The sequence below is a fragment of the Halichoeres trimaculatus genome, unplaced genomic scaffold, assembly GCF_033239565.1.
Source record: "Halichoeres trimaculatus isolate MK-OKI-2021-1 unplaced genomic scaffold, fHalTri1.1 fHalTri1_scaffold_14, whole genome shotgun sequence".
NCBI lineage: Eukaryota > Metazoa > Chordata > Actinopteri > Labriformes > Labridae > Halichoeres > Halichoeres trimaculatus.
Window position 1 is genome coordinate 2,721,512 of NW_027437192.1, and position 144,179 is coordinate 2,865,690.

The window sequence follows — 144,179 nt, forward strand, 5'->3', positions numbered from 1 at the left end:
TCCAAAACTAATTTAGAGGAAAACAGACAAGTTAAAGTGATGACATGTTGGAGAGAAAGGAAAGAAACCTAGAGTATAAAATACTTTCATTTATGAGTCTCCCAACTGACAAGACTTTCAGATACGAACGTCTCTCAGATGATTTTTTGCTTTGAGTTGAGAGTTAAAATCTGGGTTACAAGTATGAATGTTCAATATCACTTCTCTTCAGACCAATACCAGTACGAATGCTCCCTCTTGAGTACTCACCAAGGTTAAAATAGTTTTGGATTTGTCATTATAGTTTAGTTTTAGTTAGTTTTGAGATTTTTTTTCCATTACAGTTTAGTTTTAATTAGTTTTGGAGCAGGCATTCTAGTTTTTATCTAGTTTTAATTTTTGCAACAAGGCTTAGTTTTAGTTTAGTTTAGTTTTTTCATACCTTATTAACCAGGTGCAGGATTCAAAAAGGTCAGAGTAAATATTTTGTCATACTGTTTATTTTGAAGTCCATCATAGTGCTCACTGCTCAGTCAATGCTGATACTGAACTGTTGGCTGCTGCCTTAAACACAAGAAAATAATATAAACTTAATATAAAAAAATATAAACATTAATTATATATAATAATGTTAACATGAATTAAATAAAATAATAAAATAATAAATTATATAAAACAATATAATATGAGATTTAATAATTAGAAACTTGGACTCTGTAACAATAAAGTCAGACTCACATGAAATTAAACTATTACAGATGCTCTGATTCATTGCTCCACTACGTTTGGTCGCAGCACAGCGCACAGCCAGTCAGTGCAGTAAACAAAAACTATATTAACAAAAACTATGCCTAAGGACATTTTGTCTTTAATTTTAGTTAGTTTCAGTTAGTTTTGTGAACACAAGATACAGTTTTAGTTTACTTATCGTTTTTGTTTTCTTTTCTAGTTTTTATTAGTTTGACTTAACTGCAATGTATTTTAAATTTTAGTTTCTTTTTTAGTTTCGTTTTACTTAACTATTATAACCTTGGTACTCACCAATGCAAAGTACAAACAATAAATTATCTAATAATTCAAAAATAATAATAAAAATTGTCTCTTTTTCCTCATATTTGTATTTGGAGTGGATCATTACTCTGTATTGTGACAGTAGCCATGGTTACATGAGGAGTTTTTCATCTTTGCGAATGAAATCTTTACAAAAGACTTTTCCAAAAACAATAGTAAACATGGAAAAGAAAATTCCAGTCTCTGGTCTACATGCGCTGCTGTAATCAAACAGAACAGTCAATGGGGCATGCGCAGAAAAACGTAAACATCTCGAGATTTATCAAAGCTGGAGGACGACAGTTTGTTTATCACGGTGTTGCAATACTCCGTATTGCGAGTTTGTCGTCCGCCCAGTCTTGAAATTATGTTCATTTCTTTCAAAGTTTGGATCAAAAACAAACTTTCCGGAGCAGTCCAGTGCTGATGGCTGGCCGCCATTTTTAAAGTTGAGGAACGTCTCTAGTTGCGTCTTACATCATATCTGAGCATGCGCTGAAAGAACGCACCCTGACAACTTTCTGTCTGAGTGGATACATGATACCTCAATCAGTTTGGGGAAAGGAATATTCCACCCCTGTGAAACCGATTAAATTTCCATTCCGATTGGCTCTTTTTTTTCAGAATAAGGTGTCTACAAAGGTTAAATTCTTTCCGTTTGAGCAAATAAACCGAATGCAAGCGGAACATTTGGGTCCATGTAAATGTGGCTACTGTCACCAAAAATAAAAATAAATAAATGAGAGAAATGAATAAAATTATTTAAAGCGCAATCAATGAAAGGAAGGATTGGTTTTCTAGTTTGATAAAAAATGAATCCCTGTAAGAAAAATGTAAAGAGAGGAGGATCACGAGGGAAAAGAGACAATGGAACAGGCGTGCCTGGAGTAAGGGCCTGAAAAAGAAAAAGAAAGACAAGACAAAGTAACAAGCTGTCCAGACAAAAGGGCAATAAACTTAAAAATAAAAAAACAGAGGGTGTTACTGAAAGGTGCCAATCCAACATCCCATCAGATCCCAATCAATCGTCTCTCCCGGGGACCAGGAGTGTGCGCCAGGAGCAGAACGTCCTGTGTGGATTTACGTTACTTCGAGTGGTGAGATCGTCTTTATTTTGGTATTTTTCCTAGCATAATAGTGATTTTTTGTTGATCAATCACAAATTTTTGTTTTTATTTTTGGCGTGGATTTCCTTTCGCTTTTTGGAGGATTTCAATGTGGATTTCAATTGGGAGCAACATGGACAAAAACTGTGCCAAAGACGATTTAAACTGACTCAAAAGGGACAAGTGGGTTACATTTTGTTAGGTTTGAATTTTTACATTATTCAAGATTAGAAAACACTGTGTTTGGGGGCATTATTAGGGCCGATTTTTATGTTAGATTGTCATTACGCCCCGGGAGCACAGGAGATCATTGTATTTGTTTTGATTTAATGAGTCTATTGGTTTCACTCGTTTAACATTATTATTTTGTTTACTAAAATACACTTTGTTGATAAGGTTTCTAAGTTTCCTGTAAGTTTCCCCCTTGAGTGTTTTAACACAGACTCAAAAAAGGGTTGTGTTGTTACAGTACGGTTCATTTTTTGGTCGTGGTCACCAAACTGGTTTTGTCTTCAGTGATATTTTTACTATTTTTTCCTCCTGTGTTTGTCTGGAGATCCTACATGTAACCATGGCTGCATTGTTTACACATGAACTCAGCTGTTAGCAGCCTGTAGCATGTCAATGCTAACTGGTGCAAGGCCAGATGTTTCCCCACAAGGTGAGGAGAAGGAGGTGAGGACGACTTGCTGGTTCAAGAAGTGACGAGATGGACCTGTCCTTCCATCCATCGTTATTGGGAACGTAAGATCTATCTCCAATAAGATGGACGAGCTAGCTGTGCTAACCCAGCAACAGAGGGAATACCAGAGGGCAGAGTAGCATCATGCTATTCACAGACATGGCTAACAGAGCTAACATCAGACACCAACTCCACATGTGAAGAGCTTCACCTGCTGTGAGCAGACAGGATCCAGGAGACAGAGACTGAACAGACTGCTGAAGAAGCTCAGTCCTGGACCCTGTGGAGGTGGAGGCTGGCTGACTGGACAATGATGTGTTATTGAAACTTTCTGAGCTTATGACTTTGCAGAATTTGGTGCCCCTTTTTTCCCTCCTGTGCAAATTCAACAAATTGTCATTAAATTTCTCTCTGCACAAACAATAAACAATAAACATCCTTCAAGGATAAAACCTGACACCTCATTTATTTATTGCACAGCACATCTGGAACAGCAGCTCGTCTCCAAACCAGGCTGTCATCGCTCATTTGTCCCACTTTGCCGTGAAGAGGAGGTGATGAAGACGGGGAGGTGGGTTCGTTTTTAAGTCCTCTTGACAAATCAGGACAGGGATCAAGCGGTGTGGGGTGGAAGTGGGTTTTAAGTGTCTGCAGGAGGTTGATTATCTGAGTGGTTGTAGGAGAAAAATAACCAGAGAAAGTTTGACTTTTAGGCTGGAGTGAGTCTTCACGTTTGCCTTTTGAGTTTCTCTTTCTGCTATCAACCAAATTTTACTCGATCCTGCTTCCTCATGAGTCAATATGCTTGGATTACAAGGGGCAACAACAAAAATAGACACAAAAGTCTAGAAAGTGGACAGAATGCTCCAATTTTAAGGCACCACTCAGAGATATGCTGTTGTAACTACCACCTCGCCAATGTTGGTGTTTTTCCGCCTCTACATCCTCCTGCAGCAGTCAGCACATTCAACTTTCTGTATGTGAGTTTAAAACCTTGCTCTAAAGACAAACAGGACAGAGTGTCAACATGAAATACTGTTATGTAAGACCTTCAAACACAGCAAGCAGAGAGGCAAAGGTGTCTGGAAGAAGACAGAGGCAGAATAAACGGAGGAGAGGCTCCAGAGAGCGACGACAGGAGAGAGGAATGAGAGGGGGAGACGCTCAGACAGGTCGAAGCAGACGGCCTCTGCAGGTTTAATACACAGCAGCAAGAGAGCTAAACCAAGACGGATGGTCAATATGGATCACAAAGCTGCCGGGGAAGGGGAGGTGTGTGTGTGTGTGTGTGTGTGTGTGTGTGTGTGTGTGTGTGTGTGTGTGTGTGTGTGTGTGTGTGTGTGTGTGTGTGTGTGTGTGTGTGTGTGGTAGACACAGGAGGGGAGCTGGAGTAATAAAGACAGACGGAGAGGAAATCAATGCCCGGGCCAGAAAGACAAACATTTAGAGATGAAGTGCAGTGACAGTAAAAGCTAGTGGAGCACAACTTCTCCTGACATCCTCAGTCCAGTCACACCGCGGGCGGCCGCAGATCACACGAGACGGAGCACGGGGGGTCGGTGTCATTATTTCTGATCCAGGGTCGCGCTTTTCCTCCATACTCTGCGTTCTGTTACATGATCACAAACTTTCCTCCAGTCTGACGACACATTTTTCCATGACGAGCTAAATAAATTCACTGACCATTTTTTTTGTTTTTGTTGATAAGCCTCAGCTCAGCTGGATTAAAGTCATTCAGGAGCCACAAAATCTACTTTATCTGCACAATAGAATTTCGTAATTATTTATCCAAACAAGGTTCTTTGAATTTATGAAATTGGACATATGATGTCTTAATTTTTTTATCTTTGATAAATTTTCCCAATTTTTTTTTATTTTAAATATTTGCGAAAAATTAAATAACATTACAAACATTTTGTAATTTTTTTTTGACTGTTCATTTTTTTTATATATTTTTTCAAATTTCCTTTTTTTTTAATTTTCAAAACTTCAAAACATTTTGAAATGGAAAAAAAAATCAAAGTAAACACCAGCACACTATCCAACTTGCAAAAAAAAAAAATATATATATATTTTACATTGTTTCGGTACTTAACCTTCATCAGGCAAATCCTTTTGTAAAATGAAAAACAAAATGAAAAACAAAATCAAAGAATAAATTTTCAAGAATCTTACTTTTTTAAAATGTTAAAAATTTTCAAAAACTTTTTTTTTTTTTACAAAAATCTGCCAAAAATTTCAAACAATTTTGGAATTTTGAAAATATGCAAGAGTTTTAGAATTTTTGTAAGACTACTTAAACTTGAAAACATGTTTTACAATATTGCTGAACTCGTACTTTTATGTTGTTTGCTAATGCCTTGCTGCACATCATTAACCAATCATGTGTATTTAGCCGTCACATTGTCAGTTAAAGTATTCCATGCACACAGAATTAAAATCTGTATTTTCTTCCAGATTTTCCTTCTTGTAGATTTTATTTAGCGTCAGTGTCTTCAATCATCAATACCCTCTACTAGAAAAATAAAAATTCTTTGTTTCAATAATATTTTTTTTAAAGCTACAAGGACCCACTGGAAAGGAGTCAGAGAGCCCCATGAGGCTCCAGAGCCGCAGGTTGAAGACCCTTGGTCTAATCCATCAAAATAACTTCACTGTATTTTTGTAAAAATGAGCTGAGAGGCTCAAATTTTACTGATCTCTGACCTGCACCAGGTGTGATGTGGGACAAGTTTCCACCTCCTCCATGCGTCATTCCTATCTACTCCAATGGTTTTAACCTTCAGTGTGACTGAGCAACAAAACCACAACCAGCTCCTGGGCTGACTCTGCTTCATGTTCAACTCCATGTCCTCAGCCCAAAGAGCAATGATCCACGCCATGTTTCATAGGTACAGCTGAGCTGGGATTGCCGTGATCCTACATGATTATTTTTCTAATAATTTTTCATAAAAGCATTATCATTTCACTTTCTATGGCTTTTTTTTTTTCAATCTTTTGTTTTTGCTGTTGTTGCAGCCGATACGACTATACATCACCTTTACTTACCTGGCACAGCTGTGCACTCAATTCCACTCAAACTTTGTGTGCAGGATTGTGTTTGTTGAGAGTGGCGGTGCCTTCCTTAAAATTCACTCTGACATGGCCAGAGCGAGGTTTATCAAAGTTTTCAGCGCAAGATACACTTTACATACTGCACAACAAACAGCTGCTTTGCTGATATCCTCTCACAATTATTATTTATATAATTGATCATATATTTGCTCATTTTTTTATTTATTTCAAATATTAAATAATTATTCACATATTTAATTATTCGAATGATTATTTATTTTTTTGTATCATTTATTTATATATTTCATTTTGGCACTTTTAGTCTTCCATAGAAGTCAACAGTCGAGCACCAAAACATTGCAATAAATGTATTCTTTTTGCAGGTTGGACGGTGTGCAGGTGTTTACCTTTGAATTGTTTGTGGGATACCTGAGCCTCCAACGCACCTGTCCTGAAAAAGAAAAGTGCAAACAATTTTTTCCATCCCCCTCTATTTACAGCCAGCCCCAAGTGGATCATCAATAAACTGCAACTTTTAGCAATTTTGCACAGGTTTAAACCGACTGTTGTCCATTTGTGAGGACATTTCCTTACGCTGTAGATCAGCAGGAAAGCAAAATGTTTAAACCAAGATAATATACAGACTGAAAGCAAAAATAAAATGTTTCTGACTAAAACTAGATGAAAATGTTTAGAGTAGATGAGAAATATGATGTTCTACTTTTAGTACCATGGAGGTTTGGTCACATCTCAAAGTCTGCATCTGGGAAAGGATGATGTAATCCAGATTACTTTTGAAAAAATGTGATTAAAAAATGAATAATCTAATTTTGGACAGCTGAAATGAAGAGTTCCTTTAAATCTAGTCGAACACCTGGGCCCTGATGGCGAAGCACTCTCCTCGTCCTGCACCGTCTGTTCTCTCTGGCTCATCAGGGGACTGAAATCTAATAAGTGACGTCTTCCCGTTATGGCTTATTTGTCCTGGTCTTCAGTCTTTTCTAAATGACCGTCCTAAATGAAACCGACCAGCTGCCCAAACACAGATCCATCTCCTTTAAACGCCTCACTCTGCCTCCCTCACTCTGCCTCGTCTGATGGGCAGAGTGTGTTCCTGAAAAGTACAGCTGTGAGCTCAGCGTTACATCACTCCCCGAGCGTGAAACATCAAGTCTGAGAGGAAACTTTATAATTACTGTCCGGTCACTTATCTGGAATCACAAAGGGGATTATAAGGTGGAATAAAACTGAACGGTGGAGTCAGAAAGAAAGCTGCGTCCTGTCTGAAAACCAGCAGAGCAGCAGCTCAGGTGTGCCCGCTGATTTCACCGATAAGCCTCCTTCTCAGGAACATGGAGGTGTGAAAAAACAACCTTGATTGACGTCTTTTTAAATACCTTGTGAGGTTTGCTGCAGCTCTTCTTTCAGGCCGGACGAGTGATTCCTCTTATCGCAGCTTATCTGCAGCCAAGACCGGCCCAGGTTCACGCTGGGAACGCTCTAATTGAGCTGAGTGAAAACACCTGCAATGGCAATCAGACTCTATGTGTGTGTGTTTGGAAAAAAAAGCACTTTTAAAAGCATTACGACAGGTTTTAAGTGGGCAAGATGATCAGGAAGCTGTTTAGAGATAAAGCTACTTGTGCATCTGCTTCTTAGTTTGAGAAACAGAAAGAAACATGTTAGATTTCTTCCTCTCCTCCTCTAAAAGTTTGTTTCACCAACTAACAATCTGATTAACGAGTATTAGATAACAGGAAACCCACTCCCATCTCATCCATCAGTGTAATTCATCCTTATATAATAATATTTTGTGATCACAATCAAAATCCTTCAACGTTGTGCCACCATACAGCCCCAAACACTCTTTATTTCATATTCAGATTTGTTATGCAAAGGTTGACTCACTCCCTAATAATGCACCATAATGCATTTCATTTACAGGCCGGCGATTGTTACATAAGTGCCGCCGTCAACACATTTAAATGCATTGTTCAGATGATTATTCTGTGACTCATGTTGTGAGTTATTTGGAGCTCAGAGTCCTCAGAGGGGGGGGGGCAGGAGGGGTGACGCCCCCTCTGGTGCCCTCGTGTTAGAAAAAAAAAAATGCAGCAGCAGTGGTTGATGAGATTTTAAGTCTAATGGATAAAACACACACAGTGTTTACTGACACAGACAACATGTGAGCTGTTTGTTTGAAGACATAAGATTCAGAGCTCCATCTGCTGGCCGGCTGCAGTATAGGTCATACATTTCACCTCTGTAACACTAAAGGCTCTGTGTCGACTATCTGCTCTGTGTTTATTGCAGCGACAAAGATAATGCAACAGTTAATGGCTGTTGAGTGCCAGGTTGAGGTTTGAAGATGAAAAAAATAATTCTGAATTCCTGAATATCTAAAAAAAAGTTTTAATTTAAAAAAAAAGAAAAAAAAAAAAGGAATCAATCCTCTTGATGTTTTGTCAGAGTTCACAGTAACACAAATAAAACACCAATATTTATGGGCTTTTATAAATAAAATACATAAATAGGTAAAAAAATAAAAAATATATAAAAAAAATTAAAAGTAAATAAGTAAAGGAATAATAGAATAAGTAAGTACATTAATAAACAATTGCATTAATTGAAAAAAATTAAATACATGAATGCTTAGATTAAAAAAAATAATGAAAAAAAATAAATAAATAAAACAAACAAGTACAAGAATAAATAATTGCATAATTGAAAAAAATAAAACTGAATAAAAATGTCAGTACATAAAAACTAAAAATTAATAAGTAAAAGAATAATTAAATAGATAAATAAGTACAAAAATAAACAATTGCATTTATTAAAATGAATAAATAGATATGTAGATAAATAAAAAAATAAAAATAAACAAGTTCAATAAAAGAATAAATAAATAAGTGCATAAATAAACAATTGCATGAATTGAAAAAAATAAAATGAATAAATAAATATGTAGATAAATAAAAAAATTAAAATAAACAAGTTCAATAATTAAATAATAAATAAGTGCATAAATAAATAATTGCATGAATTTAAAAAATTGAAATAAATAAATAGATACGTAAATAAATAAAAATAAATTAAAGAACAAAAAAAAATAATGTTCATTCTAACATCTGTCCAGGGGCTTCAAATGGAAACCAGCCTTTTGGCTCACTCTTGTCCCTGTAAATAAATAAATAAATAGAAACACAGGCAGAGAGAAAAAGGACAAACAGGCTGTAACCAGGCAAGCTTTATTGGTCTGGAACATAAAACACTGCTGGCAGATAGAAAACAAAGTCCAACTCATGAAATAAACTCTGTGTTTGGTAATAAGTTAAAGACGATGGACTCTGAATATTTATGTAAACCTCTACCTGTTTTTTCATGTAAACACATCTCGGTTTGGAATGAATATTTACACCTTGATCACAGTTTGAAGGAAATGTCTGCATCCAAAGAAAAGACAGGTTCACAGCGTCAGATCGCTCCGCTGTGGATGTCACTGATTGGTTTATATCAGAAAAACTCTGCTACATAAATACATATCTGTGTGTGTGTGAGAGTGTGTGTGTGTGTGCTCACGACAGCATGAATGCTCAGCTTTGGCGATTTAAATAAACATCTCAAAACACCAGCAGAAGCTCTCGTACTCAGCTGCTAAATGGTTTCCTACTGGAGTTTTCACAGAGCAAATATTGATAAAACACAGCAGATCATTTTGCTACACTGTTTTCCTGTGACTGTCGCACAGGTTTTAAGCTAAACGCGTTTTTCCCCTAGGTCTAAAAATGGCTACAAACAAAGCCCTACGCTGGGCGCGATTGTTCTTATGCTACAAAAAGAAGCCGCCTCTAAAGTTTGACACTTGAAGAAACTGTGCAGCACGAGGACGTCAACAGGAGTCAAACTGGAAACCTGGTGAAAGGTTGGAGTTAAAACATACAGAGCTCCCCCTGCTGGCTGGCTCTAAACTCACACTCATGAGTCTAATCATCCTCTAATTAGCGTCAGCTGGGTGTAGATCATTAATAATAGATGAAACATGAGGTTACTTGGGATGCAGAGCCATCTGTCACGGCGCTCGCAGGTTTTCAGTTTGCTCCCCGTGTCAGCTCGTCTGCATTTGGCACTTTCTACGTAAAAACCAGGAAGTAGTGGATTCCATATCAAATCTGTCAGTTCAGGAAGCACGTCATTTCAAAACAAAGTAACTCACAAGTGGACTTTAGCCCTGGGGCTTATCAGACATGATCAGAGACAGAATTAAAACCAGAATCCTGCGTTTGGATCGAAGCTGGAGTTGTAAAATCAGTCAGGGTTGATTTTTTTTGAAGTGAAAAGATTCGAATGGAATCCAATCTAACATGGCTATAGTTTCAGGAGAGGGTCAGGGCCACTGAAAATGAACGCTTTGAATGTCAGGCCAGTAAGAAAGATTTTCTCCGATTTTTTTTTTTCCCAAGTAGTTTCTAACACCTGCTCCGTCATGGTGCACAGACTAAACATGCTATCACTCAATCCAGTATCGATTAATTAAAGACTAAGACTTTACTCAAATGCACTTTCTGCTCAATATTCCACAAAGTACAGGGCTAATTAGGGCTGAAAAATTAATCAAATTTGCAGTGCAATAAAATGCAATTTTCAAATTGCAAAGGCTGCAATTCAAAATAAAAAAAAAAAAGTTTCACGTACACAGACCTGGAAGGAATATAGTAACTTGTACTTGTTCTTCCTTAAAACCAGCAAAAGTCAATCTACCGGTATCTCTAATAATTCAGAGGATCAACATCCCCTCCCCAAAATTGCATGCTGACTTGCAACCGCAATATTGGTACAAAAATATTGCAATTAGATTATTTTCCAAAATTGTTCAGCCCTAGGTGTAATACACACCAGCCTCCACTACGGAAACAGAGGTTGAAAACTTGCACAGGAGACATAGGAAACAATGAACCTGCTGATTTCTCTCTTTAAAGAAAAAAAAAGAAGAAGGAGTGGATATCAGAGGTCGAAAACATAGTTTTTAAACCCACATTTAGAAGTTTAAGCCTCTTGCTCCGTTGTGTCACAGGTAATACGCAGCCATCCTGTTTTTGCCACACGTAGAGCTGCGACGCATAGATTCAACGTAGGGAAGATCGAGCTGGACAGGAAGTCGTGACCGGAAACTGTAGCACGCCTTCTTTGGCTCTGTTACAGTTCAGCTGCAGAGGGTTGGTGCGTGTGCGCCCCTCTGTGGCTGAGGAGTGACACTTGTGCTAGTCTTTGAGTTTTTGTCTGTTATTGTTGTTGCTTATATGCTGAGGTGTTTTTTTTCTTGATCTCAAACTACGCCCCCTGCTGGGAATAGTGTGGAATTGATGTTTTTTTCCCCATCTCCTCTCCCAATGTTGTTATTTCTTATCTAGTCAGAGGAGCGCCGGGTAGCTAGCAGCTCCTAGGTTTATCCCATTCTGGTCTTTCCTCATCTAAGGGCGTTTTCAGACCTGGACTGTTTGGTCCACTTTAAACAGACCAGGGTTCGTTTCCCACGCTGGTCCGGACTTTCTATGCAGGTGTGAATAGACACAAACGAGCCCTGGTGCGGACCAAACAACGGGACCCAGACCCACTTTTTGAGGTGGTCTCGGTCCGCTTCCAAACGAACTCTGGTGCGGTTCGTGGTTCTCTGGTGCAGGTCTGAATACAAACCAAGGTCCATCCGAACTAACTACAGGATACATGCGCCTTTTGGGCCTATAAAGCCACCATAATCTACAGAGGTGTCCAATATTGATATCGGATATAGGTCTGATATCAGCAAAAAATAAATATCGGTATCGTTTCGGAATGCATCTAAAATCTCCGATATAAGCACTCCGATAAGCAGTCCATTCCAGACCCCGCTCCTGCTGTTTTTATTTGATTAATTTAGGTTATTTTCTGAGTGTTCTAATTTATTGTTTATTTTATTCAATTACTAGTATATTCTTTTGTTTAATGTTAAAATTTCTGTTACCCATTGGTTAATGATAAATGGGTCAGTTTTTCCTCATACCTACTGTTGCTGACTACTGTTCTTTGTTTGAAGTTTGAATAATATCACTTAATCAAGCCTTTTCTAACATGACAGACACACTACAAAATAAGTAATAAAAGTATGCATGTTTAATGCTGATATCGTATCGGATTAATATCGGTATCGGCCAATACTCAATGCTGCAGTATCAGTATCGTATAGGAAGTGAAAATGTAATATCAGGACATCCCTCGTAACTTAACCGTCTTTGGTTCATACCTGATCCTCCGTCTTCTGTTTAGCCACGCTGTTGCTAGCATGTTGTGGGTCAGGACACGCAGAGCATAGCGCCTCCTTGCTGCGATCATTGGTCTTCCTGTTCCTAAATTGTAAACGGTGTTGTTAAGCTGCTTTGAAGGAGCTGCTCTTGAAACTGAAAATGATTTAGCAGCTCTAATAAGAGCACAAACACATGTTTACCTCCATTTCCAGGTCTGTACTCTGTGTGCCGCCCTTTGTCAGTGCTGTCCAATGAGAGCACTGATCCTCACACACCTGGATGTGTTTACAGAATATAGTCCACTTGCTAAAAGTACAATCTGAATACGAACCACACCAAACGAAAAAAATAAAGTCTGCTTTTGGTCCGGACCAAACAAGTGGACCAAAGGACTTTTCTGGTCTGAATACAGCCTCAGTTTGTTTTCTTATATGTCTTGGAAGGGATGTAACTGCAATTTCGTTATCTTGTTGCAATAACAAATAAAGTTCTATTCTATTCTACTTGATAACACCCAGTGACTTTCAAAATAAAACAAACTGTGTCAAAATGAGTTTGTATTTATCTTGGATACGATGATTAACGGACATAATGAGTGGAGCCAGACCAGGAGTCAACAGGTTTGAGGTTTTACAGCCCAACATGAATGAAGAGAGACTGATCAATGGGGTGGGAAGAGCAGGAACTCCTCGGTCTGTGACTCCAGCGCTTCCCACTCCATTGAGAAGTCTCTTTTCACTCATGTTGGGCTGTAAAACTTCAGTTTCCGGTCACGACTTCCTGTCCCGCTCCACGCTCCCTACGCTGAATTTATGCATCCGTGGCAAACTGCAACAAAACAGATTCGATGTTTTATCCCCACTTCAGTTTACAGTGATCCCTCGCTATAACGTGGTTTACTTTTCACGGTTTCGCTACTTCACGGATTTGCATCGTGCATTGTGTTCTGCATTCTGATTGTCTAAAAAGTCACTCCGCTTCTTCTCTACCTGTGCGTCAATAACGTTGCGGTTTAATATGTACACGTACGTAAACAGCTTGCCAAATTTACATTACGTACGTGCAAATTCTCTCGCAATTTCGAGTCTCCCTAAAACCCATAATGTCGACAAAAAGCTCTGGACCGACAAAAGCACCTGCGGCAGGGCCCCAAAGGCAGCGGAAGATGCTATCTATCGCAGATAAAGTTAAACTTCTGGACATGCTAAGTGAAGGTAAAAGCTATGCGGCTGTAGGTCGGCGTTACGGAATTAATGAATTTTCCGTTTGTTCCATAAAGAAGGAAGAAAAAAACATAAGGACGACAGCAGCAATAAGTTTTAATAAGGATGCAAAAAGGGTTGCGACTGTCCGCAACAAGACCATGGTAAGGATGGAGTCTGCATTAGCTTTGTGGATTAATGACTGCAGGAAATAAAACATTACGTTGGATACAAATGTTATCTGCACAAAAGCGAGAATACTGTATCAAAACTTTGCTGACAGTGACAGGGAAGAGGAGGAGGATGCTGGGCCATCAACAAGTGCTGTTCACGCAGTACCAAATGCATTTAATGCCAGCAAGGGCTGGTTTGAAAACTTTAAGAAACGCTTTGGACTTAAAAATGTTTCTCTGCACGCAGGCTTCAAAAGAAGAAAACACTGCAGAGCGGAGTCAGGATGCAGCGGCTCAGTCTGAAGAGCAGTGAAATACACCGAAGTCACTATTTGTCCGACTGTGCTTTGTATTTTTTTCATAATCATTTTTAATTTTCTCCCGTTTAATCCAATTACTCGGGTCGCAGTGGGCGGTGCTAATCTCCGCAATTTGAAGCCTTCTGTTCACTTGATGATTAAAATTATTATTTGACAGTACAGAAGTTATTTGTTGAAAAAAACGTTTCTAAAGTACTTTTATTTGTGAAACAAATGCTTGAGCCTTTAAAATGGTTTGTTCTTTCTTTTCAATGTATAATATAGTATTTAATTGTATAATAATTGTAAAAAAAAAAAAAAAGGTTTCTACTTCACGGATTTGCCTATCACGGGTTCTTTTTGGAACGTAACCCCCGCGAAAAACAAGGGTATACTGTACATGTGTTACGTTGCTGTAGAGAGTAGGATTTAAGAAACAGAGATGCATAAAGAGTTTTCTTAGTCTGAAGGAAAATCAAAGTGTTTGTTGATATTTCCAAAGGTCGATCGAAGAGGAAGCTCTGAAAAGGCGGATCCTGGTGGGTTAAACTGAGATCAGACTCTCTGTTCATCGTTTTTAGTGGCCTAACGTCCAAAATTAAGTTTTTCAGAAGCTCTAACCCTCTCCTGTGATAACAAAGACATTTTTCAGAGTTTTTTTACATATATGTATATTTTTTAATATATACACACCTCTAAGGTTGGTTTCTCTCCTCCATGGCTAAAGCTCCACAGCAGCCGTTGTGATTGTCCCATCGTTTGACACCTCCACGCTGATATCTGAAAATGTTCTGGGCACTTGAAGAAGTCTCTCCACTTTGAACATTCATCGTCCCGGGCGTCTCGTCTTTAAAATACAAACTCACAGTTAGAAAATCCCAACGCTAAAACACCGAACGCAGTATTTACACCTGGTGACAGGATCTTCTGTAAGATGTGGCTGAACGTCGGAGAGGGACGCAGAGTTTCTGTACAGCTGGAGTAGAAATCTGTGTGTGTGTGTGTGTAAGAGATGTGTGTGTTCATGGTCAAACGTAGGAAGCAGAAGAGATGAAAAAGACGGTCTTTGTCTTTTTCATGGACACGGTTGAGAAGAAAGTTGAGCCGTGTCCATGAAACGATGAAGAAACATAGTTTTCAGAGATGTTTGTTGAACTTTTTCTTCTGTTCTGCTTCCTGTTTCCTGTTTCCTGTGCGTGTATCATGACCCCCATGATGAACGTCCTCATCACAAACCTCACACACACACAAACACACGTTTTGTTGCTGCTAATCGTCTCCTCCCCTCCCATGTTCCTCGCAGCGCGTTCAAAGTTTCGTTAAGTGTTCGTCTCAGGCTGGAGACCAGCAGTGAGTCATCCCTCTGCCCACCTGCTCCCCTCTCCCCGATCCCTCCTCCCACTCCTTAATAATCTGTGTGTGTGTGTGTGTGTGTGTGTGTGTGTGTGTGTGTTGTGTGTGTGTGTTGTTAATGAACCCCCCCTCCCGGTTGTGTTTCCCTCCCGCTCCCCGTGCGTGGAGTCTAGCATGGCGAAGCGCTCATACGCATGTGAGCGTGGTAGCGAGGAGGAGGCACAGCTGAGGGAGGCCCCGCCATGGGCATGGACTGTGGAGGGGGTCCGCTCGGGTGTGGGTGGGGCTGAGCGTGGGCGTGGGAGGATCTGGGCAGCGTGGAGGTGGCAGCCATGTGCAGGGGGTGTGGGTAAGAGGAGGAGGTGGAGGAGGAGGAGGCCGGCTGGAGCTGGTAGCTGGCTGCAGACGAAGGCCCGGAGGAGGAGGGGGTCTGCTGGGAGCTGCTGCCCCCTTTGGGCGGGGGTTTTGGAGGAGGGGTCTGGTTGAGCTGGATGGAGATGTCGGAGGAGACTTCGGAGGCGCTGCGGCCCCGCTGCGGTGGAGGCCAGGAGTCTGGGTGGAGGAACTGTCCGCTGTAGTCGCTGCAGTCGGACATGCGGGGGCGGTAGAGGGCGGGGTGAGGCCTGTAGAGCTCCTCTTCAGCGTAACGCTTCATGAAGAGGTAGACGGACATGACTCCTGCTCCCTGAGACAGAGACACATGGAGACACACGGAGACACATGGAGACACATCTGTTAGTGTGACTGAAACCTATGACTGTGGTGTCCAGGATTTCCAAAAAGAATATCACAAGAATTCTCCAGATTCTCTAAATTTTTAATCGAATTAGATTTATTTTACCTCCCAACTGCTCAAAGATGTGTTGCTGTCATTAATTTTATAATAAGCTGATAGTTTTTTTTTTTTTCATGAAATAATTTGTTTCTGTGTCAAGAGTTATGATAGAAATAAAAAGATAGATACAAAAAATAAAATTAAAGAAAGGATACGACTTTATTAATCCCAGGGAGGAAATTCATTGGCCACAGCATTGGAAAGTAAAAAAAAAAAATAAAAAATTAAATGAATAAATAAATAATTGAATGAAATAAAATAAAATAAATAAATAATTGAATAAATAAATAAATAAATAAATAAATAAATAAATAAATAAATAAATAAATAAATAAATAAAAATATTACGGTACAATAAACTAAATAAAAAATAAATAAATATAAAAAGGAAATGTGGAATAAACTTAAATAGAATAAACTTTATGTAGCAAAATTAAAAACAGACTAAAGCAGAATTTTCTAATTATACACTAGATAGATATGATCGAGTAGCTCACACAGTCTCTCAAAGAGTAGTCAACCGTCAGTATCACCTTTTTTAAAGGTTTGTTTTTTGAGATTTTAAACTTTTTTCTGGTAGAGGAGCTGATAGTGGACAGATCTCAAAATGAGGCAGTAAAATAGTCAGGGACTGTGGGAAAAAGGGGCCTTGTTCTGGAAACACTAGGCTAGGTTCCTGTCCTTTAGAGGACTTTTTTCTTTTTTTTTTTTTTTACACCAAGTGTCAGTTTCTTAACCTAAAAATCAACATAGTAAATTTGGAGACATTCAAGTTTTTTTTTTTTTTCATTTTTTGTCTTGTCCCTGTCCAAATTTTCTTTAGTTATTAAACAAATAAACTGTATATGTTTAATATAATCACACATTTCAACATATAATATGTTTTGTTTGCAATATTTTAATTGGATCTAAGTCTGTTTGTTTTTCCCTTCAGTTTATTTATTCCTTTAATTGTTGAAGTTTTTAGATTTATTTTAAATTGGGGTTATGTAAAAAAAAAAGGATTGATTTATTTATTTAATTATAACTATAATTTTTTTTAAATTGGTGTTGTGAAAAAGTAATCATAAATCAAAACATTTATCTATTTATATATTTCTATTTATTTGTTTATTGATTTATGTATTTATTTTTTATTTTTTTTACTTATAATTATTTTTTTTAAGTTGGTGTTTGAAAAAGTAACCATAAATCAATAGAGCATTTATTTATTGATTTACACATTTTATTTATTAATTTATACTTTTTATTTATTTATTTTATTTCATCTATTTCTGTCTGTCTTTATTTATTCCTTAATTATTGTTGTAAAGAAATGATTATCACTTGCAACATTCATTTTTTTTTTATTTACTTATTTATTTATTGTTTGTTTGTACTCTTTAGATATGCAGCAGTAGAAAACAGAGCTAGTGGTACATCTCAATTTTTTAAGATAAAAGTTTTGCTTTTTAAAAAAATCATTTAGATCATTAAATGTCAGTCCCCTTTAGGCTTTAACATCCGCTAAAATCTGCTTTTTCACCCATATGGATGAAGTAAAACATTGTATTTTGAGGAAATTATTGTTTTACAGCCATTTAACTGAACTGATAAACAGCATATATAACAAAGACATTGGTTGTTTTCAACCGTCTGTTATTATTTTGTCAGTGGTGCTGAAAGAACATCCTGGGTCCTTCAGTTTCTCTGAAAATGGTCTAACAACGCCCACGAGCCAAACATCTGTCTGACCCTGAGGAATCAAAATGAGACTTTTCAGCAGGATGTTAAAAAACATCAGCATCAGCAGCATCCTCCTCCTTAAACTGCAACACGTCGCCATCAGGAGCAGAAAATTAATGAATGTGGAGTAATTCTGCAGAGAAGACTTGGCGCTCCCTGCAGGATCGAGCCATTATCAAAAATGTATTCATGTTTTCACCCGGGCATCCGCTCAGCATTCACTGCTCATTCAGTATTCATTCACAACATCATCGCTACGAGCCGGCGTACACCAGAGCGGTGTACGGCAGAGAGGGCTGACGAATGTGTTCAGAGGAGAGGAAACGTTTAGAGGGAGAGGAAAAAAAAACACAGTTTACAGCTAAAGCAGAGATAAGATAAAAACTAAAAACAGGGAGAGGAAAGGAAACAGGAGACATGGCAAGGACAAGGATGAGGAACAGAGGATGAGGAAAGGATAAGAAATGGGAAGGAAAAGGGAGCATAGACAAAATTAAAGGACAGAAGAAGCAAAATGGAGAAAAGAAGGAGATAGGATGAAAGGACATAAAGCAAGAGGAGAGGGAATGACAGAGGAGCAAAGGAGATAAGGAGAGAAGAAAAGAGTGGGAGGGAACAACAGAGGATTAAAAAACTGAGGATAAAAGAAAAACCAGAGAGACAAGATAAGAGCAGAGGACACAGAGAGGGGGAGAAAGAGGAGGCAGGAGATGAAAAAGGAGGGATGAGGATGGAGGAGGAGGAGGAGCAGAGCCTCCTCGGTCCCCTGCGAGCGATTTTCTGATGAAGCTGTGCTGCGACAGAGCTGCTGCCCTCAAGTATTCAGGCTATTAACATTTATGAATATTGATGCAGGCAGGATGACGGGCTCCTACGCAGGCACTTTCTCACTCTGTGTGTGTGTGTGTGTGAATGTGTGTGTGAGAGTGTGTGTGTTTAGCTAAGTGAGTCTGCGTACGAGAAGCACGCTACGAGCAGTTTGTGTGTCTGTGTTTGCACACATGCTCGAGTGTGCTCAGCTAAGAGGAGGTTGGTGCACGTCCAAGTCAGACTCCAAACAATCTGTGTGTGTGTGTGTGTGTGTGTGTGTGTGTGTGTGTATGAGTGTGTTCTTGCACAGCTACCTTGGGACTGAGGACATTTGTAACAAGACAACTTAATTTCTCTCCTTTCTTTCCCGTCTTGTTCTGCTCTACAATTTCTTCTTCAATTAAAGATTGAAACCACAGAAGAAGAAACGCCCGAGTGCAGCTGAACAGAGTGACATGATGATCGCGTGCATCCTGCGTCCAGAGCAAGGGTTTTCAACCTGTGGCTCTGGAGCCTCAAGCGGCTCTTTGACTCCTTTGCAGTGGCTCCTTGTGGTTTTAAAAAAATGGTTTATTTAATTTTTATTAATTTAATTATTTAGTATTTAATTATCAGAGACACTGATACTAAATAAAATCATGTGCTATTTTTTTTTAATTTGCATCACATTTTGCAATACAGCTTTTAAACTATTTAATTTTTGCTTTTTTGTACTTTTTGCAAGTTATAAATTTAAGTTTTGACAGTTTTCAAATTTTGTAAAAAACTTCAAAATTTTTTGAAGAATTTGATATTTTTATCTTGCATTTTTTCAAATATTTGTTTATTTTAAAAATAATTTAAATTTTATTATTTTTGATTAAAATTGCAAATATTTGAAACTTTTATAGCTTTTTTAAGATTTTTTTTTCAAATTACAAATTTTAATTTTTTGCAAATTTATGAAATTTGACAAATTTGAAAAGACTTCAAATTTTGGGAATTTTTGCACATTTTTCAAATTTTCCTTTTTTTGCAAATATTACAAATAGATTTTTATTGTTATTTTTTTTTAAACTTTGCTTTTAATCGAAGTGTCATAAATTCAGCACATTTACAAAATTAATATTACACATGTTTCATTTTTTTATACTCACAAAATTTGTCAAAAATAAAAAACTTGGACACCACATGTACAATTTTATTAACACTTCTCATTTAGATAATTATTCACCAGATTTTCCCTGTTTGGAGGGTTATTTTTTGTTGTTGTTTGTTTGTTTGTTTGTTTTTTTTAAACTTTTTTTGTCTTTATTGTGAAGATAAAATAGATTTTGTGGCTCCTGAATGACTTTAATCCAGGTGCGCTGAGGCTAAATAGCTCATTTGAAAATAAAGGTTGCAGACCCCTGGTCCAGATTATGGATTCATATGACTGAAAAATAGTTTGTGCATATTCCCAACAAAGCAGATTAAGCTCAAAGCGTCAGCTGCATTTGAGATCAGTTTGTCCGTTTTGTGCTGTGTGCAGAGTGAGTCGATATAATCCATACGCTGCAGTTCCACGGTGTGTTAAAGCAGGTGTTTTATCAGGTGCATGTGTTGTGTGTTGTGTGTGTCATACCTCTTTGAGCAGGAAGGAGGAGGCGGCGAAGGCAAAGGACCAGCCGTAATGATAGTGGAAGAACTGCTCCGGCTCTCTGGGTCGATTCATCACTTCGTCATTGATGCTGGAGATATACAAGACCAGACCCACCACCAGACTGAGACCTGCAGGGAATAAACACACACACTATGATGCAGCGCCATACTCTGTTCTTTGGAACGAGACTCCACAGTGTAACATCAGTGAATCCAATCAGAGCTAACGTAACCTCACTCTTCATTTTATTGATAGACTCTCAAGTTTGAACAGACCACTGCAGAATAACTGCTGACTGTGGGTTGGAGTCAACATTAGCACAAACAGCTTAGCCCTTTGAGCCTTTAGCTCGTGCTCTATCTCTCTCCTGTTTATCTCTCTTCTGCTTTTCTGTCCTTTTTCTCTGTTTACCGGTAACCACACGAAACCATGAAACCAGAGTTTTCCTAAAATCTTCACTTTGACCGGAGTTTTCAGAAAACGTTGTTTTTAGTGATGTAAAGCTGTGTTTTTGTGTGGACGAGAGGCCTAAATGTAAAATTAAATGCAGTTTTCCAAATTCCCAGCTACATGTGGACATGGCTTAAGGCAGTGGTCCTCAACCAACAGCCTTGAGCCCCAATTTAACATGCACTGGTGTCTGTGAACCAGCGCCCCCCTCCCTATCGTGCATGCATTGTTAAAGGGTTATTGTTTTTGTAAATGTTTATGCATTGTTAATGAACAAAAAAAAACAAAAACAAAAAAGGTGCTAGATTTACTCTTGTTTTTACACTCTGAATCATGACCGCAGTCTAGTTTCAACAGAGCCCCTCATTCTCCACTTCTTAACTAGAGTAGTGGGGGTGGGGGGGGGGGGGGGTGGGGGGGGGGGGGGGGGGGGGGGCTATGACTCCAAAACAGACACAAGCAAGCAAACGTGCCAGGGTATCACACCTGTGTATTTACATCAATGAAAACCAAAAAAAAGCAACATTACACTGTTAAGGTCCGCGCTCTTTCACATTCAAATTCTCCTGATACGTTCTCCTCTCAAAAGGTAACGCTATATATATATATTAGGGCTGCACGATTATCGCAATTGCAATCGCAATGTCAGCACACGCAATTAAGTAATCGCAAAAGAGGATATCGCAATCGCAATGTCAGCACATGCAATTCAGTTTTTTCTCCATGATAACCAAGCAAGCCTTTAGACTCATCATGACACAACTTTTTTTATTAAATCGCAAGTACAATCGCAATCGCAATATTGTCCACCTAATCGCACCTTTTCCCCAAATGGTGCAGCTCTAATATATATATATATATATATATATATATATATATATATATATATATATATATATATATATAGTTTAGTATATAGTTCAGTACATTATGTTTTATTGTTTCTTTTTCTTTTTTAATGTCTCATTCTACAAGGTAGTGTTGACGGCAACGACGGTGGGGCAGCTCCCTAGCGCCCTCTATTGACCAGCCGCCACTGAGTTTGAACACTGCTGATTGGCATATTCAATTCCTTAGATGTTGTTTTATTTCCCATTCCTGTTTTATAGAGTTCAACTACCTTTTCCCACAGATCCTTGGACGATTATTTTGCTTTCCCCATAACTCAGCATCCAGAAAAGTCAGTGCAGCACTGGATGATACATGGAAGAGTCACTAGCCTTGTATACACACACACACTACAAGCTAACAGATCACAGGTGAGGACGGTCACCTTTATTAGCCATTCAAACCCGTTTGTGTCAACTTGTGTGTGTGTGTTATCAGGCCAAAGTCCTGGGGGGTATGTAAACTTTTGATCAGGGTCATTTGATTAGTTTCTGTCGTCATTATGATTTAAAAAAAAATCAAACACAGTTGTTTGATAATAAATGGCTTCACCTAACTTCTAACCATGAGTGAAAGAAAAGGTTTTGTGTTATCCTTCATATTCTCTGAAAAAAAGCAGAACAACATCTGTTCCTCCTGATATTTCTGCCTCCAGATAGCAAAGTTTTTCCCTGGTTCAGTAAAAAATGTGCCGTTAGGGAGGTTTAGGAGCAGCTGGTGCCAAAGACATAATCAGGAAACATCAGGAAAAATAATTTCTTTCCCTCGCCGACGTTTAACCGGCCTGAAAACTGAAAACAACCAGAGAAGCAGGAGGCGCAGGGCTAATGTTGCATTAGCCTCTTTACCCTGTAATACCAATCCTGTTTGAATGGGGCTTTAGTCTCTTTGTGTGTGTGTGTGTGTGTGTGTGTGTGTGTGTGTGTGAGAGTGTGTGTGTGCTGCGGAGCTGGAATAGCTAATGATAACGTGTCCTTGTTGTGCTGTTAATAGACGGAGCGAAACCCCAACAACAGGCCGTGCTGCAGCCGAGAGATAAACAAAACACACACACACACACACACACACACACACACACACACACACACACACACACACACACACACACACACACACACACACACACACACACACACACACACACACACAAGTGTATATACTGGCAGAATTAATGCATGTGTGTTTATGGTCAAAGAAACATTAATGCACAACACAACACTACACAACTGGCTGCTCTTTGCACACTCACAAACACACATACACTACAAGCCATTAAGAGCTGCAGGTTTCTGCCTTTAATTGATTAAAACTTGTGAGCTGCAGTAAGAAAAACATGAATCTTTTTGTACAGGAATAAAGGAAATGTTAGAAAGTTAAAAAGTGTTTCAATTCAGCTCGTTTCTAAGGAGGAGAGAAACAGGAAACATCAGACTCTGAAGTCTTAAACAACCGTTGGTCATAAAGATTCTCCTGGAGTCATTTTCCCGCAGACAGTAACCGCCGTATTGAGTCCGTCTCTGCGTCTGACCTTCAGAGACTGATGGCAGCAGATAAAAGAGGAAGTAAGCACAGACTCAATAAAAGATCAATAAAGTGTTGTCATCAGGGTCCCATCAACCTGTGACTCAGACAGAAACACCGCCAGCTCCTCTCCGACAGCGCGTCGTCGTTACTCATGCTTTATCATCTGGAATAGGGTCTGAAAAGCTGTTTTATATCTGAGCTGAGGAAGACGAGGATGTCTAAAGCTGGAGGAGATGTTTTCACATTTATTTCCAAAGCAGCAATTCAAACAAAATTTCTCCCAGACATTGGTATTAACTCCAATAATCCACACATGACAAGAAATCACAACGTTCAGGTCCATAAATAATGATTATGGTGAATTAAGTACGATAACACAGGAAAAAAGTATTGAAGACGCTAACTGAGACTCATCATTCCACAAATGTTCAGTTGGATTTAAGTCAGGTGATTGACCAGGCCATTCTAACAGATTGATTTTCTTTTTTGAAACCATTTGAGAGTCAACTTTGCCGTGTGCTTTGGATGGTTGTCCTGCTGGGAGGTCCAGCCACGTCTCATCTTCATCATCCTGGTGGATGGCAGCAGATTCAGATCAAGAATTTCCCCATACATGGCTCCATTCATTGCTCCGTCAGTTATATGAAGTTTGCCAACACCATGAGATGAGAAACAACCCCATGCCATGATGCTTCACCTCCAAACTTCACTGTTGGTGTAGTGTTTTTTGGCTGATGTGCAGAGCCATTTCTCCTCCAAACATGGTCTGTAGTATGACAACCCAAAAGTTCAGTTTTGGTCTCATCTGACCAGACAACATTCTCCCAGTATTCTACAGGCTTGTCAAGATGCTGTTTAGCAAACTTTAAACCAGCTTCAACATGCCTTTTCTTGAGGAATGGAGTCTTGCGGGCTGAGCGTCCATAGAGGCCATGGCGGTGGAGTGCATTGCCTGTTGTTTTCTCTGTAACAATTGTACCTGCTGCCTCCAAGTCTTTCTGGAGCACTTTCAGGGTGGTCCTTGGCTGGTTGAGTCCTCTTCTGACTATCTTTCTGACTCCCTGGTCAGAAATCTTCAAGGCGCTCCTGTGCGTGGCCTGTTGATGGTAAGGTGGTGCTTCTTCCACTTGTGAATAATGCCCCAACGGTGCTGACTGGAATATTCAGGTGCTTTGATATAAGTCTGTAACCAGTTCCATTCTGATGCTGAGCAACAATCAGGTTGTGAATGTCTTCAGAGAGCTCTTTGCCTTTACCCATCATGAGGTGTGTGCTATTTAACTGCTTGGTGAAAAAAACACCTTTTTTGGAAGTTCAAGTAATAATTACTGACAGATTTCAGGTGGTATGGTGCATTGTTTGAACGTTGTGATTTCTTTTCATGTGTGGATTATTTGAATTAATACCAATGTCTAGTAGAAATTTTGTTTGAATTGCATCTTTGGAAGTAAATATAATGAGGAAAAAGTTGATCCATTCAATACTTATTTTCCCCATTGTATGGTGAACCACTGTTCAGGTATTAACTATGAAGCCATGATTTTGGGTCTGTACCGCCGTACTGTAGCCCGGAGTGAGGTCCACTTAACTTTGCTCAGAAACAGCTGGTAGCTTCTTTTCTCCTCTCGCTGTGAGAAAAGTAAACTTTGTGTAAAAACAGACGCACGAGCACCATCTGCTTGTGATTAGAGATACCTGTTCAGGAGAGCGGCTGCTTGGTGAAGCAGCTGTGTGTAATGGGAGTAATCAAAGCAGCACAGAAAGGACGTTTGTTGGGTTTAAGTGGCTGGAGAGGAAAACTGAAACTGAAAAAACAAGCAGTGAAGAGTCTGTTTCGTGACTCTGACAGAAGATTTAGAAGAGAGATTCAGCAGATACTCAATGTTTTGCTTGGTTTAAAGTTTTTAAAACTTCATCTGAGTGGCAACAAACCTCAAACAACTTTAGAACAAGACATTTTTGAATTTTTGATCATTGCATGACTCTTGTTTTTCAAAAAGGTCTGCAATACTTTATCCCAGCCACGAATGACGTGGGCTTCAAATTATGGTTCGATAGTGGCGTTGCTTTTTCGTCATCTCTGCATTTGGAGTGGGTCATTACTTCGTATGGTTCATTTGTTGGTCATGGACAACAAACTTTTTGTGTCTTCAGTGATATTTTTACTACTTTTCTCCTGTGTTTGTCTGGAGATCCTACATGTAACCATGACTGCATTGTTTACATGTGAAATCAGCTGTTAGCAGCCCATAGCATGTCAATGCTAACTGGTGCAAGGCCGGATGTTTCCCCACGAGGTGAGGACGACGTGTGTGAGCTAAGAAGTGACGTCATGGACCTGTCCTTCCATCCATCGTTATTGGGAACATAAGATCTATCACCGATAAGATGGAGAAGCTAGCCATGCTAACCCAGCAACAGAGGGAATACCAGAAGGCAGAGTAGCATCATGCTATCCACAGACATGGCTAACAGAGCTAACAGCAGACACCAACGCCACATTGGAAGAGCTTCACCTGCTGTGAGCAGACAGGATCCAGGAGACAGAGACTGAACAGACTGCTGAAGAAGCTCAGTCCTGGACCCTGTGGAGGTGGAGGCTGGCTGACTGGACAATGATGGACAAGCTGTCAGCATCTATTTTACTATGGAGCTTTTTATACTTCCTATACACTTTCTTACTTTTGTTTTCTTGATTTCTGCTGTGACTCCACCTGAATTTTTCCTCGGGGATAATTATTCTATTGCGCTGTGTTGAAGGAGTGTATATTGTCCTTCTCTGAGTTGCTGGTTAAAGAATTGTCGTCAAGTCTTGCTCTGGAAAAAATTGATATACGTAGTCAGAAAGTAGGCTTTAGAATTTGGTAAATTTGGGATTTTCTTTTCTTTTTATTTTTTTAATATTGATTTATAAGAAATACTGACTTGGACAATGTATTGAAGTACAGATGCAGGACATCACAGGGGTGAGCTGTTTGTGCGGGGAACTTGGGTTTAATGTCACTGCTTCCATTTATTATTTCAATTATTCATTTTATCTAATTTCTTCTTTACTCATTTATGTTGTTATTCTTTAGTTTAAATGCACAAATTACTTTAATTATTCTTGTACTATTGATATACTGCCACTTCTTCTGTTTTGGAGGGTAGGGTGGTGGGTGGGGTCATGTTTTTTTTTACATGTATGCATAATTTTTTACCTGATTAATAAATGTTAAAGTCAGTAAAAAAGATGTTTTTTTTTTATTTTAAAAAATGGTAAAAAAAAAAAAAAAAAAAGAAAAGAAAAGATGCATGTGTACCAGTCTGCAGAAAACAGACCCTGATTTTTTACGGGTGATTTCTGTGAACAGCAGAGAAGAAAAAGACTTCAAATAATCAAAATAAGGATGTTTTTATAAAGGAGTTTCATCAAATTTATCCATTAAAATACAAAAATGAAGTCTTAATATTTCCCAGGATTATTTTTTTCTGGTTTTGCAGTAAAAAGAAACAACAACAACAAAAAAAAAAAAAAAAAAAAAACAGCTGACAGAGATTGGAGCTGTAATTCTTCATATCAGCCACCAGATGGCAGTGTTGCAGCTGAATGCTCATCTCATCAGCTGCCTCCAGGACTAACTTGTGCATCACTGGGTGCCACATGTGTCCTCACGTGTGCACACACACATGGACACACACACACACACACACACACACACACACACACACTCAGAGAGTTTTCTGAGAGGACTGAGTGGAGGACGAGCCGACAGAGGAGCTGGTGTGAAACAGCTGCTCCTCATGCAGCCACCATGATGTAACCTCGGGGTGACTGATGGCTCGCTTTGTCACAAACACACACACACACAAAAACACACACACTCTGGCAAACAGAGCTGCAAAATTGCTCCTAAACACCCGTGATTTCTGCGTCCTCTCCCCGCTGTGTCTGAAATAATCACAGAGCTGTCTCTGAGAAATAACACGCTCTTTATGGTAAACAACAAGCAGTAGAAACATCGGCCGCTGCTGCTGTGATTTAGTCATCTCAGAGGTGAAAATGGCAGGCATCGATTGTCGGGCTCTTTGTGCGATCAGGCAGAAAAGCGTCTGACGGGGAGCAGGTTGTTATTCTTCACAGAAGGTGTCGAGTAATTACATAACGTAGAAATACATTTTTAAGACGGAGAAACAACAAAGGACAGAGAGAAGGGTTTTTTAATCCAGGAGCTCTGGGAACTTTAAGTTCCAGGAACTACATGGCTCCTGTGGCCAGACCTGGGAAGATTATGCATATCAAGTCAGTGACACATGGAGAACAAATAAAAGTAATTGCAACACATGGCAAGACCAGTAGAGGGCAGTAAGAGAGGGGTGGCGGTCATTCTGCAAATACGGCACTCTAAACGCCTGCTAATGCTTTATAACAAACTGTGGATCTCTGACTCCCTGTTTTAAATCACATGTGAGAAATCTTAGTGTAACTTTTGAAGTTTGTTGATAAATGACAAGTTCTTTTGACAAAAGTGAAGCTCTGTCCTTATCGGCCTTTCTTGAGAAGGAGATTTAGATTATAGTAAATCTCTTTCTGTCGGTCTTAAGGCAAATTTCTCCTCCCTGCATGTACGAAAATGTATCCGTCTGTTTCAAATGATGTTGCTGCTCACATACTGGCAGCGTTGTAGGAGGCGGTGGTTGGTGAGGCCGTTAAATATGTCGCGAAAGTTGCGCCATTATTCTTTCTTCTTTCTCACTAAAGCTGCTTATCAGGCAGTAACACCAACACTGCCCCCATGGTTTCCTGTGCTACTGCTCCGTTTGGTCCGTATCTGTAAGCTTCATGGAAACGTGCAGAATGCGACAGTCAGATTTTTCACAAACTTTTCCAGACATCATCACTTCACTGGCTCCCAGTTTGTTTTAGAAATGATTTTAAACTTCTGTTGTTGCCATTCAAGACCGTGGTCCTCTCTGTTTGTCTGAGATTTTAACTATCTGTGATCATGGGAGGGCCTTGCACTACAAAAAAACTGGAATCTTATCAAGTGTTTTTGTCTTGTTTTCAGGAGGAAATGTATTTTTAGACTCAATATGAGCCACATTCACCTGAGCAGTCCAGAAAAATGTCTTGTTTCGTGTTGTTTAAAGACAAAAATGAGGTCTGAATTTCTTGTAACTGTTAGAAAAATCTGCCAATGGGACAAGAGAAAAGTTACTTGCATCAAGACATTATTCTAGTTTCAAACAAATTTGCAAGCAATTCAGACCTCATGTTTTCTTTAAACAACTTAAAACAAGATATTTTTCTGGACTATTAAGTTGAATGTATCTTGTACCGAGTGTAATAAGACAATAACGATTTATATTATTTTAGTTTTTTGCAGAGTGCCTTCTTCAGGGCAGCTTTTGAAAGAAGTCCAAAGGTCCAAACAGTGGGTGACTGTTCTTTTTGCCCCCAGATTGTTAAAACGAGCTCCCCCCAGACATCCGTACCATTACTGATCTGTTCATTTTAAGTCTAAGGTGAAGACTTCTGTAAAATGGCTTTTAGTTTCGACCCGGGCCACCCTGTTTTTATGTACACACTTTGTTTTTTTCTGTTTTATCTTTTCTGAAAGGCTTTTATCACATGTAGCTGTGTAGCACTTTACTCTGTTTTTCTGTACTGTTTTACGGTTTGCTTGTTCTTACACTCTTATTGCTGACACTGCTGTCCAGCACTTTGGGTAACTTTTTGGTTATTATAAAAGGCTATAGAAATACATATAGATTGATTGACTACTTCTGTGTTTGAACCATAGACTGTATAAAACATAGACGTAGTCTCCTCGACGTCACCCGTCTGTTTCCGAAACAGAAAATGAAGCAGATCGGCTATAGCGGCCATATTGGCAGTGGGAAGGGCTTTGCGTACAGCTATAGGGGCAATTGGGTGAGTTTGCGATCTTATTATCCTCTTAACTGCAGAAAAAAAGCTGAAAGTAAAGTTTGCAACTCAGACAGGAGATGTTTTTTGAACCAGGCTGTAAACAGGTTACTTTTTGCTTTGAAAACAGCTGGTGTGAATGCGACTTCCTGTAATTCTGGAGCCAGCCTCAAGTGGACACTGGAGAAACAGCAGATTTTATCACTTCTGCATTGTCTCATAGTCTTAGACCTGAGGTTGCCGCTTGGTTTGAACTGGATCTCCACTAACAAGTTCAGCTGAACCGGGTCTTTGGGCTACGTGGGGAGTATGGTTGCAAAGCTTAAACATAAAGGATTTGATGGAAAGGCACCACCAGGGGTGGAGGCTCGACTTGATTCAACTGAACGCAGGGAACCCAACCTGGTCCGGACTCGGAAGGATTGACAGACTCTGTAAACTGGAACACGGGGAGCTGACAGAGACACATTCACACCATCAGGCTCAAAGAAAACCAAGCTTGGTCTGATGTTCCAGTATTTCCCTCCAAAAAGAGCTGTGAAAATTCATCAAAGCAGAACTAAATTTAGACCCTGGTTCCTGTGGTTGAAAAGCACCTCTAGCCTCTGACAGCCGGGTTCACCGTCTGTAAACAGGATGATGTAACTCTCTCAGTCTTGGCTCGCTGACCCGACGTGACATCACGGCTGTCCCGTCTGTCCAGTCAGCAGTCCACCATGCTACGCCAGCATCTGCGAGCTCAAGCTCCCTCGAGCGGAAAAAGACAGAGAGGAGGTGATGTCATCCTGTCTGCTCAAAGAGACGCTAATGATGTCCAAACTAAAAAACAGCCCTGACATCCACCCCATCAGCTGAACGCTCGACCCCTCCTGGAGGTAACGGAGCAGAGACGTCACCCTGCCGCCCCGTGGCGAGGGTGCACGAGGCTGTGATGTCACTGTTGGCAGCAGAGACTCCTTCCCTACAGGATGATTACACAAAGTGAAGAGATTTCACAGCTCCGTCCTCTCTCCGACCACACTGGACTCTGGGTAATTAAACCTTAAGCTTCGGTGACACAGGAAGATGGATTACAGGTGTAAATCCTGGACGGAGACAAATTTTGTTTCTTTTCATCTTAATTAAAAAGACTCGGGGCCTGTAAACAAAGTCAAAGCACTCTTTAGCGACCATCTTTTTACTGCTGGGGACAGATTCTCCATCCATCGCACAGACGCTGGATTTCTACTGTAGTCAGATTTCTCTCTGAGACAGACTTAAACTGATGGAGGACGGCTGTGGAGCTTTTCTGACAGAGATAAACGTGATACATATCTACTGAAATCTATCAAACACTCACCACCTGTAGGCCTGTACGGCAGTTTAACTGAAGATCTTTAACTCTTTTTTCCAGAAGTTGAAATTATTCTCAGTAAGAACTTTTCTCTGAACACAGTTTTTTCACCAAAAAGGCCAGAATTGGACCATAGTGGGATAAAACTATCAGCTATCTGAAAGCCAACAGTATTATGTGCGTCAAATCAGCCAGGACTCCATTTTTGCCTCATTATACGCAACTCTTGTCTTTAGTGATGTTCTCTTCTTTTTCCATTTTTCCATCTCTCTTTATAATTTATTTATCTTTATAATCAATTATTATGGCCCATTTGTTGGACATGGACACAAACTGGTTGCATTTGCTGTGGTGTTTTCACTATTTTCGTTCCCATGTATGTCCAGGGATCCTGCATATAACCATGGTTGTATTGTTTACACATAAGATCAGCCATTAGCAGCCCATAGCACTCCAATGCTAACCAACGCTAGGCCTGATGTTTCCTACAGTCTGAAGACAAGGAAGCTGTTTAAGGCTAAACCTGTTTGTGTTTCAACAGCCAACCGTGCCCCCTCGTGGTAGGTGTTGTGTAAGCCGGATGCTGATAGCCGCATCAGTTACATTACAGTGTGACGCCATCATAGCGTGACACAGTTTACCCCGCTAATAAATCCAATGGAGAAGAAAAACGCGACACAATAAACAAAGGAACACAGGAAGTGACGATTCTTTCAACCAATCAATGGTCTGCAGGGTGTCTAGCTCCACCTTTAAGGATCAGATCGGTTTAGTTTGGCACCCCAACAGAAGGGTCCCAAAAAGTGGTCTTGGTTATTTGGGGGTCCGTCCCAGGATTAGTCAGTGGCAACACCATAGAATGCTAAACAAACTGAACCACTTGGTGGAAACAGGGTGTGAGATCTATCCAGTAACATGGATGAGCTAGCTGTGCTGATCCAGCACCAGAGGGAATATTAGAGGGCAGAGTAGCATCATGCTACTCACAGAGACATGGCTAACGGAGCTAATGCTGGACATGAACACTACATTGGAAGAATTTCCCCCCCCAAAAGTGCTGGTAACATGTAAAAATTTTTCCCAATATAACAAGAGAAAAGTCACTTGTAGTAAGCCATGGTACTATCATACAACTCATGGTGCAACCTGAACACATCGTTAGTAATGTACCTGGGGTCATTGGGTGTTTTGGTCTTACATCAGACACCCTAACCCAGGCTACCCAGCTTGTGTCCAGGTAGCGCACTACGCCATGTGTTCCCTCTCCTCAACCAGAGCCACCATGAAGCCTTCTCTGCTGCTCCAAGATGTTTTTGATGGCTCTTTGCCTGTACAGTCCACCAATGTCTAGGAGTCCCAGGACCCTGTACAAGGACTTGCCTGCAAAGCCCCTGCAGCCCACCTCGATAGGCTTGCAGCAGACCTTCCACCCATTCCTCATACACTCAGTAACAAGGTCTGCGTACTTTGCCCTCTTCCTCTCCTGTGCTACCTCCATCTGGTCCTCCCAGGGGATGGTTAGCTCAAGAAGCACCGCCTGCTTACTGGCCATGGACATCAGGACCATGTCCGGCTGGAAAGTTGTAGTGGTGATGATGTCTGGGAACCTTAACTGTCTCCCTCGGTCACCCAGGAGCTGCCCGTCCCTTGATGTTGTGAGAGGGCCCAGATGGGTCTTCTTAGAGGGTTGTAGCTTTTCTCCTGCTCGGACAAAGGCAATTAAGCTCCTGGTTGACTGCTGCAGCTTGCTCTTGCAGAACCCGGTTATGGCGCCAACGATACCTGCCATCTCCCAGGGCCTTTGAGCAGCAGCTGGGGATATATTCCAACGAACTTCTCTTCTGGCACAGCTGGCACACAGGTGAGTCTGTCAGGCCCCAGGTAAACAGGTTTCTAGGGCTTGGGGGTACATTGTACACAGACTGTAACAAGAACTTAAAATGTTCAGAGAGTTCAGAGTTCTGTCCAGGTGATCTTCCAGCTCCCACTTGGTCCAGGACCCTTGCTTGCTCATGCCAACCACATTATTCTCGTTCCAAGCAAATTTTCAAGAAAATTTTTCTTCTTTCATTGGCAGATTATTCTTAACTTGTGACAAGCACTTCAGAGCTAATTTTTGTCTTTAAATAACTCAAAACAAGACATCTTTCTGGAGTAACTTGTGCTAACATGAATATTTATTCCACCTTGACTAAAGGAATGGTTCATAATGAGTCTTGATTTGTGTGAACTTCTTGTCAGACAGTATCGTACCAGAAACCTGGACTTTGTGATCAGTTTGTATTGTTTACATCAGAGTTTGAGCTTCTGGTGCTTTGACCATCACAGAGTTGCTCAGCCCCAGGAATGTGTTGTTCATGCTCTCTTCTGCACGTCCACACGCTCAGGGATAGAGTTTATAAAAAGAAGTGTGATGAAACATTTCAGCCGGCGAGCCTCGGCGGCGTGGCCAGGGGAGAACTCAGAGTTTGGTGTCATGTCCACTTATTGCTCTGACATTAAAAAAGTGTCATCCTGAAGAAAACCAAACTCCTTGTTCCTGACTTTACGATACAACAAAGTCACTTTCAACACAATTCAAGTTTGAAACTTTCTTTTTTCAGTTATCAGAAGCCGGCAGCGGAACATGAAATCACTGCTGTCCCACTGCTTCCTCGGCAGGGAGCAATTATTTGGATTTAAATCCCTCCTCTGTTCAGTCAGCAGCAGAAACAAGGTAAAGTCTGACAGGCTGTCAGCCGGGAGAAGGAAGAAGAGCTGCAGAGCCGTCCGTCTGCTGAGCTGTCTCTTTATCATTAACCTTGAAGAATTTTGACTTTAACAAGCTCACCCTCCTCCCCCTCCTCCTCCTCGGCTGCTTTTTTAACGTCTCACTCAGGCTGACGGTGAGGGAGGAGTCTGACATTTTCACACTGCTCTTAAATCAAAGCTCACTCCTTTTACTCTTACAAGCCTCATGAAATTCAGTCTGCTGGTTTGTAAAGTAAAGGCTACAGAGACTTCGCAGAGTTCAAGTCAAAATGTTTCCACCTCTCATGCAGGAAACTACAACAAAGTTCTCCTGACTCCTCCAGGTGTGAGAGCCTCACACTTGTTTACATGAATTTAACTTCTGTTGATGACCAATTAACGACTCTTTTCCATCTCAATTTGGCCAATCGCCAACCCCGATGTATGCGCATATTTTTCACCTGATTACAGGAACCATTAATTGCCGGAAGAATTTGCATTAATTAGAATATTACTTCGCCCAGTCTGCAGATGGAGACAGCTTTCTGAAATGTGCAGGCTCATTTTTAATGTGTAACTACTTTATCTAAAGCCGTTTCTCGACCTCAAGAACTTTCCCTGCAACAACGCACTTTTCAACTGGAGGAACAAGGGTCCACATTTGGTTGAATTTAGCTGCTTCAGGAGCGGTACTTTCCAGAAGTCCAGGAACTTTCAGGGGGTGGATGCTGAAAACTGAACATTTCTGATAGATGGAGCACCCTCATCATGACCCTTTTCTAAGTGGTCTTTCCAATCCAACCCAGCTTTAATTGGTATAGCATCTTTCAAAACAAAGTTACACGGTGCTCAACAATAAAACACAACACAGTTAAGAACACATGAATAAAATAATAAAACATTTGACAAAACAATGTAATAAAAGTAAAAGGTCAACAAAAAGTGATACAATATGTGGGTTTTAAGATGAGTCTCACTGCCCTCTTCTGGTATAACATTGTATTGCAACTACTTTGTTTCACCAGCAACAAAAAGTTCTTGGATGAAAAATATTTCTAGCTTCCTCAATCCAATTTTTTTCCATGAGGACCTCTCACTCCGCCAGAACAAATAGTTCCTGGATTGTTTCTGATTGAAAAAGACACATCAAAACAAGATTCTACTACTGATATGGAGGCCAACAAGGCTGCAGCCATGAATAATTTTAGTTTTGCTTTTACTTTGATAGGACAGCTCAAGATTGGCATGAAATAGAGCAAACATGCACCAAATCCGGGACCAAAAGCGCCCTTTAGACCAATCCTGAGAAACTCCAGAAGTTGCCATTACTGCAGCAGAAGAAGCTCCTTAACTAGCATACTTTTAGATGAGAGCTGCCAGAAGAATCAACCTAAACCAAACAATTTCTGTTTTATCACTTTAAAATAACTGTGCCAGGGAGATCTGGGGGAATGTGTGCACTTAATGTTTTCAGCACAAGCCTTTCCCTAGGGAGGAGTGTCCCTGTCTAACATCTTACAGACCACACAGATTTCATCAACAGTGGATTAAAAACCTTAAAAGAAAGGACTTTTTCCCCAGTAAGAACACGGTGGTAAGTTTTCGTATTAAGTTGTCGATTGTTTCATCTAACCAAAACCTTCATGAAGCTTCCAAGACTTTCCATCGCAGTTACAGCAGTCACCACAAGATGGTGCGAACAAACCAGTTGCACGGTGTAAGTTAATAAAAGAAAATAATTAAGGACATTATATTATTCTATATTACTTTATGTGTATTGCATTTATTTTATACCACCAAAGCATGAGGACTTAAGTTGTCAATGGGTGAGCAACACAATCCATTTAGTTTGAGTTTCTTGATGGTGTTTTGTGTTGTGGAAATGTGGCTGTGAGTTGCACATGGCAGCTAAAAAGCTATGGGCTAACTGGGAGTTAACTAAAAGTACTTGTTGTTTACTGTGTGAAAGGCAATAAGAGGCAGCTAGCTACATGTTATGATGTTTTCTATTCAACTGACAAGTAAATAGGTGGAAAACTAAATTTTTCCTGTCATATTCAAAATCTAGTCGTGTAATCTGTGTAAAATACAGCTGTAATAACAGAATTGTCAGCTAAGGCTGAGGTTGGGTTAGGGTTTGTATTGTCTTTAACTCAGGTGGAATTTTGTACTGAAATGTGTGGCTCCAGCCTTGCTCTTTTGAGACATGATACTGGATCAGTATTTGTGTTTTTGACTGTTATGTTGTTTATAAACGCTGGTTATAACCATAAGTGGTGTATGAGTGAACTAGCGATAGGATTAGTCTATGGGGTGTCTACTTTCCCAAACAAGCTGAGCCAGCTCTCTCAATTCAAAACTTAATTATGACGCCTTTTTTTCCACTGAAGCTAATATTAAGCTTATACTTCTGTGCATCTACAAAAATCAAGCATGTTTCATCCTTAAGTTTGAGTCTTCTTAGGTGTTAGGACTCAAAAAGTTATGGAGAAACAGCTGATAGAGACATCTCTCCTTGTGATTTTAAGCCTCTTTAACCACAGAGATGAATGAACATCAACTAAAAAACACAAAAAGCCTCAAAAGAAAAAGATTCACAATAGCATACAGGAGAGAAAGACAACCAGAGGCTATCTCTGGATCTATTCCTCTGTCAGAGCAAGGGGAGACTGTCCTCCAGTAGATAGGAGATGGCCTCATTCTCGCAGATAAAAAATAAAAAAACAAAATGCCAAAATTCCTCAGGCATGGCTGAGATATCAGACTCATAAACACGGGGTGAACAGAAAAGTTACAGCGACATCTGACCACCAAATTCTAATCGGTTTATCTCGACGTCCGAGCGCACGCTTGTGCCAAATTTGCAAATAATTCCCTGGAGGAGTTTCTGAGATATCACACTGGAAAAAAATGGGACGGACAACCCGAAATCATCCTGCCTGCAGCTGGGGCTGCAGCCAGCACAGAGGCCTAAAAATAGCCAGACTGGGATGCAGTTCCCAAAAAGAGCGCCCAACTCGGAGGGTGAAGTCTTCATTCATTCAGTTTTATCGGTTGGATTTCAAGAAAAACATGAAATCTGTGTTTGAATTTGAGAAATGCATCCTTTACTTAGATCAAATCCTTGTTTCTGAAATGAAAATGCGTTCGCAAAAAGCCGTAAAGAGGTCGAGGAAAGAATCGCTGAGAAGTGAAAGCGGGAAAGTGCAGCCTCAGCTTCCTCACGCCTCAAATCTCTGACATAAAACTACGTCTGAGGCCTTTTTATCGGCAGTAATAGGACACTTTAAAGTCCTCGCCGTCACTGTGCCAAACTGTAAAGCCAGCAATTTCAAATGAGTAAGAGAAGAGTGACCTGGGAGCACGCAGAGAGGGTTCACGGTCGGGTTTAATCACCTCATCATAAACCTCAGAGACCAGCTGAGGGGAACGGTCCTCTGAGGAGATGAATCTGCTCTTTTAACTGAATTAAAGTCACCTGCTCTGGCTTCTGGCGTTAATACAGAGAGAAATAAACGTTTGGTGTTCTTGGAAAAACGTGTGAGCCTCCGCAGACCTTCCTCCGTCAGATCTCAGAGAGTTGTGTAATGAGGTTTGTCTCAGGCTGCTTCGCCTCGGCTAACACACACGCAGCGGAGTAATCTGTAAACACGGAGACAAACCGTGACAAGAGCAGTCTGCAGTTGATCCACCAGGCTTTAAAAATGTGTCGGATTGTTTGTGAGTTTGTCTCTCAGACTCTCTCTGCTCAGCCTGATGATGCGTTCAAGTGTTGCTTCAGTGTTCGCCGTACCTGACAGGATGAAGAAGATCCCAGACACGAAGGCGAGGATGGTGCGCTGCGGCCGGATGTGCCCGATGTTGCTGATGATGAAGGCGGTGAAGACGAAGAGCAGGGAGACCATAGGGAAGGGAGTGGCAGTGCGGACCATTTCTGAAGAACAGAGAGTAGACAAGAAAAAACAGGGACAGATGAGGTTAAAGACCTCCAAGTTTGAAGGTCATAATTTAAGGCAGTCATTGGTGAGATTTATCCATTTTTTTTATGCGTAAAAAACTGGTTGACAAAGTTTTATATAAACATTACACAAAATCCTTAATTCAAGGTAAAATGGCCCCGGAGTAGTGACTTTATATTGGTAGTGGTGTTGGGCAAATTACTTTAAAGGTCCCATTTTATGCAAAAACCACTTTATTAAGTCTTTTAGTGAAAATTGTGGGTCTTTGTCTTTCCTCCCAGCCCACAAAATGAGATACTTAATGAAAAAACCTGTTCTTAGTAGAGCTTGTGAATGTAAAATCCTGACCTTAAACGAGCTGTTTGGAATTTGGGGATTTGCTGACGTCAGCGATTCCCTTTTTTGACCAATCAGGAGCAAGTCTGACCTGAGTGGTCCGCCGTAGCAGATACCCCTGAAACTGTGGCTGTTTTTGGCTGTAAACAGCCACATAGTTCCATGCACAAGCTTCCCATCTCAGAAGAAGACAGACTAAGTATCTAGAGTTCATTTATCAGGAAATGTTCCAGCTACACTCAGTAAAACTGAGCATGTGTGTGCTAGTCACTTCACGGCCGACTGCTTTTCCAACTTTGGACAGTCCAACAGAGGGCTAGCCAATAGACTGGTCCTGAATCCAGGCGCATTACCAACCATCCTCCAACAAACCTGGGACCCTGGAAATGTGAGTATTTTAAATGCTGTGTGCTGTGGAGCAGATGGAAGAGCTTTTCCTCAGTGTCCCCCCTGTCTCTGTGTTAGCCTCAGGATGCTAACTGTAGCTGCAGTTAGCCTGTTGTTTTAGCCTGTAATGTTACGGTAAACGAGCTTCTCTATTTTCTAAACATTGTGCACTCGGAGCTCGTGGCGCCGCTCTCAGTGACGTGGAAGAGCGGGGCGGTATCAGCGGTGGCTCATTTACATATGAAGGCCACGCCCACTAAATCAGAGCGTTCTGAACAGAGGGGCTATGAGAGCCTGGAAACAATGCTGCTGTGCTTGATTAATTAGCTTTTTGGACCAAAACATGTTACTACCATTTCATGAAGACATCAATGATCCAGATTAAACTGCAGGAAAGGAGCAGGATATGGGACCTTTAAAAAACTAATTAGTTTTAGTTACTCATTTCTTGCCCCCTAAAAGTAATTAATTAGTAACCAAATTACTTTTCCATAAATGTAATTAGTTACCAGCAGGTCTTGACATTAACCTTTTTGCTCAACAGCCACTGTAACTAGTGGTTTCCCAGAGTTACTAGCCACTCAGAATTTTCACTAGCCACAATTTTGTTGTCGGATAAATTTGTTTGACATTCTAAACTTTACTTGAACTAAATTTACAACCTTTTTAAACGTAAATGACCCCTGTGCACAATCAAATCAAGATGACATAAATGTTTAAAGCCACAGGTCATCATCAGGTCTTCATTTTTAAAACGGTCGTGTGAAAGGTTGTGCTCCTTTAATATGAAAATATGCAGTCTATAAAGACAAAGTCAATTGAATAAAGTTGTAAAGGTTGGAGATAAATATTTATTTACAACACCAAAAGCTGCTTCTGGACAAGACAGTTACAGCGCCAACTCCAGGCCTGGCATGCTTACTACAGTGTTTTCAGTCCCTCAGCGTTTCCACGTAAACGCAGTTTTTTTCACTGTATTCAAGCGTTTTCAGATGAAACGCTGTCATGTAAACGGGGTTGAAGTCTGGGCACCTGACAGCAGTTAAGTCAGCAGAAGACTTTGAGAATGGACCAATGAGCAAACACTGTGTGCAGGCAGTGCTCATGGGAGTTGTAGTGTCATGGACTCTCAAGGAACTGCAGCTTTAGACATTTATGTGGTGGCTTCAAATTTAAGCTTTGAATTTCCTCCATGGTCCTACCAAACAAATGTCTACAAATACACTTTTTCACACATTAGACTGTGTAATATATCAACCTAGTCCCTGTGACATCACCCATTAGTGTCTAAAGCAGAGTTTTGAAGCCTATCTGTGATGGACGCCACACTGGCAAGCTGACTTGACCTTGTCAGGACGTCAAACTCTTCATGATGGTGGTTAGGATACGCTAGCTACCTGTTGCTAGATGCCAGCGGTGAATCTTTTATAGATGAGTCTTTATAGTTTTCTCTTAAATAAACTCTTCACAGGAAACACAGGAACGGTGAAGTAAAAGCATTTTTGACCTGAGAATGACAGAGTCTGGTTTTTCTGTGATATGTCTCTAATGTGTCTAGAAACACGGGTTCCCAGCCTGCTGGACCTCACTCCGCTCAGACCGTCCATGTTTTATTCAGGAACCTGTCCCACGGCACCACTTCACTGCTGTGACTTATCTGTGTACCTGAGGACATTTATCTGGCATTAAACGGACCAAATGTCTTCCCCCGCGGTGCCCCCGACTACAGAGAGGGCCTCAGTTCAAAGAGACGGCACCAACTGTTGCAGGGGGAGAGCTTTGAAGCCGCTTCACTGAGTCAACATCTTAAATCTTTCAAACAGCGCTGAGACCAGAACGGACCGCCGGGGAACTCCAAATTAATTTAGTGTTTACAAAAAGAAAACATGGGGGTCTTTAAAGATGAATGTAGCTCTTTGGATGCTTGGTTACATCTTCAGTTTAAGCTTTAATCAATGATGCTGACCTGTGGGTTCAAACAATGCACTGTTTAACAATTAACATGAAAGGAGGCCACTCTTCATAAAGAAACATGATCCTCAGAGTATAAATGAGCCAAAAAGTAAAACTTTTAATAATGTTTTTAAAGTTTCTGATGATTTCAGCATTGTTCTAAAAATTTATGGGTTTGAGCTTCTATAGTTTGAACTTCTCCCATTGGAAATAATAAATAATAAATAATAAATCACAGTTAATTTACATTAAATTACTGGCTATTGTTTTGTTACTTTTACAGTAATTTCACAATAATATACTGTTAATAATTTACAGGGTTTTTTTTCATAATACAAACAGAACTCAAAAACAGACAATCTGCCTTTCATACACTCACTTTAAAACCATGACACATTTCACACTATGGCAAAGTTGATGTGATATTATGTAAATATGTAAAATATGTTGTTTTTTTTCTAATTTTCTGTATTTCTTAAAATTATTATCATTATTATTATTATCAAAATTGTGTTTATTTATGTATTTATTTATTTTTATTTATTCATCTATTCAATTTAATTGCATTGTTACATTTTTCCTGAGAGCTGCTGTGGCACAAAATTTACCTAATGGGCCACCAGAAAAAGCATATTCTATTCTATTCTATTCTATTCTATTCTATTCTAACATGTCAGAGGGGATGGTTTTAATAGAGCACTTAACTGTGCGCAAAAAAACAGTAAATTGATGTGAAATCCTGGAAAAAAATAAAAATAACATAAATAAATAAATTTAATTAATAAATGCTAATATTATCAAATGAGAATGTTATTTTATTTTATTTGCACCATGAATTAGAGACAGTTACATTGGCATAGAAAAAAAATGCAAGAAAGTGCTGGAGAGGTGAAAAAAACCCAAGGTGGGCTTATCCAAGATACCTCCCCCAAAAGAATTAATAATAAAATATAAGAAGTAAAAGAAATAAAATCAAACAAAATGAAATAAACTCAATATAACATAACAACAACAACAACAGAAAAAACAAACAACAAGCGAATGAATTAATTATGAAAGAGAACAAAAAGAAGCTTTGGGATCTTGATGGATTATTTATGACTTTAGTCTGGACTTAAAATTGGTCAGAGATGTAGACGTTTCTGTTAAAAAATAATGCTACATTTTTTTTTCTAAAAGTCAATATTTGGAATATTGTTTTGTAAATCTGCGCTGATAGTATTTTGTTTGTACCATCCTGACTGAAGGACAAGTTCTCCATTTATTTAGGAAATACAAACCCGGTAACACCATCAGAAATCTGGACTTTCAAGGTAAAATTCATGTTATTATAACCTAAATATTTCTTTTGATTTCATGGAAACTTTGAGGTTAAACTTCAGGATTAGAGCGGGCGCAGAAGGATGTTTGTCATCAGCTGAGGATGGAGGTTATCAGACATTGGTTTGTAGAGTCTGAGGGATGAATGTGGAGTCAGGACGTCAGATATTTGATGTTTCACTCACTGAGGATGTTGGCCGTGTTTTCTGTGGTGATCTCGATCTCTGGCTCCGTGAAGTACTCTGACGCCACACACCTGCCCGTCTCTGGTCCTGAGGAAACAAGAGGAAGCGTTTAGAGGAAAACAAAAGAAGAAGAAACAGAAGAAAGGCGAACAAAGATGGAGAAACGAGTTCAGAAAGGAGGAAAAAGTGAGTAAGAGCTGCGGACAGATGGAGGTCAGAGAGAAACAGAGGAGCTGAATGAAGACGACGTTATTAACCCCAATATGTGGACACACAAAGAGAGGACACACACACACACACATCTCTTCCGTTCTCTCTGTGTATTCCTTTTTCTCACACACACACACACACACACACAAACAATAAACACACACACACTCACATCTACCCGTTCCAAATGCCACCAGCGTCCTCCTCTGACCTTTTGTACCAGGCGTCAGACAAACAGGGAAACACAAACATGGCCACCTCCCCAGAGCTACACCTCAGTGACCCGGCACGCACACACACACACACACACACACACACACACACACACAAACACACACAAACACACACACACACACTCAGAGATCCAGCAGTAAGGACAGATCTCTGTATCTGAGCTGCTCGTCCTGCTGCGTCAGTGATCAGCTCTTCTGTTTGGAGACCACCAGGATAATGAAATTAATTTTCTGTTTGTGTTCACGCTTTCATTGAATCTCATCTTGTATCAAACACAGTCTCAGTGAGGACGCAGCAGGATGTGACGCCCACAGATGATGGCCGTCTAAAAACCTTCACAGAGACCGAGCTGAGGGCTGATGGAGCTTGTGTTAGGAAGTCAAACAGGATCAGCCTGTATAGTTTCTTTAACCAAACCTGTCTGAGTTTTCTCTTTTGGTTTCTGGACGTGTAATCGGAGGGAGCCATGGACTGTTTCTGACTTTAGCTCAAACTGCTGTTGCTGTTGATGCTACGTTTACACCACGATCAGCAGGAAGCTCTGATGTCTGCAGATCTAAGAGGGATTCTTTTAAAATTATTTTGGGGCTTTTTATGTCTTGAATTAGAGAGGATCTGACAGTGGATAGAGCAGGAAACAGGGAGAAAGTTAGTAATGACAAACCACAGGCTGGATTCGAACCCAGGCCATCTGCTCGAGGGTCAACCTCACGGGGAGCAACCCAGACTGCTGGGCCATCTGCGTCCATAATCGATGCACTGTGTTAGTTTCTCTTCAGTTATTTTGTCTTCTTCCTTTTTTGATAGATTATGTAGCTGTTGGCAACTAGCTGAAGGTGCATTACCGCCACCTACTGGACTGGAGTGTAGATTACCTGGGCTGTGGGGCTGTATGTGTCACATGGAAACAGATCAGTGTGGAGAATGTTATTTGTTATACTTTATAAATTTAGGATCTGGTCAATTAGTCATCATCTAAAATAACAACCCATGTTTGGTTTTGTGAATTTTACTACTATGCATTCTTGCCTGTTTTTCTGATTAATCGATTAATCGTAAAATTAATTGTCAGAATAATCGATTAATAAAATAATCGTTAAGTTGCAGCCCATTCTAATACGACTTACTTCACTGTGTACAAGGACAACTGTGATACTGTGTATACATCAGAGCGTCTTCAGCCGGGCACGTTACAGAGCTAACAGACAGCTGGACTCACAGACCAAGGGCGTATTCAGACCTGGACTGTTTGGTCCACTTTAAATGGACCAGGATTCGTTTCCCACGCTGGTCCGGACTTTTCATGCAGGTGTGAATAGACCCAAACGAACCCTGGTGTGGACCAAACAACCGGACCGAGACCCACTTTTTGAGATGGTCTTGGTCCGCTTCCAAACAAACTCTGGTGTGGTTCGTGGTTCTCCGGTGCAGGTCTGAATACAAACCAAGGTCCATCCAAACTAACTACAGGATACATGCTCCTTTTGGGCCTATAAAGCCACCGTAACCTAACCGTCTTTGGTTCATACCTGATCCTCCGTCTTCTGTTTAGCCACACTGTTGCTAGCATGTTGTGGGTCAGGACACGCAGAGCATAGCGCCTCCTTGCTGCGATCATTGGTCTTCCTGTTCCTAAATTGTAAACGGTGTTGTTAAGCTGCTTTGAAGGAGCTGCTCTTGAAACTGAAAATGATTTAGCAGCTCTAATAAGAGCACAAACACACGTTTACCTCCATTTCCAGGTCTGTGCTCTGTGTGCCGCCCTTTGTCAGTGCTGTCCAATGAGAGCACTGATCCTCACACACCTGGATGTGTTCACAGAATATAGTCCACTTGATAAAAGTACAATCTGAATACGAACCACACCAAACGAAAAAATAAAGTCCACTTTTGGTCCGGACCAAACAAGTGGACCAAAGGACTTTTCTGGTCTGAATTCAGCCCTCGTCTCCCAGATCCACTCCCAAATGATGATCCTCTCCTGGTTCATGTTGGGCTGTAAAACCTCAAACCTGTTGACTCCTGGTCTGGCTCCACCCATTACGTTGGTTTGTTGTTGTTGTCAAGATAAATAGGATCTGGTTTGGACTCAGTTTGTTTTATTTTAAAAGTCACTGGATCGTTTTTGAGCCTGATTTACTTTTTGTAAATTGATGGGCCGGAGTTACAACAACAGAACGACCAGTGTGAGTTCACATGGGACAAATAGAGTATTTTTGATTCTGGTCCTGATTACCAAACCAGAGCAATGAGCACAGGTATGTGGACAGAAACCAGCAAGGAAGACAGGAAGCTGGTGGTGCTAGCTCTGCTAGCGTTAGCCACGCATCCAACAAGGAAATAAGTCACTTCACAACATCTGGAAAAAGTAAACAGATGCTGCTTTGTTTAGTTCGATGACTCTTTTTTTCCAGTTAATTGAACCACAACCCTGGATTTTTATTCTATTTTATTTTTATTATTTGTTATTTACTAACTGCGACAAGGTGTGGCTGTGATTAGAGCGGCTGCTTTGAGGAGGAAGATGACAGAAATTGCCACCAGCAGCCTGAGACGACAGATTTTCAAGCTTCAAGAAAAACTTTCATTGTTATTTCAATAAAAATTTAAATTAAACACTAGGTGGAGGAAAAATCACTTTGTAAAGTCATCATTTTGACTTTGTGGTCCAGTTTGGCGCCCCATACTAAGAGGCTAGTTTTCAAGCTGTTGGTCCGGTTATGATTCCAACCTTCTTTTCCTGACAACAGCAAAAGCTTATTTTAATATGAAAAAAATAATTTAAGAAAAGAAAAAGGCTTTGTTCCAAAAAGAAAACATGCGTCTGTTGTCAAGCCATGTTTGATGACTTCCTGCTCCTCAGCTGCTTCTCTCTGGGTCTGTTTATCTCCTGGGGAAAGCTCAGAGGTTGTCCTCATGCAAAAACTGGAACTTGCAAGCCCCCGATAACACTCTGACCTCCTTTCACTCCACGATAAACCTCTCTGCGGCCTCCAGTCTCTGCTTGTGTTTGCCTCAGCGCAGAGAAACCCAGAAATCATTTTTCTGCTTTGAAACAAGAGTCGACCTTATCTCACGGCGAGGGTGTAAACAGGCCGGGTCTGGCCAAAGAGCTGTAAGCCGATTATGGACTGGATCCACAAAAGAGGGACTCAAACTCACATTATGAGGACGGCCTCAGCCTCGTCTTCTGGTCTACAGGGGCTCTCTGCTCGTACAGTACGCTGCAGACTGTAAATCTGTCTGAGTAATGAAGTGTTCTTTGTAGCTAAGGGTCAGGCTGAGGTCAATCCAACAGGAAGTAGAACTGGACTGAATAATCCCTCTTTAAGTTTCCCCAAAAGAAAATGACATTCAGACTGACAGATACCGACCTGCCACGAAGCAGACCCTCCACAGGCCTGAGTGCAGCGCCATCTTCACCTCCATGGTCTGGTTCTGCTGCAGGACGATCCCCTCCTCCATCAGCAGCCAGTAATCCGTCGACACCGCCACGCCCACCAACAGCAAACCACAGGCCCCGAAGACCGAGGAGAGCAGCGTCAGAGCCCTCGTGCTGAACGAACTCATCTGTGCCAGAGGAAAAAGAGAAATATGAAAGAGTGTTTCAGTTTGAGTCAGGGCGGTGGAGGAATGTGAAATCAAATGCCTGTGAGTGACAGAGAAACGTATTGATTTTAAATTCTTCAACGAGCGAAAGCCCCAGCAGGGAGCCGTCTTTGATTTCAACATTTCTCGACTCGCATCGACCCCAGCCGTTAAATATTTGCATCACAGCGTCCAGGAGAGGAGATGAAAGAAGAGAGGGGATGAGACGGGAACAACCTTGGACAAACTGCGCTACTTGATGGTTTTTTCTGTCCATCGTGCTCCCTCCAGATCCAACAGAGAAACCAGCTCAGATGAAGCGTTAACAGAGAGCAGGACGAGTCTGTGAGATTCAGCCGTGTCAAGATGAGAGACAACAAGCGTAAAACCAGGAAGAGACGGGGGAAGAGAGGTGATGAATGATGCTTCGACTATAAGACATTTTGTGAATCAGCTGAAGAACAGAACTCTGTCATTTTTCTCCTGTTTCTTGGTGTTTTAGAGATCGATATCAGATCGATCCAGTCTTTTGAATGTCTTTTGGAAAGAAAAGGTTTCACATAATCAGGCTCTTGAATGGAGGAAACCTGAACAGAATACAGACTCTAAAACTCAGCATCCTGGTTTTGAATCTAAATCCAAGTCTGGATCTGGGTCTGCAACCTTTACTTTTATAGGAGCCATTTTTCCTCAGCTCACCTGGATTGAAGTCATTATGCAGCCACAAAATCTACTTAACTTTACAATAAAGAATATAAAATGAATAAATTCTAAAGATATTAAAAATCTAGTAAATAATTGTCTACATGATAAAGTTTTTGGTTTGTGAAATGTTCTTAGATTTTTTCATTTTTTTAAATCATACATATATAAGAATTTATTAAAAAACCTTTTTATTGTCAAAAATTTCATAAATTTGCAACAGTAATGAAATTTCAATTAATCAAAAAAAAAAAGGAAAATTGAAACATTAGCAAAATTTTCAAAATTTTTAAAAATGTGCAAATTGCTGCCCCAAGAAATTAATAAATGTGCAAAAATTCTTAAAAATTTTGAAATTGCTGAAATTTGTAAGGATGTTATTAATTTGCAAAGAAAAAAAATGGAATTTGAAAAAAAATGCTAAGCTTTAAAAATTAAAATAAAAAAATTGGATAAAAAAAATAAAACAAGAAAAAATAAAATAAAAGGAATTTAAACGATTTAAAAAAAAATTCTGGAACAAAAAAACTTTGAAATTTGAATTTTCAAAAATTTTACAGATTTTAAATGTGCACAAATTCTTTAAAATGTAGTAATTCCAGAAATTTGCCAGGATGTCATTGATTTTCAAAATAAAAATGAAAAAGAATTAATTTCAAAAATTGCTAAGCTTAAAAAAAAGAAATCTAAAAATTGGATACATTAAAAAAAAAAAAGAAATGACAAGAAAAGAAAAAAGCAAATGGAATTTTTAATAATTTACTCAATTCCACAAATAAAATAACTTTGAAATTTGAAAAATGTTCAAATAGTTGCAAATTCTTAAAAATATATATATATATAAATTTTTGTTATTTGAAAAAAATTCTGGAAAGGAATGAAATTAAACAAAAACTGCAAAAAGTTAACTAAAAACTATTCAATATTTAAACTATTTATAAAAACTATTATTTTTAATATATATATATTTTTTTTAGGTTACAAGGAGCCACTGCCAAGGAGTCGGGGAGCTGTAGAGGCTGCAGAGCTTTATCCACTGCTCTTTTCTTTCTAAATTTATTTCCAAATAAATAAATAAAACCAGAAAAAGTCCAAAATCCTCACTGTAAAAATTAAAGATATCTAGTCTTGCTGCTGAGTATTTCATTAATTTATGATTAGTTATCAATTAAAAACTCTGCACTGCTCCTTTAACAGTTCATAAGATGCAGGTGACTCAGTGATTTCTGATCTCCAGGAGTATTTCTCTGTCTCAAGAATCACAGAATATGGTGTAGATGTTTTCTTTTTGGGAAGTTTTGTTTGAAGAAAAGCAGGAAGAGGTTTTTAAAAAATGCAGCAGCCAGAGCAGATCTGTGTCAGGATGGAGGAATCAATATTTGATAGTGAGCATATTTGAGAAATGTCAGCAGCTTCTTGTTAATAGTTAAATTATCGTGTAATACAGACAGGAGGAAAAAAATGACTTGGCAAGAACAAAAGACAGAAAACAGCTGGCTGGCAGTCAGAGAGGATCTCCTTAAAAAGGAACAGATTATGGAGACGTCAGGTTTGGTGAGTTGAATATTTAGATTTTAAAAGGACACATTAAAGTGCAGAGTCGATGCCTGACTGTGGAGACAGCCTGGTTTCATGACGTCACACAGAAACCGTGTCAGGATCCAGCAGGTGAGAAGTTTGTCAGGCTTCCAGCTCCGTGCAGTGCAGTTTGACACTCACTAGGTGGCAGACACGCTGCCTCTGCCATACATCATTTCAGCTGTAGACACACTGAAAACATCCTTTTCCCCTCACACACACCAACACACACAGCAACACACACAGCGCCTCACCCATCCAGTCAAAATGGAGGTCACATTCAGCATGCTGGGGTGTGAAGCAGGCGTGAAACATCGCGGGCCAGAAGCTGTAAACACCGACCCAGAAAGCAGCTCTGCTCTGAGCGAAAAGCCTCCTCTGTCAGGACGACTTGTTTCTGCTTTACTGTCACCGAAACGCTTTCACAAACCTCCTCACAGACTCAGGCTTTCCTCTGCAGCCGTAATGAAAACTATCAATTAAAGCTGAAGTTGGAGCGTGTACGTACGGCGCTATAAAACACGCCACAGGTTTTATGTGCGTTATTAAACCCAGATCGTCTGCGGGGCTGTGAGTAAACATGACGAACAGAAACACACAGGTTCAGATGTTAATGCTGGAGCCGCTCCTGGCGACACGTGTCACGACAGATGGGCCGTATGTCAACATGATGTCAGTATCATTTACAATGACTGAGCTCAGCAGAGGTTACATAAACAGGATTACTGACGGGATTTCATCAGACACTCTCCTTCGTTTCCTCTTCATTCTTATATTTCCTAAAGTCAATTGATGTAACTCTGAGTGGTTCTGGATGCCATGATCCCTTTGATGCCAGACTTCCACCAGATCCTTGTCCAGTCCGTCTCCGCTCCACTGGAGTTTAGCTCTGACCTCTTTCGCCCTCTAGCTGGGTTTTTAGGGTCCGTCACAGAGACGGATCGCCAAACATCTGGAGTCAAATGATCTGGGAAGTTCCTCGTTAAAAACATTTAGACCAAGGCAACATTTATGTGTTTTTACCATTCGATAGTGCGGTCATTTTCAAGACACATGACTCTTAAAATGTGCTGTGATTGGCTGAAACAGATGTGAAGGGAATGACGTAAACACAGATTTTTTAGTGTTTTTAGATTAAACATTGTCGTGTTAACGGGGCCTAAATGGGTAAAGGGAAATACTACCTGGCATCAAGAAGTTTTTATTTTAAAAATCAACTGTGTTTTTAGTGTCTTTTTGGTGCCTGACTTCCTGTCTTGCTCAACCTGCTTTGGGCTAATTAAGGCTGTGTATAACTGATGCAGTGGGCTGAGACATATGGAAGCCCTTAAGATTCATAATTATGTAAATAAAAACAACATTTTGAAATAAGTAGCATTTTGACAAATAACAAATATATAATATGGCCATTAAGTTGTAAAAAATGTCAATTTTAATATGAAATGTATTTAATTATTCTTTAATATTTCATTATTATAATCAAATATAATACACTCTACATGCTCCGCCTTATGAGCTTTGATTAACAGACCTCGTCATTCTGATGAAAAATGGCATTATTAGATAAAGATTATAATATATAAAATACAATTTTACTAATATAATGTAATGTTAAAAATACATTTATATATAATGAAAACTTAATTTTTTAAAAACATTTTTTTATTTTATAAAAGCTTGGAAAATAAATAAAATTTTATTGACAAAAAGTATGAAATTGTCAAAATAATTATTTTGAAAAATATTTAATTATAATAATTTGATATCAAAGAATAATAAAAGAAATATTTTATAATAATATTGCTTAATATTAAAATTTAATGGCCATATTATATATTTGTTTGTAGTTTTTATTTTTTATTTATTTATTTTTTTAAGAAAATGTATTCATTTTTTTATAAATCTTTTGGGGCTCCATAGAGGCGCAACCAGCAGGCGACAGAGCAAACTCAGTGGACGTTGAAGGCCAAAACACACAAGATCCAACTTTGACCAGATTAGCCAGGTTACATCCCTGGCTCAGTCCCAGATCCAGGAGGTTTGAGACACCCATTTTTTGCGGGACGCTGCAGCAACGATGCATCAATTTGCACAGAGCAGATCTGGCGGGACAGAAGGTCGTGCACTAGAACAACAATAAACATCTGTTGACTTTCAAACCAAAACACATCGTATCAAACCCACAACAGCCTGGATTGGACGGCAGATTTACATTTTCCATGAAGGTCACGGCATGAGTCATGAGTTACGGAGCGTTCATGATGAACGGATTAGGTTTGGTCCTGGTCTGGAGTTTTTTGTCCGTGCCAGGCTGAGGCACAGCAGTATATATAGATATCCTACTTTGTTCATCTTCAATCATTTGAGTTTTTTAACACTTAGGATGAAGCACACAGAGTGCAGAACGCTGTGATAAAACTTTGTGTTTTATTGCTGTAAACAAACATTTAGAGGACGTTAAGTTCATAAACTGTTCAAACGATAAATGTTGAGGCCGAGAGCAGAGACGATAAGACGGACAGCTGAGAATAAAACAAACTCAGCTGACATTATCAGACATGAGAGATAAGAAGAGTGTGTATGTGTGTGTGAGGAAGCAGACTGAGGATGAAGAGTGACCTCATCATTCACTAAAACGCTGCAGAGCACATTCTGCGGAGGATTCGCTTACTCAGACATGAGTCACACCTTACAAATATTTAAGCTGGAGAAACACCTCTCTCCTCTGCTGAACTCAAGTAATCCAGGTCCTCCTGCAGAGGTCAGGCAGGACACGTCAGGTGTGTGTGGGCATGAAAACAAACCCATCAGGAGGAGCAAACAGGAGGACATGATGCAGCTCTGCGTGGAGACGGAGAGCTGAGAGTCAAACATGGAGACATCAGTACGAGACGCCGACACTTCCAGAGACGTCAGCTCTTTAAAAAGTCACAGCCTCTGAAGGAGATGAAGGTGATTTGTGCTTGGCTCGTGTAAATAAGCATCAGTCTTAGTGAGGAAATGTCAGGCTCACCATGAGAGGCAGCGTGACGTTCAGAGCTGCTGAGTCAAAACACACAGATCCATCCTGGGCTCTGAGCGGAGGAGACGGAGCCGGGGACCTGAGGGAGTCAGAGGAGAGTGTCACCCCGTGGGCCCTCACAGGGCTTCGCTCAGGGTGTTTGTCGTCAGTTAAAACAGAAGTGAGGCTTTAACTACAGAACAGAGGGGATGGAAGGTGAAATGTTTGATTTTAGATGAAGTTTTTCACTCTGAAAGGCAAACAAAGAGGAGTCAGCACGTAGATCGTTTGACACAATCTGATCTTTTCAACCAGGATCTCTCCCAAATAGTCGTAAAAATTAGACGTAACGTGTGTTACATAAAAATATGAGTTTTAACCACAGGACTCATCCAGTGACTCGTGAAGTCTTGAGGTTAAGGTGTATCCGTCTAATCTGTTACCAACTTAAAATTCAGGTTAAACTTTCTGCACGAAGTTGCTACTTTAAAGACTCAGAGCCTGAAAACTCACAGGTGAACTTCTGTCCATTTGTCCTACTACCATCCATCTGATCATCATTCCATTCATCTGTCTAATCATGCAAACATCCAACATCCCATCCATCCAATGGCCAACAATCACTTCAACCATCCATCCATTCATCCATCCATCCATTCATCCATCCATCCATCTGCCAATAAACAAATCCATCCATCCATCCATCCATCCATCCATCCATCCATCCATCCATCCATCCATCCATCCATCCATCCATCCATCCATCAGTTTATCCATCCATCCATTCAGCCATCCATCCATCTGCCAATAAACAAATCCATCCATCCATCCATCAGTTCATCCATCCATCCATCCATCCATCCATCAGTTCATCCATCCATCCATCCATCCATCAGTTCATCCATCCATCCATCCATCCATCCATCCATCCATCCATCCATCTGCCAATCAACCAATCCATCAATCATCCAGCCATCATCCATCCATCCATCCATCCATCCATCCATCCATCCATCCATCCATCCATCCATCCATCCATCCATCTATCAGTCTGCCAATCAACCAATCCATCAATCATCCAACCATCATCCAACCATCATCCATCCATCCATCCATCCATCCATCCATCCATCCATCCATCCATCCATCCATCCATCCATCTGCCAATAAATCAATTCATCCATCCATCTGGCCATCCATCCATTCATCCATCCATCCATCCATCCATCCATCCATCCATCCATCCATCCATCCATCAGTCTGCCAATCAACCAATCCATCAATCATCCAACCATCATCCATCCATCCATCCATCCATCCATCCATCCATCCATCCATCCATCCATCCATCCATCCATCCATCAGTCTGCCAATCAACCAATCCATCAATCATCCAACCATCATCCATCCATCCATCCATCCATCCATCCATCCATCCATCCATCCATCCATCAGTCTGCCAATCAACCAATCCATCAATCATCCAGCCATCATCCATCCATCCATCCATCCATCCATCCATCCATCCATCCATCCATCCATCCATCCATCTATCAGTCTGCCAATCAACCAATCCATCAATCATCCAACCATCATCCAACCATCATCCATCCATCCATCCATCCATCCATCCATTTAGCGATCCATCCATCCATCCATCCATCCATCCATCCATCCATCCATCCATCCATCCATCCATCCATCCATCTATCAGTCTGCCAATCAACCAATCCATCCATCCATCCATCCATCCATCCATCCATCCATCCATCCATCCATCCATCCATCCATCCATCCATCCATCCATCCATCCTGCCACTAGTCCGTTCATCCTGTCTTTCATTCAACCAATTACCCATCAGTCCACCCGAACCATCCATCTGGCCATCTGTCCAAAAATCAATTTTTCAGTCAATCATCCATCCATCCATCTATCTAATATGAGTTTTTCAACCCGTCCATCCATCCATGTTTCCAGTAAGCCATGCTGTCATCCATTCATTCAGGCATCGATTCATCCATCCATTGATACCTTCATTCATATGACCATTCATCCGTTTATCCATCTATCCATGCAATTTTCTACAATCCATTCATCCAATCATCCATGCATCTCTCCATTCAGCTGAGTATTCACTTGTTCTCCATATATCCATCTTTCAATCTCTCCATCCAACTTTCCAATCATCCATCCATCTATCTGATAATAATTCAATTATCTATCTATCTGGAAATCTCCACCTTTTAACTGTGATCTTATTTATCCTTCCATCCATTCATTTATTTGTCATCCGTCCATCCGTACATCAAACACACACTTCAAGAGTGACGGTTCATGAAACATGAAGACACCAGAAATGAAAAACAAAAAAACGACCAAACACGTTTTCATTCACAGTTAGATCGATATAAAAATGTAAAAACAAACGAGTGCAGTTCCTTCAGTGTCCACTAGAGGTCTGCTCCAACATCATGTCTCCAGAAACCGAAGGATGACCTCACTGAGACCACGTCTGTGTTTATACAGTCTGCTGTTCAGAGGATAAGAGCTGTATGAGTGGTTGGCTGTGCCAAGTATTAAAAGGAGAGCTTACACACACACTCTTCTTCTCTCTCTCTCTCTCACACACACACACACACACACACACACACACGGTACTGCAGGCAGTGTGTGTTCACTAAGATAGCTGAAAACAAATTGGCTGGGATGAGGCTGTGTGTAGCTGAAGCCTTGAGAATAAAACCACAATTCCCAGGTCGCACCAGCAGCTCTTGGCTGCGTGTGCAGGAGGCTCCAGGAGCAGAGGAGCTGTAATGAATTACTGATGAACGGAGCTGCGGTGCTTTGGAATAAACAGTCCGAGGTAATGACGTGAGGGGAAGGTGGAGGAGAAAGCAGAGGAGGAATAAAGCAAAGAAAGGAGGAGAGGAAAGGAGCTCTCAGAAAGGGAAATACAAAGTTCAGTTCTTCTAAGAACACACAGGTCATGTTGTCCGTTAAAAAGCAAACAGCAGTTTGACTTTCACACTCGTTTCCTCTGAGTCCTGGGTGTGAACAGTGATTACCTCTTGGTGAACATTATGTGACAGCAGCTGTTTGCTTTCTGTTTATTGGCTTGATCCGGACGTGAGCAACAAGGATGACGCACCCCTAACCCCTCTGGAAGATGAACCCAAGATGTTCTGGCCGTGTTGTGCCAGTGATGTCATTCAGAGCCAGAATCTCATGATGCAGGAGCCTTAATTAGAGATAATACCTCTTTTATTAGCATCAAAAACTGATTAACAAACATCTGTTTTCATCCCTTCATCAGAGATCGACCATGGAGGAGCAGCCTGAGCAAGTCGACCCAGACGTCCCTTTCCCCAGATGTTTCCTAGTTCCTCCTCAGTGATCCCAAGTGGTTTTAGGAGGAAGGAGTCCAGGAAGCCTCTTTATCAGATTCCAGACCACTGGATTTCGTCTATTACTGTCTTTTACCGTCTTTTAATGTCTTTTATCTCTATCTTATTTATTTATTTATTTTATTTTATTCATTTACCTATTTATTTCTTCTTCTTCTTATTATTATTATTATTATTATTATTATTTTTCTTTACTCCTTTTGGTTAATTTATTAATACTTCTATGTGTTTTTATTTATGTATTTACTTTTATTTATTTAATTGCGTTTCCTATTCTTGCTGATTTTATGTTTTTTATGTTTGGTCCTCATGGTCTCTCTTTTTAGACTGCATGGTTCTTGTATTGTCTGGGTTTCTATTAAGTATTATAATTTATGGAAAGGACCGTTCCACCCTTTGTCCTTTTACACTGCTTTTTGATTTTATTTTATTGTGCTTATTGTTTCTTTGTTTGTGCTGAATGCTTGTAAAGCACTTTGTAAACTTTGTTTTAAAAAGTGCTATACAAATAATAAAATTATTATTATTATTAATTATTTGATTTGACTCTCCTTGATGCAAAGAAGCAGCGACTCTACTCTTCTTTATTTGTCTACTTTTCAACCGGAGCTTGAGACCATTGGTGCGGGTTGGACCGTAGATCGACACATGTACAGGGGGCTTTGCCTCCAGCTCAGCTCGTTACCGAAACCTAGATTCCTTTGGGTATTTCATCAAGCTCTTGGTCCAGTTTTTGCTAAGGCCCTGATAGGCCAGACTTATTTCGCGACAGAGGGATATCTGAGTTGAAACCTCAAAATTCTACTAACCTGGGGGGACAGAGCTTTCTCTGTTGCTGCCCCAACCCTCTGGAGTACTCTACCACTAAACATCCGTACCTGTCCCAACCTTTCCACCTTCAAAAAACTCATCAAAACCCACCTTTTTAAAGATGCTTTTAATTTCTGATTGCCTCTTAATTTACTCCGTTATTCTTGTCTTTTTTGTCTTGCTTTTTCCTGTTTTATTTTCTGTTATTTTATATGCTTTTTTATTATTTACCTGTGTGTAATTTATTATTATTATTATTATTATTATTATTATTATTATTATTATTATCATTATTATTATTACTATTATTATTATTAATTCCCAGTTATTCCAATAAAACATCCCTGACTTGCTGTAGCTTTAAAAAATAAAAATATCAAAATATAGATTTTTTTTTGTTCTTGCAGAGGGTATTAATGATTACAGACACTGGCAATACAACTATCAAAAAAACAAACAAACAAATAAATTAAATAAAGTTAAAAAAAAAATGGTTGAGCAACATTTTCAATATATGTTATCAAATCCAGGTGTCATTTTAATTCTTTCTTATATTTTTCAAAACTTTACTTTTTTTTATTTTTCAATATTTAAATAAAATTCAATATATGTTTTTAATTTTTGCATTTTTTAATTAAAGTATTTTTGTATTATTTCATTTTTTTTCTAAATAAACTTGTAGCAAATATCTTAAATTATTTTTTAAAATTTCAGCATTATTTTTGAAATATCCAATTTATATTAAAAAAATGTTTTGAATTTTCAAATTTTTTGGATTTCTTTTTATTTTCTGCCAATTTATCAAAAATATTCAACAAATGACATCACATGTAAAATTTTATTAATTAAAATAACTCATTTAGATTATTATTTACTAGATTTTCACTCTGTATAGTAGCTTGTCTACGTTAGTGTCTTAACCTTGAAGGAAAAGTAGATTTTGTGGCTCTGGAACGACTTTAATCCAGGTGAGCTGACGCAAAATGGCTATTTTGAACAAAAGGTTGCAGATCTCTGTTTTACAGTGTCACATTTTTCAGATGCATCTCCACAAAAGACTTGTTGGCAAAAAGAAGAATGGATGGGCACGGTGAAGTAGAAACATATGGCCACGCTTTACTTTCACAGATGTTCAACTGTCTTTAAGAGTGTCGGTAAATGTTTGTTCTAAAACTCTGCTTCGGATCAAGGAACATATTCTCCACTAGGGGGCGATCTGGGGAAAATATGTCAGAATGTTTTTATGACTGGATGACAAGATTGTTTTTGCATTTCCAGACATTTTTGACCTCAAGCATCAGTTTTAGCCTCAAATATTTCTTACTTTACTGAGACGTTACGAGATAAGCTTCGGTTTTGTGTGTGACCTTGACAGAAATGTGAACGAACATGATTCAGAGCGCGAGCGTAGCCAGCTGAATGTGAAATGTGGAAACTCTGATACGCCCGCTGTGCTGCTGTGCTGCAGCTTCATGAATGGAGAAACGTTTTCAGCTCAGTCCAGCAGCCGCGGAGCTGGGGAGCTGTCCAACACCGTGGTGCTGAAATCCTCACCACACTTCTCAGAGCCATGAATCTCTCCTCTCCTCTTCCTCAGCAGCTCTGTCTGTTTCTTCCTCTTCATCTCTACTCGGGACTTCTTCTCACTTCTCCTCTTCCTCCCTCAGGCGGGTTTGGTGTTTCAGTCATCCTGGGACACATTTAGCCTCTGGATCTGGATGCTTAATTGTTCTCACAATTAAAAATCTCATCCTCATCCTCAAGGGATTTTTTTTTTGCTTTTTCTTTCAGGTTCAGATTGTCCTTCATTTCCTCCACACCGTGCCCCTTTCAGTCAGTTTTCCCTGTTATCCAAACACCTCTTCCTGTCGCTGTTTCATCCTTAAGGTCAGTTTTACCTCAGGAGGAAGCCACAGCGACAGCAGCACAGATCCTGGAGATGAATCCTCACTGTGACTGATTTCATTTGCTTTATCTTTGTTCACGCTGCAGCCGGTCGTCTCCTCCGTTTTCTGTCCTGACCGGCTCTAAAACGCTGCACTGAATGATGTTACGTAACCACAGACCTGAGGCATTGTTACAGTCGGTCGTGTCCCTTCAGCAAAGTTTTCAAAGGTAAAAATAAACACAGCTGAAGGTTAAATTTAATCCTCAGGCTTTTCTTTTGATTACAAAGGGACAGTCTGGATGTAAAAGCCCTCAGAACGTATATCAGTGATATTTAAATCCATTATTAATTCTGTTTGATTTCATTGGAGGCTCGCATCCTCAATGAAGTCCGTTTTAATGAATGAGTGCATCGCTAATTAAAGCATTAAAGCATGAATGTCAGTGTAGGAGTTATAATAAGATTCCCTAATCAGGAGCTTTGAATGTAGGAATTAATTTCCAGATATAGGCCGTTCACTTCATAAAGAGCCCAGAGTGAGACGCTATTTTTATCTCCCATCAATACGACGCCCCATCACTGGTTATTGTTGGGTCTGTGTGCGTCTCTTAATAATTAAAGATAATTCTGTCTGATGCTCATCAACACTGGACTGGAAAAACGACTGATGAGATGAAAATGGAGCGATAACAGAGGATTGATACGGACTATCGAGGATTGATTTAAGGGACTTTGAACGTGGCATGGTTGTTGGTCTGAGTATTTCAGAAACTGCTGATCTACTGGGATTTTAACCCACAACCATCTCTAGGGTTTACAGAGAATGGTCCCAAAAAGAGAAAATATCCAGTGAGCAGCAGTTCTGTGGGACAAAATGCCTTGTTGATGCCAGAGGTCAGAGGAGAATGGACAGACTGGTTGGAGCTGATAGAAAGGCAACAGTAACTCAAATAACCACTGGTTACAACCGAGGTCTGCAGAAGAGCATCTCTGAACACACAACACGTCCAATTTGGCCTCAACAACATGAAAGCATGGATCCATCCTGCCTTGTATCGACGGTTCAGGCTGCTGCTGCTGGTGTCATGGTGTGGGGGATATTTTCTTGGCTCACTTTGGGCCCCTTAGTACCAACTGAGCATGGTTTAAAGTCCACAGAAAAAAAAGAGAAAAAAAGAAAAAAAAAAGAAAAAAAGAAAAAAGAAAGAAAAAAAGAAAAAAGAAAGAAAAAAGGGAAAAAAGAAAAAAATAAAGAAAAAAAATAAAGAAATAGGAAAAAAGATAAAAGAAAAAAGGGGAAAAAAAGAAGAAAATGAAAAAAGAGAAAAAAGAAAAACAAAAGGAAAAAAAAAGAAAAAAAGAAAAAAAAGGGAAAAAAAGAAGAAAAAAGAAAAAAAAGGAGAAAAAAGAAAAACAAAAGGAAAAAAGAAAAACAAAAGGAAAAAAGAAAGAAAAGGGGAAAAAAGAAGAAAAAAGAAAAAAAGAAAGAAAAAAAAGTCCACAGCCTACCTGAGTATGCTTGCTGGCATACTGTTGTTATGCAAAGAATTAGCTAAAAATGTCACAACCGAAAACATCTGATAATGTTTTGGTCTTGATTTTCTCACCATAGGCGAAGCCTACATTTGAGAACTGGTTAGTGGTCACAACCGAAACTGTGTAGTCCCACCCGAAACACAGAGTGCTTTGTAAAAAACAAAGTATATTGAGTTAAAAACTAATATAATAACACACTAATTTGTTAACTTTATGTTCTGTCTTGTGAAATATTAACTTTGGAAACAAGTGGATAAAAATTAGACAATTTACAAGGAAATACTGCATTCTTTTTATGAAGAATTGTAATATATAAACTTTGAAATGTGTTAAAATATTCATTTTATTGATTGAGTTGTGAAAATTGTCCTGAAAAGTTTTTTAAAAATGTAAATCTTGAGACAACAGAATTAAAAAAAAATCTTTAAAGGTTGATATAATTTTTTTTTTTGCATAGTTTAATATGTGTTTCGGTTGTGACAAATTTTGGGAGAGGTAAAACTTTGCAAAACATTCTAAAAATACAAAATAAAGATTAACTGTTCTTTTACCAGATCTGTGACCTTTAGATATGGTACAATACATATAGGGGGAAATTTAGGGGACTGAAGCACACAAAATTTTAAGATATTGCCAGCCCCATTTTGGACACTTTCCGTAGAATGCCCCATAAAACAAGCACATATCTGTAAAGTACAGTATTTTTTCATTAAAAAAAAAAAAAAAGCGGGATCCTATAGTTCAAAAACTTGATGTAAAAGAGAGAAACTGAGATCAGTTTTGGATTCTGAACCCCAAAATTAGTTAAAAACAGCTGTCAGACCTAACTTAAAATTTTTTTAAAAAAGTGTTCTCCAGTGTAAACACAGTTAGGAGATACTCTTGTTATCGTGGGTCAAATATTTAATATTGTATCATGAATTATCCAGAAACTTCCACCTCTAATTAGGACTGTGGCAGAAAAAAAACTAAAAATTTCCATTCAAATTTTTTTTTCTTGGCAGTTGCCCAAGGACTAATTTTTCCTTGAAGAAGTTGCACAGAAGAAGAATCAGTCTCAGTCCTGGACCTGGTTCTCACAGTTTTTCACCAGATTCCAGATGAAACAGAGATGAAAGGCTCGGCAGAAAAGAAACGGTCAATACGGAGCCGAGCAGAGCAACTGCTGAGCTCCACGAAACTACACGTCCCATGGTGCCGGGCGGGGCTCCACAGATGGCGTTCCCAGGTTAGCTCGCTAACGTGGAGGGGAGCGGGGGTTTGTTTTCTGTTGAGGAGGCAATATGTCCCTCTGTCAGCAGAGAGGGGGAGGCGCGAGCCAACTGGCAGGAGAAGAGGTGGATATTTAAAGATCAGAGGAGGGGAGGACGCGATGGAGGAAGCAGGAGGTAAGGATGAATGAGACGGAGAGAAAACACAAACAGTACCAAATGAGTAAACTGAAAAGATGAGTAATTGTTGGAGTAAAGAGTCATTACAAAGATAAACTTCACTCCCAAAGTTATCTCCAGACGCAGCATCAAAACTCTCCAGACAAGATATTTGTAAGAACAATGCTGAAGCACGTTTGTGTTCCTCCACGCCGCGGGAAGACTCTCATTTCTCAAAGCGCTACTTAAGACGATGAAAGCTTTGGGAAACAAACCCTCATCCTGAAGTCTGCTCGACGACTGCGTGGCTGATAAAGATAATTAGCTTATGTGAAGCACACACGCTGGAGAGAACGACGGCAGGTCTGCAGAACAGAGTGTGTGTGTGAGTGAGTGTGTGTGTTAATGTGCAGAGCAGAGGTAGATAAAATAGAGGCAGAGAGATAAGCAGAGATCCACTGGAGAAGACACAGAGAAAGAGGGAGCTGGAAGGGAAAGACCTTGGCCCAGAAATGGAGGAAAGTCCTTGCACCAAAAAAAGCTGGTCCACCCCGCAGCCTTTCACACATTTTCATTCACCTTCACTGCGTCTGAACGTTGTATAATTCGAGGTCAAACTTGGCTTTAGCCATCAGGGGGGCTCGGCCTCCACGGCGCATGATTCACGCTGAGGAAACCCATCATACATCACCGCTGCTGTGCGGAGAGAGCGTTAAGAAAACCAAGATGCATCAAAACCCTTTCAGAATTCATGATAAGACAAACAGACCTGATCAAAATCTTAAGACCAGTTACAAAATTGCTAGAATATGCATTTTGCACATTTGGATCTTAATGAGGTTTTAAGTAGAGCTACAATATGCAAAAGCAAGAAGGGGGAAGGTGTGACAAAAAGCATTTGGACCTCAGGTTATTAAGGCCAAAATCTGCTCCAAAAATCTGCTCCTGATGCTAAAGCTAAGAAGCTGTCTCTTCTTGAGCGTGGTCGGATCGTAGAGCTGCATCAGCAAGGCCTCTCTCAGCGTGCCATTGCTGCTGAGGTTGGACGCAGTAAGACAGTCATTCTACATTTTCTGAAAGATCCTGAGCATTATGGAACAAAAAAGTCAAGGTAGACCCAAAAAATGACACCTGCGCTGAGCCGGAGGATCTGATTGGCTGTCAATAAAGACCCAAATTAAGGCCCTTACTGGAGCCGACTGCAGCGCAGTAACCATCAGACGACATCTGCAGGAAAAGGGTTTCAAAAACAAAAACAATTCAAAGACCTCGTCTCCTTCAACACCACAAAACTGCCTGTTTAGACTTTACCAGGGAGCATCATGGGACATTGAAAGGTGGAAAAAAGTTTGATTCTCTGATGAGAAAAATGTCACCTTGACGGTCCTGATGGCTTCAACGTTCCTGACATGACGAGGAGATCCCACCTGAGATGTTTTCTCCCCGGCACAGTGGAGGGGGTCCATCATGATCTGGGGCTTTTTCATTCAGTGAACTCTGGAGCTTCAGGTGGAGCAGGGTGGTCAAACGGCGGCTGGTTACGTGCAGATGTTGCAGCGGGCGTCCTTCATGACTGAGGGCCCTGGTCTGTGTGGGAACAGCTGGTTTTTTCTATTTCCTTTTCTTTCTTTTTTTTAAATAAAAAACATAAAATAAAATAAAAAAATAAAAAAAATAAAAAAACAGAAAATAAATAAATAAAAAATATTTTTTTTAAAAATGAAAAATTAATAAATAAATAAATTAATTAAATAAATAATTTTTAAAAAAACAGCTGGTTTTTCAACAGGACAACGCTGCAGGTCACAATGCTGGCTTGATGAAGGACTTCTTCAGGACAATAAAATCACTCTTTGGACCATCCTGATGTTCCCCTGATTTAAATCCAACAGAGAACATTTGGAGATGGATGGCGAGGGAAGTTTATAAAAATGTCCGTCAGTTCCTGACAGTTGATGCCCTTCGTGAAGCCATCTCCACCACTTGGAGCAATGTTCCCAAAAGCTTCCTGGAAACACTGGCATCAAGCATCAAACCAGTTTTTTAAGTGATGAACAAGAACGGTGGAGCTGCTCATTAATGAGTCCTAATGAGACAAACTTTTCTTCTGGTTTGGAGAGTTTTTTGTCATTTTTTGAGCGATGGTCTTAAACTTTTGATCAGTTGACCTGTGTCATGTGCAAAAGGTGGTAAAGGTCGCGCTCCATGAGGTTCGCCCTGGCGCAGGTGGCCTCTTTCCTGCATGTCCCTCCTCACTCTCACCTTGTTTCCTGCTCTATCCACTCTCCTCTCTACCAGTGTTTCTCAATTTTTTTCAGACCAAGGACCACTTATCCCCTCAGAAAAAGTCTTACAGACCACCACGAGCTAAACAGCCCCAGAACAACACCCCAGAGAACAAACTGATATACTATAAACTCGAATCTTACATGTTGTAACTTATTAAGGCTGCAACAAATTAATATTTTGAAAATGGATTGATGCGCCAATTATTTTTAATAAGTAAATTTATACATTTTATTTCTTCACTTTGCTTTATTTTGAAGTTTTTTTGTTTTTTTTTTCAATTTTGTTTTTCAATTTTTTTTTTCTTTTTTTTGGAATAAGGGAGAAAATGGACCTGAAAATCTTAATTAAAATTTACAGTATTTAGATACTTAAGTAATTAGATTAAATAAAATTACTAAACATTTTTATGAACCAGTTTTTGTAGATTTAATCAATTTCTGTAGCAGCCAAACAACTTGCACCCCACCCCCTTTTTTGTTCACAAATGTTCCATTTAAAAAAATAAACCACTAGGGGGCGCTGGCACCACAATTTGAGAAACACTGCTCTCTACTTTCTGATTAAATACACAAAAGCTTTCCCCCTAAAAAAAGCTGTTTGAAGGTCGAAATAGTCTGAACATAAAAAAACAATCCTGATAGAATCCAGATAAAACCATCCTGACGTATTTCCCCCACACCGCCCCCTTGTGGAGAACGTTTTCCTTGGTCAGACGCAGAGTTTGCTGATGTTTACGCAGCACGTACCACTGCAGAAAACTGACCACGAATGATCCGGTATCATGAGACGATGGAGGCACACGAGGCTTTGCTACGACAGCACAGATCAGTCATCGCCTCTCTGCAGACAAATGTTACTCAAGGACTTTACAGTTACCTGATGGGAAACAGAGCTGTGACCCTGTCTCTGTCGGTGACTCACACCATCCATCAGCAGTTTAAACAACCGAAGTTAGAGCGTGATTCATTTCCTTTCACCTCTGAGAGCTGCAGGACGGCGCAGCGTGAGGACCCAGCACAAGCTGTCAGATCGGTGTGTGTCTCTGGAGTGAGCTAAGCGGAGTACCTGACCGTCTGACCGTCTGACACTTTCACCCCACGAACGGGGCGTTGGAGCCGGCATGAATCCATCCCTGAGCCACTCAAATATTTCAACCAGCCATTATTTTTATCCTGTAAAGGTTGAACAACTGCTAGCTGTTGTATCTAATGCTAACTCAACTCACAGTGAGCTCCACGTCCTCTAATTAGCATATCTAAAAAGTCTGATTTGCTTTCTGATTGACTTTGTGATGACATTTAAATAGTCAACAGTTTTCATTTCATTCTTTTTTGTAAAATTTGCTGAAAAGATTTCAACTTTCAAGTCCCAAGTTTTTTGTCATATTTATATCCATCTTTACAGGGTTTCATTTTACTGAAGATGCAAATCAGTGTCAAATATTGGTCTCATTCAATTGTTACGCTGATGACACCCAGCTGTACATCAAACTGGTCCATTGCCATCACCATCATCACCATCATCTTCACACCACCCTCAACACTCACCACCTTTCTTTTCAACTTCACTGCTCCAAATCCAAAGCCATACTCACTGGCACAACCCAGGGTTCAAGATTTTCACTTCAACCTCACACTGTGGATGCTTTTAAGAAATGAATGAAGACATTTCTCCTTGAAGATGTATTTTACTTACACTGGTGCTTTTTTCAAAAAAAAAAAAAAAAAAAATATATATATATATATATATATATATATATACAATTTAAAAAAATAACTTCTTCCTGTAGCAGTTTGAGATTCTTGAAATAAAAAGTGCCTTATAAAGAAAACTACTACTACTACTATTATTATTATTATTTCTAAAGTGCTCTACTGACTGGCAAAACACACTAATAAACACTACATCCCTGTCTTGGGTCGTAAAAAACCATTGACTGTAAAAAAAAAAATAAAATAGACGTCATCTTGCTCAGCTCAAAGTGAGGTCGCTGCAAAAACTGCTCCCCCTGGTGGCTGGCTGCAGTACAGGTCAAATAATCCATCTCTCCAGTCATTCCAGATGGGCAGTGGTCAAACTTTAAAAAATTAATACGCCTGGTAGAAATGTTTCTCACGTCTGATTGTTGTGGTGATTTGAAGATATCATTTGGCTGTCTTGTATTCAAGCCCAATTTTTTTCTGAAAAGTTTCATTTTCATTAGTTATACGAGGTTAAAAACGAGGCTTTACGTCACGTTTAATGATGACTGACAGCTGACGTTCTTGTATATTTTTTTCGGGGATTGTTAAAAATGTCTGGAAGTAGAGTCAGGAAGTGATTAGACTCTCGAAAGAAAAAAACAATTATTTTTTTGTCACTCGGCTCCACTCAGATTCTCCCAGAATCCATCACTGTCTCTACTGCGCAGACTCTGGCTGCCAGTGGCGGCGCCTGTAACGGGGGAACTTTTGCTTCAAAACTGTACAATGGTTAATGACAGAGCCACACTGTCCACTCAATATACAGTATATGGGAAAAACCACACTGATTCCCTGATTTGACTGGTTAAAACATCATAGACTGCTCTCTTAGGAGCCAATATATGCTGTCAAGTGGAATAATATTGGAATAGAAATTACCATACAAAAAATACCTGAGCTGTTAGTGTCAATTTCACAAAAATAAATAATAAAATAATAAATAAATAAATAAATAAATAAATAAATAAATAATAATAATCATAATAATCATAATAATAATAATTAGTACATAAAAAAATAAAATAAAATAAAATAAAATAAAAAATTCAGGGCAAGCGAGACAAGAAACTGTGCATGAAAACCTTCTGAAATACCCAATAACTTTCAAAATAAAACAAACCATGTCGTATTTAACTAGACTACAGCAACAAACTAACAAGATGAACGGAGCCAGACCAGGAGTCAACAGGTCAGAGGATTTACAGCCAAAACAAGAACGAAGAGACGCTTAAAAATTGATTGGGAAGTGCGAGAACTCCTTTAAAAACAACTGAGATGCCCATCCCTACTGTGGGTGCCTTTTTTTATCTTTTCGCCCCTGCCCTTCAAAAGTCTGTGCACGCCTCTGCAGCATGTGGATTTTTTGAAGTGAGGGATCTTCGGTGCAATGCCATCAGTCTTTACACTGAGTGTGTGTGTGTGTGTGTGTGTGTGTGTGTGTGTGTGTGTGTGTGTGTGTGTTTGTGTGTGTGTGTGTGTGTGTTTGCCACATGGAGTAGGTCAACTTGATGTATGCAACCACACTGGAGCTGGGTTAGAAGTGTCCTTTTCCACACTTCCTCCCGAGATTATGAAATTTGACATCGACGTACGGAGACTGGAATAAATTCATACACTCTTTGTGTAGCTCAGTGTATTTAAAGGGTCAGCTTCTACACACCAGTTTCCTGGCATCAAACCACCGTCTGCTGACACTGACACACAATCTGCCCTCACGTAACATCAGGTAACTGCTCTGACATTCTCAGATTATATGCTCTTCGTTTAGACGCAGATTATCCAAGTTGACGAAAAAACTGGGTGGAATTATTTCATCTTCTACGTTAGGAGACAGATTCAAGGGAATTTCCTCACACACACACCCTCTCTCGTCTCTGCTCTTCATCTTTTTCCCTCTATGACACACACACACACACACATGCGCTCTCATCATGCATATGTATATGAGAGGGGAGAGCTGGACCCAATGAGTGCTGCAGTCTGCTGGAACAGTATCACAGGATGGCTTCCCCGAGAAGGAGCCAAGAGTTTCTGGAACACACACACACACACACACACACACACTCACAGAGAGTTACACACACACAGGTATGACACAATCACAGCATCCACACACACTTTGCCCCCTCCCTCTCTCCTCCACGCGCCGCTGGGAGCAGCTTCCCCGCGCTGCTCTCCAGACTCTCCTGACTGAATTATTCCAAATGCGCCACACTCATCAGCGGACGGCACATTCCTCTGCGAACCGCACACACACACATCACCACAAGCTGTCAACACAACACACACCTTCCCTTAAAAAAAAACGAGGTGCCCTTCCCTTCACTGAGAAAGCTAAGATGAATTCTCACGGAACGCGGAGAGACACGCATGAGTAATATCCCTGGAGTCTCAGCGTGCGCACGCAGCCGGAGCTCGCAGGAACAAGCCCCGAAGAGCGTGAGCGGCTGGGAAACAGCTGTGAGAGGGGGTGGAGGTGGAGTGAGGTGAGGTAAGGCTGGTTTTTGGTGAGGCGCAGTTGAAATGAAAGCAGCAGAAGAAGCTTCACTCACCCTGCCGAGCGGAGAGCAGCTTGGACGGTGCAGCAGACGAGCGATCCGTGCGCACTGGAAAGCCTGGGCGCCAAAATGTGCAGTTCTCCCCTTCTTCTCCTCCTCCCCTCACTCTTTTTCTTCGTGTTTCCTCCTCTTCTCCTCTCTTTCCCCCCTCTCCTTCTCTCAGTGCTCCTCCTTCCTGACTTCACTCCGCGCTCTCAGCACTGCGGAGAATCCGTTCAATGAGCTCCGCTGTAGTTTGGGCTCAGGGAGGTGGGACTGGTGTGTGTATATGAGTGAGGGAGAGGAGAGGGGTTAGAGGAGTGTGTGTGTTTGTGTGTGTGTGTTTGTGTGTGTGTGATGTGGGCTGGAGGGAGAAGACGACACGCGCGCGCACGCACGCGGACTGCACGGCTGGAATCGAGGACACATCGTGCGAGATGACAGCATGACTGATTCAAACACACAGCAACAATTAGCATGGTGAAAGTCATTAATGAACACACACTCAGACACACATCTGTAGTGTGAGTGGGCACTCACACACCCACCACTCTCTCCCTCTGTTATAACGCAGAATGTAAATGACTGGCAGCAGTGGACACACCTCACGACTGATCCACTCAAAGTGAAACTTTTCAGGGTTTGAGGAGAAATCTGTCACTCTGCACAACAAAATCTATGGAATACCCCTTTAATGAAAAGCTCAAACTCCTGTGTTCTTGTTCAGATGCACAAGAGGAGAAAACTGCAGTTCCTCAAGAGTCCACTGGAGGCTGGCTCAAAACACAACAAAGCCCCATGTGGTCCTATTTAAAAGCGCCCATTTCCCAGATCTTAAAAAAAAAGGAAGAAATGTGCAGAGTGACTTTAAGTTGATAGTCACTCAGTTTGATACTCTGGTTAATTTGACAGACAGATGGGGTCGTAGTAGCTTTTAAACAGACAGTTTTATGCTGCATTCATGAGCTCCTCAGGTGGTATCTGTTCTGCTGTGGAGGAATCGTCCCTCTGACTTCAGTTTGGTGTCAATCTTTCGATTCAGAAAGTTGGACTACATGTAACCATGGTCGCATTGTTTACATGTGAAATCAGCTGTTAGCAGCCTGTAGCATGTCATTGCTAACTGGTGCAATGCCGGATGTTTCCCACAAGGTGAGGAGAAGGAGGTGAGGACGACGTGCTGGTTCTCAGGTGTGAGCTAAGAAGTGACGACATGGACCTGTCCTTCCATCCATCGTTATTGGGAACGTAAGATCTATCTCCAATAAGATGGACGAGCTAGCCGTGCTAACCCAGCAACAGAGGGAATACCAGAGGGCAGAGTAGCATCATGCTATTCACAGACATGTCTAACAGAGCTAACACCAGACACCAACACCACATGTGAAGAGCTTCACCTGCTGTGAGCAGACAGGATCCAGGAGACAGAGACTGAACAGACTGCTGAAGAAGCTCAGTCCTGGACCCTGTGGAGGTGGAGGCTGGCTGACTGGACAATGATGGACAAGCTGTCAGCATCGATTTTCTTATGGAGCTTTTTACACTTTCTGCACACTTTCTTACTTTTGTTTTCTTGAACGCTGCTGTGACTTCAATTTTGTTGTACTTGTTACAATAACAATTAAGTTCTATTTTATTCTATTCTATTTAAAGGGTGGGCCAGAAAGATTTACCCATCGTTTTTTCCGCGCTATCCAAAAATGCTTGCAGACAAACATAACAAATATTGAACACAGTTTCTTTACTTTAATTTCTGTCACCAAAAAGATTTACATCTCAATATGGCCACCCTTTGCCTTTATCATAGCCTGGAGTCCAGAGACAGACTGGGACTTAAAAAACAGCGATAAAAACTAGTTATGGATAAAAATGTGGTGACCTCACCTCATTTGAATAATCAGTCATTTGCATGTATTTGCTGTGGATGATGTAGGGAAGAGGAATTACATCAAGGGGGGGGGGGGGGTGAAAGTGTGTTAAAAAAAAAAAAAAACACTGTTTCTAAAAAAACAAAAGTGACCCAAAAGGGACAAAAAATTGAGTGTGGTTCATTTGCACGCTCTGGCTGCAGCTGGGAGAGACTGCTACAATGTCACATGAATGCAGCTCTGCTTTTCTTTTGCCCGTTTCTACAATAATCAAGAGTAAATTGGCAACAGCCACTGATAGGCTTCTTCAAAAACCGCACACAGCCCATAGTCCTGCTGCTAAAACAAAAAATGCAAAACGATTTCACAAAATCTCTGGAGCCAAAACAATGACTGTCGTGTTTGATATTGAAAAAAATTAGCATTATTAAACAAATCCTGAAACTGAAAAAAGGAATAATAAAATTGAAAAATGTGTATTATACAAAATTATAATGTACTCAAAACAGGTTTACTGACAGTATGCAAATAATATGCAAATCATGCCATTTTAGCCCCCACCTCCACACTGCAAGAGTGACAGGAAGTTGAAACTGATAAACGACAGTAGACAAAAAAAATGTGTTCAAAAAAGAAAAACATTATTGAAGTTATTAACTGTAATTGACTATGATTTAAATTTAAAAAAAAATCAGAAAGCAGACAAAATTGTAAAAATTAAATAATGTTAAACATTTCACATGTTTTTAACTTCAGCAAACCTTTATCAGTGCTATTGCTTGTTTGAATGCCATTTCACTTTTTTATTATTTGATTTTTTAATGCCAATGTTCCTTGTTCCTAGTTGTAGTATGTTTTTCAACACCAAATTGTATTTTTGAGACCAAACATTAAAGTCTCTATTAGGCTCCATAAGACTCCAGCTAAACTTTTGAATAAGTATTTACTAGATTCAATATAAGAAATGTCAGATTTTACCTTCAGTGTGTGACTCTTAGACGTCAACAATGAAACATTCCTAAAGGTTTTAAAATAAGTTAACACTGATTTTTTGTTTTCCTGCACGCCAACAAATTTTAGAGCTCTCCTGCTTTCCAACCACTTTTCTTTCTTATTCTTTATTCCCTCCTTTATGCACGGCCTTAAACACGTTTTTTGCTCCTGGGTGTTAGACATGGAGAGGTTTCAGGTTGGGTTTTGCAAACAGAAATGTTTTCAGGGAAGTCGAAGCGTTGATGTGTTGCTAGATTTCCTATTTTTGTAGAAAACAAGTCAAATATAGTGATTCAGTTTTGCAACCTCATGAAATTTTCTCTGATCATGTTTTCAGAAACGAGATTCTGTCTGCATCCTGTTTCCCCGAAACGTTTCGCTGCTGCCGCTAAATAGACATGTAGTTTTAGGAGACAGTGCTCCAGAGACAGGATGTCACAAATTTGTCTCTGAAAAAACAAAAACAAACGTGCATGTGTCTCCTTGTGCTCCTGCATGTGATTTTCTGTGTGTGTGTTTGTTATGCCTCCATACCCTCTTTCATGGTTGAGTGGCCCCATCAGCCCCTGGCGACCCACAGATTGATACAGTAGGCTGTGCTGGCCTGTGACTCACTCACTCTGTGTGTGTGTGAGTGTGTGTGTGTGTTTGCATGGGCACATGTGTTTGTAACAAGGGAATTCATCCCACCTGCCAACACCAACTTCACAAACACAGAGAGGGACTCACAAACACACAGGGACCTGCTGTTAGCGCCCAGATAAAGACATTAGCTGCTTTGTTTGTTGCTGCAGCATCCTGAGCTAAAACTGATTATAGAGCAGAATATTAATCACCCCCTGCCGGAGCTACACCACACCAACTCAATTATAGGATTTTATATACACCTTCGGTCCTGTTCAGACTCAAAGTTCTGCACAAAACAGACGGTTGTTCAACTCTTTTGAAGGTGATGGTTCCCAGAGAGAACGGACCGTTCAGTCTCTGAGAGTCGGAGGATGAGCTGAGAGGATGGGACACTCTCTACTTTCTTAGAAGTCCTTTTCAGAAACAGGAAGAGAAGTAGAAGAATTCATTTAATCCCACAGAGAGAAAGGAAAACAAGGTGTGTAGTAAAGTCATATATTCTTTCTTAACCCTTTGAACCCTAAGGTCCCCTATAGGGTTGGCCGAGTAGTGCTATCGGTCGCATCTGGTCAAAACCAGCCTTTTTTCAAGGTATCATTCATTCATTCATTTTCCACTGCTTATCTGAGTCCGGGTCGCAGGGGCAGCAGTGTCATCAGTGTCATCAGCGAAGACCAGTGGCCCCTGTCCCCGGCCACTTCCATCAGCTCCTCTGAGGGGATACCGAGGTGTTCCCAGGTCAGTCGAGAGATATAATCTCTCCACCGTGTCCTGGGTCAACTGGGACATGCCTAAAACACCTCCCCAGGGAGGCGTCCAGAAGACATCCGAACCAGATGTCCATACCACCTCATCTGGCTCCTCTTGATACCCAGAGCCTCTCCCGGATGTCCGAGCTACAAACCCTACCCCAAGGCTGAGCCCAGACACCCTGCGGAGAAAGCTCATTTCAGCCGCTTGTATCCGCCATCTTGTTCTTTTGGTTACTACCCACAGCTCGTGGCCATAGGTGAGGGTCGGAAGGTAGATTTACCAGTAAATTGAGAACCTTGCCTTCTGGCTCAACTCTTCCTTCACCACAACAGACCAGTATAGCGTCCGCATAACTGCCAACGCCGCCCTGATCTGTCTGTCAATCTCTGGCTCCATTTTCCCCTCACTCGTGAACAAGACCCCAAAATATTTGAACTCCTCAACTTGGGGCAAAGACTTTCTCCCAACCTGGAGTTGGCAGTCCACCCTTCTCCGGCTGAAAACCATGGCCTCAGACTTAGAGGTGCTGATCTTCATCCCGGCAGCAAATCACCCCAGTGTGAGCTGGAGGTCAGTGTTTGATGAGACCAACACGACCACATCATCCGCATAAAGCAGAGATGGGATCCTGAGACCCCTGAACACAATGAACAGAGTCGGTGACAAAGGGCAGCCCTGGATGAGTCCAACCCTGACTGGGAACCAGCTTGACTGACTGTTGGCAATACAGACCAAGCTCCCACACCGTAAATAGAGACTGAACAGCCCTTAACAACGGGCCATCGACTCCTTATTCATGAAGCACACCCCACAAGATACCTCAGGGGACACAGTCGAAAGCCTTCTTCAAGTCCAAGGTATCAGTACTCACAAAGGCAGCTGACACCAGCTAATACTCAAGGCAAAGAAAACTCTTACATTGAGTGAGTCCTCCCATCCAGTAGTTTGGCACTTCATTGCTGCAGTTTGACACTACAACAACCAGCGTCCAGTTCTGTTCAGACAACATGAATGAACCAGGGAGAGTTAACAGTTATTTAAAAAAATGACAAAAACTTTGACAGTTGTTAATCTTATTTTGCACTTTTATTAATTTATTAAAAACAAATCTTAAACTCAGAGAGTTGTTTGTGTTTTATTCTGGACTGAATGTCAGAGTGACTGTGCTGTCAAATTGAACATTTTTGTACTAGAATTACTAGTAGTGCTATCGGTACTCAGTATCGGTGAGTACTCAACAAGGAGTACTTGTACTGGTTTCAGTATGAAAAAAATGGTATCAAACATCCACAAATTGGGGGACTCTACAGTCGCTTTGTAACAAAAGGCAAAAAAAACAAAACAAAACAAAACAAAACAAAAAACACTTGAGCTATTAACCTGAGCCATAAATATCAATACTGACACCTCTGAATAAATTTCATGAGTGTTCCCTTTGTTATGACACCAGAATTCAAATAGATCTTGTATGTATATATAAATAAATATATATATATATATATATATATATATGTATATATATATATATATATATATATATATATATATATATATATATATATATATATATATATATATTCAATTTGTGTATGCTGTTTTTCTAGCAGAGACCCACAAAAGACACCAGGGCTTCAAGGTTTAAAGGTTTACATTTGGCTGCTTAAGTCTTCGTAATCACAAACAAAACAAACAAAAGTGCAATCAACAACAGGAATCATCCAGTTATAGTAAATTTCACAGCAAAGTATCATCAGCATAAAAGTGGTAAAAGTTTTTGTGTTGTCTGAAAGAAAAACTGCTGTACTCAAAGATAATTAAACAGGACCTAAAACAGAGCCCTGGGGTACTCCACAGTGGAAAACAAAGATAAATCTTTGCTTGAACTTTGTTTTTGTTTTTCATTTGACAAAACAAAACTTAAGTCCAGAGATGAGTTTAGTAGCCAAATCCAAAAATACAACAACATCAAATCTCTTGAAGGTGACCTGAGGTTTGTTTTTCTCTTACTTGTTATTCAACAGATTTTTTGCCTCAAAGCACGATTACCCAAAACAAATCTGTGCACATTATTATAGTTATTGTTTTTACATTATACAATACTATTCATTTGTTTTCATTTTGTTGACTTAGGCAGTTTTGCTATGAGGATAACAATAATGCACTGAATATAAGACAGCCCTGATTTTAGAAAAACCCTTTGTTGTAAACCTGTAGAACATAAAAACAGCCAGAAAGGGCATTTGATTCTTTCCACCAAGTCTTAGTTGGCAACACCTTGAAATTCAAGAAATGAACTCCCAAAATAACCAACCATGAAGAAGCTCATGTATGAACAGATTTATTTGGGAGCATCTTGGCAAAGTTTCTGTTGCATTGATTCTTCATTGATAATATTCTCCACGTGGCACAACACTGACCCAGTACTGTGGAGCAAAAACCAGGAGGAAAGATCCGTATCTTCTCTATAATGCTGCGTGACATTGCCTGGTTTGTGTGTTTTCATCCTTTCGAGTGCAGCCTGATGTGAGCTGACATGTGCCATGTGTCCTCTATAGGGTACACAGTCAGCGGTAATCTCATCCTTCATACATGTTGATGCTTCACAGCCACTGGCCCGTGTTTTCACACAATAGGATAGAAAGTGCCGTCAGAAAGGAAACTGTTAGCTGGGTTTGAAGTGGGTCGTCTCACCTCAGGTGGGCTCTGATCCTTCACTGATGTAAGGAGAACAAGCTGCTTTCAGACATCATTATTTTCCCAGGGTAGAGTGGAGAAGTTATTCTCTATGGCGAGAAAAAGTTAGCTTCTGATTCACTTTGACAAAGTGTGAAGTGTCTTCTTTTTTTTATTCGACCAGTTATTTGGTGCTAAGGTTTTTTGGCCATGGGGTACCTCAGGGCTCTGTTTTAGCTCCTTTTTAGTTGTTATGAAACTCAGAGCTGTCCTGTCCTTGATCACTTTTTATGCTGATGATACTCTCCTGTACCATCAGCCTCAGATAGGTTATTCCTGCTGTTTTCAAACCTAAGCTGATCACTTTTAGGAGCTCAATCCAGAAATAATTAGAAAATTATTGGCCATATAAAGTCTTAACATTCTGCTTAGATGAGACAAAAATCAGCTGGATTAAAGTCATCTCAGAGCCACAGAATCCACTTCTATCTTCACAATTAAGATATTAAAAAGGAAAAAAATATATTCATATTTCAAAAAATGGAATTGAAAACATAAAAAAGGGAAATAGAAAAAATTAGAAAAATGTAAAAAATAAAATAAAATAAAAAGCAAATTTGCAAAAATAAAAAGGAATTTTAAAAAAAACTAAAAAAAAAAGGAATTTCAAAAAAATTGCAGAAATAAAAAAAAAAAAAAAATTTAATAATTTGGAAAAATTAAAAAAAAAAAGTTTTTAAAATTTGCAAAAAATAAAAAAGTAGAAATTGCAAAAAATTGCAAAAAATGAAGAAAAAAAAAGAAATTTGCAAAAAAAAATCAGAAATTTTAAAAGAATACTGAATTTGATCACATGTATTCATAATATTGCTCAACTCATTCTTTTTTGTTGTTTGCTAATGTTTCCACTTTTAAGCATGTATATGGATCCAGCTTAATGGCAGCTAAATGAATATTATATAATATTATTTTAAAGCTACAAGGAGCCACTGTAGAAGAGTCAAAAAGCTGCAGGTTGAAGACCCTTGGTCTAAATGATCTGACTCAGATAACAGTCTCTTAAAACTCCTGCTCCTGTGTCAAAAAGCTCCATTACAGCATGAAACCACGCTGCACAGTAAAACCCGGGTTGAGGAACCTCCTGCCATCTAAGCACTAATGTGTGACTCATAACCACAAACAGTGATACCGAGGGGGAACATGGCCTATTTAACGGGTTATTCCCGAGTCACACCAACTGGTTCTGAGTCAAAGCGCCGTCTGCTGCGGCTCAGATTGGGGAGAAAATAACTCCTGATGCAGCCGTCGCACTCTGCAGCTGCCGAGTTTAACCACTGCTCCACATCCAACATCCTACCTGAGCAGAAGACTTTACTGACAGCAGCGTTTACCTCCCTCAGGCTTCCTGAGCTTTAGTTAAAGAAAAGATTCTGCTGAGGGCAGCTGTAAATATCAATAGATCAATAATCATATCCCTTCAGAGGAGCATAAGCCTGTTTTAAAAGACAGGGTGATAATCAATAAGTGTAGGACGGGAACAGTGTGTGGAAAGGTGCTTATCAGGGTAGAGGAAATCTATAAATGCTTATTTCACTCAACGCAGCAGACAGCCTTTCCTTTTTATTCTCCAGGTTTAAAGAAGTCTTAAAGAGACTGTGAGAGATGTTTTTCTTCTTCATTAAATCTTCAGCTTTTGGCTGAATGAATATTATTTATGAAGTTCTGAAGGACATTTTGCTGAATCTCTGAGCTCAAACAGCAATCAGAGCAATGGAAAGGATCTTTTTCCACTTTTCTTGAAATGTTTCCTTCGTTGGGCCTTTAAGGTAAGAAATTGATTGAGATGATCATGAAAGATTTTAGCCCCAATGATGTTCATACCTGGTTGGTTTGGTTGGCACTTGGCCCAAATGCTCCTGGAAAACTGATTCCAATCTGATTCCAAACCTTGTCTTACCCCAAACCATGACTGTCTTCCTCACCCTAACCAACCCTTCACCTGGGGTGAGCATTGGCAAGAACCTCACAAAACGATAATATCACAGTATTGTACTTTATCATTTTTAAACCATAATTAAACCAGGTTGGTCCCACTGAGATTAAAAACCTCTTTTTTAAAGGAGACCTGGCCGAGACAGGCAGCAGCAAAAACACAAAGTTACGGGCAGGAAACACAAAAAGACACCAGCTTCTTGAGCTTCAAGTCATTTTGCAGCTGGTTCCAAGATGAGGGTGCAGAGTATCCAAAAATGCATGATAGTGCATCTTTGTATTCGGAGTGGATCATCACTTTGTATGATTCATTGTTGGTCATGGACACCAAACTTTTTGTGGCTTCAGTTATCTTTTTACTAATTGTTCTCCTGTGTTTGTCTGGAGATCCTACATGTAACCATGGCTGCATTGTTTACATGTGAAATCAGCTATTAGCAGCCTGTAGCATGTCAATGCTAACTAGTGTAGGGCTTGATGATTTCCCTCGAGCTGAGGAGGAGGAGGTGAGGACGACGTGCTGGTTCTCGGGTGTGAGTTGGGAGGTGACGATGTGGACCTGTCCTTCCATCCATCGTTGTTGGGAACGTAAGATCTATCTCTGGGGGGATGGACGAGCTAGCTGTGCTAGTCCAGCGGCATTGTGCTGTTCACAGACGTGGCTGACGGAGCTGACATCGGACGCCGGCCCCACATTGGAAGAGCTTCACCTGCTGTGAGCAGACAGGATCCAGGAGACAGAGACTGAACAGACTGCTGAAGAAGCTCAGTCCTGGACCCTGTGGAGGTGGAGGCTGGCTGGGCTGGAGAGTGGTGGACGGGATGTCATCATCTATTTTCTTATGGACCTTTTTGCACTTTCTATACACTTTCTTACTTTTGTTTTTGCGATTGCTGCTGTGACCCCTGAATTTCCCCTCGGGGATAGATAAAGTATTTTCTATTCTATTCTATTCTATTCTATTCTATTCTATTCTATTCTATTCTATTCTATTCAAGTCAGTCTGTCAACTAACTCTGAACCTGTTCTGTTGCAGTCCATCTGCATGGCTGGTCCTTCACGTCGCGGGCAACACGCAGCCATCCTATTTTTGTGACACATAAATTCAGCAAAGGGAATCATGATCAAGCTGGACAGGAAATAGTGATCGGAAACTACCTAAAAACACCCCGAGACTTTTAAAATAAAACAAACTGTGTCAAAATTAGCTCGTCTTTAGATTGAGTATGATGACAGACAGACATAATGAGTGGAGCCAGACCAGGAGTCAACAGGTTTGAGGTTTTACAGCCCAAGACCTTATTTCCTGATGGCTCTAAAGATCATGCTGTCAGACTTTCTTATAATCTGAAGTGTGTTTAGGGTGATTTTCTTCTACGATCTGCTCTAAAGAACGTTGGAGCTCATATTGAATTCAAATCCTAAATACTTGGCAGGTCCAACATTTGGTAACCCTGCAGACAACCGAGCATTGCTATATGAAATGAAATAGAAGGCAACCAGAAAACAGGCTGACATCCTTTGAGAGTGAACACGCCACATTTTGTATCCTTATTTAAATGCAGCAGCCTGAATCTCAGCCTTTACTTCCAGGTGACCAGCGATCACATTTCCTCTTGCAAATATAAAGCCATGCTGCCTCCCGTCCCTCCTGGCTCTGACCGATCCTGACGTACGGAGCCTCGTGTAGCGTTAGCAGCAGCTCAATCAGCTCTAAGCACAAACTGCTGCTTAACACGGCTCGTAAAAACGTCCCAGTGGACACCAAAAACCTACTACTCCAGCCTGAGGCGTCCTTTAAGAGCTCCACTGTGGAGGAACCAAAAACTCCCTGGGCACAAATGTGTGGAGGGGATAAGTGGGCGCTGAGCCACGAGGATTCTGTTGTTTGTGCTCCAAACTTTCAGTAACAGAAAGCCTGAAAGATGGAGATACTTAAAGAGCAGGAAGAGACGCACTAACAGAGAAACTCTACAGGCGAGAGAAGGGTTAAAACAAAAGGCTGCACAGCGAGTAGATGGAGCAGAGTCCTTATAGATCGTCCTCCTGCTCTTCCTTTATCCTTCTGCGTTTGTCTTATTCCTTTGGGGTCCCTCTCGCCCCCACATTCCTCTCTGCTGCCTCTATTTTTAGCTCGCTGCCAGGGAAATCCAATACAAGAGCAGAGCTATTAATAGCCTGCTGTACATTGATCTGCACATGTGAGCAGAAACAGAGAAACGAGGGATTTCTTCAGCACTGGGCAGCAGGCGCTGCCGGTGCGATAATGAGGGCTGGTCGACTGCGTGGAACAAAAGCAAAGGCTCGAGGAAGGAACAAACACACCCGATGAATTCAGATCATTAACGTAAATAATTAAATCAGGATGTGAACGAGGCGTCGCTGACACTTTTGGGCCATTTTGAGCCGGCTGCGGTTTGAGCCTCGGTGCAAAGATGTCACTCTGATACGCGTCAACGTGAGCAGCAAGCGCACAGCTGTACACACAAACGCTCAGAGCACATACATGTGACAGCAGGGCAGAATCTCATGGTGTGAACTGCATAAATATCAAATGACTCCAGATTTAATGTCATTTGCATGCATGTGTGCACATTTGAAGTCTGTGTGTGCACCAGGTTGTGTTGGCAAAGTCCATCGGATGTTTCTAACAGCTTGATGAGTGAGACGCTTTTGAAAAGAAAACGCAAGAAAGCCGGACCTGGGGTGGAGCTGTTCGAGTTAAATTGAGGTGTTTTTGCATGTTAAGGTCAAAACATGCACTTTGTAATATGTAATATTTAATATGCACTTTGTGACTTGGGATGGGGACCTTTCACATTTGAAACAATACGGCACGGATGCCCGGTACCTGGCAATCAATACCAGTACTCAACGGTACCAATTTCCAGTACTTTTTTGTGTTTATGTGGTGAAAAATATCAATTGGTTTAATGGTTAAGTATATATTTTTTTCAATTTAACATATTTATTCCTCAGTATATAAGCTTGCAATGCTGTGTTCATGTCCAGCATGGAAAATCGCCTACTCCCTCCACTTCCTCTCCCTCACAGTCACAAGGATGCATTTAGGTACCTTAACATGGTACCTTTTGATTTTACATGAATTGATACTCGCTACTTTTGACAGAATTCGGATGGTACCTATAAAAGTACCTAATTCGGTACCAATCCCTAGACACATTGCACTTCAAATTTGAGCAACCGACGATGAGCTACGCATACAGGCGCAGCTAAGCACGCTAATGTCAGTGGGATCAAAGGGAGCCAAATACAGGGCTTACTAAATGGGTGGTTTGCCAAACGTATGATATGGATGTAGTCTCTATGACCTCATCCATCTGTCTCTAATACAGTGTTTTCAATCCTGTAATTGACTGTAGGGCTGGCTGATACAGCATTTTATCCATACCTTAATATATTTAGGCCATGTCATGATAAAGGATATATATCTTGATATCTTGACTTAGACTTAAAATGTTGCTGTGATGCATGCAATCGATCCAGAAAGGCAGCACTTGATATATATATATATATATATATATATATATTATATATATATATATATATATATATATATATATATATATATATATATATATATTGAAATTTATTATGATTATGGACATGAATTACGTATCCAGGAGTGTCTTGTTTCTCTGTTGTTTTTTTAATCTTGCCGGCACTTTTGGCACCTGCTACTTTTTCATCCTGCACCAAACGCCTGACAGCGTTCAAGAAACAGGTTTTCGGCAGTCTTTAACAGGAAACGTTTTGATGCTAGCTATCTGACACACTGAATCCAAACCATCTCCAAATTATCCAGCCATCATTTATCTTTGACTAACTTTTCTTTGGTGGCTGAATCCGTCTCCGTGTTGTCATGGAGTGAGGGGAGGGGTAGGAGGAGGGGTGTTAGTCATGCAACACGCAAAATGGACTTTATCGATTCAAGTGATAGAGTCCCTTTTATACCATGTTGAAGAAATTTATCAATATAATAAAAATGTTGATTTAATGCTCAGCCCTAACTGACACTATATTGGAAATGCTTGGTCTAACTTTGGTCCCTTTACAGACAGCTACAGGTTACCCACATGTCAGTAATGTCAGCCATGCCCTTATATGGGCAAAACTCATAAGCTGAGTTACAAGAAAATACACTTCCTTAAACAGGACAACGTGTGCAGATCAAAACATAAGTGATTCAGACCTAAACTGCTTCTTGAACCAGGCTGCAAACATGTTAAGTTTTGCTGTAAAAATCAGCTTCTTTAAAGGGGCTATGAGGAGTTTGAAAGTGATCTTGAAAAAGTCTCCAATCAAGATATCTGCCTGATCGTAATCCACTCTTCAAAGTTAGATTATCAGCACTGAGATTACACGTTACAGGTTATTTTGGATTGCTACTTCTTAGCTTCTAGTCCGGGCCGTTCAGGACGTTGTTGTCCTCTCTATGACAACACCACGCCGGCTGACGAAGTTTAGTAGTCAGAAGAGACAAAACACAGGGATCTATGCCCAAGCTAAAGGTTAATTAGCCTTTAGTCTATCAATAAAATGAAGAGCGAGGTTATGTTAGCTCTGATTGGTAGATGACTGACAGGACACAACCAGGATTCACTAACATTACACATTACAGACATGTCTCAGAGCACCGGACTGTCAGCAGCGCTAAATAATAACAGCTACTAAACAACAAACAAACCGACAGTGTTTACTTGTTGTCACATTAGTCTAAAGATACGTCGTAACACTGGGCTGCCGATAGCGCTACATATAGCCAGCTACAGCAATGTTTGCTTGATGTCATGTTTCAAACCGTAGCACTACGTAACTGTTCTGATCTCCATTTAATTCCAAAACAAACACACACCTCGCTAAACATAATTCATGACAGTGTGTGGACACTCCGCGTCACAAGGTGGCAGGGGGAGTGCAATCAAAACAGATCCACCTCACAGCATCTTTAAATGTGTGTGTATGCAGTATGAGGTGTTTCTGCAGCCAGCCTCTGGTGGACACTTGAGGAACTGCAGGTTTTAGCACATCTGTTCCTGCTAATTAAATTTAATCAACATTAATGAGTCTAGACCTGTTAATGTCTATGGAAAGTGTCATGAGATAACCAGAGTATGATTTGGCACTATATAAACAAAGATTAATTGATTGATTGATCTGCATTAGTTCCATATTTAAGACTGAAGGTTGCTGCTCAGTGTCAACATGTTGAACATGAACCCCCGTGTAAAGCCTGGTGAGGTCTGTGCCGGTTTGCGCGGACATTATTTTAGCAGCTTCACCCCTTTACACGGTCATTTTTGAGCAGAAAATTTCCACGTCACCCACCTCTGAAAATTTCTAACTCCCGCATAGAGATGTCTGAATGTCTGAACTACAAAACCACTGGAATTTATACGATTCATCACACAAACATCACTGTGACAACCACGTGATGAACAGCTCCTGGTGTGAAATTTGTCCAAACAGCAGAAAAGAGAAATTGGCAACAAAAAAAGGTTATAAACAGCTTAAACTACTTCTATTTCTTTAGTTCTGTGGTGCTCATGCATTTGCGATATACTGCCCCCTGCAGTTTGGGGACAGACACTGCATAGAGTGTTAAAAAGTATTAAAGCCACATGTTTTCTCTTGTGCTGATCTTCAGGCATCTTGTTTCTATGCTTCACGATCGTGCAGAAAGCAAAGCACAACTTTCACAGATACAGGACTTGTGTGCAGAGAAAGCAACCAGACTGTAACTCCTGAGGAGTGCAAACACTGTTGCATCAACCAGGGATCCCTGGACGTGAGTTATACAAAATTTTGATACGTTTTTAGACGTAGTTAACCGTTAAAATGTATCCATGCTCTTACATGCTGCTGGTCAAAATGATATTCGAGCGTTTTCCTCTTTCTGCTCATGTGTCTGATTCTACCTGCGCGGACCAGCCATGTTGTTTTCGCCGTAGTAAACCTGGCAGGAAACCACCACATTAACTTCTGTGACTACTTTCCAAGTCATTACCTTGTTGCTGTGACAACGGTGGTTTCAGGGAAATTCCAGCAGGAGAATAACAGGGAGGGGAGAGAGGTGCAGGCAGGAGAGAAACAAGCGGCAGGGGAGGAATTATAAAACCAGGGGAGAGGTCTGACAGCGAGAGAATGAGCTGTTGATGTTATTAGGGAGCGGAAAGCGAGGAGAGCGTGATGAAAGAAAGAAGGGAGGCAACGAGTTAAGGAAGGAGAGATTCAAGAGGAAGAAGGAAGAACAAAGAAAAGGTGGAGAGAAGGAGGAGAAAACAATTTAAAAGATGATCAAATAAGCAGCAGACATTCGGGGTTGTGTGAGGACAGGGGGAGGCTGATGAGGAGCTGAGAGCAGACGAAGGAAATGTTCAACAAAATACAGAGATGAAAACATGAGGGGAATACTAACAGAGAAATTCATTATGTTTATCAGAAGGATTGAAGCCGACAGACATGGACCGAGAGATCAAAAATTCAGCAGAAAAAAAGAAAAAACATGTTTTTGTAGCTCTAAAGATCAACTAACATTCGTGGCTGGTGGGTTCACTTCAAGAAGGAGCTGCAAAACTCTTAGCAAAGTCCAAATCAGCCAACATGTTTATGGGCTTTGAAGTGGAAATGAGTTCTGACTGGATGACTGATGTCGTGCCTCTGAAGCTCTCCGTGGAAAAAAAGGGCTGAGTTTCCACAGTGAGCTGCAGGTAGGGGTGGGGGTCGTAGCTTTTATTGGTGCTAATCCTTCACGATCAGAGACTATGAGATCAATAACTTTTCTGTTATAAGGTGAAAAGACCAGGATAGCCTAACTGTTTTTGATGCTGTTTTATAAACTGATTACAGCTCATGTTGGGGAGTCAAATCCATCTGTAATATCTATTTTCAAACTCCTAGGAAATTCATAAATTTCTCTTTCAAACAGCTTTTTAATCAAGTTTCAACCTAAACTTCATTTCCTCATATTTAATTCCTCTTGGCATCATGAGCAAATTATATTTACTGTAGAAAGTATGACAGGTGCAAAGAAGGTCAGGTGAGAAAATACTTAATGCAAGGGGTGCACTGTGAAAAGCCAAGGCAGGGAGAGCACAATTCTTCTTGTCTTTTATGTGCCTAAATAAAAGCTTTGGCAGGTAGAGCACAGTCATCAATTCTTATTTATAAAGGCAAAAGAAAGGAGAGCACAACTCTCTTTTCTTTTAAATGCCTACATTAAAGCATGGGCAGGTAGAGCACAATTTTCATTTTTTATGTATATATGAAAGACCAAAGAAAGGAGAGCACAATTCTCCTCTCTACCATGTGCCTACATTAACAGCTAAGGCAAGGAGTGCTCAATGCTACCCTCTGTTCGGTGCCTAAGTTTAAGCCAAGGCAGGAGGAACACACCAGACCTCTCCTTAATGTGCATGAATAAAAAGCTTTTGCAGGGAGAACACAGCTTTAATTTCTTATTTATGAAAGGGCAAAGAAAGGAGAGCACAATTCTTCTTTCTTTTATGTGCCCACGTTAGGAGCTCAGGCAAGGAGAGCTCAATGGTAGTCTATTTATAACAAGCCTTTATTTGAGCTGAGGCAGTGAGAGCACACCAACCCACTCCTTTATGTGCATGGATAAAAAGCTCATGCAGGGAGAGCACAGTTGTCATTTCATATGTATGGGTGAAAGGCCAAATAAAGGAAAGCACACTTATTCTCTCTTTTGTGCCTACATTGAGAGCTAAGGCTAAAGCAAGAAGAACTCAATGCTACTCCATTTTTTCCATGCCTAGATTAAAGCTAAGGCAGGGAGAGCACACCAACGCATTTCTGAACATGCATGAATAAATATCCTATGCAGGGAGAAAACAGTTCTCTTTCAGTGTATGTGTGAAAGACTAAAGAAATACGGGGACAATTCTCCTCTCTTTTTCAATTCTCTAAATTTTAGCTATGGCCGGGAGAGCACAATTTTAATTTTTTTATGTGCCTATAATATAAGAGCTTAGGCAAGACGAGCTCAATGTGTCTCTTTTTTCCAGTGCCTAGATGTAAGCTAAAGCAGGAGGAGCACACTGACCCACTCCTGAGTGTGTATGAATCAAAATCCTAGGCAGGGAGAGCACAAGTGTCAATTAGTTTGTGTATATATGAAAAGCCAAAAAAGGAAAGCACAATTATTCTCTCTACCTTGTTCCTACTTTAACAGCCAGGGCAGGTGTAGCACTATTCTTCTCTTTCTAATGAACTAACATTATAGCTGAGGCAGGGAGAGCACAATTCTCATCCCTTATGTGCATTAAAAGTAGCCACATAGCAATGGTGAGTCTTTTTTTTTTTGTTGTTCAAAGAGAGATGTCTGGGGTTTTTTTTGGTCCATTTTGTAGAAAATCTTTACACCAACACTCAGCATCAACTATAAGGCATTTTGCACCGTACTGCTTTCTGAAATGCACACATCTTGGCTTAGTAACAGACAAGAGGGATTGTGAAGGGAGGAGAGGACGACAGGCAGGTTTAGTGAAGGGGAAAGAAGTGATTTTGCTGCTTCAACAGTCTAAAGAGGAAGGTCAGGATCTTCAAAGGATAGAAAATAAAAATAAAAGTAGAGACAAAAGTACAGATTGGGGCTGTGTGGTGAGGCATATGTCAAAACTACCCTCGGCTTGTGAATACTTTTCAGTCAGCTTTATATACCCTGATGCATAGACAGCTTTTTCAGTGAGACAGTGTTTGTTAGTTTGACCTTCCTTCACAATTTAAAACTTAATATATATATTTCTTTTTTTATCTAAGGCTGAGAAAATCACCTTTCTCACTGCTCAGAGACTGTAAATTGACATAACCCTAGCCTCTAATAAAACTTTTCTCCACATTAAGTTATGATGTGAACTTTATCTGACAGCATCCAAAAGAGGACTTGATTACTCTCCATACTGTGTGACCAGGTCTTCTCTGGGACGCCAGAATCGACCACAGTGAAGTATCCTAACTGACCTGTCTGAAGGTGTTCATAAGTTGTTGTATTTTAATGTTATGGGGTGTTTTTTAGTCTCACAGCACGAAGCAAAAACATTGAAAGTTGGTATTTTGTCTCGTTTGCAGTAATGCAATAAACCACAGTTCCTCAGTAGTCCACTTGGGGCTGGCTCAAAGTGAGTCAGTCTCCATTACATCCCATATTAAAAGCTTGAGGACAGAACAGTGGATGAAGAAGGAAATACAGTGAGGGCTACTCTCATGAGGTGTGACCTAGCTAATAGGCAAAGCTAAACTCCGCCTCTTTTCTTAATTCGCTTAAAGGTACGATCTGGAGGGTTTTCCTAAAATGCAAAAAGTCAACTATGACAGGAATAATCCTAATCAATCATCATTTTTGGGCCTCCATACATGTGTGTCAGTGTCAGTGTCAGCGTCTGCCTTGAACCCCCTCCTCTGCCTGTATGTTGATGTTTTGGTTGTACAGAGATGAGCTAGCTTAGTTGCCTCAGCCAATCACGGTGCAGCCAGAGCACAAGTGATACGGCTATGTACAAACAGTTGGAGTATGAAGGAAGAAAAACACAACCAAAGTGAAACAAAAACAGATAAAGCTTTTACCTAAAGGAGGGTGAAACTTGGCTCGACTTTCACTCACATTCAGGACCTTCGGGAGCAGCACAGGACAAAGAGCCCATGAGGGATTCTGGAAGAATCTGAGTGGAGCCTGGTGACAAAAGTAGTAATTTTTATTTTTCTTTCTGAAGTCTAATCTCTTCTTGACTCTACCTCCTGACATTTTTAACAATCCCCGAAAAAAATACACAAGAATGTCAGCTGTCAATCATCGTTAAACATGACGTAAAGCCTTGTTTTTAACCTCGTATAACTAATGAAAACGAAACTTTTCAGAAAAAAAGAGGACTTGGATACAAGACAGCCAAATGGCATCTTCAAATCACCACAACAATTGGACGTGAGAAACATTTATTCATACAAGGTGTATAAATTTTTTTAAGTTCAATCACAGCCCATCTGGAATGACTAGGGAGATGGATTTTTTGACCTACACTGCAGCCAGCCAGCAGGGGGAGCAGTTTTAGTGGCTACCTCGCTTCGAACTGAGCAAGATGACGTACTTTTGTTTTTTTTTTTTTAGAGTCTATGGTGTTCACGTAGCTTCAGTTGGAGGGTGTGGGTGTGTGCTGCAGCTGGCACTGAGCCAAGGAGGTGAAGCCCAGTTTGAATGTCGCCTTTACTAACGAGCAACGCTGCTTTAGAAACCAGGAAGTGATGTCAGAGGAGTCTTTAAAGCCGGTGAAAGTGAAGAAATGTGAACTTTGGGTAACAGATTAATTACATCAGGACTTCACCTTCTTCTCTACAGGTGACCAGGGGTCAAAGGAAGTCAATATGACATTTTTTTCTCCTTGCATTCATCAATCCCCACAGGGCGCCATCAAAGACTCATTCTAACCTGTGTGTGGTGTGTGTGTGTGTGTGTGTGCGTGTGTGTGTGTGTGAGGTTGGCCGTCCTTGAAAATTGTGTGTCAGCATGTGCATTATTGTTGCAGCTGCGTGAGCTGTCAATACCGAACAGCAACGATCATAATTGGTGCCGAGACGTACAATAGAGGACGGCAGAGGAGGGAGGCTGAGGAAGAGGTGAGGCAGAGGAGGGAGGAAGGACGGGGGAGAACAATGAGAGCAGGCGGCTGAGAGAAAAAGACAGAGAAGGAGGGATAAAACCTGAGAAATGAGTTGGCAGAGCAGCTCCTGTTTGTTTAAAAAAGTCTGTGAGATGTGAAAACCACAGTTGAAATTGCTGCTGATGTGCGTCTTTGCCCACAGGGGGAAGCAGAAAGCCATTATTTTAAGACAGTTATTGTATTTACCGCGCTGAACAGTTTCCAAGGACAAACTCCATCTACTCAACGAGCAATTTCCAGACAGTTCATACGAAGGAAATCAGCCGGGAGATCGGTTTAGTCGCAGGAACAAACATCATGAACAAGATGTCAACACGATTTAGCAGGGACATTATGAGCAGCAGAGACAGATACGAGAGGACAAGGAGGAAAACAAAAAGAAGCTTCAGAGGGAGACGAATAATGGAGAAAGACACAGAGAGGGGGACAAAGACGCAGAGGGAGAGTGGGCTTAAGCTGGAGAGGGAAATTAGCCCTCTGCAGAGGACGAGGAGGATTTCTGAGAGGCATTATGTCTCCACTCAGGCTTTTCTCTTTCTCTTAATCCCTCCAACTTCCTTCAGTTTATCGCAGCAGGAGAAGTCTGCGGAAACAACAGCGAGGAGCCTCTTAAATTATTCTTACCGTGGAGCCGGCGCGTCTTATCAGAGAACTTTGGCTCCTCGCTGATAAGGAAGCAGCGGTAACTACAGTTTAATAGGATAAGTGTTGATGGAGGGAAGATGAGGAGATCAAAAGTGCACCAAGAAAATAGCGTTTTGGATGGTGAGGGTTTAGGTTTGATCTGGGTTTTGAAGTGTTTGTGTTGGATCCAGCCTCAGGCCGCCAGCGTCCAAGAGCTCCAAAAATCACAGCAGAGATCAGACCTGAGGCCCAAATGTGTTTGTAAATATGTATAAAAAGTTGCAGTGCATCCTCTGCAACTTTGCAAACAGCAAAGTTTACCCCGACATTATCCTGCTTATGACCCAGCTGCTAACTGAAGACAACAACCACTTATCACTAAAAGTTGAACGAGAGGTGGCTTGATTCATTTAAAAATAACTAATTAATACAGCTTAAGTTTTGACTTAGCAAACTTAACTTCAAATGATCCGAACTCGTAACTTTTGTCGTAACTTTTCTACACTGCACAGTCCCGTCTTTTTGGCCCAGCCACCAGTACGGCAGCAGACGTCTCCCTGGGCAGGAGGAAGGCCGGAGGCCAGCACTTCACAGTCCAATGTCGACCTAGATAGTCTGTGTGCTGTGGATGGTGACTGTCAGGAATATCCTGATGCAGCCACGTCTCTGTAAGGCTCACCAAACTGCATAACTTGATCTTGATCCTGGTATCGGCTGTTGGACTGATCCAGCCCCTCGAAGCAGGGTCAGGGTTTGGGGGAAATGGCCAATCAAAACGTGACACTAAGGCTAAATTATGATTGAAACACAAAGTAGAGATAGAATGATGTGTTTTTTTCAGAGCCATTACCCATACTGATTATCAGTACTAAATGAAGCCATTGGTCAATATTTGGGCCGATACCAATATTGATTATCAGTACTGAAAGAAGCTAATGATTGAGATTTGGGCTGATACTGATAACCAATACTGAAGGAAGGCGATGGCCGATATTTGGGCCGATCCTGATACTGATTATCAGCGCTGAAGGAAGCTGATGGCCGATATTTGGGCCGATACGTATACTGATTATAAGTACTGAAGGAAGATGATAGCCGATATTCGGGCCGATACTTATACTGGTTATAAGTACTGAAGGAAGATGATAGCCGATATTTGGGCCGATACTTATAATGATTTTAAGTACTGAAGGAAGATGGTAGCCGAGATTTGGCCCGATATTGATTATAAGTATTAAGGGAAGCTGATGATCGAGATTTGGGCAGATACTGATACTGATTATGAGTACTGAAAGAAGCTAATGATTGATATTTGGGCTAATACTGATTATACGTACTGAAGGAAGCTGATGGCCGATATTTGGGCCGATCCTGATACTGATTATCAGCGCTGAAGGAAGCTGATGGCCGATATTTGGGCCGATACTGATACTGATTATCAGTGCTGAAGGAAGCCAACGGCAGATATTAGGGTTGATACTGATCCTGATTATCATCACTGAAGGAAGCTGATGGCCGATATTTGGGCCATTATTCATTTGCAGCAAAGTAAAAGTATTGGCGTCAAAATTTGGGGTAAAACAAACTCCAACACTCAACTTTTCTTTAAAGCCTTTAAGTTTATGTTTATCTAACAGCTCCCAAACAGAGCAGCTGTCTTTTAAAGTCAAATTCAAACTCAAAAAAAAAATAGCTCCCTAAAGTTTTCTACAGCAGTGTTTTTCAAATTTTTTCAGACCAAGGAACACTTATTCCTCCAGAAGAATCTTGCGGACCACCACGAGCTAAATAGCCCCAGAACAACACCCCAGAGAACAAACTGATATACTATAAACTTGTATCATACATGTTACAACTTGCTAGGGCTGCAACTAACCAATATTACCAATAAGGATACATCCATGACATTTCTGAATTTAGAAAAATATGTGTGAATTTTAATTCATTCATTCAGCAAAAGTTTTATGACAAAAAATGACATGACAGTGAGTTTAATTTAAAGATCTGCTCAGGCAGACTTGGTATGGTGAGTCGTAAAGGGTTAAATATCCAGAGTTCTGCAGGAATCTCCAGAGACTTGGTTGATGAACTATCTGGCTTCAGGGCTACTGGTTAGCAACTGCATCAACAACAGCAACAGATCGCTAACATCTATGACTCCACTGTAATAAAAAAAAAAAAAAAAAAAACAGAACCCAGCTTTCTTCAACATATTATCCAGAGAGGGAAAATATCCTTATGAAACACAAGAGACGAATCTGATGTTTCAAGTAAAAACAGAAAAATATGGTTAAAAATGAAGAACTAACCAATCAGAATCAAGAGTTTGACACAGTCAGGTGATGAATGACTGGAACATTCCTATTTTAAATAAAGGTTAATATGAGTTTATGAATCTGTTTGCAGATCAAAAACTTAAATTCTGAGTGTTTCTGAACAAAAACTAGCAGAGTACTCTTCACATTTGGGATGAGAAATTGATACGATTCATCTTCATCTGGACAAACATTGTTTCCACTGTGGGTTCACGCTCCATCTGCTATCATATGAATGCAGGAAGTGAAGTGACATTAGACGCTCAGTGGGAGGCGGCTTTGATTAATGGAGGCTGTGTTCTGATGATAACCACTGTGCAGCGCTCGGATGTATCCTCAGACGCCACCAGACGTAATTAACAACAATAAATAACTGTTGTTGATCATAGACAAGTTTTATTTATAACATCAGACGTCATGAAGCCTGAAGACGTGTAAATCTGCCTCCTCACATCCTTTTTCTCCTCATTTGTCAAGAGAGTAAGAGTAAACAGCTGTTGATGTTTTTATTTACACGCAGAAAGTTTTTGATGCCTCATGAAAAAACAAGAAATCTGTCAAAAGTTTTTTTTCCTTGTCGCTACTTCCTGTGAGGAAAGGAAGTGAAGATCAGTCTGCAGACGCTGCCAAGGCCTGGAGGACCCAGACACACACACACACACACACACACACACACACACACACACACACACACACACACACACACACACACACACACACACACACACTTCAACCCTTATTTACTGAAGTATTTGCACAAACACGGGGAGACGGATCCACATGATCTGATCTCATGCTCAGCCTCACACATAAACATGGAATAACTAAGATGCTAACACCGTGCTAACGTGTTAGCATCATTCTGGACTTCAGGTTTCATTTTGAGGATCTGAGACGTCAAATGGGAGCTACAGATGAGAGGAAATGCTCGCATGTGACCTATGAATAGTAAACTACTGCTGTGTAAGTGTGTGTGTGTGTGTGTGTATGTGTGTGTGTGTGTGTGTGTGTGTGTGTGTGTGTGTGTGTGTGTGTGTGTGTGTGTGTGTGTGTGTGTGTGTGTGAAAGTCTCTGATGCCTCTGACCCATTTCGGGGCCTCCTGTTCAGCCAGATGAGAGCCTGAGTGTCTTTTAGCCTGCGGCCACTCAGCTCAGGCACATCTGTGTCAGGCTGCAGTGCTGCAGGCTGGACCTCGGGTGTGTGTGTGTGTGTGTGTGTGTGTGTGTGTTTGTGTATTTGTGTGTAGATGATGACAAAATAAACTTACATGCACTCTGGTCTCCAGTGTTATTTTTATGAATGTTTAAAAAGTTTATGCTAATTTAAATTCTGACATTTAAAAAAAAAAAAAAGCAGCAAATGATTCATGTTTCTAAAACCTCTCCCTGTGTGTGTAAGTATGTGTGTGTGTGTGGGTGTGTGTGTGTGTTTTGCTTTTCCAATCAGAAACAAGCATCAAATTCACCCAATTACTCTTAATAGACAAAACAAATACAGGTGTAATGGCACAAAGCAGCCACTAGGTGGCAGCAGACTATCTTCTTACTGATGGGCTCATCATGTTGATGTGCAGTTTCCTCACATTGCAGCAAATTGTTTTAATCATCTTAATTTTTTATCAGTTATCTTGAGTCTTTTAACTCTTTAACTCTGTTTTTAATTATTTATTTATTTATTTATTGCCTAAAATTGAATATAACATAAAGACAGAAACAGAGCCAGCACATAGGTTGCCTTGTTTAGGGCAGCCTAAATCAACATCTGTCCATGGACTACAGATTAAAACACACCCTTTGTCTTAATCTGGAACATTTACAGATGTATTAATAAGTATGCATCGTTTCATCACCTCATTCTGGTTTTATTTCCTTCTCCAGAGGCTGCTAACTTTATCTGCATGAGCACACTCTAAGTCAAGTCTAATTTTAAAAAAATGTAGTAAACCTGCTGCAGATTAGTTCAATAAACTTAAAAATTCTGGTGGACCAAGCCTTTCTCGACTGTTTCTGGGCTCATGACGGGAACATCCTGGAGCGGTCTGCAGCCAATCACAGGGCTCACATTCAGAGACAGACAACCATTCAGGCACACACTCACACTTACAGGCAATTTAAAGCAACCACACATGCAGGAAATCAAACATTATGCTTTGAGGCAACAGCTTTAACCACTGCACCATAACTAAAGTTAAAACAGGAAGTAACAAAGTAAAACCCTTTCTTTTGTTAGGCTGATGTCAAGACTTGGGGCCAATCCCAGTTGTTGGGACCAAGGGGAAGAGGTAATAAAACATTGCTTAGAAAATGAGACAACAACCGATCTCCACTACGTTTGTTTCTACACTTCCAGACCAAACACATTTTTACGGAGTGATGATAAACTGATGTCAGATTAGGGCGACAAACTCACAGCAAACAGACACCACCACGATGCACCGCATCACATGAGTAACAAGAGAGCTAAATCACGAAAAGCTAACATTAAGCAAACGTTCCAGTATTAAGAAGCTATATTATGTAGCTTCTGAATACTGAGACGTTTGTCTTTTATAGCTTATGTAGCCGATGCGTCTCCTGAATTGACAGTGATGGCTGTGATCAACTTTATACTTTAAGTGCTACATTAAAAGTTAAATTTATTTTACATTCTACTTCTTAAAAAAAAAAAAAAACTATATTGGGTTTTCAGTGTTTGAGATCAGCAGTCTTACACACGTAGACAGGTTCTTTAAAATGTGAGTATCCCCCACTAATTTACAAATTTGCTGATAAGTGCATTTTGAAACATGCCAAACCCATATGTTTTTCACTTTGGCCAGAGTTTTCAGAAAACGTCATTTTTAGTGACCTTAAAGTGATACTCCAGGATGGAACAAGTTGGGTCCTATCACAAGGTTTAGGGCAGAAATGACCCGTACAGCAGTGTTTTTGTGCAGCAGAAGCCCAGGGCGCTCGCACCAAACACCCCCTCCCTGCTCCTCTGCCAGTTTCCTCTGCACTCAGACGGGGCCATATTTTACTTGACCAAAAACACAAATAAACGGACTCCCACCGAAAAAATCTGATATCGGTCTGCATTCACGCTTTATTTAGAGAATTTTCAGCGCGTTACTTTCACACAAAAACACAGCTAAATAAGGCTCTAGTTGTCATCGTGTCGTAAAGCGGGGCTACCTCCGCTGCAGAGCCACAGCTGGCTACGAGGCGCTCGCCGCTTAGTGTATCAGTCCGCGCGCGCAGCGTGCCAGATATAAACAAACCCAGGTAGTCTGCCAGGACGAAGAGACACCATCCCGGAGTATCACTTTAATGGATAAGCGCCCAACTGTAGCTGTGAGTGAGTGAGGAGAAAAGAGAAGATCTAGTTGGCAGAACGTGAAGAGAAATGGCGGAAAGTAATGGAGAAGACTGTCTGGTTGCTGGATTACTTGAAACTCAGTTTTTTTCAATTTTATATCTTAATTTTTTAATTGTTTGAAGTTGTGTTAGGTGTTGTAGTGTTCAGGCACATGATAAATTTGTAATCCCACAAAACTATACATATACTGAACTTCCATGTCACATGATTTTGGCTATTGATTTTATTTCTTTGTTTGATTGTTTATTGCCACGTGTGGTCCCATGGTCCTACTGAAGGCCACTGAAAATGAGTATCCCCCACTAATTTACAAATTTGCTGATAAGTGCATTTTGAAACGTGCCAAACCCATATGTTTTTCACTTTGGCCAGAGTTTTCAGAAAACATTATTTTTAGAGACATTAAGCTGCAGTTTTGTGTAGATGACAGCCCCTAACATACAGATGTGCTCATAAGTTTACATACTCGGACAGAATTTGTGATTTATTGGCCATTTTTTAGAGAATACGAATGACCATTATGAGTGAAAGAAAATGTTTTGTTGTCCTTCATATTCTCTGAAAAATGGCCCAAAAATCACAAATTCTGGATAAAAAATATATGAGGTTTCCCAGATATCCGGCTACATGTGGACATGGCCTCAACCTGTTGATTTCTCTGGTGATGTAAACCCAACACTTAACCTCCAGTTCGGTGTCACTTCCTGCTCACGCCTGCCTCCACCTGCTGCTACAGGTGGAGGAGATCATGTGTCTGAACAACCTGAAGACATTTCACCCTATAACACCCACACACTGACAGTGTCATGCAGCGTGTTCTGATTGGCTGCAGGAGCAGCAGTTAACGAGCCTGCTTCACTCAGAGCTCGTTAACTCCTCCATTAATTCTCATGTTTTAATTGCAGCAGTGATGAGTGGAGGAGTCACACACCTCAAAGGCAGGGCTGCCCTATGAGATGATTCATTTTCACAGGAACTCTGATTTATCAGGAAAAGCTGCTGCACAGTGTTTGTTTTTATCCCAGCAGGCTGAGGACAGCTGTGTGTGTGTGTGTGTGTGTGTGTGTGTGTGTGTGTGTGTGTGTGTGTGTGTGTGTGTGTGTGTGTGTGTGTGTGTGTGTGTGTGTGTGTGTGTGTGTGTGTGTGGATCTGCTGCTGCTGTGGTTTTATTTTTTCATTGAGCAGTAAACTCAGGAGGAGAGACTCGCTCTGTCTCATCCTGTTAGAGGATTAATCACATCACACTGCTAGAGTTATTATTTTCCTTCAGCTTTTCATCAATCTGGGATGATTGTGTGCTAATAAAATATGTGGAGCTGCTTTCTTCGGTCTCATTATCACATGAAAGTTTACAAAAATCAAATCTTCAGTTCCTCTCAACCCGCCGAGAGAGAAAAGTGATTTTTATTGATGATTTTTCCAACCGTGGAGTCATTTCTGAAAGCCGCACTCTGATTAGATATCCTGCTTTACTTTCTAATTTTGTTTTCCATCTTTTTCTTTTAATGACGTATCGAGGCGCGCTACTGTGAGTGCGCGCGCACGCTGACGCACCTGCAGGCACGCCAAACGTTTGCAAACACACCAGGTTCCACTGTCTCTACGTTTCGGGACACAGGTAAGACACACACCTTTAGACATGTATACATTCACACAGCCTCAGGTGATTCACTAACCTGCTTCAGGTGCGTTGCGCGCATGCTCCGCCATGTCCTGCTCGTAATCCACGTGAGGAAACGGAAGGCATCATTTCCGCAGATTGAGAGGGGGGTACGGTGGCCAAAAAGGATCACAACTGTCGCCTGTACTGTCTTTTATTTTCTTAAATTTGTGGGTTGTGTGTGGAAGATTTTCAGACCAAGGGGCTCTGTTTTAGTTGGTTGCACTGGAGTTTTTTTTTTTTTTTTTTTTTTTTTTTTTACCCTTTTTGGAAATTTATTAAAATTTATAATTTATTTATTCAGTCTATTTTTTTGTTTGTTTTTTTGTTTGTTTGTTTGTTTTTTTGTAGTTTTATTTTATTTTATTTTTTTAATTTAAAAAAATATTTCAATATCATCTTCATTTTCATTTTTTAAATTAATTTATTTCTAGTTTAAGTTACACTTGAAAAATTTTGGTTTCTCCTCTGTCTTTCTAAAGTTGTTGCATCACTTTCCTTTCACATGTTTCTGTGAGCAGGGCTCAGGTCTGGATTTAAATCAATGCTTTTTCTCTGTTATGAAACATGAGCCGTCGTTCTGTTCTGGTAGCCTCCAGGCAAAAACTGCTCAGGTAGTTTGATCTCTTTCTTATAAGACAGAGAAATTTTTAAAACCCAGATTCAAGGGTTTGAATTCTGACAATGACTTTGTATGTTTCACAGGAATGCAGATTTTTGTTGTTCAGTTTTGAGCAGTTCATTGCCTCATTAATCTGCAAACAGAGGAGAGTCTGGATAGGAAATAAAGCTCAGCGGAGACGAGTCTGTGATTTTTTCCTCAACCGTGCGTCTCATCCGTCCAGATATAACTAATGCATTTCTTTAACAAGCTTCGTTAGCTGAAGACACAGTTTTAATTTGTCTGACCTGCAAAAAAAAAAAAAAAAAAAAATTACAACCAGCTACTTCACATGTGCTTTTTCTGTTTGTTTATTTATTTATTTATTTATTCATTTCTTCTTATTTATTAGTTAGTTTGTTGTTTATTTTTCTTTTTTTATTATTTTTCAGCTGTAAGGGTTAACAACTCTGAGTCACAGTCTACAGTTAGGGACCGCCACTATCTTATCACCAAAACTGACAGTAAAGTTAGGGACCGTCGCTAAAGTGCAGTACATCACAAAAATGAACCAAGCAGCAACCTCCAGTGTTGTGGTATGACGCCTATGCTGAAGTGTTCAAAACTGCAGTTCCTGGAGTGTCCACTGGAGACTGGCTGTAGACACACTGAAAGCCACATACACACCCATTAAAAAAAAAGAACTACAGGAGGAATAAAACATGTTCACAAGATAGTTTAAAAAACAATGACATATTGGACCGGGGCTTCAATAACCTTTTTTATTAAATAAATTTAAAATGATAATAATAATAATAATTATATATATATATATATATATATATATATATATATATATATATATATATATATATATATATATATATATATATATATATATATATATATATATATATATATATATTAAATTAAGTATAGAAACTAAGTTTAATCACAGTGTAAGGAATATATATATATTTTTTTTGATAATTTCTGTTTTAACCTCTTTGACCTGCGTCTGATGCACTCTCCTTGTTTACTTCCTTAGAGACAGCACAGCGTGGATTTCATTGGTGGAAGGGGACGTTTTAAAGAACTAAAAGGTTAGAGTTTCAGATATTAAACAACTAAAAGTTTGCTTTACACTTTCACACAACACCTGGTAAATCCTTAACACTGTATTATTCATCATCAGTTCGGTGTAAAAAGTTTAAAGATGGAGAAGTATTTGACTCAATGAAGTCAAAATGTCATGGTTTTTTGTTGATAAATAAATATTTTACAGCTGTCATTGACTAAACTTTCAAGGACAAACATGACTAAGACAGTCGGCGAATGAAACACTGTGGTTTGGATTCATTCATCTCTCCCTGTTTCCCTCATCCCTTGATCATCAGCTTTTCCTCTTTAAGTCTTAAATCATCCTATGTTTTTTAACAAACGGTGAAATGAGCTGAATTAGTTCAGCTTTAGAAAGGACACAGCCCAGTGTCAGCCCACACAGAGCAGCCACGCTGCAGCTCTTCCCCCTGATGTCTCAGTCGTGTCGTACTTGAAGTGAGTCCTTTCCCAAACAGACTCCCACCGAGCCTTTCAGAGACAGCGGGGCTAACGTGTGTCTGTTGCTGCAGGGCTTTTATTATGAAAGGAGCTGCTGTCAGGCTGTGGTTCCTGTTTACCCAGAGCTGCTGTTTGGAAGCTGCAGCCTGAGATCAGGACCTGGAGAAGCTTGAAGAGAGGAGACGATGAAGTTCCTTTAATCTGATCTCGTGGTGCGGTAATAAAGTCAGAGCTGGAGCGTTATAATGGCATCTGCAGGAGGGAGTGTGTGTGTAGGTGTGTGTAGGTGTGTCTGCACTGCCATGGTTGTCTGTGTGCATGTTTGTTTTGACTGCTGCATGAATGGGGAAATTTGTTTGTGTGTGTTTTAGTGAAGCTGAAGCTGATGACAGCCAGCAGGAGCCACAACCTCCCTCTGAGCCTGACGCCATCACAGAGAGAAGGAAGTGAGATTTTAATGTCTTAGATTCAACAAGGTCCTGGAAACCTTCCTCAGAGAGTTTGCTCCATATTGACATGATAGCATCACACAGTTGCTGCAGATTTGTCGTCTGAACATCCATGATGAGAATCTCCCATTCCACCACATCCCAAAGGTGCTCTATTGGATTGAGATCTGGGGACTATGGAGGACATTTGAGTACAGGGAACTCATTGTCATGTTGAAGAAAGCAGTCTGAGATGATTCCAGCTTTATGACATGGAGCGTTATCCTGCTGGAAGTAGCCATCAGAAGATGGGTACACTGTGCTCATAAAGGGATGGACATGGTCAGCAACAATACTCAGGGAGGCTGTGCCCTTTTTTTTCTTTTTTTTTTTCTGTTCTTTTTTCTCCTTTTTTTTCTTTTTTCTTCTTTTTTTCTTTTTTTTCTTTTTTCTCTTTTTTCTTTTTTCTTCTTTTTTTCTTTTTTCTTTTTTTACCTTTTTCTTTCTTTTTTTTCTTTTTTCCCTTTTCTTCTTTTTCTCTTTTTTTTCATTTTTCATTTTTCCTCTTTTTTTTTCATTTTTCCTCTTTTTTTTCTTTTTTCCTCTTCTTCCCTTTTTTCTTTTTTTTCTTTCTTTTTTTTCCTGTGGACTTTAAACCAGGCTCAGTTGGTACTAAGGGGCCCAAAGTGAGCCAAGAAAATATCCTCCACACCATTACACCAGCAGCAGCCTGAACCGTTGATACAAGGCAGGATGGATCCATGCTTTCATGTTGTTGAGGCCAAATTCTGACCCTACCATCTGAATGTGGAGCAGAAATCCAGACTCATCAGACCAGGCAACGTTTCTCCAATCTTCTATTGTCCAGTTTTGGTGTTGCTGTGTGAATTGTAGCCTCAGTTTCCTGTTCTTAGCTGACAGGAGGGTCACCCGGTGTGGTCTTCTGCTGCTGTAGCCCATCTACCTCAAGGTTGGACGTGTTGTGTGTTCAGAGATGCTCTTCTGCAGACCTCGGTTGTAACCAGTGGTTATTTGAGTTACTGTTGCCTTTCTATCAGCTCCAACCAGTCTGTCCGTTCTCCTCTGACCTCTGGCATCAACAAGGCATTTAGTCCCACAGAACTGCTGCTCACTGGATATTTTCTCTTTTTGGGACCATTCTCTGTAAACCCTAGAGATGGTTGTGGGTTTAAATCCCAGTAGTTCAGCAGTTTCTGAAATACTCAGACCAACAACCATGCCTGTGTCGTCCTATCTTTATATCAACACAGTAGATTTGATGGTGCTCGCTCTGTCACATGGCTTACTAAGTCAGTCTCAATCTGATTCTTTCCCTTTAGCCTTTGTTTGAATGTTTTCTTCCCATTAGACGAGATGGTTAGCTGGGGAATGAGTTTCTATCGACCTGTGAACGAAGAGCTCAGTTTGATCTTTTTCTTTCTGAGCTCCCGTAGAGGAAATAAGCTCTAAAAACTTCTTAAAAAGTTATATCGAAGGAAAGTCTGCTCAAAACCCTCTTCTGACACTCCAAGGTGGAAGCAGTGATGCCACATTATGAAATAAATGAAACCCATTCAACGAGCCGGAGCAGAAAATTCACATTAGCTGAGAAAAGCTCTCATTAATAAGGAGTCAGGTCTTCTTTCTATCAGCTCACCTGTGTAATTACTACCTGAGAAAGCAATGACTCAGCTAAAAATAGATCTGCTGAGCAGTCGCAGAGGTTAAACAAATTTCCAGGTCATTACGATGTTTCAGAAGAGAAGACGAAGGTGAACGGTTAAATTGTTTCTGACGATATCAGACTGAAAACACAACCCGAGCTGTAATTTTCCCTCTAACCTCCTCCTGACTCTCCTTACCTGTCTGAGCGTCGCTCTCTGTTGGTGTTTTCTGAGACGGCTGAGTCAGAGCAGATTAATGGGTCACAGCAGGGGACGCAGGAAGAAAATGAGTCTGAACCTGAGTCTCCAAAGCTGCGTGAACACTTCCTCTGCTAAATAACACGTGTTTTAAATCCTGATACAGAGGAGAAGATTCAGCTGTTAGAGTCTGTTTTTATCTTTTTATCATCTGTAAATCAGTTCAGGAGTCAGAAATATGTGTAAGATGTCAGACTTTCAACATTTCTGACTGAATTCTCATCACAGATGAGGGAAGGATGTGAATAAATGATCACGTCACTTCTGTCACATCTCAGAGTCATTCAGGCAGGTTTTTCTATCTCCTCATAATCTATGAGAAGAATCAGGACTGCATCTGGCTCCCTCTAGTGGAGGGAACGCTGAAGTGCAAGCCTTGGAGCAGCCAGAGATCAGTTTAAGTCACAGAAACAGAAACAAATGGAGGATAAATTGTTAAAGTAAACAGAAAATGAGAGTGAGCTGAATTAGTTTAATTATTTATCTTGACTGATTTTCAATTTGGAAAGCAGGTTAGGGCAGAGATAAAATTTTACAAATGAAACAACAATTGTGAAACAAAAAAAATACAAGAAATGCAATTTTCATACAGGACAGAGACAAAACAGATATATATATATATATATATATATTTTTTTTTGTGAGCGCAAAGTGCAGTTTTGATGAACCATAGGCCTGTTTTTTGTTTCTCACAGGAACCGTCTCTAAACCTGAAGAAGTTAAAACCACAGCACAGCTCCTTAAAAACAGAAGTACTCCTCCACCAGTCCTGGTACATTTGGTGTTTGAAAGAATAAAATCTGAAAGTAAATGATACACACTCTTTTCAGAACAAGAAATACCCTAACAGGTTGTGTCTTTGTTGTTGTCATGCTGTTGCAAGATGATGGCAAAAAAAAAAATGACCTCAACAAAGCATGATCAAATGAATGTGAGAAAATAAATGAAAAATACATTCTAAAAAAAAAATCTTTCCTTTTTTTAATTTTTAATGTTTTTATATTGGTTGTACTAAATTTCTAATGTGTTTACATTTTCTAAAAATTTTAAAACTCTCTTATCTTCCTGAAATTTTTAAAATCTAGATTTTTTTAACTCTAATTATCTATTTATTTATTTATTTATTTTATTTTATTCTATTTTTTTCAAATTTCTGAGGTGTTGTTTTTAAAAACTTTTTGAAATAATTTCAATTTTTTTCTTTACTTTCTAAATTGCAAAAAAAAATTTAAACAACTTTGATTTATAAAATTGCAAATAATTGTAGTTTTAGAAAAAACTTTCAAAACTTTTAAAATTAAGATTTTTGTAAAATTAGTTTAAAAATGGGAAAAAAATAGATTTGGAAAATTTTCCATATTTTTGAAATTTCAAAAATCTCCCAAAAAATAGAATATATATATATATATATATATATATATATATATATATATATATATATATATATATATATATATATATATATATATATATATATATATAACACATTTTTTTGCATTTTTTTCTAAAATTACCAATTTTTTGCCAATTTCTCAGAAAATAAATAAATGAGTTAAATCTTATCAATTTTAAAATGTTCTTATTTTCTGGATTTTTCTTTTTTTAATTGAAACATAAAATATCTTAATTTTTTTTTTCTTTTTTTGTTTTCTTTTATTACTTATTTTTTGTTAAACAAGAATCTTACTTTTAAAATTTTTGCAATTTTTTTTCTAAAATTACAATTTTTGCCATTTTCTAAAATCAGAATTGTTTGAATTCTTTGCAATTTATTTATTTATTTTTAATTGAAATTTTATAAAAAAATAAAAATAAAAAACAACACCTTAGACATCACATGTACAATTTCATAAATGAGAAATAAAACCTGACTAGTTTAAATTATTAATCATTTGATTTTAACCATGTGTATGAATGTTACACGTTATAGCCTTTACTGTGAAGATAAATTAGATTTACTTCAATCTATATGAGCTGAGGCAAAATGACTCCTACCACAGTGAAGGTTGCAGACTCTGTTCTAGACTATAAATTAAAGAGTGCTAGCTAACTGAAAGTACAGTAAGTACAACAAACGACAGTAATAAGCTAAGTTAAGTAATGTCAGTGTCAGGGAAGTCGTTCATAGACTCAAGTAAAGAGAGTTGTCTTCAATATTTACCCTCAGTTGTTGTCGTACCCTTCAATAAACCTGCAGCAGAGCGTGGCTTCAAATCAAACATTTCATAAAAGATGCATCGTGCTCCTCAGCCATGAACAGAGACGGACCTTAAAATCAATTCTTAGTGTCTCGGGAACAAGTGTAGCAGCTCAGTGTTAAATGAATTTAATGATACTGGAGTAAAAAAAAACATAAAGAGAAATCATTTCCAGACTAATCTAACACCTCTGGGATGAAGTGGACCCCAGACTACATCAGAGCTGGATCTGCAGCCTCCATTTAACATCTGCACAGCTCTCCACCTCCTCCCCTGACGCCTGCTGCTCCTTTGAATCACACGCTCCTTTTTTTACCCTTTGCTTCAATATAATTAGAGACATATCATTCATGGTATGTCTGCAGTACATCCCAGGCCCACGCAGCCAATCAGCTGCATGATACCTCTATTAATGATAAATCAGCTGGTGGCTTTCACAGGAGCGGCAGGGGTCAGGGGTCAGAGAGAGCAGGGTACGAAATGCGGTTTTCAATCAGGCCTGTGTCATATCTGTGTGTGTGATGAGCACGGCTGTGATGTATGAAAGGATATTACTCCAGCCAGCGTGTCGCCAGAATCTCAATTACAGGCAGCGTTTGTGGAAATTTGATCATCGTGTGCAGGTGTGTGTTTGTGTTGATTCCAAATGTCCCAGGATGCTTCATTCTCACTTTGCATCCCTGCCTGCAGCTCCTGTGGTTACACCCAGAGGCCAACGAGGAGCTGATAGGGAGCATGAACTCCCATCAGGCCGTCCTCCTCTGGCCATCGATGGGCTTGATACCTCGAGGTATAAAAGAAAGGCTTCAGAGCGCCCTCCCCAGTGACCATGATGTTGTTATTTGCTGCAGCTTGATGGGTTTATGGATCAATACAAACGACTCAGCGGGTGCTGATGGTCTTGGCTTTAAACCGCCTCACATTGTTTATTATGTGTATTGGAATAAAACTGCTGTCGTTAAATTTCTGTTTCATAAAATCCTGTTTTTATGCTTTATCTTGAGAAATAACGTCATTTAAAACAGCATCTGAAAAAAGGATGTGTGTTTGAGAGTGTGACTTTTTCTCCACCTTAGTAAGTCTCTAAATTGAAGATGTAAGACTAGAACAGAAAATGTGTGTAAGGCTTCAAGAGCTGTAAAACTGTGTGCCTCTTAGCGGCTATTTGCTGCTATTTGAAAAGGGAAGTTACACCTTTATTTGTCCCACAACAGAGGAATTAGCAGAGTTACCAAAATCCCAAATCCCTTCTTTGTGGTATTTATATCTGTTGTTCATGAGTAGCATGATGCTACTCTGTCCTCTGGTGTCCCACTGGTGCTGGGTTAGCATGGCTAGCTCATCCATCTTATTGGAGATAGATCTTACACTCACTTATAACAATGGATAGAAGGACAGGTTAATGTAGTTTCTTCTTAGCTCACACATGCAGTGCACGTTGTCCCCGCCTCCTTCTTCAGATCTTGGGGAACATTGGGTCTAGCAGAGGCTGCTAACAGCTGATCTTGTCTGTAAACAATGAAATATAGGACGAGAAAGAAGTAGATTAGTGGTACTTAGCAACAAGGACAATCACATAGACATACACTCACCAGACACTTTATTAGGTAGACCTTGCTAGTACCAGGTTGGACCCCTTAATCCTTGGTGGCATAGATTCAACAAGGTCCTGGAAACATTCCTCAGAGAGTTTGGTCCATATTGACATGATAGCATCACACAGTTGCTGCAGATTTGTCGTCTGAACATCCATGATGAGAATCTCCCGTTCCACCACATCCCAAAGGTGCTCTATTGGATTGAGATCTGGGGACTGTGGAGGACATTTGAGTACAGGGAACTCATTGTCATGTTGAAGAAAGCAGTCTGAGATGATTCCAGCTTTATGACATGGAGCGTTATCCTGCTGGAAGTAGCCATCAGAAGATGGGTACACTGTGCTCATAAAGGGATGGACATGGTCAGCAACAATACTCAGGTAGGCTGTGGACTTCTAACCCTTTTCTTTTTTCTCTTTTCTTTTTTCTTCTTTTTTTCCCCTTTTTTTTCTTTCTTTTTTCTTTTTTCTTTTTTCCTTTCTTTCCCCCCCCCTTTCTTTTCAATTTTGCTTTCTTTTTTTTCTCCCCCCCCTTTGGTTTGATTTTTTTTTATTTTTTCTTTCTCTTTTTTTTCTTTTGTTTCTTTTTTTTTCTTTTTTCCTTTCTTTCTTTTCGTCTTTTTTTCCCCTTTCTTTCAATTTTACTTTCTTTTTTTCTTTTTCCCCCCTTGGTTTTGTTTTTTTCTCTTGTTTTTCTTTTTTTTCTGTGGACTTTAAACCATGCTCAGTTGGTACTAAGGGGCCCAAAGTGAGCCAAGAAAATCTCCCCCACACCATTACACCAGCAGCAGCAGCCTGAACCGTTGATACAAGGCAGGATGGATCCATGCTTTCATGTTGTTGAGGCCAAATTCTGACCCTACCATCTGAATGTGGAGCAGAAATCCAGACTCATCAGACCAGGCAACGTTTCTCCAGTCTTCTATTGTCCAGTTTTGGTGTTGCTGTGTGAATTGTAGCCTCAGTTTCCTGTTCTTAGCTGACAGGAGGGTCACCCGGTGTGGTCTTCTGCTGCTGTAGCCCATCTGCCTCAAGGTTGGACGTGTTGTGTGTTCAGAGATGCTCTTCTGCAGACCTCGGTTGTAACCAGTGGTTATTTGAGTTACTGTTGCCTTTCTATCAGCTCCAACCAGTCTGTCCATTCTCCTCTGACCTCTGGCATCAACAAGGCATTTTGTCCCACAGAACTGCTGCTCACTGGATATTTCCTCTTTTTGGGACCATTCTCTGTAAACCCTAGAGATGGTTGTGGGTTAAAATCCCAGTAGATCAGCAGTTTCTGAAACACTCAGACCAACAACCATGCCACGTTCAAAGTCTCTTAAATCACCTTTCTTCCCCGTTCTGATGCTCACTCTGAAGCAGATCGTCTTGACCATGTCTACATGCCTACATGCACTGAGTTGCTGCCATGTGTTTATCTGAAAGATCCTGTTACACACTCAGAGCTATATCTTCATTTGCCTTTTAACTAATGTCTCCATCAGGGAAACTCACGCTGAGCTCCTCGGGGGTGAAATGAGCTCAGAGTTTGTAAAGGTCAGAGCTGAAGGGTTCAGAGAAAAGGTGTGGGGTCTAGTTCCTGACAGAGTTTCCTTTTGTTAACTCACAAAATCATCTCAGATTTCCAGGGACTGTGCTTTGTCATTTCTGTTTGATAGATTCAATTCATTCCTGAGCATTAAAGTGTGTCACTGTCTGAATCAGAGATAGACTGAATTAAAAAGAAAATGTACTTCTAGATAATAAATGCAAGTTTTAAGTCTTAATTTAACCAAAGCCTCAGTCAGATGCTGATTAAGGTCAGTCAGCAGGTTTCTCTCTGAGGTTAATTCACTCATCAGTGACTTTTAAAAAAGTTTAAAGACTTTTAATGAGAAATCAAAGTTAAAAAGTTTTCAAACTTTATGTTGAACGGCCAACTTTTCATTCATGAGAAACATCCTCCAGGGTGAAATCTGCTTCAGACCCTCTGACTGAGGAGAAACAGGAAAAAAAGAGGAGGAGGTGAAGAGTTGAGGGGAGTTTTCTTCTTACAGGGTCTCAACAAGTTCCCAAATGAAAGGAACTATCGCCCTCACAGGATCTCGACTGAGACAGAGCGAAGCTGAGGAGAGAAATACGAGAAGCTGAGAAAGTTCACGGCTATTTACGACGTGATGAAACAAACAGCTGCAGGTGAGTGAGGTGACTGAAACAAAAACAAACCTGCCAGAAAAATGGAAAGATATCACATCAGGGTGGTGACGCTTTTTTTTGTTGAGTTATGAATTCCTGACAGAAGACTCATTAATTAAAATGTTTCCAGCAAACTTTTAATTGGCTTCAGTGTGAGCTGAACTTTTAATCACTGATAGTTTTCATAAAATGGAAGAAGTTATTGTGTTTTTTTAGTCTTTATTCTGTCCCACTTGGGCCTCCGTAGAGGCTTTATACAATTTACAGCCGATAAAAAGAATCCCTGTTTTTCTCTCACTGGTGTTTCAGAAACTCTTCTTTCAGCCTTGGTCAAAAAAAAAAGATGTGTTTTAGCACGGCCTTACCTCAAAAACCCCCCTTCTTTCTGATTGGCCGGCACTCTGGAGACATGTCATGGGTGGAGCTACAGGCAGACCTTGGTGTTTGAGGCCCCACGTCTGTAATATATCAGAAAACAGTTAGATGATCCTCATCATTTCAGCAGGTATTGTGTGGGAAAAAAAAGAAAAAAAAAAACTTGTGAAAAAAATCTTGTGTTTTTTTTTGACATTTTTTTTTAAATCTATTTATTTTTTATTTCCCAGACGGAGCAGTTCACAGGCAGATTGAGGGATTTCTACAACAAATAAAAACGTAGAGATTTAAAAATCTTAATGTTCAGTCTGAACATCAAGCTCTGTTTCTTTATACCCAGTTTAAAAACATGGGAAAGCTACAATATAAGAAAAAAAAAATCGGAAAAAAAAAAAAAAAATTGTAAAAAACAAGACCAAAAGGAAATTGACCAGTGGCTTTGGCTGCCCAACACAAAAACCTTTGAATTGAAGTAAAATATCTCTCATTCAAATCAAATGCAAATACATTACATTTACATACATTTTTATGAAGAATTCTGCAAAAAATGACATTATTTCACAGATTTTTCCAAAATTAAAACAATCAAATTTCTTCAATATAGTGACAATGCAAAGAGTTCTCCAGAAAAACACTGTTTTACAGAAAAATACTTTTTGTTTGCCTCAACGTTGTGCAACTTTGAGTGAGGAGGGAACACAGCGGGTATCAGACCCTGCTGTACAGTAAGGTGACATGGGGGCAACAGGCTGTCTGTACAATGCTGCATGGACCACTTTTGAAATCTTTATTACCCTGTTTGTTTGTTTTTTATTATTTTTTTAATTTTATTTTTTAAATTTTTATTCAAACAACATGGCAAAGCCAATCAACACATCTCATTTACCCCCCCCCCCAAAAAACAAACAAACAAACAAACAAACAAACAAACAAACAAACACACTGGATACATGGTCTGCGCTGGGGAGCACAGACCGCCAGTCTGCACCTCAGAGCACAGACATAATGTGCCCCCTGTACAGCAGGGTCTCATATCCACAACACCCCCTTCTCTTTCATGGTTATAAGCACTGTCGCATCAAAAAGGACACAAACTGGAGGACAAAGTGAACAGTGATGCAAGAGAGGAGAATTTTTCCAGGAGAGAAGCGGTGTGTGCTGTTTGGAGATTTTTTGGTTTTAAAAATCTGTCATTGATTTAAAAAAAAAATTCATAGATGAAGCTTAACCATAATTACAACCATGAGTGAGGAGGGAATGTGGACAACTGCTTACACTACATAAAAACTAATAAGAAGATTTACCTCGAAATTTCAATTAAAAACACCAGATTATTAATTGGACATCGAACTACACATTTAGTTATAGATATTTACTATCATTTCACATCAGTTTGACTGTGATTAAAGAAAGCAGAAAAAATAAAACAGGATTTTTTTACATTAAAAAAATAAGCAATAAACATAGTTTGCCAAAACTAACATCATACTTAAAAAAATATCCAGCTTGTTATTTTAAAGATAATTTATGTAATTTTACCTTTTTTATGATATTTTTGAAAAACAGAAATAATACTTCAAAATGTAGAGTTATTAACCCTAATTTTTTTTTTTTTTTTTTTACAGTGGAATTACTCCGTCTCAAAAGCCCCCAAAAAGTAAACATGTAATTTTAAACTACTTTGTCAGCAGGTTTTTTGACTGTACGAGAATTTAGGCTCCGATTTTGTTTTTATATCTTGAATGAAGACATTTTTCTGGACTTTTTGGGTGAATGTGGCTCATATTAAGTCTAAAATGTTATTTTTACGTGATAAGTGATATTCCTGTGTGTGCTGTAGTTGTCTACATTTCCCTCCTCAGTCTGACAGAAGCAGTAAACTGTGCTTAGAGGATCAGAGCACCTCTATCTGACCAGGTATCTCTGCTGCTCTCTGATGTATGATCCTCTCTGCTCATCATCAGCCAGCTGCCACAGCGTGAGCTCCCATCATCCTCCCCCCCCATGTGTCACTGAGGATGATGTTCTCCCGTCTCATCGCTGATACTTCTCTCTGCTCGGCTGTCACTTCAGCTCGGCGAGTCCAGGCCTGCTCTGATTTCTGCTCGTTCTGTCCTCAGAGGAGCTGAGAGACGTCAGGCTGTGAGTCGAGACGGGCTTTTGATTCTTGTTTCACCGTCTCCTCTCTCTGCGACGTGGAGCTGAATGAGACTCCTCCAAACGTCTGAAGAGCTCCGAGCTGAATGATCCAATCCAGAACAATAAACCAGGGATGACTGAGTTCCCCAATCAGATAGCGTTGTCTGGAAAATTGAATCTACTTTTAAATGTGATGATGTGCAATCACATCGAAGCTGTAAAATAAAACTATTCTGCTTCTTTCCCTTCAAAATACGATGCTAACAGCTTTCATTAAGGCCACAGAAACAGAAGAGACAAATAAAAAGAAAATAACCTGTTTATTGTCAATATTTTCATGATATGGAGCGATGCCTGAAAGCACATTTTCTGTTCCTCATTCTCACAATCACTCGACAAAATATCATCACAATCAGGTGCTCTCACCCTGTCAGAGTCAGATTCATGTCAGTGGGATAAAATGTCTCTGTTTTGGTCTCCACCAGCCGCTGAGGCTTCGAAACAGCTGGATTTTTTTTTATCAACTTGGCACAAACAAAGAGGAGAAACCTTTCCATATTCTGCCGTGTGGAGGTCACTGCGCTCACACTCATCTCACAGACGGATGTTTGATGCTGTTTAATGTTCACATCAGGTCCTGGTTAAAGAGTTTCCATAGAGACCAGTAAGAAAAAAAAAACGGATAAACCTGAAAGAGAGCATGCAGCCTCTACTGCTCTTTTTTCTCTCTGTGAGTCTCAACCTTTCCCTCTTCCTCTTTTCATCTCATCCGCTTTTCTCGGCTTCATTCATCGTCTCCGTCAAACCTTCGACCTTACCTGACGCGTCTGAGAAGCCTTCACTCCTTTTCTGCTGAAAGATGTTCGTAACACACTGTTGTATCCTTGAAGTGTTGCTTTTCTGGTTTAACTCGATCGTACATCTCAGGTCAGCTGATCGCTCAGGAAGAAGAAGCAGGGTTACGAGGCTGTTTGGAAAAAAGGAACAGAGAGAAGAACTGAAATAGCTTAATATACATGCTTAAAAGGTGGGAAAAAAAATTGTAAACAACATAAAAGAATGAGTTGAGCAATCATGTTTATATGTTATCAAATTCAGTATTCTTAAAGATTTTTATTTAATTTAATTTTATTTATTTATTGCAAATTTCTAAATTACTTTTTTTTTTTTCAAACTATTACATCTCAAATCTTTTCTTTTTTTTAAATTTTGCAAATTTATTTTTTGGGCAATTTTTTATATATTTTTTTTTAATTTCAGCAAATTTACATTCTTCAAAACTTTTGCATTTCCTAAATTTTTTCGGTTCAATTCTGTGTGGATGGATTCATTTCAGTAACAACATGCCATCTTAATGCGCTTGAAATGAGGCAAACAACAAAGAATAAATGACAAGGGCAATATTATCAAAAATGTTATCAAATACAGGTTCAAATATTTGAAATGATTGCAAGAGAAAAAAAATGTCTTTGCCTTTCATTTCTGTTTCTGTTTTTTTTTTTTTTTTTTTTTTTTTTTGTGGATGATAGAAATTTCTAAAAAAAAAAAAAAATTTTTTTGCAATTTTGGGGAAAATGTTTTTATTTTTAGCATGTTTTTTAAACTTCAGAAGTTTTGAAATGTTCTGCTTTATTTACTACAATTCAATTTTCTTTCTTTCTTTTTTTGTCTTTTTTTTTGCAATATTTTTGAATTTCAAGAATATTTCCCAAATGTTTCAATTTCAATATTTTTGTAAATTTGTGCAATTTTTGACCTTTCAAAACCTTTTTGAATTTTAGCAATTTTATTTCATTCCATTTCTTTTTTTTTAATTTTGGAAATTGGAAATAGACATTTTATAATTGTTTGAGATTTTGGTAAATCTTTGAAATTTCATATATTTTTCTATTAAAAAATAAAATAAAAAGACATCACACATTTAATTTTATACATTAAAAAACTTCTTGATTAGATTAATATTTGCCAAATTTTTACAGTGTTTATGCACTTTTGTGTCTTTATTGTGAAGATAGTGTACTTGTTGTGGCTCCAGACTGACAGAATCAGGATTCAATAATGTTACAGACACGTCTCAGAGCACCGGGCTGCCAGCTGCGCTAAATTTAGCCGTTAAACTATGGTACAAACTGACAAAGTTTGTTGTTGTCACGTTTCAAACAACACCGCTACATACCTGTTGATTACTTTGTCCCATTGTATCTAGTAAAAAAAGTTTGTCTTGAACAAAGGAAAATTGTTCCAATCTGATCCCCATTCATTTCCAAAACAAACACACACCTTGTAGAAGTCACATCTTTGCGACAGTGTGCGTGAGACTCCAAGCCAAAGGGTGGCGCTGCAGTGTACTTCAAACAAATCCTCCTCACAGCATCTCTAAAGGAACGAACCTGCAAACATTAAACAAGCCGTTGACAGAAAAAGAGGAGAGGAAAAAGATTCCTTCTGTCATTTTTAACATATTTTACCCCAACATGGGAGTGTCCAGAAAGAAACCACTAGTGAACATGATCTCACAGATCTCATGACACCGTTTGTAAAAAACGTTTAAATAGAGAAGTCATGTTTCCAACACTTTCATCCTTAAAAAGGACACAATGGCTTCTTTCAAAGTCAAATTGTGGTCTCACTGATATCAAAGATAAAAGAAAAGAAACACCTGGAGACAAATGGGCAGAGACGTGAAGAGGAAGATGAAACAGAGCAGATGATGAAGACAAATATTAGAAACTGAGGCTTTAAAAAGGGGAATGAGGGAAAGGAAACGTCTTCTTCTCTCAGCCTGTCTTATCTTTCTGTCAGAAACTGAGCTGTCTGTGTGTTTATGCTACCCTGTGGCACAAAAATCTAAAAGCTACAACTTTAAATTCATCTCTGAGTCGCTGTAACTCATCTGACCTTATAATGAACTGTATTTTTTTTAATGTACGATTTTACAGTTATTACTTTTAAATCGAGGGTAATGAGAACCTGTGGCCTCGTGGAGATTTCATCGCCCGCTAATGGCGTGATCTAAAACTCATAGGAGGCAGCAGACTTACTGTGAGTAATGGTTTTTCATAAACTTTATCTTCTCAGGTTTGGATCCAGCTCTTAATATCACCTCGACTAAAAAGAATTAAAACAGCTAAATGAGAAAGAGGAGACGGGGACCCTGCAGTTCCTTTTATTTTTATTAACCTCTGCTGAGGTGAGCCCAGCGTCGGGAATATTAAAAATTTAGGAGTTAAGAGTAAGAATGTTTTCCCTCAGCGTTTTATACCATCCGCGGTGTCTCTGTGATGAATTTCAAACCTAACTTTATTCTCATCTCACGCCTCAGGAGAAGTTTAACAGCGACTTATACATCTGTAAGTTTCTTTGCTCCTTTCTAAGCAGAGTTTAAAGAATCAACGTTTCCTCTCAGGGTCTGATTCTGTTCAGTTCCTCAATCATTCAGGTTTTCTTTGTTTTCTGTTTTACCTTCCAGTCAGGGATCCAGAGCCATCTGAGTCCCTGTTAGATCACAGACTTTACTGTTTAAGAAACATCCCAATTTAAATAAAAAAAAATACATGTGAAACAGTAAGTCCACTTCAATCATCAAACATTAAATTAGAAAAAAAAAAAAAAGAAAGAAAAGGCCTTCTGACCAACAAGCCGACTGAACAATGAGCCTTTTGACTTGTGGTTCTTGCAGGTCTTCTGGCTAAATGTCCTTCAGACTAATCTGACTAATGGGCCTTCTGACCAAAAAGCTGTCTGAATGAAGGACCTTTACACTAATGGGCTATCCGACTGTACGGCCTTTTTACCAATGAGCCTTTTGACTAAAGGCCTTCTAACGCACAAGCTTTCAAACTAATGGGCCTTCTGACTAACTGGATGTCTGACTGAAGAGCCTCCTGATTACTGGGCCTTTTGACTAACAAGCCCTCTGATTAGTAGGCCACCTGACCAAAGGGCCTGCTGGGTGATGGGTCTTTTGACCAATAACCCTTTTGACTAATGGTCCTTCTGACTGAATGAATGTCTGACTTAAAGGCCTTCTGACAAATGGGCCTTTTGATTTCGTAACTAACAAGCCTTCTAACTGATGGGTCTTTTGATTTTGTGACCAAAGCCGCGTTTCCACCAAGCAGTCCGGGTCGGTTCGTCTCGGTACGGTGCGCTTTTAGCGGCGTTTCCACTGTTTCATCCCGGGACAGATCCCTAAAAACCGAGACGAGCCGTCCCACTTTTTTGGGACCCTTTCGTATGGGTGCCAGACTGAACCGATCCGCTCTCGGAGGGTGGAGCAACACACTGCAGACGGTTGATTGGTATAAAAGAATCGTCACTTACCCCGACAGCAGCTGCATTTCTCCTGGCAGCACACAGACTTCTCTGAAACGAAGCTCGATTGCACTTTGTAACAGAGTGTTACATGAAAATCACAGAGAGGATGAAATGCTGCATGTCTTCCATCCGTGCTCTTTGTTTTCTGTGTCGCGTTTTCTTCTTTGTTGGATTTATTAGCGGGGTAAGCTGCTACGGCGTCGCGCTATTGTTTACCAGCTGCGGCCTCCGGCATACGACTTACACGCCGCCCACCACGAGAGGGCACAGTTTGCTGTGGACACGCAAACAGGATCAGACTTTGCTGTCCCAAACCGTACTGAACCAACCCGGACTGCTTGGTGGAAACGCAGCTTAACAAGCCTTCTGACAAACTGGCTTTGTAATTTTCTGACTAAAAAGCCTTCTGACTGAAGGGCCTTCTGACTAATACGCCTTTAGACTCATGGGGCTTATGAATTCTGGGCCTTGTGATTTTGTGACTAATGGTCCTATTAACTAGTGGGTCTTTTGATTTTGTGACTAACATGCCTTCTATCTAACTGGCTTTGTGATTTTCTGACTAAAGGACTTCTGACTAAAAAGCCTTTAGACTCACAGGGTTTCTAGCTAGTATGCCTTTTGATTTTGTGACTAACAGGCCCTCTGACTAATGGTTCTTTTGATTTTGTGACTAATGGGCCCTTCTGACTCACAGGCCTTCTAACGCACAGGCCTTCAAACTAATGGGCCTTCTGACTAAAGCTGCGTTTCCACCAAGCAGTACGGGTTGGTTCAGTACGGTTTGGGACAGTAAAGTCTGATCCCGTTTGCGTTTCCACAGCAAACTGTGCCCTCTTGTGGTGGGCGGCGTGTAAGCCGGATGCAGGAAGCCACAGCTGATAAACAATAGCGCGACGCCGTAGCAGCTTACCCCACTATTAAATCCAACAAAGAAGAAAACGCGACACAGTAAACAAAGAGCACGGATGGAAGACATGCAGCATTTCGTCCTCTCTGTGATTTTCATGTAACTCTCTGTTACAAAGTGCAATCAAGCTTCGTTTCAGAGAAGTCTGTGAGCCGCCAGGAGACATGCAGCCGCTGTTGGGGTAAGTGACGATTCTTTTGACCAATCAACCGTCTGCAATGTGTTGCTCCACCTCCCGAGAGCGGATCGGTTCAGTCTGGCACCCATACGAAAGGGTCCCAAAAAAGTGGGACGGCTCGTCTCGGTTTTTAGGGATCCGTCCCGGGATGAGTCTGTGGAAACGCCGCTAAAAGCGCACCGTACCGAGACGAACCGACCTGGACTGCTTGGTGGAAACGCGGCTTAAATGAATGTCTGACTGAAGAGCCTCCTGACTACTGGGCCTTCAGTATAGTAGGCCTTTTGACTAACAAGCACTCTGATAAATTGGCCTCCTGACCAAAGGACCTGCTGGGTGATGGGTCTTTCGACTAAAAACCCTTTTGACTTATGGTCCTTCTGACTGAATGAATATCTGACTAAAAGGCCTTCTGACAAATGGGCCTTTTGATCTTGTGACTAATGGACCTTCAGACTCGTGGGCCTTTTGATTTCATAACTAACAAGCCTTTTGACTAACAGGAGTTCTAAGTGAAGGGCCTTCTGACTAATGGGTCTTTTGATTCTGTGATTAACATGCCTTCATTCTAACTGGCTTTGTGGTTTTCTGTCTAAAGGACTTTTGTCTAATGAGCCTTCTGACTGAAAGGCCTTCTGACTAATGAGTCTTTAGACTCATGGGGCTTCTGTAATTTTGAGACTAGTGGGCCTTCTGACTAACAGGCCTTCTTACTAATGGTTCTTTTGGTTGTGTGACTAACAAGCCTTCTGACTAATGAGCCTTTAGACTCACAGAGCTTCCAACTACTGGGCCTTGTGATTTTGTGACTAATGGGCCTTCTGACTAACAGGCCTTCTGACAGACTGTTTTGTGACTTTTTTTATTATAATTTTTGCAAATAGGCCAAACTCACGTGTCCCCACTCATGTTTGTACGACTTCAGTTCTAAATATAACTCATAGATATGGAGCTAGATCAGTGTCAAAATTCACAAACACACAATCCACAAACACATGAACTGATCCACAAATGTGTAAACAGATCTACAAATGTGAAAAATATTCACAAACTGGTGGGCAAATCTGTAAATATACAAAAAAGGATTTAAAAAAAAAAGAAAGAGAAAAAAATCATGTTTCATTTTTAATCCTTGCTGCATTTGCGTGTGGATTTTTGAGACTCCCCTGACGTGCTTGGATCCACATATGTATTTTTTTTTCATCAGGGAAAGTCTGTAGCCAATCAGATGTCTCTATCCTTTTCAGCCAATCACAGTCGTGTAGATTTGAGACACAACTTTGTTAGACTTACACTCTGAAAATACTTACATTTTGACTGTGATGGGTTGGCCTGCTTGCTTTTCAAAATGGTGTCCCAGTCATGTGATGTTAAGATGAGATGTTCATCCAGAAAAAGGTAACAGCATCCGTCCATGCCTCTTTTTCTTTGAAACTAGGGGAAATGACAGCTTAAGCAGCAAACATTAATACACTTTAGAGTAAAAACTCTGATGTCAGTGTTTCAAAACTTGAATCTGTTTTTTGATTTTGCTGTCTTCCTTCAGAGTTACTTTCCTGCTTAGGACGATCTTCAGATTTTACCTCCACATCATCCCACCATCACCAAGCTGACATCGGGCGACTCTGTAAGTGTCATAAAATCTCACCTTTAAAGGGACTTTTCTTTCATTTTTCCATTTGAAGCAGAAACAAACAACAATAACTGTAAAGATAAACGTTTCTGAATTGTTTTCTTTTCTTTTATTCTCAGCTCAGATTCAATTTAATCTCCATGTGGAGGCTCATTAGTCCAATTTCCGAGTAAAACGAAAAAGTGACCTGGAGCGAACCTGATCTAACTTTTATCCTTCTGTTGTGAAATAATCTGAGGATTTATCGAAGGCAGAAGACATCAGTGGATCACAGTACAGCTCAATTTGAGCTCCTTTGACACTGAGGGTCTGTTAAATCAAAGCTTCGTCTTTAATTGTTGAAACGTGACAATACTTTCATGACTGGCAACAAACGCCAATGAAAAGAGAAATACTTCAGTTTTATGGTGGTCACAGAGTTCTATCGAGTTATTTCAAACTCTGAGTCTTATTCTTGAACCATCCTGACAAACGTGGACGCAGAGGTGACCACAAGCGTGTTTTATACTCGGAGGATCAGAGTCCGATCACGCTGACAAATGAGAGTCATCAGATGTGTCAGGCAGCCACAAACATCTCCTCCCCGTCCCTCTGCTGCGTCCTACTTTCTGGAAAATTGATGTGAGTGCCAACATGTTTGTTTGTGTCGGGACAGCCGAGGACGAGAGGAGGGGGATTTTTCTCTCCTGTGAAGTGCTGTGGTGATATAACCTTGTTGTGATCATTTTCAGAAGTTGTTATCAACAACACAACACTGGAAGGAGAAGGCAACATGATCCACCACGTCGAACAAGAGGTCTGAGGGATTTCTATGTCTGCTTCTTTTTTGTTTTTCAGGGACAGAGCCTGTTCAGTCTGCAAAAAGGGCAAGCATTCCTACAATTCGGTGCCATTTCAGCATTGTGACTCCACCTCCACAGGGTCCAGGACTGAGCTTCTTCAGCAGTCTGTTCAGTCTCTGTCTCCTGGATCCTGTCTGCTCACAGAAGGTGAAGTTCTTCCAATGTGGCGTTGGTGTCTGGTGTTAGCTCTGTTAGCCATGTCTGTGAATAGCATGATGCTACTCTGCCTTCTGGTATTCCCTCTGTTGCTAGGTTAGCACAGCTAGCTCGTCCATCTTATTGGAGATAGATCTTACGTTCCCAATAACGATGGATGGAAGGACAGGTCCATGTCCTCACTTCTTAGCTCACACCTGAGAACCAGCACGTCGTCCCCACCTCCTTCTCCTCACTTTGTGGGAAACATCCGGCCTTGCACCTGTTAGCATTGACATGCTACAGGCTGCTAACAGCTGATTTTACATGTAAACAATGCAGCCATGGTTACATGTAGGATCTCCAGACAAACACAGGAGAAAAAGTAGTAAAAATATCACTGAAGACACAAAAAGTTTGTTGTCCATGACCAACAAATGAGCCATACAAAGTAATGATCCACTCCAAATACAAAGATTACGAAAAAGAGACGAAAAAAATTACAAGAAATGGACAAAGAAGAGAGAGCTGCTGCAAAAGGCAGCTATAGCCAACAGGGCGGCGCCTAGCAACCTGTGTGTTCAGAGATGCTCTTCTGCAGACCTCGGTTGTAACCAGTGGTTATTTGAGTTCCTGTTGCCTTTCTATCAGCTCCAACCAGTCTGTCCATTCTCCTCTGACCTCTGGCATCAACAAGGCATTTAGTCCCACAGAACTGCTGCTCACTGGATATTTTCTCTTTTTGGGACCATTCTCTGTAAACCCTAGAGATGGTTGTGGGTTAAAATCCCAGTAGATCAGCAGTTTCTGAAATACTCAGACCAACAACCATGCCACGTTCAAAGTGTGAATAGATTGTGATTATCTGCTTCCTGTCCAAATGTAATGCTTCAGTCTGCATGATTTTCACTTTTTGTCATAATTTGGGCTCATGGTGACATAACCTCAAATTACCCAACAGCACTTTGTGGGGGTCATGTGATGTTTTGAGGTTATGCAATGATTGAAAATGAGGGGAGAAGAGAATCACGTGTCATAAAGTGCAGACTATCTTAGCCCCAACTAATCAGCCTGCAGGTTGATTTCCTGATTACAGCACAGTCAGAGAGACAGGAAGAAGCAATCAGAGGAATCAACGTCCCTTGTGTGTGCAGGCAGAATAAAACCCTGCGCTAACTCTCCAGCAGCTCTGATTTTATGTAAATCTGACAGACTAATAAACCTCTCTATTATGAGTGTTATGTGATGTGTGTTTCAAGAAACCTCTCAGGGACCTGGAAGTCCTCCAGCGCGTCCTCAGGTCTGGGAACACAGCGTGAGAAGTGTACTTTGTGTCCTCACCGCTTCTGTTCCTGTTACCTGTGTTGCTACTGGCTACAAGAACAATTTCTGTACTTCTGTTCCAATCACATCCTGCCTTGTATTCCAGGCACGTACCTGAGAGACTGGATATGTGTGTGTGTGTGTGTGTGTGTGTGTGTGTGTATGTGTTTCAGTGAGGAGTGAGCACAAACATAGCCACAGAAAACACATACAGAGAGAAAATAGAGTAGCATATGTACTCTCTCACACACGCTGGTACACACATCTTGACAGGAGGAAAAACACACACACACACACAAACACATACACACACACATGTTACTTAAAAACGGGTATTGTGGGGACTTTGGCATGGATTCACACCATCAAAAAGGGACATCAGGCAAATACAAGATGTTTCTTTCTTGCCATGCTTTAAATCAGGTGAAATGACCTCTGAACCCTGCTGGACAAATTTAGCAAATGTTGATATCAATATTTCCAATAGTGCTCCTCACTGCCCTCCTCAGGCCAGTGCTGGAATGACACAATCACAGTGTCCTAAGTCAAAAATGTTTTGGGTGTGAATCGTTTTCTTCTCTATTCTTTCATTGTACTCATTCTTTGTGAAGTCATAACACATGTGAATTTTGACAGTTTAAAAGTATAGCTGACTGGATTGACAGGTGAACACCCTAAAGAGGAGGTAAAGATGCTTAAGGCCCACCTCTTTACCTCAACCGAACCAAAATGATGCTCGGCTAAATCCAGCATTTCCAACATGGCCTCACGTGACGCCACATACATAACGTCCATACATTATCAGTTTGATTTTAATTCCCCCTTTTATTTTATCAGTCTTGGCGCATTTGTATCTATAATGCATCAACAGATCACATCTACATTCAAACTTTCATATAAGCTGATGAAATAAAAGAATGACACTGTACTGCAAAACCTTAAAACAACATGCAAGTCAATAATCTCTAAAAAGGTTGACTTTACTTCTTCTTTTGCTTGAACACATCCTCCTTTTTGGTTGTAAAATTATATCCAGGGTGGATTTTGTTAAATTTTCATAAAATCTCCAGGCTTTGCTCCGCTTGATCTCCAGACCATTAGTATAACAATAATATTTATAACACTGCACTTGGCAACTGGCATTATTCTGATGAACCTATATGCCAGGATGTTGAGCTCACACGATGCATGCCTCCTGATGCTTAAGACCCAAGCATGCTATGACTGCCTGTACTTTACTTTTAGACGGAAAATATTGAAAATTGATTAATTGAACTTTAAGATTTTGAGGCATTATTTGTATTTTTTTTTTTTTACAAGAGAAATTATATATATACATATAAAATATACTTTTAAATGCAAAATAATTGTTTTTATTATATATATATATATATATATATATATATATATATATATATATATATATATATATATATATATATATATATATATAATTTTTTGAGCCAAGGACTAACTCTATTTTTCTTTTAATTTAGGATTTTTTTTGTGTCCATGTTAAAGAAAATATTCACTTCAAATAGAAAAAGTCAAGAAAAATATATGCATAATATATATTTTTTTAAGTTGTCTTTGAGTAATTTTGCAGGTAGGGCATCCACTTTTTTATGTTTTTTTTTTTTATTTTTCATTTTTTTTATTTTTTTTTTTTAAATATGGTCACTCTACCTCAGGTTAAACATTAAAAAATTCCATTAAAGAAGGTTATTTTACCTGAAAAAGATGCGCTAAGAACTCTCTATTCGACATTTATTGCAGCGACACCTGTGGCCAGATTTGATGGTGTTTTTCCAAGATAAACCCACTTTCTCATGAGCATCATCACCCACCATTGTGAAGCAGTGTTTTTCAAAGTGGAGTCCCAGGACCCTCAGGGTCCCTCAAACCATAGCTTGAGGGTCCGCAAAATAATTTAAAAATGATCGTAAAAGTGTGCTTTATCACAAAAAAAAGCACAACAAACAAGTAAAAGCAGGTATTTTTTTCCAATACTCTTACTTATTGAGTTTTATGCCATGAAATCAATACTTGTATGATTGTGACTTGTCTATCACTTCATAGTGAGCAACAAATAAAATAATAATAACAATAAAAATAATAAATTAACAAAAACAAATAAACAAAAAACCCACTTTGGTGCAGATACAACATGCGTTTTTATCACCCAGGAGAGCAGTTTATCACACTTTAACCATCCAAAAAGGCAGTTAGGTGTTTTTGCTCCCTAGAGGGCACTTAAACATGTGTTTTGGGGCCACAAAGGGATTGACCAACCTACATACCCCCCTTTCTGTGCACACCACTGCCTCAGAGTCAGCCTTGTGTTAAAGTATAAAATAACCTACTTGGAATGTATAATGTAGCCTTATTTGTTGATAATATTATATTGCAAGTTATTAAGTAGTATCAATGTTATGCTGATTATTTTTACAATAATGGATGGTCCTTGGAAAAACCTGAAAGTGGTCCACAGTATAAAAAAAGTTTGAGAAATACTTTTGTAAAGGTGTGACATTTGCTGATTAACTTGCTTTGAGGCAAATCAATGGAGAGCAGATCTTTTCAACACTACTTTTCTATCTTAACTTTTCCTTTCGATTCAGGAAAGTTCAACTTGTCCATAGACACAGAGAAACCACCTTTAGAAATAATTATAAACAATCAGTTTGGAGCTGATTATCTCTTCTTAAATTGTAGATTATGAATAGACAAATACATTAAAGTGACATTATTTCAAGTTCACTGATGAAGTCTTCACAGTTGCCTACATTTGATGAGCTAAGACAGGAGTTTTGTAACTAAGCATGGCTAAGTGAGAACAGAAAAGAGGTAGAGGAACTGACTGTGTGCAGAATTTAAAACAATCATCTCCAACGCCTGTAAGGACACGCCAAGAAAAAGAAATATGCATTATGGATTCATATGAGAACATTTAATGAGATGACTTCATCTCCAAACAGCTGGGAAAACAGTCAGGCTCTAATGTAACATATGCTGCTTCCATCAAATACATAATCAAAGGGTGTGCTGCAATTGTGATTGCACCTATTAGGAGAAGAAAGCAGTTTGTATTGAGCCCTTTGGGGACATCAGGGGAGGTGGAGATAAAGAGAGGAGGCTGTTTTTAAAGGTTTACGAGCGTGTGTACGCGTTAGGAATCACTCAGCAGAGGGCGACGACAGAGGAGCACAGATTTAAAGGCTGTAATGAGCGTTAGCATGACGCACGAAGACAAAATTATACATGTGGATGCACATGTGGATGTTGAACAGGGTAAAAAAACATGTCTTAACAGCTGCTGTTCTGTACTGTGATTGTATCTATTATGGGAAAACAGCTGCTTGGGACGCAGCTTTTTAATGGTTATATATCTGCATTTCAACATCAATAATTCATGACACCACAACAATTACAGAGTTAGTAAGATTGAAGAGAACATCATGATTGGGAGGCTAACAATAGCCTTAATGCATTAATGCAGTGTACTCACAAGATTAAAGGGCATATTGCAGGTAAAAAAAAAATGTAAATTAACACTTAACATCATCGGATAATGAATGTAGAGGAAGTCACAAAAAACGCAGTCGTCTGTGGTGCCCATTTTTCGACAGATCCAAATCCAAAAGCAACAACACAATTGTGAAAGTAAGAGAATGATTAACTTCATCTATGATAAATAAAGCTTCATAGGGGTGCCACCTTGTGATATCCTTCATGGTGCTAAGACTTCTTTGTTTATGTTAGCATAAGAGCTATATTTAGCATAGCTTAAGTTATAAAAGAAAACAATCATTAAATTACTTTAAAGGTCCCATATTATGCAAAAATCACTTTATGAAGTCTTTTAGTGAAATTTGTGGGTCTTTGTCTTTCCTCCCAGCCCACAAAATGCGATATTTAATGACCAAAGCTGTATTTAGTAGAGCTTGTGAATCTAAAATCCTGACCTAAAAAGAGCTGTTTAGAATGCCAAAGTTGAGGAGCCATCACTACTCTGTTTTTGGCTGTAAACAGCCACATAGTTCCATGCTCAAGCTTCCCATCTCAGAAGAAGACAGACTAAGTGTCTAAAGTTCATTTATCAGGAAATGTTCCAGCTACACTCAGTAAAACTGTGCATGTGTGTGCTAGTCACTTCACGGCCGACTGCTTTTCCAACTTTGGACAGTCCAACAGAGGGCTAGCCAATAGACTGGTCCTGAATCCAGGCGCATTACCAACCATCCTCCAACAAACCTGGGACCCTGGAAATGTGAGTATTTTAAATGCTGTGTGCTGTGGAGCAGATGGAAGAGCTTTTCCTCAGTGTCCCCCCTGTCTCTGTGTTAGCTTCAGGATGCTAACTTTAGCTGCAGTTAGCCTGTTGTTTTAGCCCGTAATGTTACAGTAAACAAGCTTCTCTGTTTTCTAAACATTGTGCACTCTGAGCTCGTGGCGCCGCTCTCAGTGACGTGGAAGAGCAGGGCGGTATCAGCGGTGGCTCATCTACATATGAAGGCCACGCCCACTAAATCAGAGCGTTCTGAACAGAGGGGCTATGAGAGCCTGGAAACAATGCTGCTGTGCTTGATTTATTGGCTTTTTGGACCAAAACATGTTACTACCATTTCATGAAGACATCAATGATCCAGATTAAACTGCAGAAAAGGAGCAGAATATGGGACCTTTAACAACTTTGTTGTGTCAGGAAAACTGTCCACTAAACTTTTGTTGTGGCTGCACTTCAGTTTGAGTTTAGCCGATTTGCATTCGTGTTGTTGCTTTTGCAAATCGGCTGACACCTATCAGCCACTGTAAGATTCAACCCGACGGAAAAGTGAGCTGATCACCGTAGCTAAGTCTTGGTTTTCTGACTCCAGATCAGTGGATTGACCTCTGATACATTGCTTTACTATCAGCTCTTACACGTACTACTTATTTTTGAAGTCACTGTATCTGATTTCAAACTTTAAATGCGCTGATGTGACAAAGTTTTAAAACAGCCTCGCTATTCCTGTTTCATTCCAGCTTGTCATTGTTCAAAAACATAAAAACGTATCCTAAAATCGCTGAAATCGCGTCATCCAGAAAGAGTGAATTTGATTGTGGATGGATGAGATGTCTTCAAGCGATCTTGTGGTTTATTTGGAATTTTTTTCAAAATATTGTTTTCAAGTTGTTTAAGCCAAATAAAATCCAGATCTCGAACCTTCCTTAAAATCACCATGACACATTTTGCCCATACCGCCCCCTAATGGAGAACATCTTCCTTGGTCAGAAGCAGAGTTTGCTGATGGATAACGACAAACATGTCCCAGCCTTTAAAGCTGTTGCATCATCAGAGAGATGAATTGTGAGTGCACTCATGGTGTATTTTATAATTTAATAATCATAATAAACCTTTACAAATGGCACACAGAGGATCATCCGTCTAAATGATGAAATAACGTACGACGCACAGAGGCTGCTGGAGTCTGTGTCCTCAAAGAAGTGGACCTGAACTCCCCACACGGTTAATCAGTGTGACCTGGAGCTGTCGCTTATAAATCACACACAAACACACCTGCTAACATACGACGCAGTGTGCGGTCTTTCATTCATCACATCAAAGTGTGTGTGTGTGTGTGTGTGTGTGCATGTGAAGTCATTCCTCAGAGTGCTCCCTCTCCACCGCCGTCCCTCGGATCATCCTTCACTCTAACTTACTCCCTTTAACAGGCCCTCCTGACACTGATGGCTGATGGGAAATATGCCCTCTTTTTACGAGTGCGAGTCGGGGTGGTGCAGAGTGCTGCGGACCAAGGTCGATGTGTGTTTCTGTGATGCATACTGCTGTCAGTCAGGAGAGTGTAGAGTGTGGAGGAGGAGGGTTATAAAGTATGTCAGCGTGACATTTAGCCACCATACAGCCAAAAAAATAAGTTTCAAAATTTCCATAACGTTTTGAAACAGGGCTAAATCAATGCTAGCGCTGCTGTCTACTTCCATTTCATTAGCTGTCTAAAAACATGTGACTGTTGGGTCTAAACTACCTGTCTGCAGAGGATCAGGATTTTCCAGGCCTCCACAGCAGACAGCATAGATGTTTTTCTTTATTAGTGATAAAACAGCATCAGTGATGCTGCATAAAAATAAAAGACTTATGGTACGGCCACACCGGATGCAAATTTGCATCCAGATTTCATACAAGTCACTGCAAACACACGTTTGGACGCTGATTAGCCCTGGACATCTGTTGGACGCATCTGGCGTGACGTGTTTAGGGCGTCGGCCAATTGGGGCGTCAGACGCCTCTATGCTCGAGTTGAAAATATTGAACTTTCGATGCAAATTCGCGCAAGACTATGCCGCAGCAGCCAATCAGCAATGACATTCCCCACGACGTCATTGATTTGATGATGTCGGGGGGAATCGCCTCCTGCTCCGGCTCCAACCCCGCCAAAAGATGGAGGAGAAAACAATCTGTGCGGTGTGTCATCATCCAGAGTTATACGATATGGCGTGTGTACTCTACAGAGAGCAGAAAAAAAGGAGCAGGCTTGGTTGAAAGTCTCTGAGGAGACAGGTTTTGAAGGTAGGTTCTGTGAACTTTCGCTTTCAGCTGGATTTACCTGCACGGGTCATCACTGAGTCCGACTGTGTTTTCCTCAGTGGAGTTTTGAGCCTGATAGAGAGGAGGGAGGAGCAGGGCAGGGGCAGAGCCAGGGAAAAGATGGAAGTTCTCTGTGCTCCTCTCTTTCCTCCACCCCTTCATTATCCCCAGGGAGACCTCCGGGAACATGGGTCGGGGGGTCGAGGATGAGGTCTCAGGGAACAGCCAGGCAGGGCCAGTGGAGGTGGATTACCAGGGAGAGGCAGCAGGCCCCTCAGGGATTGAGTGTAGAGATTTGTTGAGAGATGAATATGCACACACATAAAGTATCGCCAACTTATTTTAGAGATATCTGTATCAATCTATAATGAGAGGGCTCTCTACTCTGCCTGCACAAGCGTAACGTGCGTTTAAATTAGCCAACCCTCATTGGCTCTTTTCCTCTGCCTAAAGAAACTTCCCAAAGATGTTTTTTTTTGTCCATTTTGCTAGCTTTGGGGGTTTGGTGTCAAGAATGAGTCACAATCAGGCATGACAAAGAAAATCCAGTCATTAAAAAAAAACAAAAAACAAAACATAATTCAGAATCAGATAATAAATCAAACTGAAATAATGTAAGTTCAGTATTTTTATGTGCGGCCCGGAACCGATTGAACCATGGATCAGGACTGGTCAGCGGCCTGGGAGTTGGGGACCACTGCTTTAAGACATGTCTGTACTGTGTATCGCAAGTGAATCCTGGTTATGTCCTGCCAGTCATCTACCAATCAGAGTTTAACCCTTGTAGCCTTTAGCTCGTGCTCTATCTCTCTCCTGTTTCTCTTTCTTCTGCTCTTCTGTCCTTTTTCTGTCTGACAGTTAGGCTCCAGTGTCCACCATCACTACAAAATTAATCACATTAATTGTTTTTCAACAGAGAAAAACACAGATCTCTCTTCGTCAGTCCAGTCTTGTTCAATCTTATCCAGAAGCTACAAAGAAGCTACAAAGAAGCTAAGAAGTAGCATTTAGAAATAACCTATATTGACGCTGATAATCTCATTTTAAAGCGTGGATTACGATCAGCAATATATCTAGAAAGGAGACTTTCAAACTCCTCCCATCCCCTTTAAATAATGGCTTTTTCCAGACGTGTATCCTTTGTGTTGAAACATCTGCTAAGGTCAGCAGATAATGTATCATGACACCGTGGCATTTACAGTGTGTGTCGTACAAATGACTGTCACACCACGTTCATTAAACCGTTTAACGCCGGCTCTAACGCGCTCGTAAACGTGACTCTGAGTGCATGCTGGGAAACAGCTCCGTCCTAATGAACTGTAACCCTGACATTTTACGACCCTCACGTCAGCGTGCGAGATGTAGCTGGTTTTATGTAGGGACGTGAATGTATACACTCCACAGCAGGGGCGCTAAGAGGTGACATTAATCAAACAGGAGCTCACACACACACACACACATTCATATACACACACATTCTGTGGGGCGCTTTGTGGTAAAAGCTCATTTAGAGACGACGTGTCTCAACCCTGAACCTGAGTCTAATTGTAGGACTAAATTGGCAGGCAGGGGGAGCATCAGGAGGTAATTCCTGCTGTGTTAAAGGTGTGTGTGTGTGTGTGAGGGGCCGATTATGTGGCCACAATTTGTTTGAGTAAAGGAAGGAAGTGTGTGCAGGAGATTTATCCATATCTGCAGTGCTCCTAATACAGGCAGCGCTCAGTGACGGTCTATTGTTGGTGGGAATCACTGCCGGCTCTATCTCGCTCTGCAGACGGCGGGAAAAATGGGCGCTGTCTCATCTTTCTTTCTCTACTTCCTTCCACCTGTTTTCCTCTCTCTGTTAGTCTCATCTCAGCCTTAATTCCATCATTGACAAAGTCTTTAACCAACCCTTCGTCTCCCTCCTCCTCTTCCTCCTCACGCTCTGTTGTTATTACTCGAGCTTACTTGCATCTCTCTGGGATTTCTTCCCACTTGTGTCTTATTTGCAACTCTGATTCTAAAAAGTAAAAAAATAACGGAGTAAATTTGTGATGGGTAGATTGTTCATTTGTTGTAACAATGCTGTTGTAAAAGTTGCCAAATCCTTCCGCCAACGCCAAACAGTTTGTTCTGCACTGAAGTCTGAAAGGACAAGACTTATTGGCCATCCCTCAAACATAGTTGAAGGAACGTTTCCCATTCTTCCACTGCTGACAGGCCTTTACTGTCCCTACCACTCCCAAATCCTGGACGTAGTCTCTGAGAAACACTGCTCTATGGGGGCAGGCGTTAAGTCCCAGACTGCGGAGGTATGAGATTACCAATCTTGACGAGTCAATCAGGAAACTGTTTGGCAGCACCTGGAGGTTCCAGAAGCTCAAAACCAAAGCAAGGCCAGAACAAGGTGTTTGGCATTGTCAAAGAAGATTTGGCAATTTTTTTTTCATGGGCACAACCCACATACTCAGCTTTGTAGCTCATCCCACAAACACATGTTGGTGCATTTAATTACCTCGGACGTAACATTAAACACCCAATTTATCTTGAAAATAAATCATATGGACCACATTGCCCTCCTGTGTCTTGGAGGAGAACTGCAGACACAGACCTCTGGATGCTGGATGCTGCAGCTCTGAGGTTTTAATACCAGCTTCCTCTCTTTTGGTAAGTACATTTTTGAAAACGCTACTTTTATTTTCCATCATATTTAATAAAAATGGAGATATCTGCATATATGACTTGATGTGCTGGGCACTGCCTTGGTCTAACTCAGGGGTCTGCAGCCTTTACTGTTATAGGAGCCGTTTTTCCTCACCTTACCTGGTTAAAGTCATTCAAGAGCCACAAAATTTGACTTTTCCTCACAAAAGAGGTTTTAATAAAAAAAAAAAAAAAAAAAAAAAAAAAAAAAAAAAACACTACACAAAACACATTAAAATACAGAGAATAATTTTCTAAACAAATTTTTTTTTTTTCAATAAAAAGTTTTTACATGTGATGTCTAAGTTAAAAAAAAAAACAATTGGAAGACTTTCAAAAACATTTTTTTTTTAACTTTTCAAATTGCAAAAAAGACAAATATTGCACAAATTTCTAGCAATTTTGTGACTTAAAAAATTGTCAAAAAATTTCAAGAATTTCAGAATGAAATAAATTTGCAAACACTTCGAAATTTATTAAGTTTGCAGAAACAATTCAAAAGGTCACAGAAATTTTTTGTTTTTTTAGAAATTTGCAAAAAGCAATTTTTGAAATATCCCTAAAGATTTCAAAAAATAATTTAGTTTATAAATTTGCAAAAAAAAAAGTCTAAATATTTTAAAATTTGAAAACATTTTTATTATTTAAAATAGGAAAACAAAATGCAAAATTTACTTTTTAATTGAGAAATTTTTGCAAAAATGTTGAAAACATTTGTCAAGAAAAAAAAAATCAAAAATTTCAAAATTTTTGAAAGAATCCTTGAATTTGACAATTTTTTTTTTGATAATTTGGCTCACCTCATCTTAATTGTTGTATGCCTTGCCACATATCAATCATGTAGACTAAGTTGGCAAGTTGTCAGTTAAATAAATCCATCCATGCAGAATTAAATTCTTTGTTTTCTTCCAGATTTGTCTTTTTGTAGATTTAGTTTTCTTACCAGGGCTGAAAAACATGATTTTATTTTACTTAAATGTTTTTTTTCATCAATATCTCTGTAAGAAAAATTAAAATTCTCTATTTCAGTAATACTTTTTCAAATCTACAGGGAGCCACTTGCTCTAACATCTCTACTGGTTTCTTCAGTTGTGTTTCAGAGACACTCAATCATCAGTCAAAATCAATCTGAAGCGTTTGTTTCAGTTCTTTATTAAAATCATCTTTTATTTCTTTCCTGCTTGCAGTACAGCACTGTATTGTCAGCGTCCTCACTCAGGGTCAGTGTGGCTGAAGCAGAAGCAAAGTGGTGGCAACAACTTAACACTAGTGCCTCAGCGTGTCCCTGTGAGTGTGTTATGTGATATCGACAGTGTGTGCATGTGTGTGTGTGAGTGTGAGGAGCTGACAATAAAGTGTAGCACAGTCAGCCATCATCTGGTACAGTCAGTCGATACAGCAGTATTAATACAAGGCCTTGAGACATTGTTCAGAGGTGTACAGGCAGAAACTGTCAATGTGTTTCCACTGGAGGCTAAACTTGGCCTTACCAAGGCCGGGGGCCAGTAAATGCTTCGTATATTTCTAAACAAAGGGTCGGAAATTGATTTCCCGGTGGCCGCACTAATTCAAACGATGTAACAGAAAGACGTAAAGGTACAGGCAAACAAAAGGCAAAACGTCCGTCCCAGGCAGTGTTGTTTCCGTTTCCCACCCAATGATCTGAGCAGGATGGATGATGTTTGTAGAAACCCACTCTTGTTGGCAAAAAGGCGGGGTTACTCGTAAATGTTATCAAAAGAAAGCCCGGTTCGGCCATTTTTGGCCTTCGTGGAAACCACACTAGCGAACATATTTAGCCCTGCCCCTGACATGTGTTGTATTAGCTTCAACCAGTTTGCAAAATGAAGAAAAAGAAAACAGCGTTTGTTGAGTATAATCCTTTTTTTTTGTTTTACAGCACAGCAGCTTGGCAGATACAACATCCTCAAAGTCCCTAAATGTACCGTATCGGTTGGCAGGGGTAGCTGTGCATGGTTTAGCGTACAGCTACCGACAGATGCAAAATAAAGCCTGTGCTGCTCGCTACATTGTGTTCAAAAGAGGTCACCTCACTCTGCACTGCGGTATAAACTCCAGGCTCCGATGTGAGCCCGAAACAGGGTGGAGAGTTGTGGTAAAAGCTGCTGTATCCATAAAAGTTTTAATTAGTCACTAAACTGTAGCCCAAACCAAAAAGAAAGGCCCCTCTGGGTAGACAAACACACACCGCCACTGCTACAGTGACACGGTCATAAGACACTCGCACACCCCTCCACAATGTCACTTAGTTGAAATCTTAGCGTTAGCTACGGTAGATAGCTAAAAGAGGCGGATGGTTGGTCTTAAGTGAGCAAAAACACAGTTACGTACTGGTCTCTGTTTTCGCTGGGGAGTCGGGCTGGGCAGGAGGTTTCGAGACGAGGAGAGACGAACAGACAGAAAAGACATATTCATCGAGATAATACCCAAAAATTTAGTAGACAAACTCATATAACATATATCTTAGCGCTTTGAAATATACTATCATATATATTTATATATGCTATTTTTTTCAGATGAAATAAATATATCCACAGATACTCTTCTTTTTTAAAAACAGACCAGCTTTACAACAGCAGACACGCACCAACACAATGGATAGACATGAGGAGAAAGAGACGTGGGGAGAGAAGGAGAATTTGGTGGCTCGTTTCTCAGATGAAAAAGCGAAAAAGTCGATTCATGGAATAAAGAAAACGGCCCGTAAACTTTCATCAGGGCGGCATTTTCATGATTAAAATTGTGGTTGTGTGGAGACAGTTTGTGTTTGTGGCAGCCAACTTGAGTGTGAATGCATAAAAAATATGTCACACTTCAGGCAGAGGTACACTGAGTCCGTTTTTTTATTTCATTTCTCTTCTGATTTGATGCAAATTCAAAAAAAGGAATACAGCATCGTGTTGTTTCAAGTTGTCTGTGGTTATTTTCTGGGTTTGATTTTGCATTTTTACATTTTTTCAATTTGGTTTGTCTGAGAAAACAACCAGTTGCAACAATCTCCTTTCAAAGTTTGGTTCCAGTATCGTGAGAAGATTGTATGCTTTGGACTTAGGGTTCTTGTACAGCAAAATTTTCCAAAACAGACTCAGTGTGCATCAGCCGTTTTTCCAAGCTCCTCCTGGACTCGCTGTTGATTGCAATAAGCTAACAAAAATCTGCCCCACACTTGGTTTCTTGGTTTCACTGGTTCTAAAGAAGTTCCCTGTCACTTGTAAATACGAGGGAATAATTGTTATTAACACATAACCTTTATAATATTTATTACTGTGATAAACTCTGCATGAGAAACAATATCCCCAAATATTAAAATGCTAAACAACAGTTTTCTATAAAGCTACCCACCTCCACAAATATATATATGTGATAGATATAGATTTTTTTTTTCTAAAAGAAGGCAAACAAACTCTACACAACAGGTTCATGTTAAAAACTTAGGTTCAGTTTTCTTCGGCTTGAAGGAAATTATGGCTCAGATGCAGTTCCAGGCAAACGAGAGCTGACCAGACTTGACGGGTTGGATGGTTTTAGGCATCGTGACCGACTGAAAAACACGAACAAAGTTGCGTCAGCTGCTCTTATCTCGACATAAAAACTCCACCGATGCTAAGTCCTACTTTGGGTGGTTATTAGTAGCTAGCCTAGCTAGGTCCTTGACATCGGAGTGTAACTGCTGGTGTCAGCTCGGTCGGCCTAACAACCCTTAAAATCAACAGCTTTGGGTTATGCATTTGCAAGGTGTGAAATTCTCCGTTAAGAAACAACATGTCTGCACCGGAGGTGCTATTGTGTCTTCGAACAGCTTCACTCAGATCTTCTTCAAAATGGCTAATCTGCTCGCGAACTGAGGCACGGTCACATCTTGACATCAAAACGGCTCTCAACTGGAATCAATCTGAACTCCTCTTTCTCGGTAGCGTCAAGCCAACCGTGGATGGGTCGATTGACGTCTTAATCGTTTACAAAGAACATGGCAGGAGCAGTTAGCATAAGGCTATGAGGAAATATTCCTTTCCTTGTGACAATCAATCTCGGGTGTAGCTCCACCTAGCATGTTAGACACACCGTGTATCGTCTTGAAGGTGAGCGCACCTGTGTTGGTAAGATTTGTTTGGAAAAGTCGCACTGTTTTTGAGTCTTGGCACTAATTAGTTTGCCCTAGTTAGGAGCGGTTGTGGAACTTCTCTTTCAGTAGAAACTCGACACTTCTGGGTCAAGGTATGTCCTGGGCTAGCCAGTCATGCTAACCATCATAAATGCTACAATTTCCATCCCCAAGTGTCTAAATTATCGCAGCTCACCGGTCGAGTGGCTGACTTTACATTCAGTCAAATACAGGGAGGGAAGAGACGCGGCCTCCGTTGTCGTTGTTAGGTAGTTGAGTGGATGTTTTCATGTGCAGCTCGAGTAGTATGGCACAGTGCTTACATTGTATTAGACTTAATACATGTTTTGATATATAGAACACCATCAATAACATTAAGAACAACTATAACACAGAAGTGAAGAAGTCAAAGTATAAAACTGTAACGCGATCAGAGGGTGAGTGATGTATTGCTCAAGAAAGAGAACGAGATGTTTCGATTGGATGCAGGTATCTGTGCGCAAATTTATGAATGTACAAGTGTGTTTGAATATGTGTTCGCGTGTGATATAACAAGTATTCTGTGAGATAAAAAGAGACACAGCAGCTAACGTCGTACAGATTGATGTCAAGCTCTACTTAAGTTTGGCACTCAGCTTTTCATTAAGCCAGTAGAATATCAGTCACAGTTGACTTACCCTGTTGTCAAGAATACAAACACAGAGAAGCACAGACGCACAGAATAATCACATCAAGGAGAGGAGCCAAGGAGGAAGGACGGGAGAGGCAGAGACGAGATGGATGAAGACAGACGGATGGAAATAAAAGGGGAAAGAAAGAAGGAGTGGGAGATGTGATGGGGTAAAAGAGGACAGGAAAGAGAGCATGAAAAACACAGAAAAGACAAGGTGTTAGCATCCACCTCTCCTTCTAAACAAGAACGTTTTGATCATACACAACACGGCTGCCTTGATATGGGCGTCACAGTTCTGCGGGGATGTAAACAGTTTGTTGAGGGAAAAAGGAACGTAGGGGTAAGCAATTTGTTTAAGGGAAAAATAAGAACACTGTTCTGTGTTAAAGGCTTCTGAGAGCAGCAGGCATACAGTACTACAAAGTTCCTGAGCCCTCAGTAAGCATTAAGAATCCTCTGAATACAAACTACCACTTTGCTTCAACATTGAAAGCCCTTTACTAGCTTTAGCAAAGGAGACTCCTTCTGTTGTACCTTTTTTTAAAGTATTGGTGTACCCAGTAAAGAATGCAAGTTGTTCCAGTGGTTGTAGTCTTTCACATACTGAGAGGCATGAAAAAATAACAGTAAGCAAAGGAGTGCTCCTTTTTCCCTTTGACCCGCCCCACGGGGCTTGTTTGGCTTTCTGGATTGTTTGTTTGTGCAGAACTTTAGGAAAGGGCTCAGTGCGTTCAGGTACGGACTCAGCTTTGCAGCCACAGATCCAGATCCCCCATCGAGGGTCGGCCTCGCAGGGATACATTGCTGAACTTCAAACCTCACTCTCCACACTGGAGAAGTGGGCCGAGCCCCTCCGTGAGCAAAGGCTCTTGGCTTTGAGTGGTAAATGGGGGGACTGAGGAAACCTCTGGGGCTGAGGTACAGAGCGCAGTCTCTGGTACTGTAGTTTAGCACTTGCCGAAGCCATGGATGAGGGCTGAGGTGCCCCCGGGGTGGATGAGACCACAGAAGGAGAGGAGACCGAGGAGGACGAGGTAGGGGGAGGAGCGTGGATCGAATGGGATGACGATGGAGGAGCAGGAAGGGCAGGGAGCGGGGGTGGCAGATTAGGGATGAGGCTCGGAGGTGGCGGTGTTTGTCGTCCTCGATCTCGGTCCCTGTCGGCTCTCTGTGTCCGCTGCTGGAGGCTGAGGTTTGACTGGCTGCCGGATTTGGATGGGTTCTGTGAGCGGTCCGGTTTGGAGGAGGATGAGGAGTCATGTTTGGGCTTCAGAGGACCACCAAAACTTTGGCAGTGCTGGTAGAGCTCCTCCTGGCTTCGTGAGGTGACTCGCGCCCATTTGGAGGAACGGTGCGGATGGTGTCGCGGGGAATGGCACGAGGAACAAGCCGCGTGCCCTCTTCCCTTGTCCTTTGACTTGCGTTTACTCTTCTTCTCATCCTGGATGTGGAGTTTGTCCACTGACCAGTACCGTCGAGGAGGTGGTGGTGTGAGAGGAGGTGGAGGCCAGTGTGATCCTGATCCCCATCCTCTTTCTCGTCCACCACCACCTCCGCTAGACCCCCATCCACTTTCTGCTGTTCCCCACCTCTCGCCACGCTCCAGGAACAAGTCGTCTCTGCTGTTGATGCTGCCTGCTTTCTCCCTCGAGGGGTAGGTACTGAAAAACCATCCTCCCCCTCCAATCCCTCCAACCGCCCTGCCTTCGTGATCCTCCCAGTACCGCTCAAACTTCCCAAACTCTCCAGAGGAACCATCATCATCCGAGTAAATCCCAATGACTTTGTCTTGCTCTTCATCAGACATTGTCCTTCCTCCTCCTCGCCTTTTCCTACGCTCTGCTTTCCTCCTCTCCAGCTCAGAGTCGTCTTCCTCAGCCTCTACGTCAGACTCCCACTCGTGAAAGGACAGCTCTTCCTTGGAGTGCATGTCCCCTCTTCCGGTCCGGCCCAACAGCGGCCTCCTCTCCCCCTCCATCCCTACAGCATCCCTGTCAGAGCTTTTACTTTTCCTCCTTTTGGAGGACACAGGCAACAAGGGCAGAAAGGCAGATGGGATGGCGTCAGAGGACGGGTTCCCCCCTCCCCAGAACTTAACAGATGTCGAAGGCTTACTGCCGTGATAGTGCTTGCTATTCCTTCGCCTGGGGTGTCGTTCTTTCCCTCTGCTGTCTTCCCCATCATCCCTTTCTTTCTCCTCTCTGTCCTTCCTGTCATCGTCGCCCGGGATGTTCCATCCATAGCTTCTGATTGAGCTCTCACTCTTCTTTCTGAAAGACTCTCGTCTCAGGGCGGGGTACGGTGGGTAGTCTGGGGTCCCTGATTTGAGTTCCTCCCTTTTCTCGACATCTCCTCCTTCCTGCTCCGATCTCTTCCGCTCTCTTTTCCGAATCTTATCCTCTTTTTTCTTCTTCTTCTTTGCTTTGCGCCGCTTTCGCTCTCTTTCCCGCTCCCTTTCTTCCCTCTTCTTCTTCTTTCGCCCTTTCTTCCTCCTCTTCCTCTCACGCTCTCGCTCCTTGTTGTGCCGTTTCTCCTCTCTGCCCACTCCTCCGTCGCCCCGGCCGGTTGTTCCTCCCCTCACTCTTTCTCTGTCTCCCCACGACGCCCACCACTCCTGCAGTTGCGCTAACTGGCTGCCTGTTCTTTCTCGGCCGTAGTCCTTGAGAGGACGCGGCTTCCGGGGCGGGATCGGTGGAGGTGGTGGGCTGCAAGGGAGTGAGCGCGATGACATGCGACGTGAACGAATCTTCCTCCGTGAGCCCAAGAGGAGGCTGGACTCCTCCGTTAGCAGGTCTGAGTCATAATCTTCATCCACCGTGAACTCCCGGTCCCCTGCTCTGTATCTGAAACTGAGCGAGGAGTTGTAAGAGCTGTCGCTCGAGCACGAGGAGGGAGAATTCGAGCGAGAAAGTGAAACGGAGGATGACGAGGAGGATGATGAGGATGTAGAGGAGGAGGAGGATGACGAGGCACTAGAGCAGGTAGAGTAGAAACGACACGGCGAGGAGGGTGTGGTAGGAGTGTGTGTCGGGGACGAAAGGGGGACAGGCAGAGGCGGAGGTGGAGGAGGACGTCGCCCTCGCCTTCCACCTCCATCGCCCACTCCGTACCTCCCTCCGCCTCGTCTCCCAAGAGGCAGAATATTCTCGTACAGGGGACCTCCAGATCCTTTCCTCCTGGCCTGAGCTAGGCTTCCACGTCTCCAGAAAGGCGGTCTTCGTGGGGACGATGGTAGCGGTGGAGGCGGTTTTGAGATTAGGCTCCCTGGGCCTTGCTGAGGGCCTTTGGGGGGCAGGCGTGGCATCCCAGAGGCTTTTGGGCCTCGAGGATTAGCTTTGGGAGTCTGCTGGACGCCTCCTGCATGTTGCTCAGAGGTAGCGCCAAGCCCCTCTGGATCTATTGGACCATAATAGCGCTTATACTCATCTAGTCCTGTGTCACCTCCGCCTGCTCCTCCCGCAACTCCTCCTTGCAGGCTCCAGTGCTGTCCAAGGTTTTGCTGGAACTGCTGCTGAGCCTGGAGTTCAGTGATCCCTCCTGCTATCCCTCCTACACCCACTCCTCCACTGCTGCCCTGGCTCAGGACTTTCTCCGGCTTTGGTCTGTTCCAGCGGTCGACCACAGCAAGTCTGCGGTCATGCCGAGGCAAGAAGGTGGAGCAAGGCATGGGGCCTTCGAGCAAGGGGCTGTTTGAGGGTCCCAGAGCCATAGCGGAGTGTCCCGTGGGTGGAGGAGTCCCTGGCAGCATAGTTGTGTACGTCGGCCCTTGCTGCTGTTGTTGGTGGTGCTTCTGTTGCTGCTGCTGCTGCACCATGGCAATGGCAGTCGTGTTGTTTATTGTGGCTGTAACAAGGTGTTGTTGGGGTCCGGTAGGCATCGCGGTCATGGTGTGGTACTGGGGCAGAGAGCTCTTTCTACCTCCTGGTGCGGTCTCATCCTCAAACTGACAGCAACTGTACATTCCCTGTGGGGAGAGATGAAAGAGAGACGATAATTAGACCGACGGGCTGTCAGGTGGTGTGAAGATGATGTGCGTAGTGGAGACACACAAAGAGAAAACCTGTAAGGCAGTTTGATTTGACTGTTACTAAACCAAATGAAAGCTTTCTTTAGAAAACTGCTGGTCCTTCCCTTGATTTAGTTGTAACACTATAATCAAAAGGATGTTCAGATCTTTAAAAGAAGCAGGCACAGTGAACCAGTTCTTACCCTATCGATTTCATGTCGCTGCTTACCCAAATGTTCCAACATTTCCTTTAGGAGACACTTTTCACCACAGTTTAGATTAAAACAGGACCTTTTCCTCACATAGACTATAGGAGCCTAAACACAGATTCAAAGTTAGTAGCTAACAGTTACGGAACCGTTTACTTTTTCTCTTCTTTGCTTGTTTTTTCTGTCTTTGACCACCTTATGTGAGATTATCTGTGGGATCTGTTTTTTGTGACTTTTTGCATTCAACAAGTAAACGCGACAACTGTTTTAGGATAGAGTGCAAAAGTGTTGTTGCGTTTCAGCCTCTTGTTTACACAGAAACAGCGTTTTAGCCGACCTGAAACGCACAATTTTGAAAACAGCTTCCAGAGTGGATTTTTCCTGAAACGCTGCCGCATATGTGCATAGACAGTACAACAGTACCGCTGTTATGATCGCCGCAAACTACCGTGTTGAGCTTGTGTTGTTGAATCTGCTGACTGTCTTTAACAAAATGTGCATCTCTTTCTCCACTTCTGCTCTTCGCATTCACCAATACACCAGATAATCAGCTCAACTCTACTTCAAGACAAGATAGTTATAGCGCCACCTACAGGCCTGGCATGCTTACTACAGCATTTTCAGCCCCTCCGCATTTAATCCAATCCAATCGAACATTATTAGTTAAGCACTTTAAAAACAGATGCTGTTGACCAAAGTGCTGTACAGAAAAATTAGATAATAAAATAAAATAAACTAAAATAAAATAAAACAAAATGCAATAAAATAAAATAAAATAAAATAAAATAAAACAAAATAAAATAAAATAAATGGCTGACATGAGACAAAAGAAACACTTCATGTGAAATACAACAAACAATTTAGAGAAAAAAATAAGACATGAAATAAATAAAAAAAAAAACTTTAAAAGGCACCAAAAGAGCAATCAAATAATAAAATGAAATAAAATAAAATAAAATAAAATAAAACAAAATAAAATAAAATAAATGGCTGACATGAGACAAAAGAAACACTTCATGTGAAATACAACAAACAATTTAGAGAAAAAAATAAGACATGAAATAAATAAAAAAAAAAACTTTAAAAGGCACCAAAAGAGCAATCAAATAATAAAATGAAATAAAATAAAATAAAATAAAATAAAACAAAATAAAATAAAATAAATGGCTGACATGAGACAAAAGAAACACTTCATGTGAAATACAACAAACAATTTAGAGAAAAAAATAAGACATGAAATAAATAAAAAAAAAAACTTTAAAAGGCACCAAAAGAGCAATCAAATAATAAAATGAAATAAAATAAAATAAAATACATGGCTTACATGAGACAAAAGAAACACTTCATGTGAAATACAACAAACAATTAAGAAAAAAAAGTAAAACATAAAATATAATAATTAAAAAAACCCTTTAAAAGGTACCAAAAGAGCAATCAAATAATAAAATAAAATAAAATAAAATAAAATTAAATAAAGTAAAATAAAATGAAATAAATTAAAATACATAGAATCTGAGATTATTGTGTGTTTAAAGCCAGAGGAAAAAAACGTGTATTTTAAGAAGAAATTTAAAAACAGAGATGAGGCTTCTTTTACATGCTGTAGTTAATCATTCCAAAGTTTATGAGCCACAACAGCAAACACTCGATTCCCTCTGAGCTTCTGCCTGAGACATTGAGTGTCCTAAGAGATCTTAAGACAAGTTTTCTTTGTCTTAAGATGTTTTAAGACACCTAATGTCTTCAAGACACAAAAATCTATCTGCGTGCATCTAGGGCTGGGTATAGCTAAGAACCTAACAATTCAATTCGATACTGATTTAAATGCTTCCATTATTGATTTCCATGCCCTGTGTAAACATATGTGTCCTGTCCCCTCACCTTTTAAAGCAATAAAACAACCTGAACATCAGACTTTAAAGCTGAAGGATCTATCTTTATGCTTCTGCTGCTGATTTGGCTGACATTTTTTTTGTTGTTGTTTGGTCTTTCATGGCCCTTGTCCACACGATTCAGAGGATTTACTGAATTGACACTGCATTGGGTGAGGCAATATATCGATGCATCGATTCATCAATATTTTTTACCCATCCTTAGGTGCATCCTTCAAATCTGTGTCTTAAGATGTCTTCAGACGTCTTGATTTTGGTTATTAAGACGTCTTGGGATGTCTCGAGACACATTGATTGACTGCGAATGAAGCCGTAAACTTGTTCCAAGAATCTTTGAGGATCAATCACTTTATATGTCGGAGAAATATTCAACGAAAGAAACCAATCGTGAGAGAACTCTTTTTGCTTTTTTAAGGGTTTTTCTTTTTTTAATGTTTGCACTAACTTGTCAATGTCGAAAACTCCATTTTTAACATCTTGGAGCTGCTTTTTGTTGATGCTAAATCTTAAATGAGACATTTCATTCTTGTTTGTTTTTAATGTACTGCGCCAAAGACGCATGTTGAAACAGGCCTGACTTTTTAATCTGTGCTGCAACACCCAGAGATGTTTGGTTTGAATAAAACATGAAACAAAACATTTAGAAATCTGAAAGATGAACATCCAGCCAGAATCAATTTAAAAACACGATCAGTGAGATGATCTATCTCTGTCTCTGTGTGTTTACACCTCACTGTGGATGGATGGGACTCAATTAGCTGTACTGAGACGGGCCATGTAAATCTCAAAGACTCTATTATTCCTCTGTGCTGAAGATGATTAATAATATCCATCCATATCTGTCATATCTTAATGACTCAATGTGTGGGGCTTCCTGTAGATCCCTGCTTCCCGCTGGGACACAGATCTGATAGAGACTCTAATAATGGCCCTTCCGGACTCGTGAATCAGCAGTCCCAGAGGCTGCAGAAGTGCTATCACAGCCCGCAGAGCGAAGGGCGCAGCACACTGTGAAATTGAAACTCCGGTGAGTCACTGATTGGGTTAAAGGAAGCCGCAGGGAGCGGCTGCTGAGGCTTTAAAACATGCACAGGATACAGGTAGGGAAGATAGATGCTAGCTGGTCCTGGGAGTCCCCTGTGCATGGTTTTGATGTTTTTATTCTTAGGATGAGGAATGCTACAGATAAGAGAGGAGTCTGCTCATGCAAGGGCATTTTCTGATAGAGTCTGAATAAGTAAAGAGAAGAAAGAGGGTACGCCAAAGAGTCTGCAGGGGACACGAGTTTTCATCTATCATCAATTTATGCAAGTTATACTATCACGAAACAGCGTTAGTTTCAGATATTTATTTAAAGGGGCTGTGGGGTTTCAAAGTGGTCTTGAGAAGTCTCCTTTTAAGATTTCTGCCTGATCCTAATCCACACTTTAAAATGAGATTATCAGCACCAATATTACAGATTACAGGTTATTTCAAAATGCTAATGTGATTAATTTTGTAGTGATGGTGGACACTGGAGCCTAACTGTCAGACAGAAAAAGGACAGAAGAGCAGAAGAAAGAGAAACAGGAGAGAGATAGAGCACAAGCTAACGACTAAAAGGGCTAATCTGTTTGAGCTACTGTACATTCCAACCCACATGCAGCAGTTAGCATTTTGTGTGGACGGCTTCTAAGCTCCTGTACGAACTGACAGTTAGCTTGTTGTCACGTTAGCCTACGGATACGTCGTAGCATCATGCTGCAAGTAGCGCTACAAATAGCCGGTGTTAGAAAAAAACTGTAAATACACTGAAGTGAAGGATTCATGATATTATTTTTTGTATCTTTTTTGGTCATTTATTATTGATAGTGTGAGGAATTAAAATTTTCTTCACTTGCAGAAGCAGTTTTAGCAGAAAACAGGAAGTTCGTGTGCAGCTTCAATGAGCATGTACGTGGTTCTGAGACGTTTAACAGGAAGCTTGCCTGTGGCTTTACCTGATTGTGATAGACACTGCAGGTACAGGCGCACTGCAAAACAGAATCTGGCCAGAACTTATGTGCTAATTTTCACCAAATTCTCATGAAATTTCAGGGGTAATTTCGAAGAAATAAGAAAAACTTTGTTTAAATAATTATATTATAATTATTGATTAACAAAATTAATCAAACAAATTACGCCATTTGTAATTAATTAATCGTAATTAATCGCATTTTAATCACATCAATATTCAACATCAGGAGCAACACTTTTCAATTCAAACAGATTTTGGTAGAAGACTAAATCATTGAATATTCTCATACACAAGTTTAAACAAGAAAATCCTGTTTATTTTGTTCAGAAGATTTTTTTTTTTTGTGGAGAGATTAAAAAATAATCTAATCAATTACAGGATTTGTGATCAATTATTCTAATTTATCACATTTTAATCTTAAATCTGCTTAAGGTCCCACATAAAGAATTTGAATTTAGGGCATTACAAAATTATAGTGCGTGACTAATGGAATGAATACATGAAAAAAAAAGATTTTTAAACCCTTTTTTTTCTCATGGACAATATTAATTAAAATGTCCGTGTTCCCTGCCATTGGCATTGGATTACTGTGTACTGACTATAAAAATAAATTATATTTTTCAGCGGACGGAGGCGGGGTCTGGTAGGGCTTGTCAATCAAAATCCTGCTCGTAAACTACTGTGGGTGAGAGCGGTGTGCTCTTTGGACGAGAGCTCAGCATGGATATGAGGAGAAGATGTGAGATGACAGAGACACAGCGAGACGCTGCGAGTCAGAAAAGTTCAGGCAGCTCACGCTCCAACTGGGGATGTGTCGCTGTAGTTCAGAGAGAAAGAGCGGCGCCATCGTGAGGAAAGACGACGGAGATCATAAAGAGGATCAAAGGATGGAGCGCCTGAGATGAACACGATCAAAAAAGTTTGACACTTCTATTTTTTGGACCAAAAACAGAAAGAGAGACATAAAAGAAGAGAGTCCACTCTTCTTAAGTAGCTTTGGTGTTTATATGGTCAGAGAAAACATTGTTATTTGGGTCTTAAAAGATCATTCAAGATGCTCTGAAAATGGCTGGCAGCCCATGAGTTAATCTTGCGTTGATTTTTATAACGGGTTAATGTGTGGTGTAATTAATTAATCTAATAAACGCGTAAATATCACAGCCCTAATTATATTATTATGTTATTAACTAAATGTAATAAAATTTGTGGACCTCTAAAGTAGAGTGTTACCGATTTCAGTTTTTTTCACTGTACCTGTTAAGAAGAAACAGGAAGTAAGAATTTCTCATTTTTCCACCAGCTTCCAAACACGCCTGGTTATATGTCATATTTTTATGACAGTGTACGCGAGACTCCGGGCCAGAAGGTGGCGACGCAGTCACATTGAAACAGATCCTCCTCATAGCAGCTGTAATAAATACTTGAAAATTTACAAGAAATTTTCTTAGGGCTTAAAAAAAAAAGTTAAAGCTTCGGTTTGACTCATGTTGGCTCTTTGTAAACAAGCAGAAAACAAGAAAAAATCCAGCCTTTTTACCGTGTAATTATAACACTTTGAGATCCTATTTTCAGCTTTAAAAGAAGAAATTTAGATTTTATTATTGTCCTTCTAAAATGTTTGTCCTGCCCCTAGAAAAAAAAGAGATTTGAACAAACATTTCACCACAGCATCTTCTGACAAACCTGAGTTCCCCCTCCTTTCCACCTCAGCTCGTCTCAATCCTCCCTCTTTACGTCCCTTTGATTTGCACATTTTATCACTTCTTGCTTTAATACCTTCCTCTTTTTGCCTCCTCTCGCCTTTCAGCTCCTGTAAGTCTGTCTCAGATTCTGCTCTTAATATCTCCAGGCGCTGAGCAAACAGAAACCGTCTTGGCTCTGAAAGGAAATAGCTGTGCAACAACTGGGTGATCACTCTCCTCTGGACCCTTCGGCCTCCGCCTGGCACCGCTCCAAGGATAAATACCATTGATATTTCTTTTGGCTCCACCTGGCTGCTCCCTCTCAGTGCCAAGAAGACGTAGTAATATTGAGTGGCACCTACTTTTGGGCAATCCATTTCCTGATTGTATCTGGAACCTGTTCATTAACCTTCCTACATGTGTATCTGCGTTTAATGGAGTGAGCCTCGGGCTGCAAACGGAGCGGGATCCTCGTTTTTCTCATCAATCTGTTAGAGGAGGAGAAGAGGTGCTTCAAAGTTTCAGCTTTATCCCAACACCTGCTCCTGCTTCAGTTTATGACTCGCTCCTGAAGCTCACCCTCTGCTATCAAAACACAGTTTGTTCCACTGATTGGTTCCCGTCCTCTCCGGCAGGTTGGGGATGGGGGAACGAGTGGGATCAGCTGCGGAAGTGTTTCAAAGTTTTGACTTAATACGTCAAGGTTCATTAAATGTAGCGCGATTACCAGCTGCCAAAACCCGTGACATAATCAAATACCTGCACTGCAAAAATTTTTAATCTTTTCAAGTGTTTTTGTCTTATTTTCAGTAGAAAATGTCTTTTTAGACTTTATCTGAGCCACATTCACTTGACCAGTCCAAAAAAATATCTTGTTTCAAGTTATTTAAAGACAAAAATGAGGTCTGAATTTCTTGTAAAAAGTTAAAAAATTTGTCAATGGAAAAAAAGAAAGTTACTTGTATTAAGACAGTAGTCTAGTTTAAAGCAAATTTCTCTTGTTTCATTGGCAGATTGTTTTTACCTTTTACAAGCAATTCAGACCACTGTCAGGGTTTCATCCCTTTCTGGCCCTCCTAGTGCTATAACAGTTGATACCATGTATTATTTCCTCTGCTGAGTCACATGACCAGCTGCACGGAACTCCTAATTAGTGTGTGACATCATCACGGAACTCCTAATCAATGTGACATCATCACAGAACTGATGCAGCAGAGGGAGGATTCAAATTCACAAAAAAATTGGAAACAACTCCATACAGAGGCCACGATTTTACCCAAATGTGTAAAAAATTAGATATTTTTTTTCGGAAATTTAGCCAAGAATCCATTCATGACATTTTTAAAGCTGTACAGCTTTCACTTTTTTTGACTAGAGGCCCCAATGCGTCAGTCTGCATGGGCAGGATTTAGAAATCCCATGTATTTTAATGGAGGGAGCTGGGAGGGCTCACCAACTTTGAAGGCTCACCATTTAAAAACCGGATTCGATATAACAACTTCCACAACAAATTTTGTAAAGCAGGGTCTAGTCTGTCATGTGAGCGAATTTCAAGCCAATAACACTTATGGTTTCAGAGAAGATCATTTTTGTAAAAAGGGTAAAAATGCAGCAAAATCTTCTTTTGAAAGGCAAATTGCCGGCTTCCTGTGTGAGATAGGGCCATGGTGTCTTCTACCTTTTTGTGCATCTCAATGAGACTTACATTTTGACGTTGGTTTCATCTCTCTAAGACATTCTTACCGCCCATTAGAGCCATTTTAGAGTGTTTTTGAGTGCCTAGGTGGCGCTAGAGAGCATAATATGGAATGTTGGGGGTCAAGTTTGGTATTTTATCATGAAGGGCATCAACTGTCTGGAACTGACGGCCTTTTTTATAAACTCCTCTTGCCATCCATCCCTAAATGTTCTCTGTTGGATTTAAATCAGGGGAACATGTTGGATGATCCAAAGAGTGATGTTATTCTCCCCGAAGAAGTCCTTCATCCAGCCAGCATTGTGACCTGCAGCGTTGTCCTGTTGAAAAACCAGCTGTTCCCACACAGACCAGGGCCCTCAGTCATGAAGGACGCCCGCTGCAACATCTGCACGTAACCAGCCGCCGTTTGACCACCCTGCTCCACCTGAAGCTCCAGAGTTCACTGAATGAAAAAGCCCCAGATCATGATGGACCCCCTCTGCTGTGCCGGGTAGAAAACATCTCAGGTGGGATCTCCTCGTCATGTCAGTAACGTTGAAGCCATCTGGACCGTCAAGGTGACACTTTTCTCATCAGAGAATCAAACTTTTTTCCACCTTTCAATGTCCCATGATGCTCCCTGGCAAAGTCTGAACGGGCAGTTTTGTGGCATTGAAGGAGACGAGGTCTTTGAATTGTTTTTTGTTTTTTTTTTGAAACTCTTTTCCTGCAGATGTCGTCTGATGGTTGTTGCGCTGCAGTCGGCTCCAGTAAGGGCCTTAATTTGGGTGGAGAACCGCCCTGTGTCTTGATGGACAGCCAATCAGATCCTCCGGCTCAGCGCAGGTGTAATTTTTTGGGTCTACCTTGACTTTGTTGTCCCATAATGCTCAGGATCTTTCAGAAAATGTAGAATGACTGTCTTACTGTGTCCAACTTCAGCAGCAATGGCACGCTGAGAGAGGCCTTGCTGATGCAGCTCGACGATCTGACCACGTTCAAGAAGAGACAGTTTCTTAGCTTTAGCCATCAGGAGGGACTGACCGTGAGAATGCCTGACAGGAAATGAACATTTGGAACAGATTTTGGCTTTAGCAGCCTGTGGTTTTTAACTTTTGATCAGGGGATAAAGTATTTCAGTTTTTTTTTTTTTTTAATACAAGCACCAATTTTTTTTTTGTGACACTCCATCTTCTTGCTTTTGCATATTGTAGCTCTACTTAAAACCTCATTAAGGTCCAAATGTGCAGAATGGATATTCTAGCAATTTTTCCACTGGTCTTCAGATTTTGATCAGGTCTGGTATAATGCACACATGACTAATTATTATTTTCATTATTAAAGGGTCTGCGGCGACTTTCTATTTGGCACTGAGTGGCAGTGACACCTGTGGCCTGAATCGGTACAGTTTTTTTAGGCGGGGATGAAGACACTGTTTCATTTCCTGTGAGACGTCAAGACGTGTCTCTTACCAAGGCTCGCTTTTGATTTGTTTCTGTTTTTATTTGTAGATACCTCATGTTATTGTTTGAACGGTGACAACATTTAAAGTTTGTGAACTCAGTTTGTAGTTTAGAGTACAACACATTTTGGTGGATGATAATGAGGAAACTTCCCAGTTTCATGTCATTAATCGACCGTTTTTGGTGGGTTTGCTCACCCTGCTGAGAGCCAGGAGAAAGTCCATCCCTCCGGATCTCTTCACGCAGTGCCGTAGTTTCCAGTAAACCAGGTGCTCCCAGGCAAAAACCAGGAGGCTCAGGCCCATGGCCACCAGCAGCATGTAGAAAACTCCTGCCATGTTGTCAATGTCCAGCTTACTGCTCATCACCTGAAAAAAAGGGATGGAAAGAGTTTGATGAAGGGAGGAAAGAAAGTGAGGAAGGAAGGGAGAAAGGAAAGCAGAGAGGAGAGGAGACAGGAGAGTTTATTTATTACCAACTGGAGCCTATTTGTCTCCCAGACAGCAGATAAAAAGTTAATTACCAGCAGCGGTATAAACGTGAATCCTTTGCTGTCACTGGATGTCGGAGCACCCATATGTGATATTTAGAGCCTCTGACCAAAACACGCCAGTCACCGCTAAATATCCTCTTCACATCAAACAAAGAGCTCACCAGGCAACTTCATTTATCCAGAGTCAGCGCTCATCAGCTGCAGCAGCCAGGAAGTTTCCTCTCATGAATGAGTGATTGTTATGGTTTTATATCAAAGCCTGGGAGATATTTGCAGCCTGGTCATGTTCAGACATTTGTTCAGGAGTGTTTTACACCTTCGCTTCTTCTCCCTCCATCTGACGGCACTGTAACAGAAGACGTCATACCTCAATCTTATCGTTGTGACAGATCCCCGACAGCCAGAGTCGCTCCAACATGTCAATCTCATCTGCAAGACAGAAGACGGAGAAACAACAAGGTTAAAAATGGATTTGGATAAAAACAAAAAGACAGAAGGAGTTTCAACCACAGCGCCATCCAAAAGAAATCATTTTTAAAGAGGATTACTTCCCCTTTGTTACCAGAATAACACGTTTGATCCCTGTGGAAGGAAAAAAAATGAGCAGGAAAAGCAGAAGAAGTGATGAGAGGAGGAGGATGAAGACAGTTCATTGTGTCACTCTCAGAATGCAAAGGAAACGTGATGGGACTCAGCGTGAGACCACAGGAGAGACGCTGTGTCGAGATGAACTGGACGAAGAAAGGAAGAAACCAAAGATGGAGAA

General features: G+C 40.4%; 2 protein-coding genes across 4 annotated transcripts in view; both read right to left on the reverse strand.

Moving 5' to 3' along the window:
- Positions 1-12,606: 12,606 nt before the first annotated feature.
- LOC141803048 (voltage-dependent calcium channel gamma-7 subunit-like) lies at positions 12,607-93,652 on the reverse strand. 2 transcript variants are annotated; one of them, XM_074686918.1, is made up of 6 exons: positions 93,605-93,652; positions 44,959-45,154; positions 41,141-41,227; positions 36,794-36,934; positions 20,150-20,295; positions 12,607-15,861 (listed from the first exon to the last, which is right to left on the reverse strand). In XM_074686918.1, exons 1-6 carry the CDS (start codon positions 93,626-93,628, stop codon positions 15,346-15,348), a joined length of 1,110 nt encoding a protein of 369 aa, XP_074543019.1. In that variant the 5' UTR covers positions 93,629-93,652; the 3' UTR covers positions 12,607-15,345. The 2 variants fall into 2 exon arrangements, with proteins under 2 accessions (XP_074543019.1, XP_074543020.1); XM_074686919.1 differs by lacking the exon at positions 93,605-93,652 and adding an exon at positions 66,046-66,344.
- A 32,687-nt stretch (positions 93,653-126,339) lies between these two features.
- Positions 126,340-144,179, reverse strand: part of grin2da (glutamate receptor, ionotropic, N-methyl D-aspartate 2D, a) — a 317,004-nt gene continuing 299,164 nt past the window's right edge. For both annotated transcript variants that reach the window (XM_074686909.1, XM_074686908.1), the window contains 3 exons: positions 143,781-143,842; positions 143,118-143,288; positions 126,340-133,958 (listed from right to left, as the gene is read on the reverse strand). In XM_074686909.1, coding sequence (XP_074543010.1) covers positions 130,806-133,958; positions 143,118-143,288; positions 143,781-143,842 — 3,386 coding nt within the window. In that variant the 3' untranslated portion in view covers positions 126,340-130,805. The remainder of the gene's footprint in view (positions 133,959-143,117; positions 143,289-143,780; positions 143,843-144,179) is intronic.

Excerpts from the sequence above, each read along its gene's own strand:
- LOC141803048 (XM_074686918.1), bottom strand. The coding sequence starts at position 93,628 with ATGCGCGCAACGCACCTGAAGCAG. Across the intron at positions 45,155-93,604 it reads GCGCAACGCACCTGAAGCAG|ATGAGTTCGTTCAGCACGAG; the intron begins GTTAGTGAATCA and ends CCTCTGGCACAG. Across the intron at positions 15,862-20,149 it reads CCTCCTTCCTGCTCAAAGAG|GGAGCAGGAGTCATGTCCGT; the intron begins GTATGACACACA and ends TCTCTGTCTCAG.